This window comes from Lepus europaeus, chromosome 19, assembly GCF_033115175.1.
Source record: "Lepus europaeus isolate LE1 chromosome 19, mLepTim1.pri, whole genome shotgun sequence".
NCBI classification, from domain to species: Eukaryota; Metazoa; Chordata; class Mammalia; order Lagomorpha; family Leporidae; genus Lepus; species Lepus europaeus.
Window position 1 is genome coordinate 37726571 of NC_084845.1, and position 105414 is coordinate 37831984.

The window sequence follows — 105414 nt, forward strand, 5'->3', positions numbered from 1 at the left end:
GCCAGGGCACAGACCAGAGCCCATGTGGGATGCCAGCATCCCAGGCAGCGGCCCTACCTGCTACACCTACTACCCCTGCCCCTTTGATTTTCTCTCATTATGCAAGCTCCAGGCCACTGGGTCATCCTGTAGAACGGTAGAAGGTGGGTGACGGCCCTGAGAATGGGCCAGCCTCTACATGTGGTTTCTGAGCGTGCATAGTTTCTCATGTGTTGCTACCATTCATTCAGTTTTTACACTTAAACAGAGAAAATGGGAAAACAAGCATGAAATATGCTCTCTAGTTTTAACTGTTTACATCATAGGCGTGTACTTAAAGTTAGTGGAAATGGACATAAAAGTTTATTTTAGTGCAAAAAAAAGTTTGTAATGTATACATCCATAACTTGCAAGTAATTGGGGTCCTGCTGCCTGCATGGGAGATCAAGTTTGAGTTCTGACCTCCTGGCTTTGGCCTTGGCCCATTCCCAGCTGTTGTGGACATTTGGGGAGTGGACCAGCAGATGGGACCTCTCTGTTCGCTAATAAGTAAAAAGTATTTCTGTTTTAAAGGCCAAAAACAAAAAGGCAAGACATAAAGCAGTGATTTTTCTCCTCCAGTGAACATTTCGTGGTGCCTTCTAGGGTCAACGTTAGCAGGAAGCTGGAGCCAGGCATCAAACCCAGGCAGTCTACACGGGATCCAAGTGCCCAGAGTCTTAACAGCTAGCCAGTTCATAATGTTCTAATTTTTATTTAAAGATTTATTTTATTTATTTGAAAGAGTTACAGAGAGAGGTCAAGACAGAGAGAGAGCAAGAGGTCTTCCACCCGCTGGTTCACTCCCCAATTGGCCATGACGGCCAAAGCTCAGCCGATCCAAAGCTAGGAGCTTCTTCCGGGTCTCCCACATGGGTGCAGGGGCCCAAGGACGTGGGCCATCTTCTGCTTTCCCAGACCATAGCAGAGAGCTGGATCAGAAGAGGAGCAGCCAGGACTCGAACCGGCGCCCATATGGGATGCCAGTGCTGCAGGTGGCAGCTTTAACCTGCTGCACCACAGCGCTGGCCCCCAGAAGGGGCTTCTTAACCACTAGTCTGAAAGCTCACCTCCACATTGGATTTCAAAAGAGGATTTTGGGATACCAATCAGGTCATTACGTTTCTTTTTGCGGCTTTATCTTGTGAAGGGGGGGAAAGGCCCTCGTCCTCAGTGTGTGAGCAGCCCTAGGAGTGGGTTCACCACACCCAGACAATCTGCAGCATTTCAGGGAAGCAGAAGACCTCCCCTGCCTGCCCCTTTAGAAAACTCGGCTTTGTAGTATAAATGCAGTTCATGACGTTCCCCTTCACCATCTGCCTCACTGCTGGGCTGTGTCTCTGCTGGTGCCTGGAACCGCTAGAATACCTGTTGTCAGTTTTTGGATGCTGAGAATGTTCTGGAAGCAAAGCGGAGTGGCCAGGTTGTTGAGAAACTCGCGGCAGCAGTGAGAGGCCTGTGGCTGCCCTGGTGTCGTCTGTTCTGGGGCAGCCTCTTGTTGGATCACTCTCCGGCTGCACAGGGCTCCCTGCACCCTGAGCCCACGTTTCGTGCGCATGCTCGGAGCCCAGTCTTCCTGCTTCTCATCGCTTCTGTGAGCTGCCCCAAACTCTCACCTTTTGATGCCATCAGCAGTTTCTGTTGCTTGCAAACCCAAACCCTGATTGGAATAGAATCCTTCTGGAAGTTCTGTATGCATCTACCCAAGCGCACCTGGCTACACTGCTTCTGTCATGGACACACAGTGTTCTGAAAGTTGGCTTTTTCTTTAGCAGCAGTTAGGGGAACCAGTGCCTGGTCAAGGTCATGATTAGGGCTGAGGGGAGCCCTCGTTTCTTGAACAGGAGTGTTGGGTCTTGCCTTGACGGGCTGGGGGGAGGTGTCCCTTTTTCAGCCTGTCCTGACACAGCACTCGCAAACTACCTTTTACGCCTTCCAGCGGTTTGAAGAATTCGATCTTCTCCCTTGCTGGACCTAATCCCAAGCTTGGATAAAAAGTAAACCTGGAGAAAGTATACCAGGAAACTGAAGACCAAAGATTCTTAGCAAACTGGCACTGCAGTTACTTTGTAATTGTTAACCTTTGGAGGATCTCTGATTCTGAGAATGTAATGATAATTACAGATTCCTCAAACGTACTACCTTAGCCATTGTGTAACAAATTACCCAGAAACGAAGTGACAAAATGGAATTTGTAGAGGCAGGCATGCCAGTCGGTATGATACAGCCGTTTCTCCCATCAGAGCACCTGGGTTTGCTGCCCGGCTCCGGCTCCTGTCTCCAGCTTCCTGCCAATGCAGACCCTGGGAGGCAGTGGAATTGCCTGAGCAATCAGGTCCCTGCCCCCGATGTGGGAGACCTGGACTGAGTTCCTGGCTCTTGGCTTTGGCCCTGATCCAGCCTTGAACCAGCCCTGGCCACAGTGGGGATTTAGGGAGTGAATCAGTGAATGGGAGCCCACGCTCGCTCTCTCTCTCTCTCTCTCTCTCTCTCTCTCTCTCTCTCTCTCTGGCTGCATCTCACAAACAAAACCAGTGCCCCCATTCAGACATTAAACTGTGTGGCCGTCCTGCGTATCTCGCCCTGCTCGGCCCCTGCCCTCTCCTGCTCCATTGTCTGCCTTCATCTCAGGCTTCAGCGTTCCTGGACTCAGTTGCCTACCAGCACCGTGCTCCTTGCGCACGCGTACATGCAGCCTGGCTGCTTTCCCACTGAAGCCCCTTAGCTCCTGTGCATCCTGCACAGGCAGCTCACATTGCAGTTCTGTAAGAGGCCTTGCTGGGCTCCTGGCTGGGGGGTGGATGTTCCACCGTGTCCTGTACCATACCCTTCCATGTTTTTTGTTTGTTTGTTTGTTTGTTTGTTTTTCTCCCTTTGTTTATTTACTTATTGGAAAGGCAGAGGGAAAGAGAGTGAGAGAGATCTTCCATCCTGCAGTTCATTCTTCAAATGATTGCAACAGCCAGAGCTGTGCCAGGCCTGACCCAGAAGCCAGAAACTCCAGCCAGGTCTTTCATATGGGTGTCAGGGACCCAAATACTTGAGCCATCACCTGCTGCCTCCCAGGGTGCCCACCAGCAGGAAACTGGATCTGCAGTGGAGAAAGGACTCAGACCCAGGCACTCTGACAGGGGATACAGGTATCCCAGTGGTGGTTCAACCACCACACTGCAATGCCAGCCCACTATCTTTCCCTCTTTGATCATTTTTTCAAATGCTTATTTCAGTTTACTTGAAAGAGTGACAGAGAGACAGACAGAAATCTTCCATCTGCTGCTCTACCCACAACAGCCAGGGCTGGGCCACCCTGAAGCCAAGAGCCTGGACCTCCATCCTTGTCTCCCCGATGGCAGGCAGAGGCCCAAGTGTTTGAGCCACCATCTGCTGCCTGCCAAGATTCATCAGGAGGCAGCTGGATCAGAAGAGGCGTAGCAGGGACTTGAACTGGCACTTTACCATGGGGTGCTGGCATCCTAAGTGGTACCACCATGCCTGCCCCCTCTTCACCAGATTTATTGAAGCCCCTAACTTTGCACCAGGACCTCTCGTCACTACTGAACTGAGACTGCCAACATCGGCAGAATAGGCATGGGCCTTGTCTTTGCAAAGCTTCCAGGAGAGACAGACGTCATCAATGCCAAATGTAAAAAGCAACGGGTAGGGACAGAGTTGTGGCCCAGTGCACTAAGCCACCTGTGAGGCAGGCAGACCCCAAGAGCACCGGTTTGAGTCCCGGCTGTTCCAGTTCCAACCCAGCTCCCTGCTAATGTGCCTGGAAGGCAGCCGATGATGGCCCAAGTGCTTGGGCCTCTGCCACCCATGTGGGAGACTAGTACAGAGTTCCAGGCTCCTAGCTTTAGCCTAGCCCAGCCCTGGATGTTGTAAACATTTGGGGAGTGAACTAGCAGAGGGAAGCACTCTCTCTCTCTCTCTCTCTCTCTCTCTCTCTCTCTCTTTTTCTTTCTCTGTCTCTCTCTCTCTCTCTGTCACCATCTTTAAAGTCAATAAATAAATCTTAAAAAAAAAGTCAACAGATGTTATAAAGAAAGGGCTCATGCTTCTCTGAGCCCATCAAAGAGGCTTGACCTGGTGCCGGTACTGTGGCATAGCGGGCTAAGCCTCTGCCTGTGTGCTGTGGTGTGCCAGCATCCCATATGGGCGCCTGTTTGAGTCCTGGCTGCTCCACTTCCGATCCAGCTCTCTGCTATGGCCTGGGAAAGCAATGGAAGACAGCCCAAGTCCTTGGGCTCCTGCACCCACGTGGGAGACCTGGAAGAAGCACCTGGTTCCTGGCTTCAGATCAGTGCAGCTCTGGCCATTTCGGCCAACTGGGGAGTGAACCATCAGATGGAAGACCTCTCTCTCTCTCTGCCTCTCCTCTCTCTCTGTGCAACTCTGCCTTTCAACTAAATAAATAAATCATTAAAAAATAATAAAAGGAGTAGCCGGCGCCACGGCTCACTAGGCTAATCCTCCGCCTTGTGGCGCCGGCACACCAGGTTCTAGTCCTGGTCGGGGCGCCGGTTCTGTCCTGGCTGCCCCTCTTCCAGGCCAGCTCTCTGCTGTGGCCCGGGAGTGCAGTGGAGGATGGCTCCAGTGCTTGGGCCCTGCACCCCATGGGAGATCAGGATAGGCACCTGGCTCCTGCCATCAGATCAGCGCGGTGCGCCGGCCTCAGCACGCCAGCTGCGGCGGCCATTGGAGGGTGAACCAACGGCAAAGGAAGACCTTTCTCTCTGTCTCTCTCTCTCTCACTGTCCACTCTGCCTGTCAAAAAAAATAATAATAATAATAAAAGGAGTAGCAGTGAGCCCAAGGAGAGGCAGGTGGACCGGCCAGGGGGTTCCTTTGGGGGCTTGGGGGATGGTGCTGGTTTTGTTCAGTGTGATGTTAGTGAGGAAGAGGAATGAGACAGCAGGTGGTAATGGGTTAACAGACACCAGGCAGGAAATGCTGAGACCGGGGGAAGTGCCAAGGTTGACTCAGGGTTGTGGCTCACGTAACCTGTTGGATAGGGTTGTGTTTGCCCAAATAGGAAACACTAGCAGAGGATCAGGCTGGGGGGAAGCTGATAAACTTATTTTTGAAATGTTGCTCTATCAGAAGATGGCTTTGAGTACAAGGAACAGAAAATGTGAGTCCGCTATCTTACATTATAAAGAACTGCTCTAACCAACTTTATAAGAAATCCAGTGAGGGAGGCCAGCGCTGTGGCATAGCAGGTAAAGCCTCCACCTGCAATGCCGGCATCCCTTTCGGGCACTGGTTTGTGTACTGGCTGCTCCACTTCTGATCCAGCACCCTACTAGTGTGCCTGGGAAAGCACTGGAAGATGGCCCAAGTGCTTGGGCCCCTGCACCCACGTGGGCGATCAGAAGAAACTACTGACTGCTGGCTTCAGCCTGGCTCTGCCCCGGCCATTGCAGCCATTTGGGAGTGAACCAGAGAATGGAAGGCCTCTGTGTGTGTGTGTCTGTGTGTCTGTCTGTCTCTCTCTAACTCTGCCTTTCAAATAAATGAATGAATGAATCTTCATCCCACATCAGAGGGCCTGAGTTTAGTGCCCAGCCCGAGCTCCCGATTCCTGCTCCCTGCTAATGCAGACCCCGGGAGGCAGTGATGATGTCTCGAGAAGTTGGGGTCCTGCCACGCATGTGGGAGAGCTGGATGGAGGTCCTGGCCCCTGGCCATCAGGGGCACCTGGGGAGTGGGCCAGTGGGTTGTAGCTGTCTCTGTCTCACTCTCTTTCTCTCTATCTGAATCTCAAATTAAAAGAAAAGAAAGTAGTCTGGCAGGAGGGTGGGCTGTCGGCCTCATCAAAGACCCAGGTTCTCGCCTTGCCATCCCCGTGCCTGCCGCAGCACACACGCTGGCTGTCTGCTGTGGCTCAGTGATGGCTGTCAGTGTCCAGGGGCAGAAAATGGCCTTTCCCTGTCCGCTGCCTCTGGTGAAGAGCTAGCCACATTTCCCACAAGCCCCCAGGGTCTCCCCACTCTGGTAATTGACATTATACATGGCAACAACAGCCCGGATGTCCAAGTGTCCTAGAACAATAGACATTTATTCCTCATTCACATCACGGTTCCATGTAATTTGGGTGGCTTTCCTGGGGGAATCTAGGATCCATTTTTTTTTTATTAAAAAGCATTTTTGTGGAGCCAGCGCTGTGGCACAGTGGGCTAAGCCTCTGCCTGGGGTGCCAGCATCCGATAGGGGCACCAGTTCACGTCCTGGCTGCTCCACTTCTGATCTAGCTCTCTGCTATGGCCTGGGAAAGCAGTGGAGGATGGCCCAGGTCCTTGGGCCCCTGCACCCACGTGGGAGACCTGGAAGAAGCTCCTGGCTCCTGGCTTCGGATCAAAGCAGCTCCGGCCATTGCAGCTACCTGGGGAGTGAACCAGTAGATAGAAGACCTCTCTCTCTGTGTCTCTTTCTCTCTGTAACTCTACCTCTCAAATCAATAAACAAATCTTTAAAACAAAGTTTTTGGTTTCTTTTTATCCTTTAATTTGAGAGGCAGAGAGAGAAAACTCTTACCTGTTCTTGGCCATGCTGTGTTTCACTTTTCCTGATCTTACTGAAAAGGTGGAGCAACCGACTCAGAGTGGCAGCATAAAGCAGGACATAGAGATCAGTGGAACAAAATGAAGTCCAGAAACAGACCTCTAATTAAATGGCCAATTGATTTTCCACTAAGGCTCCAAGTTTAATTCAATGGAGAAATAAGTCTTTTCTATAAATGATTCTAATTAATGTCTATATGGAAAAAAAAAATCTACTCAAAAGTCAAGATTTGGTTGACCGGTGTTGTGGTACAGCAGGTAAAGCTGCCGTCTGTGACGCCAGCATCCCATATGGGTGCTGGTTCGTGTCCCGGCTCCTCCTCTTCTGATCCAGCTCCCTGCTAATGCACCTGGGAAGGCAGTAAAAGATGGCCCCAAGCAGGAGGCCCTGCCACTCACATGGAAGACCAGGGTGAAGCTCCTGGCTCCTTGCTTCAGCCTGGCCCAGCTCTGACTGTTGTGGCCAAGTGGGGAGAAAGTCAGCAGATGGAAGATCTCTCTCTCTCTCTCTCTCTCTCTCTCTCTCTCTCTCTCTCTCTTTCTCTGTAACTATCTTTCAAATCAATCAACCTTTTAAAAAAAGAGAACTTGTGTCCCTGCCATCCATGGGAGACCTGGCCCAGTCCTGCAGTTTGGGACTGAACCAGTGGGTGGGAGATTTCTCACCATCTCTCTGCTCTTTTTTTTTTTTTAAAGGATTTATTTGTTTATTTGAAAGAATTACGCAGAGAGAGAGAGAGAGAGAGAGAGAGAGAGAGAGGCCTTCCACCCACTGGTTCACTCCCCAGTTGGCCGCAACGTCCGGAGCTGAGCCGATCCGAAACCAGAAGCCAGGAGCCTCCTCCAGGTCTCCATGTGAGTGCAGGGGCCCAAGGACCTAGGCTATCCTCTACTGCTTTCCCAGGCCTTAGCAGAGAGCAGGATCAGAAGTGGAGCAGCTGGGGCTCAAACCGGTGCCCATATGGGATGCCGGCACTACAGGTGGTAGCTTTACCTGCTACGCCACAGTGCCAGCCCCAGTGATGGGCATTTGAAGTATAAACTAACACCGACCCCTCTCTACTCTTAAAAAACAAAATAAAAATACTCAGTGCTTTAATGACTTGGATGTCGTTGATGATCTTAGCAAGGGCTGGCTCCATGGGTGATCAGCTTGGAAGTCATGAAGGGGAAAGCAGAGAGAAGGCGGCCGCTACAGACAGCAGTCACGATCGTGCCTTTATTCTTACTGTACAAATCAGTGACTGGCGCTGCGTTGACTGGGACAACAGAGCAAAGGGAAATTCCAAGGGCTTTCCATTATGAAGTTCATTGGCACAGTCTGTATTTTTTTAAAGATTTATTTATTTATTTTAAAGGCAGAGTTAGAGAGAGAGAGAGAGATCTTCCATCTGCTGGTTCACTCCCCAAATGGCTGCAACGGCTAGGGCTGAAGCCAGGAGCCAAGGACTTCTTCCAGGTGTCCCAGGGCCCCACACTTGAGCCATCGTCTGCTGCTTTCCCAGGTCATTAGCAGGGAGCTGGATTGGAAGTGGAGTGGTCAGTAGGCAAACCAGCACCCGTATTGGATGCTGGTGTTACAGGTGGTGGCTTAACCTGCTGCACCACAGTGCAGGTTGCTTAACTGTTTTTTTTTTTTTAAATTTTTACTTGTTTTTATTTATTTGAGAAGGAGAGAGAGAGAGAGTCCCCATCCACTAGTTCACTCCTCAAATACCTCCAACTGCTGAGACTGGGACAGGCTGAAGCTGGGAGCCTGAACTCAATCCACATCTTCCAAGTCGGGGCAGGGATCCAAGTACATGAACCTTCACCTGCTGCTTCCCAGATTGCGTCAGCAGGAACTGGACTCAGGAGACGAGGCAGGGCCTGACTGCAGGCACTCCAACATGGAGTGCATCATCTTAACCACTGGGCCAAATACCCTCCTCTTACTATCCTGTTAGCTTTTGTTCTGGGGCCGGCACTGTGGCGTAGGGGGTAAAGCCTTCGCCTGCAGTGCCGGCATCCCGTATGAGCACCAGTTTGGGTCCTGGCTGCTCCATTTCTGATCCAGCTCTCTGCTATGGCCTGGGAAGGTGGTGGAGGATGGCCCAAGTCTTTGGGTCTCTGCACCCAAACTGGGGGGCCAGAAGAAACTCCTGGCTCCTGGCTTCGGATTGGCCTGGCTCCGGCCATTGTGGCTGTTTGGGGAGTGAACCAGCAGATTGAAGACCTCTCTCTCTCTTTCTCTCTCTCTCCCTGCACCTCTCTATAACTGACTTTCAAGTCAATAAATAAATCTTTAAAAAAAAGAAGAAGAAGAAGAAGAAGCAGCTTTTGTTTTTTTCCCCAGACCTCAAAGCCTGCTTACTACTGCTGTTGACTAAAAAAACAAGCAAAGGGGCCGGTGTGGTGGTGTAGCAGGTAAAGCCTCCATCAGTGACACAGGCATCACATACACACGCCAGTTCAAGTTCTGGCTGCTCCACTTCCGATCCGGCTCTCTGTGCACCTGGGAAAGCAGCGGAGGATGGCACAACTGCTTGGGCCCCTGCACCCACATGGGAGACCCGGAAGAAGCACCTGGTTCCTGGCTTCAGATTGGCCTACCTCTAGCTGTTGCAGCCATTTGGGGAGTGAACCAGTGGATGGAAGACCTCTCTCTCTCTGACTCTCTCTCTCTCTAACTCTGCCTTTTAAATAAATAAATAAATCTATTTTTTTTTTTTTTTGACAAGCAGAGTTAGAGAGAGAGAGTCTGAGAGAGAGGTCTTCCTTCCATTGGTTCACTCCCCAAATGGCCACTTAGGCCAGCGCACTATGGCCGGTACACTGTGCAGATCCGAAGCCAGGAGCCAGGTGCTCCCCACCACCACCTCCCACCCCACCCCCCTGCCCCGTCTCCCATGCAGGTGCAGGGCCCAAGCACTTGGGCCATCCTCCACTGCCTTCCTGGGCCACAGCAGAGAGCTAGACTGGAAGAGGAGCAACCGGGACAGAATCCGGAGCCCCAACTAGGACTAGAACCCGGGGTGTCAGCGCTGCAGGTGGAGGATTAGCCAAGTGAGCCACAGCACCAGCCATAAATAAATCTTTAAAAAAAAAAAAAAAACATACAGAGAGTGGTGTTGTGGCATAGCAGGTAAAGCCTCCCCCTGTGATGTAGGCATCCCATATGGGTGCTAGTTTGAGTCTCAGCTGCTCCACTTCCAATCCCACTCCCTGCTAATGTGGCTGGGAAAGCAGCAGAGGATGGCCCAAGTGCTGGGGCCCCTGCACCCACATGGGAGACCTGAAAGAAGCTCTGCGCTCCTGGCTTTGGCCTGGGCCAGCCCTGGATGTTTTGGCCATTTTGGGAGTGAACCAGCGGATGGAAGATCTCTCTCCTCGTCTCTGTAACTCTGCCTTTCAAATAAACAAAAAATAAATCTTAAAAAAATTTTTTTTAAAGCATGCAGTTTCAAGGCCTTAGTTAACACTCTTTATCTTGTCCCTTCTTTGAGTTGAAAATATGTATTATTTTAACTATCTAACCAAAAAGACGTTATGTCTTAATATAGTAGTAGATTCTCAAATATTGCCCCATAAAAGAAATTTATGTCTTTCATTGGAACTATTTTGGTCTACTTAATTGAGCTTTTTTATTTAATGAACAGAATTAAGTCACTTTTTCCTATGCAGAGTAAGAGATTAACAGCAAATAGTTTTCAGCATTTACTTAAATGGATTTTTATCCTGCTCAGTCTCATGTAGGAATCCTAATTGTGAGAACACAGGTGCCCTGAAATTTTAACATTTTCAGCAATGTATCCTTGTGCATGAAAAGAACAAATTCTTTTTTAATTAAGGAGCTGCTATCTTCAATTACTTCCATTTGTAAAAGTGAAACCAGGAAAAACAGCTTTCTTACTCTTAGTTGTAAGAATCGGTTTCCTGAGTTTATTTAACATAAATAATTAAAGTGGGGCTGGTGCTGTGGTGTAGTGGGTAAAGCTGCTACCTGCAGTGCCGGCATCCCACTTGGTTACCGGTTCGAGTGTGGGCTGCTCCACTTCCAATCCAGCTCTCTGCTATGGCCTGGGAAAGCAGTAGAAGATGGCTCAAGTGCTTGGGCCCCTGCACCCACGTGGGAGACCCGGAAGAAGCTCCTGGCTCCTGGCTTCGGATCAGTGCACCTCTGGCTGTTGCGGTCATTTGGGGAGTGAACCAGCAGATGGAAGATTTTCTCTATGTCTCTGAACTGGCACCCAAGTGGGATGTTGGCACTGTAGACGGCAGCTACACCACAGCCCTGGCCCCAGAACATTAAATTTTTAGTTCCGTAGTTAATCCAGATTTATCTCTTAATGTTTGGAAAGAAAAATAAGAATCGAAGGCCTGACAACCTGGGGCCCCTGTGTTCTAGATTTTTCCCACAGCTTTAAAGGGGCTGGGTGCTGCACCTCATTTGGCACTCACCTTGCTGGTCCTGGAGGGTGAGGAACTCACTGCTTCCTCATGCCTTCCAGGGGCTTACAGAAAAGGGGGAGGAGCCTGTAAAATACGAGAGGAACGTTCTGGAGGAAACGGGAACAAGGAAGCACTGTAGGGCGGGCATCGTGGTGCGGTGGGTCAAGCTGCCGACTGGGACACGCACATCTTGTAGTGGGCTGACTGCCGGTCTGAGTCCCGGCCTCTCCGCTTCTGATCCAGCACCCTGCTAATGCGCCTGGGAAGGCAGCAGAAGATGGCCCACGTCCTTGGGTTCCTGCCATCCACATGGGAGACCTGCCCAGTCCTGGTCACCTCAGCCATTTGTTGCAGGAATCTGGGGAATGAACAGAGTGTGGAAGACCTCTCTTTCTCTTTGTGTCTCTTTGCCTCTGCCTTAAAAAGAAAGAAAGAAAGAGAGAGAGAGAGAGAGAGAGAGAGAGAGAGAAAGAAAGAAAGAGGAAGAGAGAGAAAGATTGATTCAAAGAATAGAGGTAAAGGAAGAGGGAAGGGAGAGAGAGATATGAATTTTCCATCTGCTTAATTTCACAAATGGTCGAAATAGCCAGGACTGGGCCAGGCCAATGAAGCCAGGAGGCAGGAACTCCCTTCAGGTCTCCCAGACGGGTGTTAGGGGACAAGTGCAGGGCCCAAGCACTTGGGCCACAGCAGAGAGCTGGCCTGGAAGAGGGGCAACCGGGACAGAATCTGGCGCCCCAACCGGGACTAGAACCCGGTGTGCCGGCGCCACAAGGCAGAGGATTAGCCTAGTGAGCCGCGGTGCTGGCTAAAATAAATCTTAAAGGAAAAAAATTAATTTTGGTGCAAAAATTCTTAAATCCATGCATAGCTTTTTTTCATGCTGTGTATTTTCCATGACCTTCCTGAAGACTTCCCATGTTCATGTGTGGTTAAATTCCTCTGTATTGGCAGGCACCGTGGCTTAACAGGCTAATCCTCCGCCTTGTGGTGCCGGCACACCAGGTTCTAGTCCCGGTTGGGGCACCGGATTCTATCCCGGTTGTCCTTCTTCCAGGCCAGCTCTCTGCTATGGCCCGGGAAGGCAGTAGAGGATGGCCCAAGTCCTTGGGCCCTGCACCCGCATGGGAGACCAGGAGAAGCACCTGGCTCCTGGCTTTGGATCAGCGAGATGCGCCGGCCGCAGCGGCCATTGGAGGGTGAACCAACAGCAAAAAGGAAGACCTTTCTCTCTGTCTTTCTCTCTTCACCATCCACTCTGCCTGCCAAAAAAAAAAAAAAAAAAAATTCCTCTGTATTGCCCATGTTTCCTACTAGACAGTAAGTTCTCTCTGAAGGCAAGGACTGTTTCACCGGTGCTGTGTGCATGCTCTCCAGTCTCCTTAGACGTTGAATAGTTATTTATATATATATGTGTGTGTGTGTGTGTGTGTGTCTCCACATGTGTGTATGGGTGCTTCTTTTCTGTGGTAACAGATATGTAACACAGAACTTGCCACTTTATCCCTCTTTCAGGGAACAGTTCAGAGACATCAAGGCTGTCGTTTATTTTGTAAAATGCCTATTGACCATTTCGTGTCAGTCATCACCATCTCCAAGCATCTCCAGAACTTTCTCAACTTCCCCAACCAAAATTCAGTTTACCCATTAAACATGAAAGCCCTTCAGCCTCCAACAACCGTCATTCTATTTTGCATGTCTCTGAATTTGACTATTTGGGCACCTCATATAAATGAAATCACATAATATTTGCCAGTTTGTGACTGGCTGTCTTTTCTCAGCTGTGTGTTCTTACATTTCGTCTATGACATAGCATGCATCAGAGGTCCCTGCCCTTTGAAGGCTAAATAATATTCCATTTTACATATATATTTATACAAAATATATATCTGATGCATATGTGTACGAAACATATATGTCTGATCTATATGTGCGTGTGCACACACACACACACACATATATACCACATCTTGTTGATCCTTTCATCTGTTCATGAGAACCTGGGTTGGGTGCTCATCTTGGCTATTGGAACTCATGCTGCAAAGAGCACGGTGTACAAGTGAGTCTGCCTGAGTCCACGCTTTCAGTCGCTTTGGGGGTATATTCACAAGGGGAGTTTCAGCGTCATATGCGAGTTGTGTTTTTAATCTTCTGAGTATCTGCTGAGCTATTTTTTTGTTTTCACTTCAACATTTAGTGATAGATAATAAGCATGGCCTTTCACTGATAGAGTTCACTGACTTATTTCAGAAAAATGCTTTAATTCAAACATATTTTAGGATTAGCTCGCAAATGGAATAAAAGCAAGTGATGGGTTAACATCTTACTTAGATTCATTAAAGCTAGATAAAAGATATAAAATCTAATTTCTTTTTCTATTTTTTAAAATGTTATTTAAGTTATACAGGTTTCTGCATTTCATATATACAGATTTAGGAACGTAGTGATACTTCCTACCCTACCCCCCTCCCTCCACGCTCAAACCCTTCTTCCTCCTCCCTCTCCTATTCCCATTCTTAATTTTTACAGATCTGTTTTCAGTTTATTACAGTTAACCCTACACTGAGTAAAAGAGTTCAACAAATACTATGAAAAAAAAAACAAAACAAACAACAACAACAAAACACTGTTCCTCAACAGAAGAGACAAGGGCTATAAATTATCATCGCATCTCAAAGTGTCCATTTCGCTTTTACAGATTATCTTTTAGGTACTCTATTGACTACCTCAGATCAGGGAAAACATATGGTCTTTTTGGGACTGTCTTTTTGGGACTGTCTTAGTTCACTAAGTATAATGGATTCCAATTGATCCATTTTGTTGCAAGAGACAGGATTTTATTTTTTATAGCTGAGTAGTACTCCATAGTATATGTATACTGTAATTTCTTTATCCAGTCAACAGCTGATGGACCTCTGGGTTGATTCCCTATCTTTGCTCTTGTGAATCAAGCTGCATGCTGTACTATTGTCCAAGTAGGTGCGCCATCTTCATCTCCATAGACCATATGCAAGACTTCCAGTCTCTCCACACCCTTGCCAACACATTCTATTTTCTGATAACAGACATCCTAATGGATGTGGAAAGGTCAATAGTTATTTTCTGAGTAAACAAACTAATATCTCTAAAATTAGGATAATACATTTTTTTGGTATTGTGTCATGTATAAGGATATTAGTGCTATCAAGAGAATATGTAGGGGCCGGTGCTGTGGTGCAGCAGGTTAAAGCCCCAGCCTGCAGCATCACTATCCCAAGTTGAGTCCCTGCAGCACCACTTCCAATCCAGCTCCCTGCTAATGCGTTTGGGAAAGCAGTGGGGGATGGCCCAAGCGCTTGGGCCCCTGCAGGCACCTGGGAGACCTGGAAGAATCTCCTGGCTCTTGGCTTTGGTTCGGCCCAGCTCCGGCTGTTGTGGCCATCTGGGGAGTGAACCAGTGGATGGAAGATTCTCTCTCTCTGCCTCTGCCTCTGCCTCTCTGTAACTCTGCCTTTCAAATAAATAAATACATCTTAAAAGAGGGGGGGGGGATGAGAGAACATGTATATCCTTTTAAGATCCACTGTCTCCGTCTCCTTCAGCAGCGAGAACACTGGAGTGTCCATTTTATACAAGACATGTAATTGCCTCAAGGCAAATCACATTGTGGAACTCAGATCACTGCTTTAATTAAGATAAATGATATCCCTTATCAATGACAGATTGTACTAAAAGACCTTTTAAAGTCCTGTCCCATACAATCTCATTCAGGGCATGTATTAAATATTTAAAACACAATGAATAATAGTCAACCCCCAAAAATTAAACATAGAATTACCATATCACCCAGAAATTCCACTCCCACTCTCTGATATGTACACAAAAGAACTGAAAACAAGTATTTAAAAAAAAAAAAACAAAAACAGTACACTGTGTTCACAGCACCAGCACTACTCACAATAGCCAAAGGCAGAAACAACCCACAGGTCCATTCACGGGTGACTGGATAAACAAAACATTGTACATTCATGAAATATTTTTTAGCCATAAACAGGAGTGAAGGGGGTGGATGTTGTGGCTCAGGGGGTTAAGTTGCTACTTGGGATGCCTGCATTCCTTGTTGGAGTACTGGTTCAAATCCCTACTACTCCACTGCAGATTCAGCTTCCTGCTAATACGCCTGGGAGGTAGCAGATGATGGCCCAAGTACTCGGGTCCCTGCTACCCATGTGGGAGACCCAGATGGAGTTCAGCCTGGCTCAGCCCTGGCTGTTGCAGGCATTTGGGGAGCAAGCCAACAGACAGAGGATCACTCTTTCTGCTGCTATGTTTTTCAGATAAATAAAAATGAACAAATAGACATTAAAATACAAATGTCCTAAAGTGGGTAGCTTCAGCTGGACACTGACCTAGTACACAAACTTTTTTTTTTAAAGGATTTATTTATCTATCTGAAAGTCAGAGTTACAGAGAGGCGGAAAAAGAGAGAGAATCTTTCATCTGCTGGTTCACACCCAAATGGCTGCAATGGCCAGGGCTGGGCAAGGTTGAAGCCAGGAACCAGGAGCTTCTTCCAAGTCTCCCATGTAAGACAGGGCCTCAAATATTTGGGCCATCTTCTGCTGCTTTCCCAGGTGCATTAGCAGGGAGCTGGATTGGAAGCAGAGCAGCTGGGGCTCAAATCAGCACCAATATGGGATGCTGGCTTCGCAGGTGGCGGCCTTACCCACTACATCATGGCACCTACCCCAGTGCACAAACTTGTACTGTTCATGTCTACACAGCTGTGAAACTTTGTCAGGTATGGGGCAGAAAATAGTCCCAGGCATGCACTGATTTTTTTTTCTCTAAGACTCATTATATATTTTTTATTTTTTGAAAAGCACAGTGACAAAGAGAGATGAAGAAACAGAGAAACAGAGATCTTCCATCTGCTGGCTCACTCAACCAAATGGTCACAACAGCCAGGGCTGAGCCAGCCCAGAGCCAGGAAGCCAGAAACTCCATGTGGATCTCCCACATGGGTGGCAGGTGCCCAAACACATGGACCATCTTCTGCTGCTTTCCTAAGCACATTAGTAGGGATCTGGATCAGAAGCCTAACAGCTAGAATTCAAACCTGCACCCTAATATGGGATCCTGGCACTGCAGGCGGCAGCTTAACCTGCTGCACCACCATGCTGGCTGCCTGATTATTTTACTTTCTAAAAACTAATTTCATTAGTATTATTATAAAAATAATACCGACACACAGCAGTAAGGGCGGGCAAAGTAAATGCAGTACAGGTAGTATAAAGGTCAACTTCTTCTTTCTCATTTTGCAGGGTTGCTCCCCAGAGGTGCCAAGGGCCCATGGTTCCTTGTAAATCCTTCCAGAAAACACCAGCTGCTAAGCTTTACTGCTCTTACTCCATACATTGGATCGAGGTAGAGATGTTTCCCTACATGTTGTTTTTTCCATCTAATGATGTATTTTAGTGAGTCCCACACATTGACCTGTTTAGTGCCAGTTTATTCATTGTAACAGCTGTATAGGATATTTTATGGGCAAAATGTACCTTATTTTTATTTATTTAATGCATCCCCTCTTGATGGATGCTTAGGTTATATACAACTCTTGGCTGCTGCCAACAATGCAACTTTAAACCTATTCTGATTTAAAGATCTTTGTACAGGTATGTGAACAAGCATGCACAGTAAATTCCCAAAACTTGATTCACCGCTGTCACGCACTGAATGGTGTCCTCCCAGTCTGTGTCTTGAAGCGCTAACCAGTAATGACTGGATGTGGAGACAGGGTGTTAGGGAGGTGGCTCCAGTTGAGTAAGATGCTAGGGATGGGGTCCTCATCTGCTGGGACTGATGTCTTCAGAAGAAGAGGACAGTGGGTACAGCTTTTGGGGCAGTGGCTAAGACACCTCTTCGGACATTTTTCAACCCATATTGGAGAGCCTGGTTCAAGTCCCAGCTCCTCTCCTGATTCCAGCTTCCTGCTATTGCATACCCAGGGATGCAGCAGGTGACAGCTCCAGTTGTTTGGTCCCTGAAGCCCAGGTGGGTGACCTGGATTGAGTTTCTGGCTTCCAGCTCTGGCTTGGCCCTGTTCTGGCCACTGCAGACATTTGGAGAATGAACCAGTGGATGGGAGATCTCGGTCTGTCCCTCTCTCTTTAAAATTAGGGGAAAAAAACCCCACAAAGGTACTGCACCAGATTCCAGATTTCTTACTGCATGTGCAAGGAGCAGAGGCCATGTGAGGACACAGTGCAAAGGTTACCATCTACACACCGGGAAATGGGGCCTCACCAGAAAGCAACCCCGACCACACCATGATCTTAGACTTCCAGCCTCCAGAACTTTCTATTGGTTAAGGCACCCGGGCCGGGTATTCTGCCGTGGCAGCCTGAGCAGATTGATACACACTGGGTCAAAGGACATCCACATTTTCAGTCTGCTAGCTGGGACCAGAACTACCCCGCCTAGCTTTTGCTCCAGTTTATGCATCCCCTGGGTCAGCGTGACTTGCCTCACTCTCTGCCTCCCCACACCGGCTGTGGCCACAGACACAAAAAAGGGATCTAATGTTAACGTAACCTTGAAGTTGAACTTTTCCCACATATTTGAGTGACATTTAGTGAGTGGACTTTTTATAGGACACAGGAACTTTTAAAAACTGTATTTATTTACTTACTTAGCTTCATCTACTTGAAAGGCAGAGTGACACAGAGAGAGATAGAGAGTGGGAAAGAGAGAGAGAGAGAGATGGATCGGCACAGCGCGCCAGCCGTAGTAGTCAACTGGGGAGTGAACCAACGGAAAAGGAAGACCTTTCTCTTTGTCCCTCTCTCTCACTGTCTAACTCTGTCTGTCAAAAATAAATAAATAAAAAATAAAAAGAAAGAAAGAAAGAGAGAGAGAGGGAGAGAGCGCTTCCATCCACTGGTTCACTCCCCAAGCACCTACAACAGCCAGGGCTAAGCCATGCTGAAGCCAGGCGTTCAGAACTCCATCTGGATCTCCCACATGGCTGCCAGGGGCCCAAGTACTTGAACCAACACCTGCTGCCTCCCAAGATGCATTAGTAAAAAGCTGGATGGGAAATGGGGTAGCTAGGGCTCAACCGCACCCCGACATGGAACACAGGTGTCTCAGGCAGTGGCTTCACCCTCTGCGCTACAGCGCCAGCCCCAGAGTGAACGAATCCTTTATCATTCTTCTCCCCGGTCAGCCAACCGTGTGGCATTACATGAGAACTGTGCCCAAGTCCACAGGGACATTTCAAGAAAGTCTGATTCACTTTCCACTTCTTTTGTATTTCATGGATTGAAATGACTATAAAAGAAATAAAACAAAGAACTGCTATAATCCAAAAGTTGTACTTATCAAGTTTATATTTATTAAATAAAAGCTTTCTATTTAAAAACAATCATTATTTTATTTACTTCCCTTGAATAAAATGATGCCCTCTGATCTAAAAAAAAAAAAAAAAAAAAGAAAGAAAAGAAAGCAACAAAGAAAGCATTATTTTGGGGTCTCTCCTGTTTGGTGGCAAGATTCTTCATTCTGAGTCATTTGGGAAAATGAGCCATAGGTCATCTAATATCATCAATAAACCCAAGCTTCCGCTGGAAACAAATCTCATTCACCTGATGACAGTGTGAAATGGACGTTAGCTCTGGAAGAGTTAATGACAGGTGTCCCCAGCACTGTTAGAAGTAAGAGTGCGAGGCTGTGCAACGCTTGTTCTTTGCCTTCTGCTGAGCGAGATTCTTCCTGATCAGGTGACTCTCCTCCTTCTCACCACCTGGGAGTGTGAGAATGTGTGAACAGGACCCTGTACCAGGGGCTTCCTGCCCCCATTTCAGCTTTGCACCCTCCCACGTTTGTCTTCCAGGAGCTTGTACAGCAGTCAATTGAAAAAGGATTTGGGGGGCTGGTGCCGCGGCTCGCTTGGTTAATCCTCCACCTGCGGCACCGGCATCCCATATGGGCGCCAGCATACCATATGGGCACTGGGTTCTAGTCCCGGTTGCTCCTCTTCCAGTCCAGCTCTCTGCTGTGGCCCGAGAAGGCAGTGGAGGATGGCCCAAGTGCTTGGGCCCCTGCACCTGCATGGAAGACCAAGAGGAGGCACCTGGCTCCTGGCTTCAGATCGGCACAGCGCCGGCCATGGCGGCCATTTGGGGGTGAACCAATGGAAGGAAGACCTTTTTCTCTGTCTTCTCTCACTGTCTATAACTCTACCTATCAAATTAAAAAAAAAATGATTTGGCAACAGTGACAGATTGACTGGAAATAGAGCCCCACAGCCAGGGACCACGGGATGCCTCTTTGGACCATCGAGAGAAATGCTCCTAAAAAGAACAAATGGCCAAACCAGATCTGCGGTCAAGTATCCAGATGTTCTTTGGATACGATTTAGTTTTGTTTGTTTGTTTGTTTTGACATGCAGAGTGGACAGTGAGACAGAGAGACAGAGAGAAAGGTCTTCCTTTTCCATTGGTTCACCCCCCAGTGGCCGCCGCAGCTGCACTGATCCGAAGCCAGGAGCCAGGTGCTTCTCCTGGTCTCCCATGAGGGTGCAGGGCCCAAGCACTTGGGCCATCCTCCACTGCACTCCCGGGCCACAGCAGAGAGCTGGCCTGGAAGAGGAGTGACTGGGACAAAATCTGGCGCCCCCACTGGGGCTAGAACCCAGTGTGCCGGCACCGCAGATGGAGGATTAGCCTAGTGAGCCACGGCGCCAGCCAGGATTTAGTTTTGACCAAGTGATTGATCACAGATTCCATCTTCTTAGGACTCAAAGTCCTGACCTTGCGGCCACGTAAGTGGATGTGTAGCTTGAAGGCCTAGAACAGCCCAACAGGTGTCATTATAGTGTCACCTGTGAGACACTGTAATGTCTTAGACAACGCATGTGTACACACAGGGTACCAGTGAAGAAGCTAAAGCTGACATCTTATAACGTACAGTGTTTTAGCCATCAATTACTGGACATTGACTAATCACTGAGTGGTAATTACACTGTTTTTGCAAGTCTAGCCTTAGAACGTTGAGTAAGGTCAACAGCCTTGAATTGTCATGCTCAAAGTCTCTCGCTGATAACAGGGTAGACGCAATGTGGTCTCAAGAACATCGCATCCACTGCACAATCTCAAGTAGCCCCAAAATAAGTGACTTTCATTGTATCTTTAGTCGGTTACATGGACCAGTTTCAAGACAGATCAGGGGGATTGGCGCTGTGGTGCAGTGGGTAAGGCTGCCACCTGCAGCACTGGCATCCCATATGGGCACCGGTTCGAGTGCGGGCTGCTCCACTTCCTATCCAGCTCTCTGCTATGGCCTGGGAAAGCAGTAGAAGATGGCCCAAGTCCTTGGGCCCCTGTACCCGCGTGGGAGACCCAGAAGAAGCTCCTGGCTCCTGGCTTGAAATCAGTGCAGCCTGGCTGATGCAGCAAACTGGGGAGTGAACCAGTAGATGGAAGACTCTCTCTCTCTCTCTCTCTCTCTCTCTCTCTCTGCCTCTTCTCTCTCTCTGTGTAACTCTGCCTTTCAAATAAATAAATCTTAAAAAAAAAAAAAAAAAAAAGGAAAGAAAAAGAAAAACAGATCCGGGGCTACAAATCTGAAACTGTTCCCGCAGGGTGATGTGACAGGGTTGCTTGTGACAAATTTGGCAGCTTCTGTTTGTGGCACAGGTTGTGTGGCCTCCTGGGGCCCTGTGCTGCACTCTGACTCAGTTTTTCTTGCTGTAAAATGGATGCTCCGCAGGTGTCCCTAGCCTGTAAACTCTCAGCTGAATAATGAGGCAAACAAATAGGGAACTTCCTCTTCCTGCCCTAAGGAGTTTTGGGCACATTTTTCAAAGCTTACCATGAGACCGTCCCAAAACTCTAGGGTAACTCCAGACCTTGTGTTACTCAGATTCTTCCCAAATGAAATGTCTGTTAGGCTGGTTACACAACAAAAGCTTGGCATCCTTTGTTTTGCATTTTACCTTTGAAGAGGCCCTGGCGGCTTGGCTTTACACATGTCTGGAAACAAAATTTGCCGTTCTGTGTCTTTGTGAGGTAGTCAGAGCATGATGTGCAGGTAGTTCAAACCGCGTCTAATTGTCTGTAGCTATTCTTTGGCTGAAGACGCGCTTGCCAGGAAACACCCTGGAGAGGGAATCCGGTGGATTTGCCTTGGATGTTGCCTGGAAGAGGAAGGCAGAGGACTGAGTAAAGGAACCCATGCTGAAGACAGGATTTTCCTTGGGAAAGGTCAGTATTGGCAGTGGTGGGGGCTCTTTAGCTTTGGTGTGTGGGTGTGGCCGTGATGCAAACAGCGCAGGGGGTATAAAGTGAAAGTCCCCCATGTGCATGCCATGCACTTTTCATTATTTAGTTCTCCCCTCATCCCAGACTTCTGACACTTTTTTTTTTTTTTTGACAGGCAGAGTGGATAGTGAGAGAGAGTGACAGAGAGAAAGGTCTTCCTTTTTGCCGTTGGTTCACCCTCCAATGGCCACTGCGGCTGGCGCATCTCGCTGATCTGAAGCCAGGAACTAGGTGCTTCTCCTGGTCTCCCATGGAGTGTAGGGCCCAAGCACTTGGGCCATCCTCCACTGCCTTCCCGGGCCATAGCAGAGAGCTGGACTGGAAGAGGGGCAACTGGGACAGAATCCGGCGCCCCAACCGGGACTAGAACCTGGTGTGCCGGCACCGCTAGGTGGAGGATTAGCCTGTTGAGCCACGGCACCGGCCTGCTTCTGACACTTTCTTGCACATCCTTCTAAAGCTATTGTGTGTTTGCACTCACTCCCATACTCACCCCAGTGGTAGTGTGGTGTAACATGTTGTCCTGTGTATCCAAAGATGCACAGAGAGTTTCTGACTACTGCTGTGCTTTTCAAACACGGACACCAGCCAGGGTTGGTCCAGATTAAAGCCAGGAGGCAGGAACTCGGTCTGGTCGGCAGGGATCCAGGGCCTTGAGCCACCCCCTGCTGCATCCCCAGGAAGCTGGAATTGGGAGGGGAGTGGTGGTGTGGTAACCACTGCTCTAAATGCCTGCCCCAGGGCCTTTTCTAATTCCCTGAGCTGCAACATTAAAGGTAGAACCTCTGTTTAGTGAACCTCTGTCAACAGATTCGGCAGCATCCAACTTTCCGGTCCTTAAGTATCCATCTGCACACATTTTTTGTCTGTATAAATTAGAAAATGTAAGTAGTTCTTTTGGAATGCAACACACCTCCTCGTGAGTCACACTCTGCTCTTCACCCTGGGGGCCTGCTGGGACTTGAGTCTAGTTGTAGGCCCAGAAGCAAGGGCGCTGGTGCTCAAGGGGCCTGGGGAGAATCACCGCTGTCTCCCCCAGGGAAGGCCATTTAGTTTCTGTGGGCAGCAGGCAGTGCAGAGTTAATTATCTGAGATGGAGCTGAGGCAGGCAGTAGAGGGACTGGTACCACTGGAGGTGGGGAGGCTACTTTCCCTCTTCTTCTTCTTCTTTTTTTAAGATTTTATTTGCAATGTGGAGTTACAGAGAGTGAGAGGCAGAGCCAGAGAGAGAGGTCTTCCATCCACTGGTTCACTCCCCAGAGGGCAGCACTGGGCAGACCAAAGCAAGGAGCCAGGAGTTTCATCCAGGTCTCCCACATGGGTACAGGGACCCAAGCACTTGGACATCTTCCAGTGTTTTCCCAGGCACATCAGCAGGGAGCTGGATTGCAAGTGGAGCAGCCGAGACTCAAAACGGTGCCTATATGGGATGCCAGCTCTTCCAGGGGTGCTTAACCTGCTACCCCAACAGCGCTGGCCCCAGGAGGCTACTTTTGCTGGAGCTGAGGAGGTCTCTTCCACTGGCAAAAAAAGTTTCATCAACAAACACTCATAAGGGGGCTCAAGGTCCCTCATCAGGTTCTTCTCACAGAGCCCCATTCCAACACGGGATCCTATTCTTTCCCAAGCAACACCCCTGCTTTAACAGCAGACTCCTGGGAGGTGGGAAGAATGGGAACTTTCTGCAGGCTCAGCTATGTGGCTGCAGGAGATAAGCATCTCCTTCAGGGCACACACGGGGTCCTTGGGCCATTTATGCTGCCCTTGAGCTGGGAGTTGGAACCCCTGAATGTACCCTATGATGCTGGGAGCAACCAGCCAACTTCATTGTATTAATTGCTTTCCCAAAAATGTTTGAAAGTATCATTCACTCACCCCACTCCTTCTTGTAAGTCGTTAAGAGTATCCAATGCACACATTTTTTTGTATCTCTTTTGCTAGATCAGTCTATGGGCTCTCAGAGGTCTGTTTACCACTAGAAATAGAATCATCAGCATCTTTATTCTTGATCATAAAAAAGCCAATTTTCAGGTGGCTTTTGTGGCACAGTGGGTTAAGCCTCTACTTGCAGTGCCTACATCATATATGGAAGTGCCTGGTAGCAATTCCCCACTCCGCTTCTGATCGAGCTGCTGCTAGTGTGCCTAGGAGGCAGCAGATCATGGCCAGAGTACTTGGGTTTCTGCCATCCACACGGAGCTCCTGGCTCCCTGCTTTGGTCTAGCCTTGCCCGGGCTGTTGTGGGCATTTAAGGAGTGAACTGTCAGATGGGCGATCTCTCTCTGTCTCTGTCTCTTCCTCTCTCTACCTTTCAAATCAATCAGTCAATAAATCTTAAGAAGAAATGTCAATTTCCAAAACTCTGGAGCCAAATTTAGAAAACGCAGTGATAGTGTTATTCCTCTATAATCACTCTCAGGGTTAATTAGGTTAGTTCGGGCTCAGAATTAAAACTGAATACACATATCTTGTATAGAATACAGTTTATTATAAGGATCTGGCTGTGCAGCCTGGACAGCTGGTGGGATTGTTCTGAGAACCAGAGGCCCAATGCTGTAAGGGTGGGAGATGAATGTCCCTGCTCCATTAGTGAGGCGGAGGGAGCAAATCTTCCTTTCTCCACTCTGTGTTCATCCTGGGTGATGCCCATCACTCTGGGAAGGGCCACCTGCTTTATTGGTCACTGATTCAAATGCTAATGTAATCTAGAGCCGCCTTCCTAGACACACCCAGGAATAATGTTTAATCTGAGTACCCTGTGTCCCAGTCACCTTGACACACAAAATTAACCATCACATGACATATTCCTAACCACACCAAAGACCGGAGAAAGCAAAGATTTAGTTTCTAAAAGCGTAAGAAGAAATTTTGACTGATCTGAACAAGATACAAGATTGCATGTTGTGCATTATTTTGAATTATTTAAGCCTCATTGGAAAATATTTCCCTGCTTGAAATCCTCCTATATTTATAAAGGAAAAAAATAATATGATATAATGCTGTGTACTTTGTACAAGAAGGAGAAATTTTGTAAATGAGGTCCAAGTTCAAGTTCATTAAGACCTGGAGCAAATGCTTCATAACCTAAACACTGGAGATACTCATAACTATATAACCATAACCACATGCTGCCTAAGATTTCGTTATAATGGTAATTATTAATGATAGTATTATCATGTAGTAGTTTATACATGCAATTTCCCTTCTTTTTCTCAAGTTAATAAATCAATACAAACACTTTCAAGTTTGCAGGATTCTGGCAACATTTTCTCCACATAATTTTTACTCTGTAGAACCTTGGTGTTCCAGTAAATCTTGCAAATTAAGAACATGGACACCACATCCCTCTCTCTACCCGCCCCCCAAATAAGAACAAGAATGCTGATACTGACCAGGACCCTAGCTTATGAAGGAAAGTGTGAGTTTGTGATAGCCTCATCAATTCAATGCCGAAGGGCTTGAAGGATGACATCCATGCCTGTTCTGCTGTTCTAAAAAGCAAGATGAAAAGGTTGGATAATTAAAATTGTTGAAATCAGTGTAGACTATCTCTTTGGATGCAGTAACAGATTACTTTTTTTCAAACTGTTGAAATCTTTACTTAGTATAGAGTTGATCTTTGTATATAAAGATAATTAAAAATGAATCTTAATGAAGAATGGGATGGGAGAGGGAGTAGGAGATGGGATGGTTTGCGGGTGGGAGGGTGGTTATGGGGGAAAGAACCACTATAATCCAAAAGTTGTACTTTCAAAATTTATATTTATTACATAAAAGTCTTCCATTAAAATAGATTACTTTGAGATAAAATATTGCAGATGTATCGGGGAAAGTGAATATATTTTTGTGTATGTGAACTACCCAAACGTTTTCTTTTGGGCTGGATGAATTTTAAAGAACCTTCCAGAAGGCACACTTTATGGTTCTCCACTATGATACACATTTAGCACTCACACTGCTTTATCATCTTGCACTCAATGCATTTTCCTGCCTCAGGTCCTTTGTACTTGCTACTCCCTCTGTCTAATGGAACATTCCTTAGATGGCCATGACCTACTCCTGCACCTAAGTCCTTTCTCAAATATCACTTCCTCAGAGCAGCCTTCCATGATTAGCCCAACTAAAAATAGAAAACTGTCGCTATCCCTTTAGCCTGCTTTTTCTTTACAGCATTTGCCACTGTCTGATTTTATACGTTTGCCTTACCCACTGGAATACAAGGTCCATGAATGCAGGTGCTTTGTCAGCATTGTTCATTGCTGTATCTCCATAATCTAGCACATAATAATTGCTCAAGACATATTTGTGGAATTAATTGAATGAATTGCGATTTGAGTTTAAATATTTACCTCTTTTGCCTCCCCAGCCCGACAGTAAATTAATGGAAAGCAGCCAAAGGCCCTGGCTGATTATTTATCTCCTCTGGAGCAATTAGCTCAGTTCTGCATGGATGACAGACATTCAACCAAGATTTGCTGGATGCCTTGGAACTGGGATAACTTACAGAGTAGCCAGTCAGCATTCCGTGCTGGTGAATGAGAACACTAATTCCTTGCTTTTCAGCCCGTCCAGTACATTGTATATACTTTGATGGCTATTAACTCACTTGCTCATTTTGCCAATATGAGTTAATAGTTCTAACACTTGTCTGAAGGAATGAACACTTAGAAATAACACGTTATGAATTTTTTTTGTCTCAGTGGTATTTAATGTGTATTTGGACATCCAAAGAAATACTTAAAGACTAAATACATACCTGCACTTTGGAATGTATATGTCCATTGAGGGATTTTTGTAAGAATGTTGTCTTCACAGTCAATATTTCTGAATGGTGGGAGATTGATAATGTTTACTGGGCTTCCCGTTTTTATTTTCTGATTTCAATTTTCATAACAAATTTGAAGTTGTAAAAAGAACCCCTATTTCTACATAATGTTTTGTCTGTCAAATGGCAAAAACAACCGTGTTACACATTTCCCCTGCTATGTACCTGTAAGTATCCAGCGAATTTCTTTCTGAGAAGCCTTTTAATACCGATTTCCAATAAATCAAACACAATAAAGTAAAAGGAAACAAAATTCTGAAGTTTTTGTGTTTTCCTAACTAATGGCCTCGTTACTCTTAGTAAGGAAAAAAAAAAAGGTGGAACAATGTTTCCCTCTTTGATAAAATGGTTTTTTAAATTTGCCGAAAAGAAAAAAAACTTTTCCAGGGTATCGAACTCCCAAAATAGAAGGCAAAAATCAGGTGTCACAGACTTTGCCCAGCCTTAAAGGGCACGGATGGAATGCGCTCCCTTTTCCTCCTTTTCCCTCTTGATGATTTAAAACATTCTGCACGCCCCCCCCCCTTTTTTTTTAAACCACAGGGATTAGATGCGAACATCTCTTCCTTGGGGAAAACCCCTTCATGCTAACAGTATGGTCCTCGGTTTAGGCTGCCACAGCTTTTGGGGTCTCTTGAAGTTGACTGCGCCCTTGGAAGGGCTTTCCGGGGTGACTGGGCACCTCAGGGCCAGCGCGGTTTCAGCTTGGGGAGCTTGTGCCCGTGCACCTCTGCGCGTGTATGGGCGTGCGTGCCCGTGGAAGGCGGGTTTCCAGTGTGAGCGTGTGTGTGTGTGGGGGGGGGGGTGGTTCCGAGCCCGCAGCTTACACGCGCAGGGCCAGTGACCTGCCCCACCCGAACGGAGACGCGCGTGCAGCCGGGCCGGTGGGCGTGGGTTTCGCCTCCGCCCAGGCCTGCGAGTCTCCCACCCAGGCCGAGGGCGGCGGGGCGGGTGCGGGAAGCGCAGGGGCGGCAGCGCACCCTAGCGCGCAGCCCGGGTCCCGGGGCACATGCTCCGGTGGGAGGTGCGAGTCCGACCCTCTAGGGGTGTGTCCCCGCCGCAGCAGAGCCGCGTTTCAGGCTGCGGGCCGGAGCCCAGCCGCCCGCAGAGCCCAGGGGTCCCGGAGGCCGCACGGTGGGGGAGGGGACGCGGGGCGGGGCAGCGCCGCCCACAGCCTATTCCCTGCGGAGCCGGCGGCCACCTCAGTGCGGCCTCTCGGGTCTCAGCGACCGGGACGCCGAGGCTGGGCCGCGGTGCGCGCGCGTCAGAGGCACCCGGACGGCCAGGTACGTGCGGCCCCCGGCGCCCCGGCGCGGGGACGGTTGGGCCGGGCGGTTGCGGCCCCGTCACGCCGCACCGCGGCCTCTGTGACGCACGCCGCGGCCTCCGGGCTTAGCGGCCGGCACGGCACGGCGCGGCGCGGCGCGGCGCGGCCGGGGCGGGGCGAGCGCATGCGGGCGGGGCGGGGGCGGAGCTAGCGGGGCGGAGCCGGCGGAGGCCCCGCCCCGGGGCCGGAGGAGCGAGGACGCTACGGAGCAGGCGCGTCCCGCCGCCGCCGCCGCCGCCGCCGCTGCCGCCGCCGCCGCCGCCGCCGCTCGCCCTTCTCCGGAGCCGCCGCCGCCGCAGCCGCCGCCGCCATTTGCACGGGGACCCGGGTGACAGGGGCTCGGCGGAGGGGCGGAGGGAGGGGGGGAGGGCCCGCGGAGCCCCCGAGGGCGGGAGCGACGCCGCCGGCGCCGGCCGGGCTCCCTGCGCTACCGCGCCGCCCGCGGCGGGCCCCGAGCAGCAGCAGCGGCAGCAGCGGCAGCAGCAGCAGCAGCCGAGGCCGGGCGTGCGCCTGAGGCGGCGGCGGCGGCGGCCCTGCGGGCGGCCGGGAGGGGCGGGGGCAGCGGCCGCCGCCGTTTGATGGATCCGAGGATCGCCTGGTTCCAGCCAGAGCAGCTCGGACCGTCCAACAGTCTGTGGATGCAGATCTGGGAGACGACCCAGGGGCTGAGGAACCTCTACTTCAACCACCACTGTCACAGCAGCGGCGGCGCGAGCGGCGGCGGCGGCGGCGGCGGCAGCAGCACGGCCACCGGCGGGAGCGGCAGCAGCACCGGCAGCCCCGGCGGCGCGGCCCCGGCCCCGGCCGGCATGTACCGCTCCGGGGAGCGCCTGCTGGGCGGCCACGCGCTGCCCGCGGAGCAGCGGGACTTCCTGCCCCTGGAGACGACCAACAACAACAACAACCACCACCAGCCGGCGGCCTGGGCCCGCCGGGCGGCTGCGGGCCCCTCGGCGTCCTCGTCCCCCTCGGCGGCGGCCGCGTCCCCGCACCCCTCGGCCGCCTCGTCGGCCGCCGAGCCCAGCGACCCGGCCTCGGGCAGCAGCAACAAGAGGAAGCGCGACAACAAGGCCAGCACCTACGGACTCAACTACAGCCTGCTGCAGCCCAGCGGCGGGCGGGCCGCGGGGGGCGGCCGGGCCGACGGCGGCGGGGGCGTGTACAGCGGGACCCCGTGGAAGCGGAGGAACTACAACCAGGGAGTCGTGGGGTGAGTGCTGGCCCTGCGGCCTGCCGGCCTGGCCGGTGCACGCGCGCCGCCGCCGGGCACACGCCCACAGCGGGGGATGGGGGGCGCCCGGCGGGGCCACCCCCGCGCCGCCTGCGCCGCTGGGGGTGGTGGTGGTGGTGGAGGTGGTGGTGATGGTCGTCCCTCATTCCCGCCAGCCCCCCCCCCCCCGTGCCATCTACACCTTCCCCCCAACTCTCCCCAGCCATCCACACCCTCCCCTCCCCTCCCTTAGTCATCCACCGCTCTCTGCCCTCGCTCTCAGCCGGTGCACACCTGGGCCCCTTTATCCATCCGCTCCTTCCTCCCTGTCCCCCTCGCCAAGGACCTGCCCCCCCCCCCCAACCTCCCGGCCGAGGTCGTTTGGCAGAGGCGTATCACTCGTTCCTCCCCGGAGCACGGTCCCGTGTGTCTTTTGATGGGCCAGGACCCGGAGGTGCCTTCCTAGCCAAGAATGGAAGCGTCCAGAACGCTCCTTCCCCTCCCCCAACCCCAGACAGGAATTGTGTCAGTCCGGGAAGGCATTGCCTGCGCTTGACCCTTTGCCCCATCTTTGTGTTTTTTTTACAAATTTCCTCCCTTTGCCCTGTCCTGTCCGTGGGCAGGGAGAAGCGGGCTGACAGCTGAGTGCGGGATGGCGAAGGTGGTGAGCTCCTCCTCTGAGGCCCTGATGGAACTTTCTAGGAGTTCACGGTCCACAGCACCCGACTCTCACTGTAAAGTTGTCGTCTTGGCGGAGGCGGCCAGCGCTTTTTATTCTCGGGGGTAACTTCATGTTGGCCAGGGAGTGTTGCACCACGGGTGACTTGCTGTTTAAAGTTCAGCCTTCACAGGATGGAATCTTCCCTGACCCTAGTCAATTATGTACACGAGCAGGGACCGGTTCCAGCTAGATTTCCCTTCTGGAAGAGCCCTGTGCTGGATTACGTTACTGAGTCATTTTTCTTTGTGCAAAATTAAGCTTTTGGAGTACGTGTGCCGTGTGTGTGTGTGCGCATGTGCGTGTGTGTGTGCATACAGACACATGCGTGCATAGTTTGAGCATGGAAGACCCGCTTCCCAGTTGCTTTTCTTCCTTCTGGTCCTGTTTTCCATTGAGGACCACAGTACCCCGCTGAAGTCACCAGTTAGTATACCGTCCCTCTTCTCAAGAGTCACCTGTTCAGATCCACCCAGCTTTTGGCAGGGAGAGGCAGTTCTGTGTACCCTTTAGGAGGTCTGGGTAGAATGAGTTGGTGGGTTCCACCTGCTTGTGGAGGGCTGGTGTCTGGTGTACGCTACTATTCCAACTTCCACCGTATTCAGGGAATGCATTCCAGTGTTGCAGCCCCGCTGCTGAGGTTCCTGTCCAGTCTGCCCTCGCCTTCCGCAGGGGAACCCTTTAGGGTTGAGTCCTCTGGTTCGAAGCTTCAAGGGCGCTCTCCATGGTCAGCGCATTTTACTCAAGGCTGTGGCTCCATCCTGTTAGCCTTTCCAAGAGGAAGCTTCCACCTGTGGTTTAGCGACAAGTAAATTGATACCAAGGGCTTCTGGTGGTTTCATTTCATGGGAATAAGCCCCAGTGAAGTAATCACAGTTAACTAAAGCCTTAACGTCCCCCAGCAGTGTTTTACTAGCGCCTCTCTGCATATGTGTCTGAAAGGGATATATTATAAGTCCAAAATGCAAAATGCTGCTCACCTCTTTTTGTTTTTTGGTAGACTAGAACTTGCCCTCGCTTCCGCGTGCTGTTTCATGGAGAAGATACTGTGAAAGTTCACATTTTGAACTTACATAGAATCGGGGTGTTCTTGTTCCTGATTCAAATATTTTATTGCCCTCAGAGGGATTAGAAAAGGAATTTTGGTTTCCCAGAGGGATTACTGTTTAAAAACTGATTGTCGACCTGCTTCGGAAGGGCTTATCACTTCATCAGACTTTCCATTCTTTTGCGTCCTTTTGGAGCATGTCAGCTGTTTAAAAATTTAAGAAAAAAAATGTTTTTCAATTCTGAGACCTTTTACTTTTGAAAAATTTATTTTTTTAATAAGGTTTTTTTGTTTTATTTGAAAGGCAGAGTTAGAGAGAGAGACTGACAGATCTTCCATCTTCTAGTTTGCTTCCCAGATGGCTGCAATGACCAGGCCTGGGCCAAAACCAGGAGCCAGAAGCTTCATCTGTGTCTCCCACGTGGGTGAAGGGGCCCAGACTCGTGGGCGGTCTCCTGCCCCTTTCCCTGGTGGGCGCATCAGCAGCCCATGTGGGATGCTGGCATTGCAGGGGATGGTTTAATCTGTTAGGCCACTACGCGGGCCCCTTGGAAAATGTATCAAGCAGTTCCTGAGAGTGCTGAAAACTTCTTGTTTTGACTTACGAATTATTATTTCTTAACTTTTAAGGGAGTTCTGCTATTTTTAATATAGGTATTTAAAAAATCTGAATGCAGAGTATATGTCAGTGTTAGGCTATTCTGAGACTAAATATAGCAAAACTAGTATCAACATCTTCTGCCTTCTTAGCATGATAGTTAGCTAGTAGCTTAACAAATTGTGGTGACCCCTGGCCTCTGAACTCAGATAGAGGAGACATAAACAAACAAACCAAACCAAACCAAACAAAACTCTGGGGCGGTTACATATGTTCTCGTTTGTAGTTGTCTTACCTGTCGGTGTGCTGTGCATCAGCCAAACCGGTCGACTTATTTCCTGAACACTCCTTCGAGATGGAGTTCAAAATCCTGCCTTCTTATGTTGCCTAAGTTCTTGATTTCTTTTATTGCATTCCTCTAAACTGTTGATTTAGCTTGCTTATATTCCCAACTCTCCCTTTATGTATATCTTATATGAATGTTCCTTCCTACTAAGTGGAAATTTCTTCAAAATAAGATACTTGGATTTCCTCTTCGAGTCTTTATAGTTTTCTTTCAAAAGGAAACTCCTCTGGTCTCACAGTCTGAGCCTTCTTCCCCATGTTACCACAGGCCCGGCAGTTTCTTCATTTTCCTTTAATTTTTTAAAAAAATTATTATTTGAGAAATAGAATGACACACACACACACACAGACAGGTGCAGACAGACAGATCCTCATCCGCTGGTTCACTCCCTAACTTCCCACAGCAGCCTGGGCTGAGTCACAGCGCAGCTAGAAGCCCAGAGCTCAATCCTGCTGCCTCCACTGGTACACAGCAACAGGAAGCTGGAGTGGGGAGCAGAGCCAGAACTTGAACCCGGACACTCGGGTACGAGATGCAGGCGTCCCACGCAGTGTCTTAACCACTGCACCAAACGCCCATCCCATTCTTTTAATTTATTATTTTTTCTTAAGTTGCTTCCACTTTACTCTCTCGGGCTCCATTCGCCTCCAAAGCTGGGTGTGGTGCAGGGTGCAGTCTGCCTTTGTAACAGTGAGCCATTAGACTTTTCCAAGAATTTAATAGTTGATCACCGTGGAGAAAGAAGGGATGGTAAAAAGTAGCAAACACAGGGAAATCACAGGGACTCAGAGCCCTTGGTCCTGAGCCCTGCTGTCCAGAAACTTCTTGTGGGCAGTGCTTGGTGCTGGTCCAAGCTCATGAGGGTAGGTTTGTGCTGGCTGCACTGCGGGATGACTCTTGTTCACAGCAGTGTTTTGGAGTAGGAGTTTGCTGTGGAGGTATCAGGAAGACCCCTTGGGAAACTTGGGTTTCAGGAGTTACTTCTTGAGCTACCTTGGTGGGAATAGGAGTGGGAAGCAAGAAGGTAAGGATGGCGAGAACTCCTGACTCCCTTCGTGGATTTAATAATCACACCGATGCTTTGAACTTGAGTGATTGGGGAAACGTTGGTGTTACTGAAAATGAGGCTGGAAGGTCTGTTGATTTGGGGCAGAAGATGGGATTGAGATTCTGGGATGGAGATGCGGGTTCTTTACTGCAGTGGGGCAGTATCTTCCTGTACGTGCCTCTGCCTGGTGCTCGGGGTTCTCCATGAGCCCTAGGTGCTGATGGTTTGCTTCAGGCACTGGTGTGGCTGGTTTCTGTGTAGTATCATCAGTAGGATTGATGTTACTCCTGGGCTTCAGCGTGATCAGCCTAGGTTGAGTGTGAATGAGTTTAGAGGCCTTATTCCAAGTGCTTTGTGCTAAATTTAATTTCTGTGCATTTGCAAATACAGCCCACAGGAATTCTTTAGTGAACTGGGACCTCCAGGTTGTTGAATTTTACTGGGTTTGGGTACTGAAATGTGCTTTTAAGAAGACATGAGGTTTCCTACAGTGTAGATTCTACACTAACTGTCATTCATCTTTGAGAATATCCTAAAGTCTGGTGCAAGGGAGACTCAGAAAGTTCATGGGAAAATGGCATTAAAAAGTGATGTGAATTTGCTGTGAGGTTTTTGAAGTTCCCTCTAATACTGTGTTCAACTAAGTTATTTTCGTGGCCCATCTTCTGTCTCCTATCAAATCTGTGACCGTTGAGCACTCAATGATTGGCATTTCAGTGTTGAAAGTTTTCAGTTGTTGAAAATCATAAGGAAACAGTGAGTGACTAGAGCTTTTTCAAGTCCATCCTGTGTTTACACAAGAGGTTAAGTATATTACCAGAAAGATAGGATGGGACAAGATACTCTGAAAATCTGTGGCAGGCAGGGGGGCGTGTGTGTGAAAACAATTCTGATCCTGGTAGGTGAGGTGGCGAGGTGGGCTTCCATGAGACTGCTAGCAGCAAAGTGTAGTGTGCGGCCAGAAGAGTCCAGAATGGTTTGGGGGAAGAGACGTTATGAACTCTTGCTGAGGTTGGACTGGTCTGGACTGGTCAGATGCTTATCTCATTGCTGGTTCTCAGATGAGCCTGTATGATCACAGGAATAGGACAGACAGACACTGACAGTGACGGTTATGTATTCTCATACGTGCTGAGGCCAAGAAAAATTTTAAGTCCCTTTTTTTTTTTTTTTTGGTGGAAAGTGGAAAGCAAGCGGTTGTAGAATTGCACACAGCTTCTTATTGCTCCTGTTGCCTCTTAGAGTAAGGTTTAGCAGTGGAGACTATTTCAGGATCACACCCACGGCACCAGAGACCGTAGTCATCACCGACACACACATAGGTAGGAGCAATCTTGAAGGGGCTGTCGGCCCGCAAGGCTGCTCTCGTGAAGGGGTCGGAGCCAGTCGCCAGCAGCTGGGCCTTGCTGTCTTAGAGAGCTGGCTGGACAGCCCCGAGCCTCCTGAGAAGTTGAGACTACAGCCAGTAGAATGTCCCTGGAACATTGCAGCGTATTTGCTAGGGGCTCAACTACTGCCGAGCACCAGAAAGCCTTCAGATTGGCTTCACTGTTTTTACGATTATGCATAATTAATTTTTTGCGAGAGATTATGCATTGAATCTGCAGGTGGCCTTGAGCTAGACTTTTTGTTAATTTGGAACCACATAGCAGATGATACATTTATTTCTATCTGATAAGTTACTTGATGATGGAAACGACTTGTGTACTAAGTAAGGACTTTGGGCCAAACGGAAATTAGTTAAAAGATTTGGAAAAACATAGAGACATTTGTGTTGTACACTAGGTCACTAATTCTTTACTCATTTGAACAGCTTCACGTCTGAAAAAATGATACCACAGGCACAAGAGATTTCATGCAGTAACTGTTAACTAATTCAGGGATTCTAGCTTAAGTCCTGTTTCCTTCTGAAATAGTGTGTGCAGTGCAGGAACCCATCCTTGGAGATGAGTTGATTTAATGACAGTGCTCACCAAAATGAAGCCTTTATTACCATGTTTCAAATCCTGTGCGATTCTTTCCATCTGCTATCATATTAACCTCATATATAGCACTGGCTAATTTTTCCCAACTTTTTATTTTGAAATAACTTAAAATATTTAGATTTTTAGGAAGTTGCAAAAACTAATAACAGAGCACTACTATGTTCTGTTGGTCATTTCTACCTACTAGTAAACATCTCACGTAGTTATAGTTTAATACCAAACCAGGGAATTGACACTGCTACAATCCATGGCCTTTTTAAGATTTCACCATATATACAAGTTTCACATGTATTTCTCTGTATGTGTATAGTTATATGCAGTTTTACCATATGTGTAGATTCATGTACCCACCTCCAATCAAGATACAGAGCTGGTTTATCACCGGAAAAATCCCTTGTGTACGCTTTGTGGTCACACACGTCCTTCTCATTCTTAACCCCTACACTGGTCTCTGTAATTTTGCCATTTTGAGAATTTTATATGAATGGAATCATAGAGGATGTAACTTTGGCTTTTTCTGTCTTACCATATTTACCTGGGGACAGAGCTCTCTCATGTGCTGGTCTACTTCTCAGATGCCCATTACTATGGTTGGGCTGGTCTGAAGCTAGGAGCCAGGAACTCATTCAATTCAGGTCTCCCACTGAGTGCCTCCCATGGTTTGCTTTAGTCAGGAGCTGGATCCGGGAATTGAACCCAGGGTACTCCAGCGTGGGATGTAGGTGTCTTAAGTGGCATCTTAACCACTAGGCTAAATGCCTTGTTTAGTTTTTAAAGAAACTGCGAGACCATTTTTAGCATGACTGTATCTTTTTACATTGCTGCCAGCAGTGTATGAAAGATCCAGTTTCTTTGCCTCCAGTATTGAGTGTTACCACCATTTTTTATCCTAGCCTTTCTAATGTGTGTAGTGATAGCCTGTTGTGTCTTTATCATAAAAAGCCCCTCCTTATTTAACTTTACAGTTTTTTTTTTTAAAGATTTACTTATTTGCCATAGCAGAGTGACAGAGAGAGAGAGAGAGAGAGAGAGAGAGAATCTTTCATCTGCTGGTTCACTTCTCAAGTGACCACAACAGCAGGGACCAGACTGTGGCCAGGAGCCCGGAACTCCCATACGGGATGCGATCCAGGTGGCCCAGGCGGTCCAGCAGGGAATGTGTGTGTCCCAGGCAGGACCTTGACTTGCTGTGCCACAGCCTGCCCATTAACTTTAATTTTTATTAAAAAAAAATTTTCGGCAGGAGTGGGGATTGGGAAATCTCTGAATTAGAAATCTCTAGGTAAAATTGAGACCTTAAAAGGTCTCAATTTTCAAGTCTTACCCTTTAGCACTATCATTTTAACTTTGAAATCCTTTTCAGTGTTTCCATTACAAACTGCTTTTTATAGATATTACTTATTAGCATGAAGTAGATCTTTGGTCTCATTTTTTTACAAAATGATTTTTTGAAAGGCAGAATTACAGAGAGAGAGGTCTTCCATCCAGTGGTTCACTCCCCAGATGGCTGCAACAGTCAAGGCTGGGCCAGGCCAAAGGCAGGAGCCAGGAGTTTCATCCGGGTCTCCCAAGTGGGTGCCAGGGCCCAAGCACTTGGGCCATCTTCTGCTCCTCTCCCAGTGACACCAACAGGGAGTTGGATGGGAAATGAACAGCCAGGACTCAAATCGGAGCCCATATGGGATGTCACTATTGCAGGTGGCAGCTTAACTACACCACCACGCTGGCCCCTGTATGATTTTATATTATCTGTTGGCCTGGCAGTATTTTGGGGAGTAAACCCTGTGGTTAGAGATGATTTGCTGTTGGTGGAAAGAGAGAAATTATTTACAGTATTTTTACATTTGAATAACTTTGGACTGTGTAGAGTAAGTTCTTTATCTTCAAATCTGTATTTGATTAAACTGCTTCATCTGAATGTCTTTCTGGATTGAGAGTTGGGACTTGGTCCATCATTTTCCCCCTACTAGCCCCTTGTATTTGTCTGTTTTGATTCTGTCAAGGTAATATAACTCTTAGTACTGTCAGGTATTGTAAATTTCTGCCCAAGTGGCCGGCGCCGTGGCTCAATAGGCTAATCCTCCGCCTAGCGGCGCCGGCACACCGGGTTCTAGTCCCGGTCAGGGCACCGATCCTATCCCGGTTGCCCCTCTTCCAGGCCAGCTCTCTGCTGTGGCCAGGGAGTGCAGTGGAGGATGGTCCAAATGCTTGGGCCCTGCACCCCACGGGAGACCAGGATAAGCACCTGGCTCCTGCCATCGGAACAGCGCGGTGCGCCGGCCGCAGCGCGCCTACCGTGGCGGCCATTGGAGGGTGAACCAACGGCAAAAGGAAGACCTTTCTCTCTGTCTCTCTCTCTCTACTGTCCACTCTGCCTGTCAAAAAAAAAAAAAAAAAAAAAAAAAATTTCTGCCCAAGCAAGGATGAGAATCAGATTATGGGTGTGGAGTTTTTAAAGTTAATTTTCAGTAATTTAGATTTAAAAAGTGTAAGCGATGGTATTTGAAATGTTAATATTTTAATTCCTTAGAGTTAGTTATTTGCTCTCATTTTTTTGTTTGTATAAGGTACTGATACCACTGTCTCTTAAGAATACTTATTCAGGCCGGCGCTGCGGCTCAACAGGCTAATCCTCCGCCTTGCGGCGCCTGCACACCGGGTTCTAGTCCCGGTCGGGGCACCGATCCTGTCCCGGTTGCCCCTCTTCCAGGCCAGCTCTCTGCTGTGGCCAGGGAGTGCAGTGGAGGATGGCTCAAGTGCTTGGGCCCTGCACCCCATGGGAGACCAGGAGAAGCACCTGGCTCCTGCCATCGGATCAGCGCGGTGCGCCGGCCGCAGTGCGCCAACCGCGGCGGCCATTGGAGGTGAACCAACGGCAAAAGGAAGACCTTTCTCTGTGTCTCTCTCTCTCTCTCACTGTCCACTCTGCCTGTCAAAAATTAAAAAAAAAAAAAAAAAAAAAGAATACTTATTCAGGGGCCCAAGCTATGGCATAGCTGGTAAAGCTGCCATGTACAGTTCAGGCATCCCATATGGATGCTGGTTTGAGTCCTGGCTGCTCCACTTCCAATCCAACTCTTTGCTATGGCCTGGGAAAGAACTAGAAGATGGCTCAAGTTCTTGGGCCCCTGCACCCATGTGGGAGACCTAGGGGAAGCTCCTGGCTTTGGATTGGCCCAGGTCCAGCTGTTCGGCTATTTGGGGAGTGAACCAGTGGGTGGAAAACCTCTCTCTCTCTCTCTCTCTGCCTCTGCTTCTCTGAAACTCTGCCTTTCAAATAAAAAATAAATCTTAAAAAAGGGAATACTTGGCCGGCGCCGTGGCTTAATAGGCTAATCCTCCGCCTTACGGCGCCGGCACACCGGGTTCTAGTCCCGGTTGGGGCGCCGGATTCTATCCCGGTTGCCCCTCTTCCAGGCCAGCTCTCTGCTATGGCCCGGGAAGGCAGTGGAGGATGGCCCAAGTGCTTGGGCCCTGCACCCGCATGGGAGACCAGGAGAAGCACCTGGCTCCTGGCTTCGAATCAGCGAGATGTGCTGGCCATAGCAGCCATTGGAGGGTGAACCAATGGCAAAAAGGAAGACCTTTCTCTCTGTCTCTCTCTCTATCCACCCTGCCTGTCAAAAAAAAAAAAAAAAAAAAAAAAAAAAAAGATTTGTTTATTTATGTGAAAGGCAAAGTTACAGGGAAAGAGATGAAGAGAGAGATCTTCCATTCTTTGGATCGCTCCCCAGATTACTGCAGTGGTTGGAGCTGAGCCATCCTGAGGCCAGGAGCCAGGAGCTTCTTCCAGGTCTCCCACGTGGGTGCAGGGGCCCAAGGACTTGGGTCATCTTCTGCTGTTTTCCCAGGTGCATTAGCAGGGAGCTGGATCGGGAGTGGAGCAGGCGGCGGCCTAACCCACTGTGCACTGCGCCAGCCCCAACATTTATTTTATATACTACTAATAAATGCTGGTTGATAAGAATCTAATAAGGCTAAACCAAAAGAAAAAATAACCTGTGTAGTATTATTACCAGGATATAACTACTGTTAACATTTTGGTATAAATATTGTTTGTTAGACTTTTCAATGTATTTACACATATACAAGGGTACTTTTAAATGTTTATGGCAAGGGGCTGGTATTGTGATACAGCAGGTTAAGCCATTGCCTTTTGATGCTGACATTCCATATTGGAGTGTTGGTTTGAGTGCTGGCTGATTCACTTCTGATCCAGCTCCTTGCTAATGTGCCTGGGAAGGCAGTGGATGATGGCCCAAGTTCTTTGGCCTCTGCCACCTGCATGGGAGACCCAGAAGAAGCTCCTGGTTTCTGGCTTTGGATCAGCGCAGCTGCAGCCGTTGCGGACATCTGGGGAGTGAACCAATGGATGGAAGACCTTTCTGTCTGTCTCCCTCTCTCTCTCTGCCACTGCCTCCCTGTAACTGCCTTTCAAATAAAAATAAATCTGTAAAAAAAAATGCGTGGACCTCAAAATTTTTTGCACCAAATTAAACTTTTTTTTTAATTCCTCTTTCTCATAAGGATTTTTAAAAATGATTTATTTATTTATTAGGAAAACAGAGCAACAGAGAGACAGAAGGAGAGGGAGATGTTCCATGGATCGGAAATGGAGCAGCCGGAACTTGAACCTGTACCCATATTGGATGCCGGTGCTGCAGGTGGTGGCTTTACCTGCTGTGCCACTGCACCAGTCCCCCAAATTTTTGAATACCCCTCCTGTGCATGGATTTCAGGATCTAGAGCCAGAATTGAATCTAGGTACTTCCCTGTGGAATGCTGACATCTTAACTGATGTCTTAACCATAAGGCTAAATGCCTGCCCTGTAGTTTGTCTTATTGTTGAGCCGTAAGTTTTCTTTTTATTCTCAATACTAGACTCTTATCAAATAGGTAATTTGCATATATTTTTTCCATACTTTTGAGTTTTTTAATAAGCAGTTTTCTGATTTTATGTTTTATGGTTAATAGTTTCTATGTTTTTTTTTAAAGATTTATTTATTCATTTGAAAGGCAGAGTTACAGGGAGGCAGAGGCAGAGAGAGAGAGAGAGAGAGAGAGATCTTCCACAATGGCTGGAGCTGGCCTCATCCGAAGCCAGGAACCAGGAGTTTATTCCAGGTCTCCCATGTGGGTGCAGGGGCCCAAGGACTTGGGCCATCCTCTGCTGCTTTCCAGGCCATAGCAGAGAGCTGGATCAGAAGAGGAGCAGCCAGGTCTAGAACAGGTGCCCATATGGAATGCTTGTGCTGCAAGTGGAGGCTTGGCACGCTAGGCTACAGTGCTGGTCCCTGTGTTTTTTCACTTTTTCATAGTGTCCTTGAAAATGCAAAGTTTTTGGAGGCAAATATTGTGGTGCCATGGGTTAAGCTGCCACTTGGGACACACACATTCCATATTGGAGTGCCTGGAACTGAGTCCCACTTCCACTTCTGACCCGGCTTTCTGCTAATGGTCTTAGGAGGCAGCAGATGATGGCTCAGGTCCTCGAGTTCATACTCCCATATAGGGATCCTGACGGAGTTCCCGACTCCTGGCTTTGGCCTGACCCAGCCCCAGCTGTTGTAGGCTTTTGGGGAATGAGCCAACGAATGGAAACTCTCTCTTTTTCTCTCTTGCTTTCACTCTGTCACTCTGCCTTTCAGTAAACTAAAATTTTAAAAAATTGAGAGGAAATGGAATTAAAGGATAAATTTTTAAAAGGCACAAAGTTTTTTTTTCCAGTGAAATCTAGTTTGTCTATTTTTTTTTTAAAGGTTTTCATTGATTTATTTGAGAGACAGAGTTACAGACAGAGCGAGAGACAGAGAAGAACCTGCAGTCTGTTGGTTCACTCCGCAGATGGCTGCAAGGGCCATAGCTGGACGATCGAAAGCCAGGAGTCAGGAGATTCTCCCAGTCTCCCACGCAGGTGCCGGAGGCCAAGCACTTGGGCCATCTTCTTATGTTTTTCCAGGCCATAGCAGAGAGCTGAATCAGAAGAGGAACAGCTGGGACATGAACCAGCACCCACAGGGGATGCTGATGCTGCAGGCAGAGGCTTAACCTAATATGCCACAGTGCCGGCCCCTGTCTATTTTTCTTTGGTTGCTTATGATTTAGGTTTCATATCATTGCCCAGTTTCAAATCATGAAGATTGACATTTGTACCCTTCCTTCTTCCTTCCTTCATTCCTTTCTCCCTTTTCTTCCCTTCCCTTTCCCTTTTTTTTTTTTTTAATATTTATTTATTTGAAAGCCTAAGTTACAAAGGAGTGAGGGAGAGGGGAGAGAAAGAGAAGGAGAGAGAGGTGCCTTCCATCTTCTAGTTCACTACCCAGATAGCTGCAATAGCCATGGCTGGACCAGTCAGGAGCCAGGAGCTTCATCCAGCTCTCTCATGTGGGGGGCCTCAGACACTGGGCCATCTTGCACTGCTTTTCCCAGGCCGTGAGTAGGGAGCTGGATTGAAAGTGGAGCAGCTGCGGCCGGCGCCGCGGCTCAACAGGCTAATCCTCCGCCTTGCGGCGCCGGCACACCGGGTTCTAGTCCCGGTCGGGGCGCCGATCCTGTCCCGGTTGCCCCTCTTCCAGGCCAGCTCTCTGCTGTGGCCCGGGAGTGCAGTGGAGGATGGCCCAAGTTCTTGGACCCTGCACCCCATTGGAGACCAGGAGAAGCACCTGGCTCCTGCCATCGGAACAGCGCGGTGCACCGGCCGCAGCGCGCCTACTGCGGCGGCTATTGGAGGGTGAACCAACGGCAAAAAGGAAGACCTTTCTCTCTGTCTCTCTCTCTACTGTCCACTCCTCCTGTCAAAAAAAAAAAAAAAAAAGAAAAAAAAGAAAAAAAAAAAAAGAAAGTGGAGCAGCTGGAACATGAACCGATACCCATGTGGATTCCAGATCATGGGTGGCAGCTTAACTCACTATGCCACAATGCTGACCTCTGTACTGTTTCTTTCTAAGAGTTTTATAGTTTTAGCTCTTAACATTTAGGTCTTTGATCCATTTTTAATTCATTTTTTGTGTGTGTGTACAATGTGAGGTGGGGGTCCAGCTTCATTTCTTTGCCTGTGGGTGTTCAGCTGTCCCATTTGTTGAAGAGACTCTTCTTTCTTCATTGAGTGGTCTTGGCATGCGATTGTTTTTTGAGAAAAAAGTGTTAGGGGTGGAATGTATTTGTATTTTTGCTTTTGCTGAATTTCTGTGTGGATAGATTGCCATTTACCCTTACATCAGCAACATACAAGAGTCCCAGTTTTCCTAACATGCTATCAGATCTAGTAAATATTATAATTCAAGGCAAAGCCAACACAGAACAAAAAATCTTTGCCAAATTTAAGTGTTTTACTGATTTAATTTGTACATGTGTTCACATTTGTTAGCATTTTTTTTAAAGCAGGATTTTTTTTTTTTAAGATTTATTTATTTATTTGAAAGCGTTACACAGAGAAGGAGAGGCAGAGAGAGAGAGAGGGAGGGAGGTCTTCCATCCGCTGGCTCGCTCTCCAATTGGCCGCAGCAGCTGCAGCTGCGCTGATCTGAAGCCTGGAGTCAGGAGCTTCTTCTTGGTCTTCCCATGAGGGTACAGGGGCCCAAGGACTGGGCCATCTTCTACTGCTTTCCCAGGCCATAGCAGAGAGCTGGATTGGAACTGGAGCAGCCGGGACTCGAAACTGGTACCCATATGGGTTGGTGGCACTGCAGGTGGCAGCTTTACTTGCTAGGCTCTGCAACTTGTTACTTTCTAACGGCTGGTAGTATATTATCACTTGCATCTATAGCAATTTGCTTATCCCTTGTTTAAGGCCAGTAGCATTTTTAAACATGTCCTCTGCTTTTGTTGTTATGTCACCTGTTTGACAACTTGTTTCTGCACGTGCCAGAATCCATCCACACCTGCCCTGGGTAAAGCACTGTACAGTGGGCTTTGTATGGGAGGTAAGGAGGACAGAATGTACTCATTCCTCACCTTCTAGGAAGTTGTGGTCTGGGTGGATAGAAGTGCGCAGTTTGGAGAAGTTGCTCTTGGCTGGTCAGGTAGGGGGCAGACCTTTTAGGCTGTGAAGGATTAGAAAGGAAGAACTTGTATTGGTTTAAAATGAGTAACTCCAGAGGGACAGATTAAATGTATACTGTTTAGCATCACTGAGATAGTGAACAGAATTTACCAGCTGAAGATCATTCCCTTGACCTCTGTCTCGAAGGAATTTTGAGATCTGAAAGTATTGCAATTGATTTCTTTAATCTTTTTTTCCAAAGTGGAAATTAGACATTAAATACAAGTAGAGAGAATACAATAATGAACTTCCACATGCTCATCATGTAGTTTCAATAATTATCAACCCCAATCCATTTCCACACCACACTATTTTGAAACAAAGTTCATGCATTTTTGTTTGTGCCTGTAGATAAAGATTTAAAAAGAAACAGTAACCATATTATGATTGTTCACCTAAACAAGTTAACAATAATCAGTTAATTGTATCAAATATCCAATGTTCATAATTCTCCCGTTGACCCACAATACTGTTTTTAACAGTTTGCTCAAGGCAGACTCTCAATAAGGTTCTTTGATTACTGTTGGTTGAAATGCATTTTTAAAAATTATTTTCTCTCTCTCTCACTGTCTAACTCTATCTGTCAAATAAGTAAAAAAATTATTTTCTCATTTATTTGAAAAACAGAGAGACAACATGATCTCCCCTCTGTTGGTTTGCCTGCCAAATGCCCACAAAAGCTGGGGCTGGGGCAGGCTGAAGCCAGGAGCTGGGAACTCAGTCTTGATCTCCCATGTGGGTGGCAGGGACCCCGCTGCTGGAGCCGTCACCTGCTGCCTCTCAGAGTGTGCATTAGCAGGAGGCTGGAATTGGGAGTGGAGCTGAGTGAGACTGGAACCCAGGCACTCCCATATGGAATGTGGGCATCCCAAGTGGCATCTTAACTGCTGAGCCAAATGCCCACCCCTTGAAATGCACTTACAGTCTTTTTAATCAATAGGTGCCTCTGCTGTGTTCCTCTCTATTAATTTATTTGTTGAAAAAATTATTTTTCTATAGATTTTCCTCCTCTCTCGACTTTGCTGATGGCACTCTCATGGTGTCAGTCTGATACGTATTGTTCCTTTGCCCTCCTGTGTTCTCTGTAAATTTGTAATTAGATCTAGAGACTCGTTTAGATTTATTTTCCCCGTAAGAATATTTTATAGGTGGTGGTGTGTACTTCTCAGAAAGCACATAATGTCTGAATGCCTTTCTTTTTGTGATATTAGCTACTGTTAATGATCATTACCTATATTTATTAACACTTTATTAGGATTATAAATTTGCAGTATTCAGGTTCTCTTGATTTTTTTTTTTTTTTTTTGTGGTTAGCTGGAATGTTTCTAAAGGCAAAACTTCCCTCCTCAGTTATTTGCTTATTATTTATTTATTTAATTTATTGAGAGAGAGCTTGCATCTGCTGATTCATTCCCCCAGCGCCTGCAACAGCCAGGGTTGGGCCAAGCCAAAGCCAGGAAGGAGCTGGAAATTCCAACCAGGTTTCCGCTGTGGGTCACAAGGTTGCAGCTACTTAAGCCAACACCTGCTGCCCCCCATGGTCCGCATCAGTAGGAAGCTGGAACTGCGAGCAGAGTCAGGACTGAGACTCAGGCACTCTGATGTGGGATGTGGCCTCTTAACTAGTAGACCAGATAAATGCCTACCTGTGCAGTTCTTGTAAAAGAATGCAGGCTAAGAGTGAGAAAGGAGATAGGGTTTCTAACTGGATTTGTGAAGGAGCTACCCCTAAGTGAAGAGAAATGAGGTGGCTCTGGGAAGCTGAATAGGCCTTTTTGGTGTGGGATAGAGAAGTTAATTTTCCCTGTTGTGAACTTCATGTGGCCTTTGGTCAGTGGCTGGGACCATTGAGGAGCCCTTGGCCTGCCGCCGTCCTGGCCTTTGCTTTCAGCGTGTGGTAGCTGAAGGAAGCCATGATGGGCCTCTGACCTGTGAGCCTCCCTCTGCAGAAGTCAAAGTTCTCACAGCCGTAAGTCGGTAACCAGGAGTTACGGGTCTATTTTTACCATGAAATTAAACTTGGATTCTTTCTTTATTGTATACTGCTGTAGTTAGTGTTAGCTTGCATAGTTTGTGCCCTCAGACTCGCGTAACCCATTCAGCCTTGCAGGAAGGCTGCCCACCTACTAGGAGTAGATCTATTGAGTGACCCCCCCCCATCAAATATTTATTTTAAAAGCCACTGTTTGCATGTAGAGACTGTGCAGCAAGCATGGTAGCAGCTGTGTAAAGAAAGGGCAGTGTGGTCTTGTGAAGGAGGTCTCCAGCAGGTGGACTCAGCCAAGCTTCTGGGTTATAGTTTGGCTTCAGCTTCCTTGGGAGTCTGTGGGACCCCTTGTTGAGGATATCAGCAGACAAGACCTCTCTGGGACCTGAGCAAGACAGGTGCTGTCATGGGCTTTTCTACTCTATTTGCTCTCCCTAAAGCGTATGCATTTGAATTTATTGTTTTATCAAGTTTAGGCATATGGAAAACGAGCAGGAAGCGCAGAATTTCTAGATCCTCTGAAGAGAGTTAGAGTAGTGCCTTTGTCAAAATTGCTTCCCCAAATATTGATACATTACTGTTAACCAAAGTCCACAGTTCACTTTGGGTTTACTCTTAGTGTAGATTCTATGGGTTTTGGCAAATATATAATGACGTGTGTTCACTGTGATAGTCACACACAGAACAGTTTAGTTGCCCTGAAAATCTCCTTTGTTCCATCTTGTCATTCTTCTCTCCCCCGAACCCCTGGTCCTTTGACTGTTTCCTTAGTTTTGCCTTTTCCAGAGTGCCGGGTAGTTGGAACCATGCAAGATGTAGCCTTTTCTGATTGGCTGTTTCACTTAGCAGTCTGCATTTCGGCTTCCTGCATGGGTTTCTGTGGCTTGGATAGCTCATTTCTCTTTCGTGCTGAGTAATACTCCGTGGTGTGGATGTACCAGGGTGTTTATCCGTTCACCCACTGAAGGACATCTTGGTTGCTTCCACGTTTTGGCAGTTATGCATAAGGCTGCTATAAATGGCATTGTGCGCTTTTCATGAGAATATGCTTCTAGCTCCTTTTAAATAAATACCAAGGAGCTTGCTTGGTAAGAGTATGTTTGGTTTTGCCAGAAACTACCAAGTTTTCTCCCCAAGAGGCTGTATGATTTTGCCTTCCTACCAGCAGTCAGTGCCCCAGCATTTGGTGTTACCAGTGTTTTGGTTTTCCATTATTCTCGTAGACAGTGTAGTGATATTTCATTTTAAATTTGCAGTTCCGTAGTGACATGAGAGCATGATGTTGAGCATCTACTGTGATTTAAATGTGTCTCTTAAAGTTCTTAGGTTGGAAAATTAATCACCAGTGCAACAATGTGGAGAGCTGGAACTTTCTTTTTAAAAGATTTATTTATTTATTTATTTGAAGGCAGAGTTACAGAGAGAGAGAGCACATTTCCATCTGCTGGTTTACTCCCCAGATGACAACAGCCAGGGCAGGGCTAGGCCAAAGCCAGGAAGCCAGGAGCTTCTTCCAGGTCTCCTACAGGGGTGCAGGGACCCAAGTATTTGAGCCATCCTCTGCTGCTTTCCCAGGCACATTAGCAGGGAGCTGGATCGGAAGTGTAGGAGCCAAGACTTGAACTGGCACCCATATGAGATGCTGGCACTGCCTGCGGAGGCTTAAGGTTCTGTGCCATAATACTGGCCTCTGGAACATTGTTTTTCTTTTTTAAAGATTTATTTACTTATTTTGAGAGTTACAGAGAGAGAGAGAAAGACAGAGATGCCTTTCATCTGCCGGTTCACTTCCCAGATGGCTGCAACGGCCAATGTTGGGCCAGACCAAAGCCAGGAGCCAAGAATTTAATCTGGGTCTCCCACCGTAGCACCTGGCTTCAGCCCAGCCCAGCCCTCGCTGGGTGGCAGGGGCCCAAACTCTTGGGCCATCTTTTGGGCTTTTCCTAAACCATTAGCAAGGAGCTGGATCTGAAGTAGAGCAGTTGGGACCCAAATCAATGCCTAAATGGGATGCTGGCATTGCATATAGTGGCTTTACTTGCTATACTACAACCCAGCCTCAAGAGTGGGAACTTTCAAGAAGTAATTAGGTCATGAGACTCCTGCACTTATAAATGGCTTTATGTTGTTATTTGAAGAGTGGGTTTGTTGTAAACACAAGTTGGGCCCCCTCTTTTTCTTTCTTCCATGCTCTCTGGCCATGTGATGCTTTCTATCATGTTATGATGCAGCAAGAAGGCCCTCACCAGATGTGGCTCCTTGATCTTAGACTTCCCAGCTTGCAAAAGGAACTGTGAGCCAAGTAGACCTCTGTTGTATAAATGCTCCAGTCCGTGGAAACAGTCTGCAGAAAACAGACTGAGACAGCGTCTTTTCACTTCCTTAGTTGCTGTGAATGTACTTGTTTGGTGAGGTGCCTGTTCTAACGTTTTGCCCATTTTTTAATTGGGTTTTTTCCTTGTTGTTGAGTTTTACGAATCCTTTTTGTATTTTTGATACCAGTCCTCTATCAGTGTTGTGTCTTGCAAATATTTTCTCCCAATCTGTGGCTTACTTTTTCATTTCCTACCAGTGCCTTTGGCAGAGCAGAAGCAGTCCAGCTTAACCATTTTTTCATGGCTTGTGATTTCAATACTATGTCTAAAAAGTCATTGCCAAACCCAAAGCCACTTAGGTTTTCTTTTATGTTGTCTTTTGGAAATTTTGTAGTTTGTGTTTGACATTTGGGTCTGTGATGCATTCGAGTTAATTTTGAGAAAGGTCTGAGATCTGTATCTAGATTGCATTTTTACTGTGGATGTGCACTTGTGCCAGCACGTGTGCTGAAAATACTGCTGCTTCTCCACCCAGAGATGCCTCTGCACTCCTTTGTCAAAGGTCAGTTGACTGTGTTTTGTGAGGGTCTGTTTCTAGGCTGTCTGTTCTGTTGATTGATCTACTTGTCTTTTACCAGTTGCACAATCTTAATTTGGTTTTTTTTGGCTTTTTAAAAAAAATTTTGAGGGGCTGGCACTGTGGCGCAGCGAGGTAAAATCCGCGGCCTGCAGCTCCGGCATCCCATGTTGGCACGGCTTTGAGTCCCGACTGCTCTGCTTCTGATCCAGCTCTCTGCTATGGCCTGGGAAAGCAGTAGAAGATGGCCCAAGTCCTTGGGTCCCTGTACCCGTGTGGGAGACTTGGAAGAAGCTCTTGGCTCCCTGCCGTGGATCTGCTCAGCTCTGGCCGTTGTGGTCATCTGGGGAGTGAACCAGTGGATGGAAAACTTCTGCTCTCTCTCTCTCTGGCTCTACCTTTCTCTGTAACTCTGACTTTCAAATGTATAAAATAAATCTTTAAAATTTATTTGAGGGGGCTACATGGTATAGTGGGTAAAGCTGCCACCTGCATTGCTGACATCCCATATAGGCAATGGCTTGAGTCCTGGCTGCTCCACTTAAGATCCAGCTCTCTGCTATTGTGCCTGGAAAAGCCCAAGTCCTTGGGCCCCTGGACACGCACGAGAGACCCCAAAGAAGCTGCTGATCCTGGCTTCAGCCTGGGCCAGCCCCAGCTGTTGTGGCCATTTAAGGAGTGAACCAGCAGATGGATGATATTCTCTCTCTCTCTCTCTCTCTCTCTCTCTCTGTCTCTGTCTCTGTCTCTTCCTCTCTTTGTGTAACTCTGACTTTCAAACAAATAAATATTAAAAAAAAAATTTATTTGAGAAGCAGAAAGACTGAGAAAGTACTCTTCCATCTGCTGGTTCACTCTGCAAATGGCAGCAACAGCCAGGGCTGAGTTAGGCTGAAGCCAGGAGCCAGGAGCTTCATCCAGGTCTCCCACGTGGGTGCAGGGGCTTAAGTACTTGGGCCATCTTCTGCTGCTTTCCCAGGTGCATTAGGAAGCTGGATCAGAAGTGGAGCAGTCAGGAATTGAACTGGCGCCCATATGGGATGCTATCATTGCTGGCAGCATCTTTACCTGCTGTGCCATGGCACTGGCCCTCCATATAAATTTTAGAATCAATTTGTCAATATCTATGAAATATCTTCTGTGTTTTTATTTTTAATTAGAACTGCATTGCATTTCTAGATCAAGTTGGGAAGAAATGACATCTTGAGATTTCCTATCCATAGGGAATCTCTATTTTCATTTTCATTTTATTTGAAAGGCAGAGAGACAGATGGAGAGAGATCTCCCATATGCTGATTCATTTCTCAAATGCCCACAATAGCCAGGGCTGGGCCACCCCAAAGTCAGTAGTCTGGAACTGAGTCTGGGTCTCCCACGTGGGTGTCAGGGATCCAAATGCTGGAACCATCATCTGCTGCCACCTGGGGTGTGCAGTAATAGCAGATGCATTGGAAGCAGAGTAGTGAGACTTGAACCAGGCACCCTATATGGATATAGACATCCCAGCGTTTATCTGCCCCTCTCCATTTGCTTAGATTTGCATTTCTTTCAGAATTTTGGAGCTTTCTGCATATAAATTTTGTGTGATTTTTGTTAGACTTATACCTAATTATTTCAGGTTTTGTTTTTTTTTTTTTTTCGTGAGGGTGCTAATATAAATGGGATTACATTTTAAATTCTAAATTCCTTTATTTATTGCTGACATAGAAGAAAGCAATTGACTTTTTTTTTTTTTTTTGACAGGCAGAGTGGACAGTGAGAGAGAGAGACAGAGAGAAAGGTCTTCCTTTTCCGTTGGTTCATCTCCCAATGGCCATTGCAGTGAGCGTGCTGCGGCCGGCGCACCGCGCTGATCTGAAGCCAGGAGCCAGGTGTTTCTCCTGGTCTCCCATGGGGTGCAGGGCCCAAGCATTTGGGCCATCCTCCACTGCCTCCCGGGCCACAGCAGAGAGCTGGCCTGGAAGAGGAGCAACCGGGACAGAATCCGGCACCCTGACCGGGACTAGAACCCGGGGTGCTGGCACCACAGGTGGAGGATTAGCCTAGTGAGCTGTGGTGCCGGACAGCAATTGACTTTTGAACATTAACATTGCAGCCTTTGTCATAATAATAATTTATTAGTTCTAAGAGGTTTTTGTTGATTCTGTGGGATTTTCTGCGGTTTTGTTTCTTCCTTTTAAGTATGTATATCTTTTATTTCCTTCTCTTGTCTTGTTGTATCAGCCAGGACTTCCAGTATGATGTTGAATAGGAGTGGTGAGAGCAGATTTCAGTTTTGTTGAACCCTTTGATTCTCACCATTGGGTGTGAGGTTAGCTATGGTTTTTTTTACAGGCAGAGTGGACAGTGAGAAAGAGACAGAGAGACAGGTCTTCCTTTTTGCCGTTGGTTCACCCTCCAATGGCCACCATGGCTGGCGCGCTGCGGCTGATCTGAAGGCAGGAGCCAGGTGCTTCTCCTGGTCTCCCATAGGGTGCAGGGCCCAAGCACTTGAGCCATCCTCCACTGCACTCCTGGGCCATAGCAGAGAGCTGGACTGGAAGAGGAGCAACCGGGACAGACTCCGGCACCCCGACTGGGACTAGAACCTGGTGTGCTGGCGCCGCTAGGCGGAGGATTAGCCTGTTGAGCCACAGTGCCGGCGCTATGGGTTTTGTAGATGTTCTTTATCAAGCTGAAGAGCTTCCCATCCATTTCTGGTTTGCTGAGTTTTTATCATGAGTGAGTGTTGGATTTTGTCAACATTGTTTTTGCGTCTGTTGATATGATTGTAGTATTTTTCTTTGGATGTCAGCATTTACATAATTTTTTTAACTGTTTGAAAAATCTTAATCAATGTTTAATCAATTGGGAGGCAGAGAGAGATAAAGAGGAAGAGCACACCCAATCACTTGGTGCACTCCTCAAATGCCCACAAAGACTGGGGCACTAATGCTGAGAGACTGCTGTCTCAGTCCGGTCTCTCATGGGTGGCAGGAACCCAATTACTTGGGCCATCACTGCTGCCTCCCAAGGTCCACATTAGCAGGAAGCTGGAATTAGGAGCTGCATCCAGGCGTTGAACCAAGGTACTGGGATGTGGGATACAGGTATCCTAACTAGCATCTGAATGAGTAGGCCAAACTCCTACCCTACATGAATTTATTTTTGAATGTTGAACCAGCCGTGCATACCTGGAATAAATCTCGTTTGGTCATGGTATATAATTCATTTTGTACATTGTTGGATTGAGTTTGCCAGTATTTTTGTTCAGGATTTGTGTTCACGAGAGATACTTGTCGGTAGTTTTCCATTCTTTGTCTGCTCTCTTTCTCTGTCTGGTTTGGGGATTAGGGTAAAGCTGGCTTCATAGAATGAGTTAGGAAGTATTCCATCTGCTTCTGCTTTCTGAAAAAGATAACAGAGAATTGAGATCATTTATAACGTAAGTTTGTTGGAGCTCACTAGTGAATCCGTATGGACTTGGTGTTTTGAAAGATTATTAATGAGTCAGTTTCATTGATAAATATGGGTTTATTGAGCTTATCCTCTGCTTTTTGTGTAAACTTTGGTATGTTGTGTCTTTCTAGGAGCTGGTCCATTTCATGTAGGTTATGGAATTTGTGGACGTAGAGTGTTTCATAATATTACTTTATTATCCTTTTAATGTTCATAGGATCAGTAGTGATTACCTTTCTGTCATCTCTAATATTAGTAATTTATTTATATCTTCTGTCTTCCCCCTTATTGGTCTGGCCAGAAGACTTTCAATTTCATTGATCTTCACAAAGAATAAAGCTTTTGGCTTCATTGATTTTTTTCTGTGTTGATTTCCCATTTTCAATTTCATTGGTATTGGATCTACTAAGTTTTTGTTTGTTTGTTTGTTTTAAAGATTTATTTATTTGAAAGGCAGAGTTACAGAAAGGCAGCGGCAGAGAGAGAGAGAGAGAGAGAGATCTTCCATCCGCCGGTTCACTCCCCAAATGGCCTCAATAGCCAGAGCTAAGCTGATCTGAAGCCAGGAGCCAGAAACTTTTTCTGCGCCTCCCATGCCATGCAGCTTCAGGGGCCCAAGGACTTGGGCCATCTGCTACAGCTTTCCCAGGCCACAGCAGAGAGCTGGATCAGTGGAGCAGCCAAGCCTCAAACTGGCGCCCATATGGGATGATGCCACCACAGGCAGAGACTTAGGCCACTACTCCATAGTGCTGGCCCCTCTACTAAGTTTTATTATTTATTTTCTTCTTGCTTTGGATTTAATTTGCCCATCTTTCCTGTAGCTTCCTAAAGTGGAAACTTAACATTATTCGGTTTATTATTTCTAGTATTGCATTCAGTACTAAGGATTTTTCTATAAGCACTGCTTTCTCTATATTCCTAAATTTTGATTGTATTTTTGTTTCCATTTTGTTAGAAATTTCTTTTGAGACTCTGACCCATCTGTTATTTAGAAGTGTGTTGTTTAATCTTCAAGTGTGCATTTTGGGATTTTCCAGCGGTCTTTCTATTATTGATTTCAAGTTTTACTCCATTGTGGTTTAAGAATGTACTTGTCTGATTTCAAGGTTTATTTATGTGTTTGAAGGAGTTGCAGATAGAGGAAGAGGCAGGGAGTCAGGATAATGGTGTTCTGCTGAGCGGGCGCCATCAGAGGGACTCCTAAATCAGTTACTTCAGAGTGGCATGCTCATTCTGAGGAGATTAAAGACAGATTCCTGCTGACCTGAACTCCGTCCTCAAAGCATCTGATGAATTGGCCTGTAGGGGTGGCAGGTCTCATATCATATTTTAAAAAATAATTATCACGTGTGGCACAGTTAGAGCACTGGTATGCAAAGGATCTATTGAGGTGTGGGCTCCTACACCTGGCTGATGATCGCAGCCCCTTGGGGGACTCAGACCCCCGAGACCCCACTGCTATAGAGGGGACTCCAGTTGGGGAGGAGGAGGCGATGTTGGGAGTCCACCCAGGTCGTGCTCAGGATGGAATGGCTGTGCTGCTTCCAAATAGCAGTGTGACCTACAGATATTATTGTATTTTTATTTTTAAAAACATTTATTTGAAAGAGTTACAGAGAGAGGGAGAGAGAGAGAGAGAGAGAGAGGTTTTCCATCTGCTGGTTCACTCCCCAATTGGCTGCAATGGCCAGAGCTGCTGATCTGAAGCTAGGAGCCAGGAGCTTCTTCTGGTTCTCCGTTGGGTGCAGGGGCCCAAGGACTTGGGCCATCTGCTGCTGCTATCCAGGCCATAGCAGAGATAAGGGTCAGAAGAGGAGCAGCTGGGACTAGAACCAGCGCCCATATGGGATGCTGGTGCTTCAGGCCAGGCAGTTAACCCGCCACAGTGCTGGCCCCACAAGCCTTGTGACATTGTTTTTTGGATTAAAAGTGAAAGTACCTATTAAAGAATTTGAGATTTATATGTAAAAAACCTGCTCTTGTGCTGGAAGAGCTGATGTTTTCTGTGTGTGTCTTGGTTTGCTTGTTTGTTTATTCAAGAGAGACAGAGACAGAGACAGAGCGTTCATCCTCTGATTCAATCCCCCGTGCTCGCAGTGGCCTGGATTGGCTCAGGCCAAAGCTGGGAGCTGGGAGCTTCATCCATGTCTCCCAGGCAGGTGGCAGGGACCCAGCTGCTTGGGCCATCACCGCTGCCCCTCAGGATCTTCGGTAGCAGGAAGCTGGAATTGAGAGCCATAGCCAGGAACGGAATGCAAGCATTCCAGTGGGAGATGCTGGCCTCTTAACCAGTGCCGGAAGTGCGAGGCCAGACTTCTGCCCCACTACTTTCTGTTTGTTTGTTTTTTGTCTGTGTTTGCTTTCAAGCAAGACAGAGTGCAGTGTTAGAGAGGTACAGAGGGGCCGTTTGTGTATTTAAATGTGAAGCTGTGTACCTGGGATGCCCTTTACCCTGCTGATTCAAGCAAAGGTACTCAGATGAGTTTGAATTCCCTTAATGGAAAGTTAGATATAGCACCTATAATTTGTGATCCACAGGTTTTTCTTAAAATTAATATTTAATTATAAAAGGAAAGCATGGGGCGCTGGCACTGTGGCATAGTGGGTAAAGCCACCACCTTTAGTGCTGACATCCCATTTGAGTGCCAGTTCGAGTCCCGGCTGCTCCATTTCCCATCCAGCTCTCTGCTATGACCTGGGAAAACAGTAGAAGATGGCCCAAGCCCTTGGGCCCCTGCACCCATGTGGGAGTCCCAGAGGAAGCTCCTGGATCCTGGCTTCGGATTGGCACAGCTCCAGCCTTTGCAGCCATTTGGGGAGTAAATCAGTGGATGGAAGACCTTTCTCTCTGTCTCTCTGCCTCTGCCTCTTTGTAACTCTGCCTTTCAAATAATAAATAAATACATCCTTTTAAAAAATGGAAGCATTGATTTATTGTGTGTAAAGACATTAAACATCGTAGAAAAGGCAGATATTTCATATAACCACCATTTTTAGTCCCAAACTCATCCAATGAGGTTGGGATTGTTTCTAATGTTCTGTGGATTCTCCCAGACAGGTGGACCAACCAAAGAAAATGCATATTATTTTCTAGATGTTTTATATAGACTCCATGTCACAGTATGTATTTTGTTTTGCAAGTTTTTTTTCCACATAATGTCTCTTAGCCATTTTTTCCACCCAGGACCCTGGTGGGTGCTGCGTAGACTTCAGCTGTACTTGGTACAGAAGAGCCCTTACCCCTCACCTCTTATCTGCAGGTGGTATGCTCCAAGACTTCCAGTGGATAGCAACTAACCCTAAATATGCTGTTTTTCTTTTACATCCATATCACTTCTATGATACAAGTTTAATTTATAAATTAGGTACAGTAGGAGATTAACAGCATTATCTAATTTTTCAGTCCAAACCTATTCCTGAGTCTGTGTAACCATCACTTACTTGCAGTAAGTGTCTTTCTTGGTTTCTGGCCCATCATACTGTCATCAATTGGAACATGTTTTCTGTTCATGTCTTTGACCTACAAATTTAATGCCTTTTCCATCCTAACTAAGCAGTGTGGCTGTAAATTTTGCAGTTTATACAGCAAAACTAGGCTGAACTTATTTTACTTTTTTTAAAAGATTTATTTGAAAGCTACAGAGAGAGAGAGAGAGAGAGAGAAATCTTTTATCTACTGGTTTACTCCCCAAATGGCTGCAACACCAGGAGCCAGGAGCTTCTTCTGGGTCTCCCCCAAGGATGCAGGGGCCCAAGCACTTGGGCCATCCTCCACTACTTCTCAGGAGCATTAGCAGGGAGCAGGTTTGGAAGGAGCAGCTGGGACTCAAATCGGCACCCATATGGGTTGCTCATGTTGCAGGTGGTGGCAACAGAGCCAGCCTCTAGCCTGAATTTCTTTTTCCTTTTTTCTAATTTGATAGAGGATTTTTTTTTTTTCTTAGTGTAGATCTTAGCTACCTCAGCATTTGATTGTTTTTCTTTCTTTAAGGACTTTCACCTTTTCACGTAAACACTTCTCTTTGGTATATCCAAATCGGCAGCATCATTACCCCTTTATTTTGTGGCTGTTGTTAAGTAGGATAAGTGTTACTTGAATGCAAATACTGCCTTACCCGCCTGTCTGATAACTGAGAAGTCTGCTTGGTGGCTCACGGGAGGGTAGCGTATGCAGCCTGGACACTCGACAAGGGGCTGATTCCTGTGCTGCCTGCCTAGGAGTGCAGGAACAGATTTCCCATGTTTACTCAGAACTGTGGGCCACTTAAAACTTAGGAATTATTTCCAGAATTTTCCATTTAATAATTTCAGACTGTGGTTAGCCAAGAGTAATTGAAACCAGCACAGTGTAAACTGCAGATAAGGAAAACTACTCAATCATATTTTTGTTTTTAAAGATTTATGTATCTGCAAGGCAGAGTGACAAAGGGAATGGGGGAGACAGAAGGAGAGAGGTCTCCCATCTACTGCTTCAATCCCCAAATGGTTGTAGCAGCAGGTCTGGGCCAAGCAAAACCAGGTGCAAAAGAACTCCATCCTGGCCTCCCATGTGGATGGCATGGGCTGTCTTCTGCCTTCCCAGGCCCATTAGCAGGGATGGCTGGGATGGATTGGCTGGGACTCGAACAGGCAGTCTCCTGTGGGATGCTGGCTGCTGAAGCAGCAGCTTAACCTGCTACTCCACAACAGCGGCCTCTGTACCATTCTTAGATTTAAAGCCATGTTCTTGTTGATGGACGCAAAGGTTATTTCTGGTTCCAGTGCTGCCGCTGATGTTCTTGTGCATGCCTCTTTGTGCGCGGTGCTATTTGCTGGGACGAGAGGTGGATGTTTAAATATTGAAGAGATCTGCTCAGTGGTCCTGCGGCTAGCCTGTGTGGCAGAGGTGAGCCCTGCGGGGGGCGGGCACTCAGGATTGGCTGCTCTTCATTGATCTCTCAGACATTTAATTCAAGACACAACGTAGCAGGGCACATTTCCGTTTTTCCTGTAGTAAGTAGCAGGAATGTCTTTGGGTGGGCCATGCAGACCTTACTGTGCCAACAACGCCCAGTGCCAGGGTGCTGGGTGCTGAACTCGGAAACATTTTATAAAAAGGGCTGATTAAGTTAGTCATGTAAAGGTGATTGACACGTTACGGTAGCCAGAATAACTGTGTCAAAACACCAGCCATCATCGTGAGAACTTAATTTGATGTGTTCTGCATTTTCTTTGGAGCTTACCTTTTGTGTGTGGTAGAAATTTTAGGTTGTCAAGGTGTCCGTTATCAAATGAATGGATAAAGAAAATGTGTTGTGTATATATATACACAATGCAATATTATTCAGCTATAAAAAAGAATGAAATTCTACCACTTGTAGCAAAATGGACACAACTGGACGATTTCATGTTGTGTGAAATAAGGCAGACCCAGAAAGATGAATATCGCATAGGATATATATATATATATATATATATATATATATATATGGCAGCTAAAATTTTAAAAATTTAAAAAATTTTAAAAAAGAAAGAAAAAAGAAATGCCTGTGTCTGTCAGTATTATTGCAATGCAGTTTTGTAAAACTTTGTTTTATACCTTCATGAAACCTGTGGTTAACAATGTTCATGATCTGTGGTTACTTTAAAATTAAAGAAAGAAAAAAATGAATTTTAAGTTGAATATTTTATAATTTTCCTTGTATACTTGTTCAACTTGATTACAGAATAACATCAAAAATACCAAGAATTTCAAAGAACCTCTTGAATATAAAGCATCAGCTATTGGTCTCCATAAACTCTTAATTTCTGTTTTGTGTTACTATAAAAGATCCATTTTAGGGGCCGGCGCTGTGACGCAGCAGGTTAAAGTCCTGGCCTGAAGCGCCAGCATCCCATGTGGATGCTGGTTCTAGTCCCTGCTGCTCCTCTTCCGATCCAGCTCTCTGCTATGGCCTGGGAGAGCAGTGGAGGATGGCCCAGGTCCTTGGGCCCCTGCACCTGCATGGGAGACCCAGAAGAAGCTCCTGGCTCCTGGCTTCGGATTGGTGCAGCTCCGGCTGTTGCAGCTATCTGGAGAGTGAACCAGCAGATGGAAGACCTCTCACTCTGTCTCTACCTCTCTGTAACTCTGTCTTCCAAATAAATAAATAAATAAATATTTTTTTAAAAAAAGATCCATTTTAGGATTTTTTTTTCTGTTTATTTGAGAAGCAGAGACAGGTCAGGTAGAGGAGAGAGCTAGTGAGCGCGTAAGCAACCGTGCGCACACGTTCCTGTCTACTGGTTCACTCTCCATTAAACAACCAGGGGGCTGTTGCTGGGAAGTGGGAACTCAGTTAAGGAAAAGATCCATTTTAAAAAATACTCAGGGGCCGGAGCTGTGGTGTAGTGGGTTAAGCCGCCGCCTGTAGTGCCAGCATTCCATATAGGCACCAGTTCGAGTCCCAGCTGCTCCATTTCCCACCCAGCTCTCTGCTATGGCCTGGGAAAGCCTGGAAGATGGCCCAAGTCCTTGGGCCCCTGCACCCACATGGGAGACCCGGAAGAAGCTTCTGGCTCCTGGCTTCGGATTGGTGCAGCTCCAGCCATTGCGATCTCTCTTTTTCTTTCTAACTCTCCTTCTCTCTGTGTGTGTGTGTAACTCTGATTTTCAAATAAATACATAAATCTTTTAAAAAAATATTCATTTCTGCCATTGTTGTGGCATAGCAGATAAAGCTGCTGCCTGCAACGTCACTGGTTCAAGTTCCAGCTGGTTCACTTCCTATCAGCTCCCTGCTGATGACCTGGTAAAAGCAGAAGGAGATGGTCCAAGTGTTTGGGCCCCTGCTGCCCACGTGGGAAACACAGAAGAAACTCCTGGCTCCTAGTTTTGGCCTTTCCCAGCCTTGGCTGTTGCAGCCATTTATGTATTCATTTGACAGTCAGAGAGAGATCTTCCATCCACTGGTTTCCTCCCCAGACAGCAGCAATGCCCGGGGCTTGGCCAGGTGAAAGCCAGGAGCCAGGGCCCCCATCCAGGTCTCCCAGTTGGGTGGCAGGGGCCCAAGCATTTGGGCATTTTTCTGCTGCTTTTCCCAGTCCATCAGCAAGGAATTTGATGATATGTGGAGCAGCCGGGACATGAACCGGTGCCCATATGGGATACTGGCATCGCAAGCAGTGGCTTTACCCACTACGCCATAAGGCTGGCTGCCCCAACGTGAATAGTGTTAATGCTTCCCCTAGTTTGCATTTTGCATAGTCTTTCCCATTTTTTATATAGTCTGCACATGCAGTTTATTTCTGCATGAATGTATTTTCCTATACAAATATGCCAAGCTTTACTTAAACTTTCCCCTACTGTTAGACATGTAAATTACTTTTCATTTTCTATTGTAAATAAGCTCTAAAAGTCCTTTGCAGAATTGTTGTTTGCTTTTCAGCTAGTGTCTCCATCTGTGTTCCCCAAAATAAGATTGCGGGGTTTCTTGTTATATGCTGCCAGAAGGAGTGCGAGGGTTAACAGTGAGAGAGGAAAATCTAGCCCTAAAGCTCAAGCTCCCCGGGCTCCCTGCTTCTCCCAAGTTCAGTTAGGTTTTGTGTTTTGCTTATTTGTGTCTTGGTATAGTGGTTCTGAGACTCTGCCCCTTGGGCTTATTGGGTGGGCCTCTGTGTGTGTGTGTTGAAGTCCGATGTTTTACTGGTGTGTTAGTGTTTTAATTTTCCTCATTGTGCTTCAACACGTATCTGAGAGTGAAGGAATCGTACCCTTGGCACCAGTGAATTAGAAAACTCCGTCCGCGCTTGGCCGGAGGATCACATGCACAGGAAGTAGATAAGGGAAGGGATAGCAAGTCTAGCGTGAGCACTGTACCTTCCGTGGCGAAGAATCCTTTGTATCTGTGTAACTTTCCGTAAGTGAGGGTGGATTTAAGGACATGTAGAACGCACTCGTGGGAAGCAGATTAGTGGTGAAAAGGGTTGTTTGACCTTGTGTGGACTCTGGAAGGTTCTCCTGTGAAAGTAGCAAGGCCCAGGAGGGGCTGAGGTGGGCAAGTGCACATTCATGGATTCTCCGGAGCTTGTGCAGAGGCTGTTGGGACTCGATGAAGAGATTGCTCTTACATTAAAAGCTTTCAGCAGTGCTATAAATTATCAGTGGCCCTGGGATTCCCGGATCCCCTGTGGATTTTAATACAGAGTTGTCAAAGTGTTTTTAGTATTCAAGAAGGGGTAACAATTTGCCTGTTAATTAAAATCCAGATTTTGGGGGGGGGGGGGTGCGTGTAGGCATTTGTATTCCCCTAATGCACAAATCTTGTTTTCATTGACTAGTTTCAGTGTCTCCTGATCTTCTGATTTTGGGGTAGCCTACAGGTGGAAGTTTAGGCACAATCTCTTTAGTGGCTGTAGTAGCACCTCGTCCTGCCTTTTTGAATTGAGATGTAATTCACCTACTTTAATTATACAGTTCCAGTGGGTTTTGTTTTTTTTTTTTTTAATTTTTTTTTTTTTTTTGGACAGGCATAGTGGACAGTGAGAGAGAGACAGAGAGAAAGGTCTTCCTTTTGCCGTTGGTTCACCCTCCAATGGCCGCCGCGGTAGGCGCGCTGCGGCCGGCGCACCGCGCTGATCCGATGGCAGGAGCCAGGTGCTTCTCCTGGTCTCCCATGGGGTGCAGGACCCAAGGACTTGGGCCATCCTCCACTGCACTCCCTGGCCACAGCAGAGAGCTGGCCTGGAAGAGGGGCAACCGGAACAGGATCGGTGCCCTGACCGGGACTAGAACCCGGTGTGCCGGCGCCGCAAGGCGGAGGATTAGCCTGTTGAGCCATGGCGCCGGCTAATTTTTATTTTTTCAACTTACTTGAAAGGCAGAGAGAGACAATCTACAGGTTGACTCCCCAAATGCCCACAGCACCTGGAGCTGAGTCAGGCTGAAGCCAGGATCCCAGAGCTCAATAATCCGGGTATCTCAGGGATGGCAGGTGGGTGGCTGACTCCCGGGGTGCACATTAGCAGAGAGCTAGGTCCGAAGTAGGATAGCTGGGATTCAAACCGGGCAGTTCCGTTAAGGAATGCAGACATCCCAGGTGGCAACTTCATTGCTGTGCCAAACGCCCACTCCAGTATTTTAATTATTAATAACTGTCTCAGATTCGTGGAGAGGATTCAAGAGTAACATATCAAACCCTTGAGAACCCACCACTTGGATTTAACAAATTGGAGTTCCCATTTCTGTTTTCTTCTCTCCTCCTCTCCTTCTCCGTTCCCTTCAAGGAGTACAGCTTTTCAGACTTGCCCGCCCCTCGGTACCGCGCCTGCGCACCTCCCTCCTCTCTCCAATGTGGCCACTCCTGTGAGACCCACGTGTGTCTTTCTGTCTGTGTTTTTATGCTTTCATCTGTGTTTATATCCATTAGCAATATACACCCTTGTCGGTATTTTTAAACATTACATAAAATGGCTTAATTTTAAATTCTAACTGCAGCAGTGTTTCTCATTAAATTCTGCATAAAACATTTTACAGATATCCAGTGACAGCTTACATTTTTTCTTACTGTGGTAGAATACACATCACAAAATTCATCATTTTAAGCATTTTACCTGTGGAATTCAGCGGCATTAAGTACATTTCCATTGTGCATCTGGCGCCACCATCCAGTTCCAGAAGGTTTTCATCTCCCCAACCGAAATTCTGCATGCCATTAAACGTGAACTCCTGAGCTGCTGGTAGCCCTCGTTCTCCTCTCTGTCTCTATGGCGTGGTCTGTTCTAGATCCCTCCTGTAAGTGGGATCTGAAGATACGTGTCCTTCTTTATCTGACGTTTTTCACATAGCATGGTGACTTCAAGTTTTGCCCATGTTGTAGCGTGTATCAGATTTTCATTTTTTTATGGACAGTTAGTATATAATTGTGTAATATCACATGTTGTTTATGTCTTCCTTCTTCATGGACATAGATTATTTCTACCTTTTGAGTAATGTGAATAGTGTTGCAAATACCTGTTTGAGTCCTTGTTTTCAAGTTTTTTTTTTAAAAAAAATTTATTTATTTATATGAAAGGCACAGTGATAAAGAGGGAGAGACAGAGAAAGAGAGAGATGTTCTACCCACTGGATCACTCCCCAAATGCCCACAACAGCCAGGGATTGGCCAGGCTGAAGCCAAGAGCCAGGACTTCTTTCTGTGTCTCATATGTGGGTGACAGGGACTCAAGCCCTGGAACCCTCTACCATCTCTCAGGTGCAGTGGGAAGAAGCTGACTCGGAAGCAGCCAGTCTCAAACCCTGCTCTCCAGTAAGGTGTGCCTGCATCCCAGATGGCAGCTTAACCCACTGGGCCACAGTGCCTACCCTGCTTTCAGTGTTTTTGGATATCTACCTAAGAATGCGATTGCTGGATCATATGGCAATATTGTGTTTAATTTTTTGAGCAACTCCCACACTTTCCATCAAGGCTAAATAATTTTACATTCTTACAAGCAAAGTTTGAGAATTTCATTTTCTTTCCATCCTAATGTTGTTATTTTCAGTTTTTTTTTAATGTAGCCCTCCTAGTAGGTGTGAAGTGATATCTTATTGTGGTCTGGTTGTAATTCCTGGAGTGAGTAATGTTGAGTATCTTTTCATGTACTCAACAGCCATCTGTCTTTTTTTTTTCTTTCCTATCATCTTTGAAGAAATTCAAGTCTGATGCTCATTTTCTAATTGTTTCCTTTTTGTTTTTGAGTTGTAGGAGTTCTTTACGTGTTCTAGGTATTATTTCCAGAGCTGATACATGATTTGCAAATATTTATCTTGTATTTTTTTACTGTCCTTTGTTGAAAAGAACTTTCAATTTTGATCAAGACGTCCAATTTATTTTTTGTTTCATTGTTTTTACATTTGGTTTCATATCCCAGAAATCATTGCAAAATGAATGTCATGAAGCTTTTCCTTACTGTTTTTTTCCCAGAGTTTTACAGTTTGAGCTCTAAAGTTTAGGTCTTTGATCCATTTTGAGTTACTTTTTTGTATTACAGTAAGGGTCAAACTTCAGTCTTTTGCATGTGGTTATGTAGTTTTTGCAGCACTCTTTTTTTTTTTTTGACAGGCAGAGTGGACAGTAGAGAGATACAGAGAGAAAGGTCTTCCTTTTTGCCATTGGTTCACCCTCCAATGGCCACCGTGGTAGGCGTGCTGCGGCCGGCGCACCGCGCCGATCCGATGGCAGGAGCCAGGTGCTTCTCCTGGTCTCCCATGGGGTGCAGGGCCCAAGGACTTGGGCCATCCTCCACTGCACTCCCTGGCCACAGCAGAGAGCTGGCCTGGAAGAGGGGCAACCGGGACAGAATCCGGTGCCCCGTCCGGGACTAGAACCTGGTGTGCCGGCACCGCAAGGCGGAGGATTAGCCTAGTGAGCCACGGCGCCGGCTTGCAGCACTCTTGAATAAGCCATTTTTTTCCCCTCCTGAATAATCTTGATACCCAGTAATGATGTTTTTTTAGGATGTGCACGTGTGGGTCTGGTGTGGCATTGGGGTAAAGCTGTTGCCAGCGATGCTGGTATCCCATATGGGAGCCAGTTTGTATCCCAGCTGTTCCACTTCCAATTCAGCTCCCTACTGATGGCGTGGGAAAGGCAGTGGAAGATGGCCCACGTGCTTGGGCCCTGCCACCCACCCATGTAGGAGACCTTAATGAAGCTCTTGGTTCCTGGCTTTGGACTAGCCAAGCCCTGCCTGTTGTGGGCATCTGAGGAGTGAACCAGCAGATGGGAGATCTCTCTCTGTTTCTACTTCCATAGCTCTGACTTTCAAATAAAAATAAATTTTCAGGAAAAAAAAAGAATGCACACACATAAAACTTCAGTTTTTTGTAAGATATATTTATTTATTTGAAAGAGTTGGGGCCGGCCTTGTTGTGTAGCGGGTTAAGGCCCTGGGCTGAAGTGCCGGCATCCCATATGAGCGCCGGTTCTAGTGAATCAGCAGATTCACTCTCTGTCTCTGTCTCTCTGTAACTCTGTCTTTCAAATAAATAAAAATAAATCTTAAAAAAAAAAAAAAAAGACACAAGTCAAACTTCACAGAGAGACAAGGAAAGGCAGAGAGAGAGAGAGAGGTCTTCCATCCACTGGTTCACTCCCCAATTGGCTGCAACAGCCGCAGCTGCATCGATCTGAAGCCAGCAGCCAGGAGCTTCTTCTGGGTCTCCCACGTGGATACAGGGGCCCAAGGACATCGGTCGTCTTCTACTGCTTTCCCAGGCCATAACAGAAAGCTGGATCAAAACTGGAGCAGCTGGGACTCGAACCGGCGCCCATATGGGTTGCCGGCACTGCAGGTGGCGGCTTTACCCACTATGCCACAGCACCGGCCCCTTCATTTTCTTAAAGATGATAAAAAGAAAAGAAATTTGTAAAGTAAGTGCGGGATAAATGACAAAACCAATGACATCAAAATCAGTTTTATAGAACGGGTGATACTTTACTGGGATCGCCGCGCTCAGTGGGAATGTGGTGTTGGCTGCTGCATTCCCTTCCCACTCAGGTCTCTTCTGAAAGCTGTGGCATCTTGCAGGGTGCCCTTGGCCTCTCAGGTGGGTTTCTGTCCCTTCGGCACAGGTCAGATCTTGCTGTCTGGAGTCCTGTTGTTTAGCTTTGCCTAGTAGTAAGCATAGCCACGTGGTGGGCTGAGAATCCCTGGGCAGCTGTTTGCAGGGAAGTGCTGGGTGACCCACAACAGGCTGCTGCTGACGTCTTCAGTGTCATCTTGAAGTGCAAACACACAGACGTCCTCACAAGGCCTGGGGAGGTCTCTGCAGACCCTGTCTGAGGTTGCCCATTGTCGTGTTTCCTACGCTGCCTGTTCGGTTCATTTTTTCTCCCAAGTTAAAACAGCGATGCTGCTGCTGCTGCATTCTGGCTGGGCAGGGGGAGCTGGCTTTGCTCTCGTTGTCCACTGTTCTCATTAACGGAGCATCTCCCTGTACGGGGTACACCTGTGTGCCATCCCTGCTCTCCCGGTGACAGGTCAGGGAATCCTCGTTGGAATGCCTTAGTGTTAGCTGGGGTCCGTATCTTCATCGTCTAACTCCAGCTTTTCTTACTGTTGTTTCCATTGAGTACAGCCAAAATAAAAGCTTATATTCTTTATCTTAGATACGATCTTTATGTTTAAAAATAGTTTTACTGCCAGAATTCTGTCAAATTTGCCTTTGCTATATTATTTTGTTTTATGTGGTTTACATGACCCTGGAGGACCTTGTCTTCTCACTGTTAAATTCTCGACTGAGTTGTCCCTATTTAAAGTGTGAAACTGTGCCAATTTGGTTTTGAAATGCTGGAAGTGAGTTATGGTGAGAGAAAGCTGTGAAGAAAGAGCTTTCATGTTCCTTTGGTTATAAATGCTTTTGACTTGTCTCTACTCAAAGATAGCTTCTTCCCAGGGCCTTTTAGGGGGAAGAACCTCGACTCTTCAGACAGGTCTGGGGGCAAATGGCTGAAACAGGAACTGAGGGCCTGGGCTGCCTCCTGGGAAGAAATCCCTTTCACATGTCTGGCGTGTTCCCGTGTGGGACGCTTTTCTTAATAGTGTGAATGCCTATATATAACACCCCAGATCAGACTGTTACTTATCTTCTGGGTGACATGAAGTAGTACCCCAATTGAATACCAGGGTGTGATTCAATGTTTCTATTAAAAAATAATGGTTTTCTAAGTTTATGCCAAGAAATAATCAGAGAATTACGTTTATTAAAAAACACAGTAGGCTGGGGGTATGATCCTGCAGGTGGAGTCACTGCTTGGGATGCCTGCGTCCCCCATCAAAGTGCCTGGTTCAGGTCCCTGCTGTCTCTCTGTCTGCTAATGCGTGTGAGAGGTAGCAGCTGATGGTTCAATACCTGGGTTCTGATCACCCACATGAGAGATCTGGATGGAGATTTTGGCTTCAGCCTGGCCTTTAGCCCTGGCTGTTGTGGGCTTTTAGGGAGTGAACCAGTGAATGGCAGATCTCTCCCTCTCTGTCTGTCTCTCAGTCCGTGTGTGTGTGTGTGTGTGTGTGTCACTCTGACTTTCAAATAAATATAGATCTTTAAGAAGATGGGGCCGGTGCCATGGCATAGTGAGTAAAGCCGCCGCCACCTGCCGTGCTGGCATCCCATATGGGTGCTGGTTTGAGTCTCGGCTGCTCCACTTTTGATCCAGCTCTCTGCTATGGTCTGAGAAAGCAGTGGAAGACAGCCCAAGGCAGCCGTGTGGGAAACCCAGAAGAAGCTCCTGGCTCCTGGCTTCAGATCAGCTCAGCTCCGGCCTTTGCGACCATTTGGGGAGCGAGCCAGCGGATGGAAGACTTCTCTCTCCCTGCCTCTGCCTCTCTGTAATTCTTTCAAGTAAATAAATAGAATCTTTTTAAAAAGTGAATTTTTTTAAAAAGTAAAATTACTTAGAAAAAAAGATAATGGTATTTTTGGTATTTCTTCTAACCAAACTAAGAGTATTTATGTGAAATTTATTGCTGTGCTTAGTAGTAGGATAGAACTTAGTTCTTCAGAGATGTGTTCACTGATTAGCTGCATGGCATCAGGTGTACTGTTGTACATTTTTAAATGCTTTTTAAAATTGATAAAATACACAAAACATAAAATTTCCTGTTGTGACCATTTGAAAGTGCCCAGTTGAGTGGCGTTAAGTACAGTGTTGTGGTGCAGAGAGTGAAGCCGCCAGTAGGGACAGCTGCATCTCGCACTGAAGGGCTGGGTCAGGTCCTGGCTAGTCCATGCTCTCCATCCAGCTTCTTGCTAACGCACCTGAGAGGCCATGGGTGGCGCCCCAGGCGGTTGTGTTCCTGCCACTCTTGTAGCAGACCAGAATGTCGTCCTGGCTGTTGTGGGCATTTTGGGGAGTGAACCAGCAGGTGAAAGATTACTTTCTCCCCCCTGTCCCTGTCCCTGTCCCTGTCCCTGTCCCTCTCCCTCTCCCTCTCTCCCTCTCTCTCTCTCCCTCTTTTCCTCCTTTCCTCCTTTCCTCTCTTCCCTTCTCAGTCACCCCTCGCACTGTCTCTTTCTCCCTGTGTCACTCTACCTCTCAAACACATAAATAAATCTCTGTTTTTAAAAGGCACAGTCACAGTGTTACGGGATTGTTGCCACGGGCTACTTCTAGAGTATTTTATCCCCAGATGGGAGTTCCATACTCGTTGAGCAGTCACTTCAGTTTCTCCTGGTGACTACATAATCTGCTTTCTGTCTGTAGATTTACCAGTTCTGCATATTCATCGAAATGGAACCATACATTTGGTCTTTTGTGTTTGGCGTCTTTTACTTAGCATAATATTTAAGAGTCTTCTGTGTTGTAGCTTTCTTTTCTTTCTTTTTTTTTTCTTTCAAGATTTGTTTGTTTATTTGAAAGGCAGAGCAGAGTGCTTTCCTAGGCTCATTAGTAGGGAAATAAATTGGAAACAGAGCAGCTGGAACTCAAACTGGTACTCATGTGTGGGATGCCAGTGTCCCAAGCAGCTGCTTAACCCACTGTGGCACAACACCGACTGCCATTTTGTAGCATTATTATTTTTTTATATCCATTGTATGAATATCCCATGCTTCATTAATAAATCTTTGATTAGCTGAATTTTAAAACATTGTCATGAAATACCTACAAAATACAAAAAACTTACTGCTTTTTAAAAAATTTATTTTCAGCCGGCGCCACGGCTCAGTAGGCTAATCCTCCGCCTTGCGGCGCCGGCACACCAGGTTCTAGTCCCGGTTGGGGCACTGATCCTGTCCCGGTTGCCCCTCTTCCAGGCCAGCTCTCTGCTACGGCCCGGGAGTGCAGTGGAGGATGGCCCAAGTCTTTGGGCCCTGCACCCGCATGGGAGACCAGGAGAAGCACCTGGCTCCTGCCATCGGAACAGCGCGGTGCACCGGCCGCAGCGCGCCTACCGCGGCGGCCATTGGAGGGTGAACCAGCGGCAAAAAGGAAGACCTTTCTCTCTGTCTCCCTCTACTGTCCACTTTGCCTGTCAAAAATAAAAAAAAAAAATTCATTTTTTTTTTTTTTAAGATTTATTCATTATTTTGAGAGGTAGAGTTACAGACATAGAGAGGGAGATACAGAAAGGTCTTCCATCCACTGATTCACTCCTCAAATGGCCACAAAGGCTGGAGCTGAGCTGATCCCAAGCCAGGAGCTTCTTCTGAGTCACCCACACGGGTACAGGAGCCCAAGCACTTAGGCCATCTTCCACTGCTTTCCCAGGCATATTAGCATGGAGCTGGATCGGGAGAGGGGCAGCCGAGTCATGAACTGACACCTATGTGAGATGCTGGCACCTCGGGCGGAGGCTTAGCACACTGTGCCACAGTGCTGGCTCCTTTTCATGTTATTTGAAAGGTAGAGAGGCACAGAGAGACAGATGGAAAAAGATCCTCCATTTGCTGGTTCACTCCCCAAATGCTCGTGACAGCCAGGACTGGGCCAGGCTGAAGCCAGGATCCTAGAACTCAGCCCAGGTTTTGCACAGGGATGGCTGAGACTCAGATATTCGAGCCATCATTGGCTGCCTCCCAGGGTGCACATTGCAGAAAGCTCCATTAAAAGTAAAGTACCTGGGATCAAACCAGCACTCTGATAGGGGATGTGGGCATCTCAAGGGGCGGTTTAACCTGTTTTGCCACAGTACCTGCCTCAAGGTGGAATAATACCCTATGATATTGTATATCACATTTTGTGTATTCATCCCTGGATGGACACTTTGGTCTTGCTGCCTTTTGGATATTGTAAACTGTTGCTGTGAACATGAATATACGAATACATGTTTGAGTCTCTGCTTCCAGAATTGCTGGATCATATGGTAGTTTTGTATCTTTTTTTTTTTTTTAAATCTAATTTATTTGAAAGAGAGACAGACAGAGATCTGCCCGCAACAGCTGGGGCTCAAACCAGGATCCCGGAACTCAGTCTGGGTCTCCCACATAGATTGCAGGGACCTAACACTGGCCCCCAGGGTCTGTACCAGCAGAAAGCTGGAGTCAGGAGCTAGAGGCGGACATTGAATCCAGACACTCTAAAATGGGATGTAGGCGTCTTAACCAGTAGGTCAAATGCCCACCCCACACATGCTTGTTTAGTTTTTATATGGCCAGGCTGAGAGTTTTCAAATCTTTGCATTCTGTTACACTTTTAATTATAAGTGTTCTTTCTTTCTGAAAGGCAGAGTGACAGAGACAGACAGACATCTTCCATCTGCTGGTTCACTCCCCAAATGGCTGCAATGGCTGGGACTTGCCCAGGCCTTAGTCAGGAGCCAGAATCTCCAGTTCAGGTCTCCCACATGGGTGTCAAGGGACCTAAGCACTTGTGCCATCATTTGCTGCTTTCACAAATGCATTAGCTGAGAGCTGGATTGGAAGTAGGATAGCTGGGACCCGAACCCGCACTCTGATAGGGGATGCTGGCATGCCAGTGGTGACTTTACTTGCTATGCCACAATACCCACCGCTAAAATTTACTCTTTAAGTAATTATTCTCTTAACTCATTTTGCCATATGCAGCCGCACACCAGGATGGCGTTGCTGCTTAGATGGTTTTTTTTTGCCAGATATCCTAGTTTATCATTCTTAAGTTCTGCCCTCCACAAAGTCCTGGGACATGGACAAGATTCCAAGTTCTTTGCAACTACTTAAGAGTACTTCAGAAAGTTCATGGAAAATGCATCTTATGAAAAAAACTACATGAATTTCATACTTTTTACATCAAAATAAACTTGTATCTTTTAAAAAAGGTTTATTCATTTTTGTTTGTTGGAAAGGCAAAGCAACAGAGAAAGAAAGAAAGATCTTCCATCTCCTGGTTCACCCCCTAAATGCCTGCAACAGCCAGGTCAGGGCCAGCTGAGGCCAGGAGCCAGGAGCTCTGTCCACAGCTCTGACGTGAATGGTAGGGACACATGTGCTTGGGCCATCATTTGCTTCCTGGGCTCATAAGCGGAAAGCTGGCTTAGAAGTGGAGATGGGACTGGCTGGACTCGCTGATATGGCAGACTCGCTGATACGGGAGTCCCAGCCAGTGGCTTCACCCTCTGCACCACAACACCCACTCCAAATAAACTGGTCTTTTTTTTTTTTTCCCCCAAAAAGATTTATTTATTTATTTATTTGAAAGTCAGAGTTACACAGAGAGAGGAGAGGCAAAGAGAGAGAGAGGTCTTCCATCTGCTGGTTTACTCCCCGGTTGGCCACAACAGCCTGCGTTGAGCCAATCTGAAGCCAGGAGCTTCTGATCCCCTATGTGGGTGCAGGGCCCAAGGACTTGGGCTGTCCTCCACTGCATTCCCAGGCCACAGCAGAGAGCTGGATTGGAAGTGGAGAAGCCGGGACTTGAACTGGTACTCATATGGGGTGCCGGCACTGCAGGCGGCGGCTGTACCCGCTATGCCACAGCGTGGGCTCCGTATACTTGTCTTTTGATTCCACTTTTTCCATGAGCTTCCTGAAGTGCCCTCGAATGACAGCATGGCCTTTGCCCCAGTTTCCAGTACTTTCCTATGCATTTCCATCCTGGGGGCTCGTTAGAATGGCCTTGACTGTCCGTATTTCTACTGCTGTTTTAGTCACAATCACTTCAGACTCCCTAAGAAGGCTTAGTCTCTGCTTGCAGCTCTTATCTTCCGATCCCTTGCCAGAATTGCTCCCAGCCGGGTGAGTGTTTGGCAAAGAAGTTAGGATACCATGTGGGATGCCTGGGTTCAAGTTCTAGTTCCCCGCCTGATTTCAGCTTCTGGGAAGTGTGCACCGGGGAGGCAGTAAGTGATAGCTCAGATACTTGGGCTCCTGCCACTTAACATGGGAGACCCAGGTTGAGTCCTGAGCTCCTGGCTTCTGCCTGGCTCAGCCCCGATTGTGGCAGGCATTTGGGGAGTAAACCAGTGGATGGAAGATTTCTCTCTATCTGCCTCTCTACCTTTCAAAAAAATGAAAAATAGTAATAGTCATTATTAAAGAGTAAGATACATTTAAAAAAAAAAAAAAGAGTTGCCTCTAACGCTCCATTTATGACAGTCTTGATTTTTTTCTAATCTGCATTTTAAATTCTTCCAACTGCTGCTAGTTGCCCAGTTCCAAAGCCACTTCCACATTCTCTGGAGTTGCTTTAACATGTTTGGGTGTTTGTTATACCAACTACCCCTGCTAGGTACCAGATTCTGTATTAAGGTTCTCTAGAGCAACAGCACTGATTGGATGCAATAGGATGGATGGACAGACAGACTGATGTAGATAGATAGATGGGTGACACGGGATTAATTAGGCAAAATGGCTCATGTGACTAGGCTGAGAAGTCCCACAGCAGGTTGTCTGCAAGTTGGAGATACTGGTCACAGAGCCTCAGATCAGGGGTGGGCTACCTCTCAGTCCGAGGCCAGAGGCCTGAGGACCCCAGGTGCTGCTGCAGGATGAAGCCTGGAGCTCCTGGAGTTCTGATGTCCGGGGACAGAGGAAGTTGCCTTTCCTCTGCCTTTTTTTGTGCTGTTCTGGCCCCTGGCTCTTGCGAGGCTTCGAACAGCCCATCCTAAGCAGGGATCTTCCCCAGCCAGTCCTCTGACTCACAGGCCAGCCTCGCGCTGACACTCAGAAATAGTGCTCTACCAGTTCTCTGGGGATTGCTCTGTCCAGCCACATGGACACCTACAGTTAACCATCACAGTTGGTAACTTTTGAAAAGTCACTCGGCTAGAAAAGTTGGGGCCAAGCTTTGAAAATAATTTTACCTCTGTGTGCTTGGTCTGTTGAAGTGAGAGCATCTGTTTGGTTATCATTGGTTTTCTGTGTGATCTGAGGGGAACCGATGATTCCCCATTACAAATTGTTTTGATTGGAAATTAACTTCTGCCTGGATTGCCACACAGAATTACTGTAGATGACTGAGTCGCAATGGAAGAACGTGAAGTACCATCTGGAAGCTCGGTGCTCTGTCCAGGGTAGGCCCCTCGGAAGCACAGCTAAGGCAGTGTACAGGGCACTGCCGTCTCACTTTCGCTTTCCAAGCCCAGCCCCAGAACTGTGAGCTTGATTCTTTTCAAGAAGCCGTAGGTTCACAGTGAGTTTGCTTTCCTTCGTTAAACAGAAATGAAACTGAAAGAGGGGAGGGGAGACAGTCATGATAACAGGAAGAACGGGTCAGTTGCAGAGCCTGGATTCTGGTTCCCAGTTGCTCGGAATGGTTCTGGACACTTATGGCTATGTGCAACAATGGCGCTTAGTTACAAAAGCAAAGGGAGAGCTTTACATTCTGTCTAGTGTCATAGCATATTTTTTGAAGCTTTTATTAAAAGGCAGGCACAAGAGAGAGAAAGAATTTTTCATCCACTGGTTCATCCCCCAAATGGCCACAGTGGCTGGGGCTAGGCCAAGTTGGTTCCGGGAGCCATTCAGGTCTCTCCTGTGGGTGCAGGGGCCCAAGGACTTGGGCCACCTTCTGCTGCCTTCCCAGGTGCATTAACAGGAAGCTGGGTTGGAAGCGAGGCAGCTGGTACTCAGACCAGTGCTGGGATTTATAGGCAGTGGCTTAACCCACTGTGACACAACACTGGCCCCAGTATAGCACATTTAAAAAAATATTTATTTTATTTGAAAGGCAGAGCAACAGAGACCGTCTGTCTGCTGATTCATTCCCCAAATGCCTATGATAGCTGGGGCTAGGCCAGGGCAAAACAAGGAGCCAGAAACTGCATCTGAGGCACTCGAGCCATCACTCCCCTGTGGAGTCCACATGGATGTCCAGACAGCAACGTAACTCACTGTGCCACAGTGCCCACCCCATCTTTTTATTATTGTTAAGCATTTAGAGAAAGAAGTTCTGTAATACTTGCATGTTTTTACATTTTCTGTTAATAAAGCTACCTGAAGCAATTATAGAGCATCTTTAAAATGAACAAAGTGTTCATAACTATCTTCCCCAAAATATATGAATATGTATATACCATATACCCCATGTGTATAAAAAATAGTCATACATTTAAATTGGGTAGAATAGATCTTTTCTTTTGCCCATAGATCCTCAGAGATAAGTGTGATTTTAGTGGGACCCTTCATAAGGTTGGTAAGTCAGTGTTATTTTGACACAGTGCTATATTGTCTAGTGTAGACCCAAGAGACATATTCTTGGACCAGTCAGCCTCCTAGGCTTTGCTTTGGAGTTGAAGAAATAGTGTAGAACTACTACTAAACAGCCCATCCTACGTAAATGTACCTGCTAATACCTTCTGGGACTGTAGACTTTAAGAGAAGTTAGGTGGTAAATGAGACATTTGTATCTAAAATAGTTTTGATCTGAACTGTTTATATGAAATAGTGTATGGTTCAGATAATTTTAATCATCTCAGAATTATAGGAAAACCTTCAATATTTAAATTTGCTTTGCAGTGTTCACAAAATATCTTCCTGAACTCTGCGGTTTATCTGCTCAATGAAAATATCAACTGTATTGTTACTTACCGTTTTGTTTGCAATTTATTGGGTTAAAGTTACCTAGTTGGGAGTATGAAAAAAAAAAAAAAGAACTTGAAATAGTAGGGTAGAAGGAGTGGATGGTACAGCTGTTAGGACCTACTTGGGACACCCATATCTCATATCATCAGAGTGCCTGAGTTCAAGTCCCACTCCCACTCCCCGTTCCAACTTTGGCTAATGGAGGTCCCTATCACCCGTGAGAGTTCCCCGTTCCCTGGGGCCTGGACCAGCAGGTGGGAACTCTGTCCCTTTCTTTCTGCCTCTCAAATTAAAAGAATAATTAATTAGAAAAAGAAAATATTAGGTTGTGGGTTTCAGTTTGACTTTAAACCCTTCTGTTTTTACTACTGGCTTATATGTGAAATTTGTTCAGGGGGAACCCACATGCTGAGAGTTGTAGCTTTTAGTTTCTTTATCATCATGATCATCATCGTGGCCATCAAGAAAGGAAAAACTGCCATGTCACTCTATTCTGTGAACTGTTTAGCAGGTTCTGTAGAAGATAACTCTTGCGTGAGGTCCTGGCTGAAATGGGTCTTTGTACACTAGGACTATGACGCTGAGCAGCACTTGGGGTATTCATTACGTGGACCTTCACCAGTGTGCTGTGACCTCATTCTAGGAAATCTAACTGTTGGGGCAGGGCAGAGACATAGACAGAAGTCATTTGTTTCTCTATATAAAGCAGCCAAAACATGTAATTAAGAGAAAAAATCCAGTCACTACAACATCAGACTTCAAAATAATTTAGAAAGCAAGCCAGAAAGGTAAAGAAAATAAAAAGCTTTACAGTGGATGAATTAAAAAAAACTGGGTGTCAGGGTGACTCAGTAATTTGTTAATTAATGTAATTCAAATAAAAATCTCACTGAATTTTGGGTAGGAGGGAGAGTATCTTGTTAAGATAATTATAAAGAGCATTTCAAAGAATAAATAGGGAAGAATAGCCAAGAACATTTGAAAACTAGAGGTGGGAGTTTGGGGGATGATTGATTTTTGTATGATCAACTATTTCTAGATTTATCCAAGAATTTTAAAGGGAAGTCGAGAATAGAAACAGATAGCCACAGATCTGGTTTTTTTTTTTTAAAGATTTATTTTATTTATTTGAAAGACAGAGTTACAGAGAGAGGTCTTCCATCCACTGATTCACTCCCCAGATGGCTGCAATGGCCACAGCTGTGCTGATCCGAAGCCAGGAGCCTCCTTCAGGTCTCCCACGTGGGTGCAGGGGCCCAAGGACTTGGGCCATCCTCTGCTGCCTTCCCAGGCCACAGCAGAGAGCTGGATCAGAAGAGGAGCAGCTGGGACTAGAACCGGCGCCCATATAGGATGCCGGAGCTTCAGGCCAGGGCTTTAACCTGCCGGGCCACAGCGTTGGCGGCTATAAGTTGTTTTTTTTTTTTTTTTTAAAGATTTATTTATTTGTTTGAAAGGCAGAGTTACAGAAAGGCAAAGGCAGAGAGTGCGGGCCCCTCAAAAGTTTTAAATTGCATGCCAATAACAATCTTATGGTCATCTCAATAGATACAGAAAAGGTATCTGGAGTGACTCAGAGGGTTAAACCCTGTCTGTAGTGCTGGCATCCCATATAGGCACCAGTTTAAGTCCCGGATGCTCCACTTCTGCTCCAGCTCCCTGCTAATGTTCCTGGGAAAGCAGTGGAAGATTTGGGCCCCTGCACCCATGTGGGAGGCCTGGATGAAGTTCCTGACTTAGGGCTTAAGCCTGGCTTAGCCCTGGCCATTGCAGCCATTTAGGGAGTGAACCAGCAGAAGGAGGATCTCTCTCTCTCTGTCTCTCCTTCTCTGTAATTCTGACTTTCAAAGAAAAAAAGAAAGAAAAGGCATTTGATAAAATTCAACATCCCTTCATGAAGAAAACAGAACAAATTAGGTATGGAAGGAACATACCTTAAGATTATAAAGGCGATTTGTAACAAGCCAACAGCTAATATCACATTGAATGAGGAAAAGCTGAAGGCTTTCTGTCTAAAGCTTGGAACAAGACAAGGATGCCTACTTTCACTATTCAACCAAGTCCTGGATGATCTAGGCAAGTGAAGGGAACATAGGGCATCCAAATTGGAAAAGGAAATCAAATTGTCGCTGCATGTGGAAGGTAAGATCTTCTATGTAAGAAACCCCAAAGATGCCACTAAAGAACTGTTAGAACTAGTAAAATCAGCAGAGTTGCAGGATTCAAAGATGACATGAAAGAATCAGAAGATTGGACACTAGTGAACCATCTAAAGAAGAAATTCAAGAGAGTAGTCCCATTCCCAGTAGCTGTAAAATTATGTAAGTAAAATACCTAGGAATAAATTTGACCAAAGGGGCTGGCACCGTGGCATAGCGGATAAGGCTGCCACCTGTAGCACCAGCATCTCATATGCCAGTTCAAGTCCCCACTGCTCCACTTCTGATCCAGCTCTCTGCTGTGGCCTGGGAAAGCAGTAGAAGATGGCCCAGATCCTTGGGCCCCTGCACCTGCATGGGGGACCTAGAAGAAGCTCCTGGCTCCTGGCTTCGGATTGGCACAGCTCCGTTGCAGCCATCTGGAGAGTGAACTAGCAGAAGGAAGACTTCTCTCTCTCTCTCTCTCTCTGCCTTTCCTTCTCTCTCTGTAATTCTTTCAAATAAATAAATAAATCTTTAAAAAAATATTTAACCAAAGAGGTGCAAGATCTCTACAATAAAAATAATATAAATCACAGATGAAGGAAATTGAAGACACAAAGAAATAGAATGTTTATGGACTGGAAGAATCAGCAGCATTAACATGTACATACTGCCCAAAAGCAGTTTACAAATTGCAATGCAATCCCTATCAAAATTTCAAGTATTTCATAGCACTAGAAAAAAATACTACTAGAATTTGTATGGAATCACAAAAAATTCTGAATAGCCAAAGTAATTTTCACAAAAATAACAGCAGGAGGCCTTAACACTACCCGACTTTAAAAGTATTTCAAAGCTGTAATAATTAAAACATAAAAAAGCATAAAAACAGATTCATAGGGGCTGCTGTTGTGGCATCATGGGTAAAGCCAGCATCCATATAGGTGCTGATTTGAGTCTGGTTTGCTCTACTTCCGATCCAGCTCCCTGCTAATGAGCCTGGGAAAAGCAGCAGAGGATGGCCCAAGTGCTTGGGCCCCTGCTACTCAGCCACAAAGGAGACCTGGAAGAAGCTCCTGGCTCCTGGCTTTCGCCTGGTCTAGCCCCAGATGTTGCCACCATTTGGGAAGTGAACCAATGGTTGGAAGACCTCTGTCTCTCTCTCTTACTCTCTCGCTTTCCCTCTCTCTGTAGCTCTGACTTTCAAATAAATAAATCTCTAAAGATAAAATAAAAGATCCATAGACCAGTAGAACAGAGTCGGGACGCTAGAAGTAAACAAATACATCCATAGCCAGCGGGTCTTTGACCAAGGTGCTTAAGGACCTGCATTGGGAAAAGGACGGTCTCCTCAATAAGCAGTGCTGGGAAAGGTGGGTATCCGCACACTGAAGAATGCAGCTAGACCTCTGCCTTTCACCACGTGCAGAAAATCAGCTCGAAGTGACTGTAAGGGTGCCAGACCCTTGGTTTTCACTTGCTTTATAGTTTACATTACGGTCACTGTTGCTGTGCTACATTCTCTGAGCTTTGATAAATGTATAATGGCCTGTATGAGCTACCATAGTGCCATATAGAAGTGTCAGAATTATTACTGCCCTAAAAATCCTCTGTGCTCTGCCTCCCAACCAAACCTTGGTAACCAATGATTTTTTTTTTTTAAAGATTTATTTTATTTATTTGAAAGAGTCCCAGGGAGAAGTAGAGAGAGGGAGAGGTCTTCCATCAGCTGATTCACTCCCCAGTTGGCCGCAATGGCTGGAGCTGAACCTGTCTGAAGCCAGGAGCCAGGAGCTTCTTCCTGGTCTTCCCACATGGGTGCAGGAGCCCAAGCACTTTGTCCATCTTCTACTGCTTTCCCAGGCCATAGCAGAGAGCTGGATTAGAAGAGGAGCAGCTGGGACTAGAACCGGTGCCCATTTGGGATGCCAGCACTGCGGGTCTGAGCTTTAACCTGCTGCACCACAACACTGGCCCCAACCAATGATCTTTTCATTGTTGTGTCTGTATTTTGGCTTTTTTTTTTTTTTTTTTTTTTTTTTTTTTTTTTTTTTGACAGGCAGAGTGGATAGTGAGAGAGAGACAGAGAGAAAGGTCTTCCTTTTTGCCGTTGGTTCACCCTCCAATGGCCGCTGCGGCTGGCTCATCGCGCTGATCCGAAGCCAGGAGCCAGTGCTTCTCCTGGTCTCCCATGTGGGTGCAGGGCCCAAGCACTTGGGCCATCCTCCACTGCCTTCCCGGGCCATAGCAGAGAGCTGGCCTGGAAGAGGGGCAACCGGGATAGAATCTGGCTCCCCGACCGGGACTAGAACCCGGTGTGCCGGCGCCGCAAGGCAGAGGATTAGCCTGTTAAGCCACGGCGCCAGCCTGTATTTTGGCTTTTCCTGAATGTCATGTAGTTGGAACCATACAACACATTAACCTTTTCAGATTGGCTTCTTTTTCTTTTTTACTTTTTTCTTCTTCTTAATTTATTTGACAGAGTTAGAGTGAGTGAGAGAGAGAGAGAGAAAGGTCTTCTTTCCGTTGGTTCACTCCCCAAATGGCTCCTACGGCTGGCGCTGCGCCTATCTGAAGCCAGGAGCCAGGTGCTTCTTCCTGGTCTCCTGTGCGGGTGCAGGGGCCCAAGCACTTGGGCCATCCTCCACTGCCCTCCTGGGCCACAGCAGAGAGCTGGACTGGAAGAGGAGCAACCAGGACTAGAACCCAGTGCCCATATGGGATGCTGGCGTTGCAGGCGGAGGATTAACCAAGTGAGCTATGGCGCCGGCCCCATGGCTTCTTTTTCTTGCAGTCTGCTTTAGGATTCTCTGTGTCTTTTTGTGGCTTGGATGGCTCGTTTTTCTTTAGTGCTGAATAATACTCCATTGTATGGGTGTGCCAGTTTACTTAGCCATTCCCCTACTGAGGGACATCTGGGCACTTCCAAGTTTTAGCAGCTATACGTAAAACTGCTGCAAGGATCCGGGTTTTTGTGAGGACATGGTTTTAATCCTGTTGGGTAGATACAAAGAGCAGGACTGCTGAGCTGTGTGCTAAGGGTATGTTTGTTTTTACAAGAAACTGCCAGGCCATGCACTGCAGTGGCCGAGCACCCCCAACCCCACCCCCAGCATTTGGTGCTGCCACTGTTTTGGATTTTGGCCATGCTGATAGGTGCGTAGTAGAATCTCACTGTTTTAATCTGCAATTCCCCAGCACCTTTTTAAAAAATATATTTCTTTGAGAGAGAGAGTTATAGACAGGGAGAGACTGAGGGAAAGGTCGTCCATCTGCTGTTCACTCCCCAGATGGCTGCAGTGGCCAGGGCTGCGCCGATCTAAAGCCTGGTTCTCTCACGTGGATGCAGGGGCCCAAGCACGTGGGCCATCTGCTGCTTTCCCAGACCAAAGCAGGGAGCTGGAACCAGCGCTTCTATGGGATGCCGGTGCAAGTAGGAGGCTCAGCCTACAACGCCACAGTGCTGCTCCTGGGCGTCTTTTTAAAGTGCTTACTTGCCAGCTGAATATTGTCTTTGGTGAGGTGTCTGTTTAGGTGTTTTGCCCATTTTTAAACTGTATTTATTTATTTGGAAGATAGAGCAGCAGAGGGAGGGAGAAAGACAGGAGAGCCTGAACTCGGTCTGATCTCCCACTTGAGTAGGCAGGGACCCAACCACTTGGCTATCGCCTGCTCCCTCCCAGGAAGCTGGAACTGGAGTGGAGCTGATAGTGTGACCCAGACCCTCTGGTACGTGTTCCAAGCAGTGATTTAACCACTGTGTCAGGTGCACATCCTGTCCCTGCTCAGTCTTTAAAATGAGTTGTTCATTTTTCTTATTGTTGAGTTTTGTATATTTTGGATACTAATATTCTGCAAATATTTTCTTTTTTATCTTTTTTAAAGATCTTAATTGCCTTTATTTTCAACTCTAGAATTTGGCAGCAAATAGAGTAAGTGCTCCTTGAAATATTTTCTCCCAGCCCGTGGCTTGAAAGATATTTTTCTGTCAAGGTAAAAAAGCCCTTGGAAATATATAGGAAAGAGACACTTAAAAGCCAAGTTTTCAGATTTATGGCCCGGGGTCTCACTCAGACCCGCACACGTGTTATGTTTTGTCTATACTGTTTTGTTTTAAATTTATATTTGGAATTAAATATTTGTTATTAATTAGCGATAAGTGATATTTATTGAGGGCTCACCTTTGTGCTAGGTAAATGGTAAACCCTGTGCTAAGCCCTTCATACTCTTGTCTAATTCCTACAGAAACCCTCTAACACGAGTATTGCTATTATTTATTTATTTATTTAGATTTATTTATTTGAAAGGCAGAGTTACAAAGAGAGAAAGAGAGTGTTAGAGATTGTATCTGTTGGTTCATTCCCCGAATGACTGCAATGGCCTGGGATGCGTCAGGCAAAGCCAGGAGCCAGGAGCTTCATCCGTGTCTGGGGGCCCAAGCACCTGGGCCATCCTTTGCTGCTTTCCCAGGCGCATTAGTAGGGAACTGGTTTGGAAGTGGAACAGCCTGGACTCGAACAAGCATTCATATGGGTGCCAGTGCTGCAGATGCTGGCTTAACCCTCTGTGCCACAGTGCTGGCCCCAAGACAAGTATCACTATTGTCGTTGTACGGGTGGGAAACAGGGTTGAGAGCTAGAACACTCGCTGTGCAGTAAGTGGTGATGCTGAGGTCTGATTCCAGCTCTTGCTCCTTAGACTATTGCGTCAGTTCCCAGCAAAGTTTATTGAAATGAATTGAAGGTGAGAGAATACAGCTGTCCAGTAAGCTGGAGAAAATTCCCACCTTAATTAAGAGTCAACGAATAAAAACATTGGTATGAGGTTAGGGAAGGATCCTTTTGCATTTCCTTGGGGTTTGTATCAGCATCCTTTCTGGCGGAGGACATTTTGGGAGTATTTTCAAAAAGTATTAATTGTTCACACCCTTCTCCCAGGGATTCCACTTCTAAGAATTGATTCTCAGAGAAAAATTAGAGTTGATTACAGATCTGTGTGCAGATACAAGCATTGCAATGTTAATTATATTCAGAGTGAAGAACTGGAAGTGACCTAAATGCTCCACAGTAAGGGCCTGTAGCAAATGGCGCGTGTTCCTATGCTAGAATGATACACAGTGCTGAAGTCGTTTTTATCATATCAGGTGACATGCCTGGTGACCGTGATAGGGCCACTGTGCTTTCTGCTGACTCTCACATGACATAAAGCAGTTTCATCAGGTTTTTGGCCTAGAGTCACCCATGGCTGTTTTTGCTGCTGTTTAGGGGATAGGCATATAAGTGATTTTTTGTGTTTTCCAAACAACTGTAAATTTACATACTACTTTTAAGAGTTTATCATTAAAATAAAAATATTTCTTTATTTGAAAGAGTTATAGGGTTGGAGGTAGGGAGATAGAGAGATCTTCCATCTGCTTATTCATTCCCCAAATGCAATGGTCAGAGCGAGGCCAATCCGAAGTCAGAAGCTTTCTCTGGGTCTCCATGTGGGTGCAGGGACCCAAGTTCTCCGGTCATCTGCTGCTGCTTTCCCAGACACATGAGCAGGGAGGTGGATCCCAAGTGGAGCAGCCGGGACTTGAACTTGCACCCCGCTATGTGGGATGCTGGTGCTGCAGCTATGCCACAGTGCCTGCCCCAAGAGTTTATCATTTTTTAAAAAATACTAGGGCAGGGGGTGCTGGCACTGTGGCGTAGCAGATAAAGTTGCCGGCCTGCAGTGCCAGCATCCCATATGGATTCCGGTTCAAGTCCCGGCTGCTCCATTTATGATCCAGTTCCCTGCTAGTGTACCTGGGAAACAGCAGAGGATGGTCCAAGTTCTTGGGCCCCTGAACCTGCATGGGAGACCCGGAAGAAACTCCTGGCTTGGAATCGGCTCAGCTCCCGCCATGGTGGCCGTTTGGGGAGTAAACTAGCGGATGGAAGACAACTCTCTCTCTCTCTCTCTGCCCCTGCCTCTCTGTAACTCTACCTTTCAAAGTAAATAAATAAATCTTTAAAAAATTAAATAAACTGGCCGGCACTGCGGCTCACTAGGCTAATCCTCCGCCTGCAGTGCTGGCACCCTGGGTTCCAGTCCTGGTCCTGGGCCGGATTCTGTCCCGGTTGCCCCTCTTCCAGGCCAGCTCTCTGCTGTGGCCAGGGAGTGCAGTGGAGGATGGCCCAAGTCCTTGGGCCCTGCACCCGCATGGGAGACCAGGAGAAGCACCTGGCTCCTGGCTTCGGATCAGCACAGCGCGCCGGCCGTAGCGGCCATTTTGGGGGTGAACCAACGGAAGGAAGACCTTTCTCTCTGTCTCTCTCTCTCTTTACCTAACTCTGCCTGTCAAAAAATAAATAAATAAATAAACACCTCCTGTGTGTTTTGGACGTTGGGCCACTCGGGGAATGAACCAGTGGATGCAGGATATTCCATGTGTGTGTCTCCCTTTCTCTCTGTAACTCTTCTTTCAGATAAATCATTAAAAGAAGCCCGAGGGCTGGCCACGTCTGTGCTTTATTGCTGAGTTTCGGGCTGTGGTGGATTGCTGCAGAATGCGCTGTCCTCACTGGCGTTTGGGCCTGGTGGCTGAAGAGAGGATTCGCTCTCCTGTGCGTGTGGTTTCCCCCCACGCCCCACAGATATTTGGGGGCCTCCCGTTTGAGGAATACATGTGTTAAGTGACATTTCAAGATATTTGAGATTAGTAGGGCAATACCGTCAGCTATTCTGCTTGAGGCCTCGTAACTTTACACTGATTTGGCTGGGCTACTCAGCCGTGGGAAGTTGAGAATTTTTACTGGAAAGGGGAAAAGAATTATTGACTAGAATTAGGCACAGCAACTCGGGGCTAAGGATTTCTTTTCCTTCTCTCTCTTTACTTAGCTCATAATTGATTGGAAGTAGTGGCAGGCCTGGGTGGCAGGGAGAGGGCTGTGGGGGGAGGAAGACAGATGGTTTCCATCTCTCTGGCCGAGGCCGTGAAGTGGGGGTGGGGGGGTGGGGTGCAGAGAGACGCCAGCTGAAGCCATCTTCTGGAACATCGGCCTACAGAAATGGAGAGCAACAGGCAGTGGCGTTGGAAGGGAATGCTCTCGTCTCTAGGAAAGCCAGGCCCAGCACCTCGGAAAAGAAGAAAGAAACGAAAACTCTGTAATCTGAGAGACAGGGACCAGTGAGCTTCTCTGCTCTTCTACTCCTGCGGCTTAATAAGCGGGGGCGGGGCGGGTGTTAACGCCGCGGGCAGGATGGTCCTTCACTGAATAGCCATTTGTGGTGCCTGCAGCACTCCTGGAAGTGAGATGTGTGGGCTTGATCTTTTTAAGTAATTTTACCTCATCATCCCTTTCATTTTTAAAAAAATCTTGGGCGATAGTGAGAATTATCTGGAGGTGTGAATAAGCTTCTTGCCCGCAAATAGAACAGGGGAAGGGTGTTTTCCTCCAAGCTCCGGGCTGGTGATCTTTCCATTTAGCCAGCCGTGGCTTCTTGCAAGTGACTGGGATCTTTCCCAGCTCTGGAGAGAACCAGACACGCCGTGCAGACCTTCACATACGGAGCAGTTAGGGCATTCGATTCTTGAAATACTTGCACACCTTCGCTTGTAAAAACGTCACGTGCTGCTTGTGGGTTGCCTCCTAGGACCCCGCCTCTGAGCACGGGGAGACGGATTTCCCCGGGCTACCTCTGAGAGGGAGCTGCGCTCCTTTCTGGTGCTGGCGTTCTCACCCACTGCGTGTCCGTCTCCTTGGTGTGGAGCTCTTTTTAAGGAACGCCGTCTCCCTTGGCGCCATGTGGACGTGGGTGGGGATAGATGTTCCCCGCGAACGGGGGCAGGGTCCCTTCCCTGGGAGGCTCATCTCTGGGCCTGGGCACACGGCTGCCGCAGGGGGTGCCGAGTATGATGGGGAAGCCTGTCATTGCCGGTGAGCAGGGGCCTGGTGCTCTGAGAGGCACTGCATAGGCTCTGAAGCCACTGTGTCCCTGGCTCTCACCAGGAAAGGAAGAGTAAGAGAGGGGGGCTGGCGCTGTGGCGTAGTAGCCTAAGCTGCCGCCTGCAGTGCTGGCATCGCATATGGGCACAGGTTCGCGTCCCGCCTGCCCCTCTTCTGATCCAGCGCTCTGCTATAGGCTGGGAAAGCAGTAGAAGATGGCTCAAGTGCTTGGACCCCTGACCCACGTGGGAGACCCGGAAGAAGCTCCTGGCTCCTGGCTTCGGATTGGCCCAGCTCCAGCCATTGTGGCCTTCTGAGGAGTGAACCAGTGGATGGAATACCTCTCTCTCCATCTGTAACTCTATTTCTCAAATAAAATCCTAAAAAAAAAAAAAAAAAAAAAAGAGAGTCTTCCCCGGCTTGAGCCTGCCCATGTGAGCCTGTTCCGGAAAAGGCCATGCAGGGAGAAGAGGGGTCGGACCGGAGGCGACTGTGACAAGGAGTTAAGAAGTGACCCCGGTGAGGAAGGGGACCTGGGTGGGCACACAGAGAGGGCCTAGCAAAGGGAGAGGTGAGTGACAGGGACACAGTTGGGTGGCCACTGCAGAGTGAAGGGCCTGACCCTGAGTAGTGGCAGGGAAGATGCCGGGACAAGGTCTGATGGGGAGGCGTTTGGGTTTTGGTAGAGGATTGGAGGCCCAAGAGCGGTAGCTGCAGAGGGTGGGGAAGAGGGTGAGCCAGGGCAGGTGCTGAAGTGTGTGGCGGGAAGCGGAGACTCCCGGAGGGAAGGAGGAGCAGCAGGGGTAGGTCTGGGAGAAAGATAATTGTGTTTTGGACGCTTTGGTCCGGGTGACATCTCGGACAGGTGTCTGCTGGTAGCTGGCCGCATGTGTGTGACAGCTTCTTTGTAGAACACGGCACGCTGCAGTCCTGAAGGTGGTGCCCAGGTCGTGTGGCGATCACCCTCGGCTGCCTGCCTTGGAGAAGGTGCAGTGTACCAAGGGCTGTAAAGCCCTGTCGCTCCAAGGCCATATCCGGTGCAGACCCTTATATTCTGCCACAACTGAGTGCCTGTGTGTGTGCACAGCGAAGTGTGAGAACCTCCAGAAAGGATGAGCCACAGAGCTGCAGAAACGCCGCTCCACACGCGAAGGCACACGGCAGCTTCCCAAACTGCAGCGTGGTGTGTGCTGTCCCGCTGCCTGAGCCTGGGGCCCCTCTGTGTCACCAGGGGCCAGCACTGCCCACTGGCCACCTGCTGAGTCCCTGCCACAATTGCTCAGGCTCCCCAGTTGTCAGGTGTGTAACCTTTAGGTCTCTGAGGCTAGGTTGTTCGAGTAATTTGAGTCTTTCTCCTTTAAGTGTGTGTGTGTTTTAAATATTTTTATTATTTATTTGAAAGTCAGAGTTACACAGAGAGAGGAGAGGCAGAGAGAAAAGATAGAGAGAGAGAGGTCTTCTCTCCGATGGTTCACTCCCCAATTGGCTACAACGGCCGGAGCTGTGTCGATCTGAAGCCAGGAGCCAGGAGCTTCTTCCAGGTCTCCCACGTGGTGCAGGGGCCCAAGCACTTGGGCCATCTTCCACTGCTATCCCAGGCCATAGCAAAGAGTTGGATTGGAAGTGGAGCAGCCAGGACTTGAACCGGTGCCCATATGGGATACCAGCACTGTAGGCTGTGGCTCTACCTGCTACGCTACAGCGCCGGCCCGATGTGTAAAGCCACCATCTGCAACGCTGGCATCCCATATGGGTGCTGGTTCAAGTCCTGGCTGCTCTACTTTCAATTCAGCTCCTTGTTTATGTGCCTGGGAAAGCAGCAGAAAATGGCCCACATGCGTGGGCTTCCACACCTGCGTGGGAGACCTGGAAGAAATTCCTGGCTCCTGGCTTTGGTCTGGCCCAGCTCTGACCATTGCAGCCATTTAGAGACTGAACTCAAATGGGTTCTGTAACTCTCCCTTTCAAGTCAATAACATAAAAATCTTAATAAAATTTATTATTTTACTTGTTTGCTAAAGATTTAATTTATTTAATAAATTTTTTTTTATTGATTTCAAAGGCAGAGTTGCAGAGAGAGAAAGAGAGGGAGAGACAGAAATTTTCCATCTTCTGGTTCACTCCACAAATGGCCACAGTGGCTGGAGCTGGACTGATCCAAAGCCAGGAGCTTCTTCCTAGTTTCTCACATGGGTGCAGGGGCCCAAGTACTTGGGCCATCACTCTGCTGTTTTCCCAGGCACATTGGCAAGGAGCTGGATCGGAAGTGGAGCAGCCAGGACAGAATCCGGCGCCCCGACTGGGACTAGAACCCGGTGTGCCGGCGCTGCAAGGTGGAGGATTAGCCTAGTGAGCTGCGGCGCCCGGCCATGGTTTTTCTTTTAAACTTAACTTCCCCCTTTCTCTGTCAGCCTACATAGCTTCACGTTCTCTGTAATGAGGTCTTGGCTGTAAGGAAATCGCTGAGTGTGTCTCTGCTTGCTGAATTGGATCCACTGATGGGGTTTCTCGATTTTTTAGTATTTCAGATAATTCTGTGGTGATCATCATTTGTCAGATATCTCTGTCTTCATGGAAATATTTGTGGAAGATGGAAAGAAGGAGAATTTTTTTTAAAGATGGGGCCCAGGCACTTGAGCCATCTTCCACTGCTTTCCCAGGCTATCAGCAGGGAGCTGAGTCGGAAGTGGAGCAGCCGGGTCTCAAACCGGTGCCCATTTGAGATGCCCGTGTCACAGGCGGCAGCTTTATCTGCTGTGCCACGGTGCCAGCCCCCCATTGGCTGTTATTGAATGGTATTTTGTCAGCACCTCCACGCAGATACAAAATTGATAATAAAGGTGGGGGGGTGTCGGAAAGCAACAGCTGTGGGGTCGCACTGGGCAGGTTCCAACTGGACAGGTATCTTATGCTACCTTCAGTAGATACTGGGAGGTGCTGCAGAAGGCCAGGGGCCAGTCACCTGCCTGCCCTGGCCTCCCGGACATCAGAGAGGCTGCAACCCTTCCTGAGCAGCGAATACCCACCCCCAGGCAGCCCAGCCAGAGGGGTGCAAAGCGGGCTCTTGCCTTTGAGGGCCGTTCCACTCTTTGGGCTGCCAAGCCTGAGATAGCCCAGTACTTCCCCTCTGTACTAGGGTTTCTGCAAAAACAAAAGTCATGTTTTCTCATCTCTGTATTTTGCCCCCAAATTATCTGTGAGTTGCACTTTTTTTCTAATGTGGAAAAATGTTCTCATGTGTCTTTCTTATCTTTTTGTTAATAATTTTTAGAATAATGGAAGTTTTGTCTCAGCAAATTAATTATGTTTCTCTTTTGGCATACTCTACAGTTCTGCACTGGTACTTCATCATACTGCTTTGATATTATTACTTTTCCTTTATAAATGGGAAACTTGTGTCTTTTTTTTAAGATTTGTTTATTTATTTGAAAGGGAGAGTTGTAGAGAAAGGAGGAGAGATCTTTCATTCCCTGGCTCACTCTCTGAATGGCCACAATGGCCAGGGCTGTGCCAGGCTGAAGCCAGGAGCCTGGAATTCCCTCTAGGTCTCCAATGTGGATGGCAGGTGCACAAGCACTTGGGCCATTCTCCACTGCTTTCCCAGGCGCATTTGCAGCAAGCTGGATTGGAAGTGGAGCAACTATTGCTATCCAAATGGGATGTCAGCATTGCAGGCAGCAGCTTAACCTGCTGTGTTACGGTGCACAAAATATTGATATCCTAATAGAAGGTGCGTGTGCAGGAAGAACAGACTCCTATTGTACACTCACAAGACAAAATGCCCGTGAGTGCGTCAGTGTGCAGGAGTTCCTCCTCACACCGAGTGAGTCAGCAGTTCAGCACCACAGCGGCCGGCGTCCTGCAGCTGCTGCACGCCCCGCGGCCGGAGAGCTTGGTCCCCAGGACCTCCCACTCCTGATGGCACTCTCTCACAAGCCCCACATGTGTCCCGTGCTTCTGACCCACCAGCTTTAAATTGGGTTTAATTCATTTGCTGGAGAGCCTCGCAGAACTCAGGGGAGCAGTTATGCTTGCTGATTTATCATAAAGGGGGTTTTTAAAGGATACAGATAAACAGGCAGCTGAGGGCACCTGAGGGTGAGGTCTGGAAGTGTCCCTGGGTGCCTGCCTCCTGGCCACAGATGGGTTGTCCACCTTGTGAAGCCGCCCATAGCTCCTGGAAGCCAGCACATACACAGCTGATTCCATCAGTGGCCACTAGGGGTCGCTGTAACTTTCAGTGCCTCTCCCCTCTGTGCAGTCCCAACTCTCAAACCAAGGCTTGCTCCTTCTGCCCCATCCTGCGAGTCACCATCTCAAAGATCTCGCTTTGGAGATCCAAGGATGGGAGGAGCTGTGTGCCGCGGTCACAGCACTGTCGTGGGCTCATGCCAGAGTGCAGGTCACTGCGGGGTTCTGCTTTGTAATTTCGTGTGAGAAACCGTAGGCCTGGGTGTATGGTGGTCCCCATGGTTACTCACACTGGGTTTTCAGCCAAACCTCGGGGCTACAGGCGAGACAGTTATGAGTTATTCCTTAGCAGAGGCCTGCAGAGACTCCTGCTGGCCAGCCCAGGTGTTGCACCTGAGCGTGTCCCAGGAAACACAGCTGCCCTCGGGCCCAGCCGGAGTCTGCAGCGCAAGCCTTTTGACCCTCCGTCCCAAATAAAACATCAGGAGACTGCTGATTGCTTAATCAGTCACGTTTTGAAAGTCATCAGAATTCCATGTAGTGAATGCCACAGCCAGTAGGGATGGGAGGCAGACTTTTTTCTTCCTCAAAATCATTTTTGGTCTCCCGATGTTTTCAGCTTCCTGCCTTGGACCCTGCGTGGGCCGCACGGCTGCTGCACAGGACCTCCTGCTGCATGACTGCTACATGTGGCGGGGCGCTGGGCATCCACTGATGGGAGCACCCAGCCTCCCTCCCCGTGGCTCCCGGGTCTGTCCCGCTAGGCTCGACCGTGAGACCCCCTGAGCTTCCCTTCTCTCCATGGGGCGCGGGCCTCTCACATCAGCACTCTCCCCTCGTCACGGGCTCACCCACCTTGCAAGGAGTCCTGCCTAAAGCCCTCACTCTGCCTGCCTCGTGCCTTCCCCCAGCCTCAGCCCGCGAAGGCAGTCTTGCCCTCTCCCTCAGTGAGGTCAGGCCCTGGGCTGGCCATCATATGTGTGTGTGGCCTTTGTCCATCCTTCTGCAGCTCTGACTTAGGGCCTGTGCTCCCTGCGCCCCGTCTTGCCCCTTTGCTGCCACGTCCTGTGCGCAGTTGCCAGTGTCATCCGCTTAAAACACTGCGTTTCCGAAGGCAGTTGCTCCCTGCTCCCTCTAGGAGCATTTAAGCAGCTTCCTGTCTCACGGGGAGAGCTCGAACTTCTGAGCGCATCATTCAAAGCCTGCGTCCCGCGGGGCCCGCCTCCTCTCCAGCTGCTTCTCCCCCTCGCCACCCGTGCACCCTGCGCGCCTGGCTCGCTGCCTCGTCCTTGGCGGTCCCTGGAAGCCTTCAGCTTCGTCACGGTGCCGCTGTCCGCCAGCCTTTCTTCAGGACTGTGCTGCTGTTGGCGTGGCCCTGAGCCCCCTGAGCAGGCGCTGGGGAAGGCAGTGTGGCTCACTGGGAGGGCCGTCGCCACACGGCCCAGCTGTGCCCCCTGGGTCCTGTGTCATGGATCTGCGGGTGAAGGCGAGGGCAGGGCCTATACTTAAAAAAATTTATCACCGGCACCCAGCAAGGCTTCTGCTAAGGAACTTCTTGATTCATTTAATTTGTTGGGTTTATTATTGTTATTATTAAATTCCACAGATTGTCATTTTAGCTTGAGTTGCAGCATTAGAAGTGTGGCCTCTGAGTGTACGATCATCAGCTGAATTAGCTCTAGGACTTCATCACGTAAGGTTATCTGAGGTAGTGATTTCTCGTGAGATTGGCCCTGCTCATGTTAACTTCTTGTCTTGTCTTCAGCCTGCATGAAGAAATCAGTGATTTTTATGAGTACATGTCCCCAAGACCCGAGGAGGAGAAGATGCGCATGGAGGTGGTGAACAGGATCGAGAGCGTGATCAAGGAGCTGTGGCCCAGCGCTGATGTGAGTACTGCCCCCTGCTGGCGCCGCGGGCCACGGCCTTGTCTTTGGGCGCCTGTGCAGAGGCCTCATTTGCATGTGCGACTGTCTCTGTAGGGTTATGGTCTAATGACATTTTTTTTTTTAAGATTTATTTGTTTATTTGAAAGAGTTAGAGAAAGAGAGAACGAGATCTTCCATCCTCTGATTTACTTCCCTGATGGTTGCAACGGCTGGCACTGGGTTAGGGCATGCCAGGAGCTTCATCTACATCTCCCACGAGGCCACACACTTGGGCCATCGTCTGCTGCTCTTCCCAGGCATGTTAGCCAAGAGTTGGATCAGAAGCGGAGCAGATGGGACTTGAACTGGTGCCCATATGGGATGCCAGTATCGCAGGCAATGGCTTTACTCACTATGCCACAATACCAGCCCCTCTAGTTACATTTTTTAAAAAAGATTTATTTTATTTATTTGAAAGACAGAGTTACAGAGAGAGGTAGAGCCAGAGAAGGGGAGGGGTCTTCATCCGCTGGTCCACTTTCCAAATGGCCATAAGAGCCAGAGCTATGCTGATTCAGAGCCAGGAGCCAGAAGATTCTTCCGGGTCTGCCACGTGTGTGCAGGGGCCCAAGGACTTGGGTCATCTTCTACTGCTTTCCCAGGCCGTAGCAGAGAGCTGGATCAGAAGTGGAGCAGCTGGAACTAGAACCAGCGCCCATACCAGGTGCCAGCACTGCTGGCCGGGGCTTTACCCCACTGCACCATAGCACCAGCCCCTCTAATTACATTTTTTCCACGATTATTTATTTGAGAGGCAGAGACACCGAGAAATCTCCGTGTGCTGGGGCTGGTTGTGGGGTTGAAGCCGGAAGCCGAGAACCCGATCCTGGTCTCGCCTGTGGATGGCAAGAACCCCCTCACTTGAGCCTCACCGCTGCCTCTCGGGGGCTGCACTGGCCAGAAGCCGGAACCAGGCGCCAAACCCAGGCAGTGCCAGGGGGCATGGATGTCCTCACCGCCAAGCCCCATGCCGCATCCCCCCCCCTTCCTGTTTTAAAGGCAGACAGGTTGTGCAGTCTTTCCAGTGTGGGGCTTCCTAGTTATTTTCATTGGATCAAATGACTTGGAGCTTTTTCTCCCCATGCTGACTGTTCAGGAATGATTGGCGTTTAAGGGAAGAAAGATGAATCAGCTCTCAGTGTGCTGCTCTGCTACTGGGCGTGATGGAGCCAAACCTCATCGGTGTTTTTGTGCCAGCTTGTTCCATCCTTTTTTTTTTTTTTTTTTTTTTTTTAATTTATTTATTTGAAAGAGTTACACAGAGAGAGGAGAGCCAGAGAGGTAGAGAGAGGTCTTCTGTCTGCAGGTTCACTCCACAGTTGGCCGCAATGGCCGGCGCTGCGCCAATCCGAAGCCAGGAGCCAGGAGCTTCTTCCGGGTCTCCCACGTGGGTACAGGGGCCTAAGGACTTGAGCCATCTTCCGCTGCTTTCCCAGGTGCATTAGCAGGGAACTGGATCGGAAGTGGAGCAGCCAGGACTAGAACCGGCGCCCATATGGGATGCCGGCACTTCAGGCCAGAGCATTAACCTGTTGGGCCACAGTGCTGGCCCTCTGTTTCGTCCTTTATAGCTGAGCGAAATGGCCAGCCCTGGAAGTCTATTTTCTTGGCCCGAGTCCCGGTGCGGCTCTCCTGAAGCAGCTGGTTTTGTCTCCTGGCGCAGCCCTGCTCAGCAACACCGCAAGTGCCCAGGGTTCTTTGCTGCTTTGTGGTTCTTGTTCCTGGCACATCACCTTTTAGGCTTCTTTGAGGGCGTGTCCTACGGCTTTGTGCATTCTGTGGTTTTCTGTGGACTGTCCGGGGCTGGCAGCAGGGCGGCCGGGGCGGGAAGGGGCTGACAGGGCAGCTGCTGTGTCTCTACCTGCGGCCTCCGGCAAGGCTGGGACGTTTCCTGGGGGCGCTGCTGGCCAGGGGTGCCGAGGCCAGGGGTGCTGCCAAGGCCGCCGCGGTGAGCGGCACAGCTCCCCACAGCGGGGAGTTCCCCAGTGGCCCTCACCCTTCGGAGGGGGCATTTCGTCCGTGTGCTTTTTCTTTTTATACACGTGAGGAGCGCAAGGCTGTGGATGGGTTCCCGGGTCTGTTTGACCTGTGAGGTCGAGCGCTGGTCATCACCGATGCTGTCTTGCTACTGCTGTTCTCCGTGGATCGAGATGGCTTGGGTCCTGGTTGCATGGCATGCGCGAGGTTGCGGTGACAGTGCCTTACGCACCCTGAGGAGCTGGCCTCCAGGCCAGGGCCAGTCCTGCTGTTCATGTAGTCACCCTCGTTTAATCCTGCTTGAGACAAAAATTAAGGGTCTGTGATCCTGTCTGAATTATAAGGGAACATTAGTCATCTGAACTTTCCTTTGACAGTTTTCTACTTTAGTCTGTGTTTCATGTTTGAGCCAGATTACTTTTTAATTACATTCTGCACTGTGAAAGGAAAAATGTTCTCGCAGTACTGAGAAAGGCCAGTAGAGGGTAGCAGAAGCCCACATTTGCCCCCTAATTTGGTGTGTTATAGCTGATACCTTACTGTTAACTTCTTTTTCTGTTTCAGGTCCAGATATTTGGAAGTTTTAAAACCGGCCTGTATTTACCTACTAGGTTAGTACGTTTATGAAACTTTCAAGGGGTTGCACATTTTTCCAGGGTGTATTAATTTTGGCTGTTGAGAGTAGGACTAGAGCCCAACAGATCTATGAAACAAAAATGTATTTACCTGTGTTTTATTTGAATGACTGAAGCAGAATGTCCTTTCAGATGTAGCAGGGCCACTGTAGCAGTGGACTCAAAACAGTTCCAAGCGTGAGAAATGGCCCGCCCTGCAGAGAGCCCACCATGCAGGTGTTAGCCTGGGGTCGGCTCTGGTGCCCTGGTGCTGACCCTGTGCGCAGGACACAGCTCCGCCCTGAGGCGGGGCTTTAGATCGTTCCCCATCAGTCTGCCCAGACGAGGGCCCCTGGTCCTGTGGCCAGCGGGGACCTGAGTCCTGATCTCTGAGTGTTAGAGTGGTGTGGCCTTCCCAGGGGGAATCACTCACTCGGTCAGGGGTTTTTTGTTTTTTCTTTGGCAGGCAGAGTTAGAGAGAAAGGTCTTCCTTCCATTGGTTCACCCCGCAAATGGCCGCTATGGCCAGCACACTGCGCCGATCTGAAGCCAGGAGCCAGGTGCTTCCTCCTGGTCTCCCATGTGGGTGCAGGGCCCAAGCACTTGGGCCATCCTCCACTGCACTCCTGGGCCATAGCAGAGAGCTGGACTGGAAGAGGGGCAACCGGGACAGAATCCGGCGCCCTGACCGGGACTAGAACCCGAGGTGCCGGCGCCGCAGGCCGAGGATTAGCCTAGTGAGCCACGGCGCCAGCCACGGTCAGGGGTTTATGACCGGAGCCCGGCTCCTTCCGCGTTGCCTCACTTTGAAGTGTGTTGAGGTGGGTGGATCCCGCGGAAGCCATGACATACTCAATGCCGAGTTCCCTAACATTTTTCTTTGTTTAGGTTCTGAACGGCAGCACAGTCCCCCCAAAATCAACCTCTCTTAAAGATGTGATTGATTTTTATGAATAGGTAGTCCTTTGACATAGTGCAGATTGGAAAGGCCACAGAAATACTGGCAGCAGGAAGCCTGGGCCTCCCCGCTGTCCACAGTTCCCACCGGTAGTAGTTCCCGGCCTGCCCGTGCACACACCAGGGAGTGGGTCTTTTAAGTCACAACCTTACCCTGATGGGAAAGCCTTAAGTCTAGGAGCAGAAGCCTGTGTGGAAAGGAGATGGTAGCTGGTGGTGTTCTGAGGTTTTGCTTCTTTCAGAATCACGCTGTTTCCTGAGGCCTGGGTTCTGTGAAAGACTGGTGGGGGGAGGGGGTGACGAAGGTGCTGCCTGCACTTCCTGTGCATAAGACCACTGTCCCCGGCGCATCTCGTGCCTGGCCTGCAGCGGGTGGGGGGAGTCGGTCGCGCCTGGCCTGATGGGAGGTCTGTGGGTGTCAGAGCCCTCACCCCCGCGTGTGTTGCTTTGTGCTCAGCGACATCGACCTCGTGGTGTTTGGGAAGTGGGAGAACCTGCCCCTCTGGACCCTGGAGGAAGCGCTTCGGAAACACAAAGTTGCAGATGAGGACTCTGTGAAAGTTCTAGACAAAGCAACTGTAAGTTCTCCAGCGCTGCGGCTGACCTCTCCAGTTATTATGCAGAAATCGTGAAATTTAGTTTTGCTGAGCCGAGGTGAACTGTGAGCAAATGATTTTGTTAATGTCACACTGCACATACTAAAACAGTGGTTTTCTGTTTGTAAAATGACTTTCTCTGGCTATACGTTTCTTTAAAAAATACTGCTCAATTTTATCATGCATAGTACTCACCAAAGAAATATTTTTTTACATGTGAAATAGGGATTTAAAAATTTTTTTAAAAAATTTTTTGGGTTGGCATTGTGGTATAGCGGGCAAAGCCTCCCCTGGGATGCCAGCATCCCATATGGGTGCTAGTTCATGTCCCGGCTACTCCACTTCTGTTCCAGCTCCCTCGCTGCTGATGGCCTGGAAAAGTAGCCCAGGAGGATGGCCCAGGTATTTGCCCCTGCCACCCACATGGGAGACCCAGATGAAGCTCCTGGCTCCTGGCTTTGGCCTGCCTCAGCCTGGCTGCTACAGCCATCTGGGGAGTGAATCAGTGGATGGATGGAAGATATCTCTCTCTGTCTCTCTCTGTCTCTCTCTCTTTCTCCCTTTCTTTGTAAGTTCAATTTTCAAAATAAAAAAAATTTTAAAAGCATCTTAATTTTTAAATATAAAATAGGGATTTGATATAAAACAGGGATCTCAGAGAGTTTATAGTTACACTGATGTTGGCATCCTTCATCTTCGTCTTGTGTCCCTGAACAATGGTATAGAATATTGAGGTTTTGTAAAATTTCAGCATGTCTTGGATGGCCATGAAAGAAGCTTCATGGAGGCTCATTGTAGAAAATAACTATTTGTTTCAGAAACTTGGGTTTCAGCATGTTAGGTCTTCTTGGAGTGAAATAACTTTGGAGATGCAGTTTTGCACACAGATTTTGCTCATTGGGAACGATTTGGTGATATGAAACATTCAGTGTCTGGCAGCCATAATTTTTTGTAACGATTCATTCATTTACTTGAAAGGCAGAGTCAACAGAAGAGGTGGAGGGGTGGGGAGATCTTCCATCCATCCGCTAGTTTACTCTCCAAGTGGCCTCAACAGCCAGGGCTAAACCAGGCCGAAGCAAGGAGCCAGGAGCTCCATCTGGGTCTCCCACAAGGAGTCAGGGGCCGCTGCCTCCCCAGGTGCAGTGGCAGGGAGCTGGGCTGGAAGCCGAGCAGCTGGTAGTTGGGCTGGCGCACGTGTCACAGGCAGCAGCTTAGCCTGCTGCACCCCAGCGCTGGCCCCTCCTAGTTGTTGATCTTACCCTGAGTTGGAAAATGATCTTCAAAGTCTGTGATGTTGATAACGGTTTTCCTTAGATGGTTCCAAAATCTTCCGGGTGTTCATTTTCTGGACTGAGTGGTCACTTCAGCCTGAGCTTGTGGCCTGCCTCCTCCTGAGCCTGCCATTTGGTTTGGTTTAAGATCTTAATTGGACCTTTCTTTTTCTAGGTACCTATTATTAAATTAACAGATTCTTTTACCGAAGTGAAAGTTGATATCAGCTTTAATGTACAGAACGGCGTGAGAGCAGCCGACCTCATCAAAGATTTTACCAAGGTCAGAGGATTCCCAGCATGCACGCTGTTGTTGTGAGATTCTGCTGTGGTGGTGTTGTGTCTACTCTGCTGCACTGTTTTTATATGCATGTTGCTGACAGGTGCTCTTTCCTGTGCCATGGTTCTGCTTTCCTTGAATCCGCTCTTAATGATCGGTAATGAACTTAACATGTGACCTCAAGTCCGAAGTAAGGGCTGAGGAAGCCCTGGAAGAAGTTCTCTGCTCTAGGTCCTTCCTCCGAGGGCCGTGCGGCTGAGGCCGCGCTGCCCCGCTGGTTCTTGCTGGTTTGATCTCCCGGAGGTCAGGCTAGGCGCCTCCCTGGGTGTGCGGCTCAGCCTTTAATCCCCAGGGAACCCGGGAGGCGATTCCTGCAGGTCTGCACACTTGACCGTGAGGTGATGTCCATCTCTGCTTGCCACGTTTCCTTCCAAAACAGGGAAGAAGCGCCCGCCTGGTCCTGAGAACATTGCGTGTGCTGTGGCCGTCGGCCTTTCCCTGGAAGCTAGACGTGACCCGCTGTGGCTCGCGTAGATCCTCTTTTCCCTCCCATTCACAAGTTTTTTCTTCAGCAGCTCTACAGTGTCTACCCATTCTCGTTTTTAAGAAAAAGTGTTGACTACTGTATCGTGTTGTACATGTTATATTCTTGTATGGATTGTGCAGAGGACAGAAAAGCAGGAAAAGGAAAGTTGTTTGTCAGCTTCCCAGTCTTTGGGGTGGGGGATATGCATGTGAGCCTCTGTCCTTGAAAAGAAACTGCGTAGAAACTAACACACACGGTCGCAAATCCCAGGCTGCGGAAGGACAGAGCGCGGCCCCTCGCGCCCTAGTGGCTGGGTCAGGGGTGCAGGGTTTGCTGGCGGCCCTTGTTCGTCCTGGCCTTGTTAAACCAAAGGGCCGGCATGTGGCCTGCACTGCCTCAGGCTTCCTTCACTTGGCGGCTGTAGAGGTTTTCCCATCAGCAGGAACAGTGAGCCCTTGGGGGGGGGGCTTCCTCGGGCTGTGGCAGGAGCGGGGGCCGTACTCTCGTCTGCACACGCGCATCCACGTGTGCACCTGCAGGCCGCTCGCAGCTGGAGTCTGAGGCTGAGTCCAAGCGCAGTTCTGTCGCCGTTAGCCTGAGCGTTCATTAGAGACTTGATCCAGTCTGACCTCAACCATAATGCCCTTTTTTTTTTTTTTTTTTTAATTTATTTGAGAGTTACAGAGAGAGAGGTAGAAACACAGACAGATAGAGGTCTTCCATCTCTTGGTTCACTCCCCAATGGCCATAATGGCCAGAGTTGAGCCGGTCCGAAGCCAGGAACCAGGAGCTTCCTCCGGGTCTCCCACGGGGGTGCAGGGGCCCAAGCATGTGGGCCATCTACTGCTTTCCTAGGCATATTAGCAGGGAGCTGAATCAGAAGTGGAGCAGCCAGCACTTGAACCAACCCCCGTGTGGGATGCCAGTGCCGCAGGCTGGGGCTTTAACCCGCTGCACCACAGCGCCGACTCCAACCTAATGCCTTTTATTTTTTAAAAAAAATCTTTATTTATTTGAAAGAGTTACACAGAGAAGTAGAGGCAGAGAGAGAGAGCTTCCGTCTGCTGGTTCACTCCTCAAATGGCCACAATGGCTGGAGCTGGGCTGCTCTGAAGCCAGGAGCTTCCTCCAGGTCTCCCACGTGGGTGCAGGGGCCCAAGCACTTGGGCCATCTTCTGCTGCTTTCCCAGGGCACAGCAGAGAGCTGGATCGGAAGTGGAGCAGTCGGGACTCAAACCCGCGTCCATATGGGATGCTGACGCCACAGGCGGTGTCTTTACCCACTACGCCACAGCGCTGCCTCTGTAATGCTTTTTAAAGATGCTTGTTTCTTCATGTCTTGTTCTTTTCCTTGCTTGCTTTCTTTTGATAGATCTGCACAAATGTAGACGTTTTTCTTTCTCTTGGAGGCCGTATTGTTTGCTGTAGTAAGTCTAGAAAACGGAGAAGAAAGTAGCACTCGCTGCCACCCCGCAGTAATGGCTGCTGAGGTTTCTGTCTCAGTGCACCTGCCCTAGGGCCTGGCTGGGAGGACCAAGCGAGCGTGTGTGGAGCGAAGGGTGGACTCCTCCGCTGCGAGTCCCGCCGGCCGGCTCAGGTGCAGCCCTGCCCCGCTCTCAGCCCAGCACACGGGCCTGCCCTGTAGCAGAGCAGTGTGAGGGACCCTGGGCTCCCGCGAGCAGCGCCTGGGAGAAGCAGCTCCGCGGAGCCCTGACGTGCGCGGAGATGCCAAGAGACAGGGTCCTCGCACTCTCTGTTGTCTGTTCACAAGTGAGCGGCCCCTGGTCACGGTCCCCGTGGGCACCGTCAGGTGTGGGACCTCCAGAGGCCGCCCAGGGCCATCCCATACCTGTGCATGGCTTAGAATTCAGAGGTGAGGCGAGAACCTCTGATGTCTGGCACCTTTGTTTATTGCTTACTCTGAAGACAGAAACTTGTCATCTTTCTTACTTCTCAGCTTTGTAACGTACTACTACTAACGCTTAGAGTTATTCCGGGTGTGAGAATACACTGGACATAGAATTTTGTTTCTTTTTCAGAAATATCCTGTATTGCCCTACTTGGTTTTAGTATTGAAACAATTCTTACTCCAGCGGGACCTTAATGAAGTATTCACAGGTGGAATTGGTTCTTACAGTCTCTTTTTAATGGCGGTCAGTTTCCTTCAGGTAAGCCATCTGGGCGCACGGGGCGCATGTATGGGAGAGCTGTGCAGGAGTCCACTGGGGCCGCTCAGGGCCGAGGCTCTCAAATCTCCTCCCAGTGCTTCCTTTGAGTGCTCAGGGCTCTGCCTGTCAAACTGGGTAGGCCGCTAGCACTTAGCACACATGTGTTTAAAAGCCACATGGGCCAGTGTTTCCGAGACTTTGCACTGGCAATGTGGACGTGCAAAGGTGGATCCTGCATCCCTAAGTGTATATGGAAGTAAAAACGCCAAAGATGAGAACCACTTCTTAGCATCTGAGTGGAGGTCTGCTGTTTGGGTGGGACGAGTGAGGCTTGGTACTCGTGGCACTGTTAGTGGCGCTGTTCACATGGCACGGGCCTGAGTGTCGCACTCTGCCGCCCCCCAGGTTCTGTGTGAGGGCAGTGTGGCCCGCTGGCGCTGTGCTAGACCGGAATGACGACCGCGTTGCTTACAGAGGTGGGGGCGAAAACTCCCAAGTGATCGCGTCCTTTTTTCTGTTTTCAGTTACACCCCAGGGAAGATGCCTGCATCCCCAATACAAACTATGGTGTTCTCTTGATAGAATTTTTTGAATTATATGGACGACACTTCAATTATTTAAAGACTGGCATCCGGATAAAGGATGGTGGTTCATACGTGGCCAAAGATGAAGTACAGAAAAATATGCTGGATGGCTACCGGCCGTCCATGCTCTACATCGAGGATCCTTTGCAGCCAGGTATTGACATTAGGTAAATTTGCGGGTTTCCAAGGAGAGGGCGTTGTCAGGCACCTTGTACCTTGAACTCCCCCCGAGAGAAAAATGAAGAACTAACTTCCTACTGTGGTCATTCTTTGTCCATCAAAATACTCCGTAAGCCAACGTCCCCGAGAGGACAGGGGTGCACACCCGGGGAACGCGCTCGGCCTCCCACGAGGCTGTGGCCGGGGCCCATTGGCGGTGCCGAGCGGAGCAGCCTAGGTCTGCCCTGCGGGGGTGGCCCGGGCACCTCCTGGGTCAGCCTTGCTCTGTTGCCATGGGTCTTCACTGCCCAGGGTCGCAGCCGGTGTCCTCCGGGGCACCCTGCGGGGACTCTAAAGCCACTGGAGGCAGAGAGCGGCCTGTTCTACCTGCGAATCCGGCAGAAGCACCCTCGGAGAAGCTCTCTTCTCATTTTGGACGGCTCTTTTCCTCGTTAATTTTGCATGGTCTCCTGGTGCTTTCTTCAGCTTTGGGTTGGCTTGAAAGTGAGCAGAAAGTAAATTCTTGCTTGCTTATATCCTGTTTTTTGGGTCAATATCTTTTCCTGATACAGTTGTAAAATAGTCTGATTCGGCGTTATCGGACTTCAGCAGAAGTGCTTGTAGCCGTTTGCTTTAAAATGTGTAAACTTTGAAAGTGAGGGAGGGGAGGGTGTGAAGAGACGTGTCGTTGGCTGGGCCCTTTCTTCCTGGCTTACTGAGCTACCCCGTGAGCCTGCATCGTCCTGTGGGGCCGTTCATGGGAGACTACGCATAGGGAGTGCAGAGGACATGAGGATTGTTGTTTTTTTTTAAAGAACTTAATTCTTTTCTTTTTTTAACTTTTTAAAAAGATTTATTTATTTCATGTGAAAGGCAGAGTTACAGAGGGGCAGAGAGAGAGAGAGAGAGAGAGGTCTTCCATCCCCTGTTCATTCCCCAGATGGCCGCAACAGCCAGAGCTGAGCTGATCTGAAGCCAGGAGCCAGGAGCTTCTTCCAGGTCTCCCACATGGGTGCAGGGGCCCAAGGACTTGGGCCATCTTCTACTGCCTTTTCAGGAACATTAGTGGGGAGCCTGATCAGAAGTGGAGCAGCTGGGGTTTGAACCGGTGCCCATATGGGATGCCGGCACTGCAGGCGGCGGCTTTATCCACTACGCCACAGCGCTGGCACTGACATGGAGATTCTTTAGCAAGACAGCCCTTGCTTTTTAGGAGCTTACAGTTCCATGTGGGAAATGTGTGGAGCTGATAGAAACCTAGGAGGTAGATATTGCACCTGTAGCTTGGTTTCACTTGTAGAAGAGGCTCCTTTGCCTTTGGTTTGCATGAGTGTGGGTAGAGCAGGGTAGTCCTTGTTGGGCCAGAATGCATTTAGGCAGGTTGGACGCTGCCTGCACACAGACCCGGAGCCTGGGGAGCTGGAGACAGGGGGCGGGGTGGGGGGACTGGCCACGCAGCCGCTGGGTGCAGCTCTGGCACACCGACAGCTGACTGTGTAATGTATGCCTTGCTTCTGAAGGGAACGATGTCGGAAGGAGTTCCTATGGGGCCATGCAAGTGAAGCAGGCCTTCGATTATGCCTACGTCGTGTTGAGTCATGCCGTATCGCCAATAGCAAAGTACTATCCCAACAACGAGACGGAGAGGTGAGTGTGTTACTGCGGTCAGCCCCTTGCGTCGGGATTGGTGGTGGCTTCTTGTGTTTGTGAACTAATGTCTTTCCCCCTCCCTTTTTTTGAACTCTTCCAGCATATTAGGTAGAATAATTAGAGTAACGGATGAAGTCGCCACGTACAGAGACTGGATCTCAAAGCAGTGGGGCTTGCAGAACAGGCCCGAGCCCTCGTGCAATGGTGAGTGCGCGTGTTTTCTCCCCGTTGATCGCCCAAGCCTCAGCGGCTTTTCTGTGTTGTGTGTGTTTAATAGGAAGCAACGTTTTCCAATCTTCTGCCACTCTTTCAGGAAACGGTGTTACCTTGATAGTAGATACTCAGCAGTTAGATAAATGTAACAATAATCTGTCTGACGACAATGACGCCCTTGGAAAATGTAGAAGTAAGACCTCGGAGCCTCTTAGTAAACACTCTTCAAACTCTTCATCAGGTCCAGTGTCGTCGTCCTCCGCCACGCAGTCCAGCTCTAGCGACGTAGTAAGTATGCGTGCGGGGAGGGGGGACGCTTCCCTTCCCTCTTCCTCCCTAGAAAGTTCTAGTAACTTCCAGGCTTGTGCTTTTCTCAGCATTTTATAATGAACATTTTCAGGCCTACAGCAAATACGTAAGAATGTTAGCAAACACCTGTATACCCACCATCTACTTGCTGACCACATCCGTCTGTCATTCGTTCACTTTATTCGTTGATCTCTTTCAAAGGAGACAGCGACATCTGTACACTTCTCTCAACGTACTGTATTTTTCTTCTGCTACAAAAGTGGCGTATAAGGAAATCTTAACTGCACGCTCACTAAGTCTTGGCCAATGCACGCACATGTGGCTCAGAGCCCTAAGAAGATCCAGAATGCTTCCGTCACCCCGAGAGCTTCCTCACAACTCTTGCTGGCCAGCCCTGATCCCGGCCTCCCAGGGAGCCGCTGGCCAGTTTCCAGATGCCACAGCTGAGTCTGGCTGTTCCCGGGTGTCGTGTGGACAGAAGCCCGGCACATGTAATCCTTGGTGCGAGGCTTCATCCACCACAGAATGGTGTTTTTGAGCCTCCTGGTTGAATTTTGAAAACTTGAGTTATAATCTGTATAACCCAGCTCACAGTTTCAAAATGTGCAGCTCAGTGACTCTCGGTACAGCCCCAGTGTGGTTCTGTCACTGCTACCGAATTCCAGAACGTGTCTCACCCGTTGTTCCCAGTGGTCCTTTGCAGCCCCTGCCTCCTCCGCCCCTGACCTGCTTTCTGCCTCTCTGCAGACTGACTTTTGAGTGACAAGTACATCTTAAGTTACTTCTCTTTGTCCAGGGTAATTTTGAGTCTATTTAAGACCTAAGATGGGCTTGCCCCTTGTTTGAAGTTTGACTTTTGTTAAACATACGACATAAAAAAGCAGCGCAAGTGAGTGAGGAACCTCATTTTGTGCGTTAAGCGGTGACCACGTTTTCCTCAGGGAGTCGTGTGCCTTGTAGGATCTTGGAGCAGTGCTGTAGGACAGCGAGGTGTCCCCGACACAGGGGACAGGAGCAGAGGCATCCTCGCGAGGGAGAGCTGGGGACTCAGAGACGCCGGGTGGAATGCCAGGGAGGAGGTAGAGACAGCGTGGCCCCAGCAGCCCAGAGGCAGGGAGGGCTCAGCCTGGGGTCTCTGAGAAGTTGGGACCCATACAGTGGGTCTGGCTGGAGGGGTCTCCGAGAGGCTGAGGCCTTCAAACCGCTTGTGTGGCTGGAGCTGCCTCTCTTTACCCACTCCATGGTGACTCACTGTCTGTAAACGAGGCGCACTCCCGGCTGGCCCAGTCCCACGTGGATGGTGGGTGCAGCGCTGAGCGGAAGCGCAAGGATAGAACAAGTCGTTCGGATGTCGGGAGCAAAGTTGAAGCAGTGAGCTCTGCAAATGCCTTGGGCGCTTCCTCTGACGCCTGGGTGTTCACATTCAGTCCAGGGAGCGCTGAGCTGAAATCGTCTCCCTTTCAGAGGGTTATCTAGATTGCTCTGTGTCACGTGCTAACTTGTGTGACTTGTGTTAGGATTCAGACGCGACGCCATGCAAAACCCCAAAACAGCTGCTCTGCCGTCCATCCACTGGGACCCGGGTAGGGTCACAAGATGTGTCTTTGGAGCCAGCACAGGCAGCTGGGAAAACGCAGAGCACCCAAACCACCAACACACCCAGCAGCACCAACAAATCACAGGTGGGTAGGATTCGTGGTTTTAATCCTTAGTATTTGATGCAGACGGTTCAGGGTTTCTTACGTACAAATAGTGCACTTCATGAGTTCAACGGAAACTCTCAGATAAAGAGCAACCTATTTCATTCCAAGAAGTTCCATGGCAAGCAGCAAACGCAGTGATGGCATGTCCCTAGGACAGTGTCCTGTGAGCCTCCGTGGGTTCTTAAGAGGTCTTGGGCAGCCCAGCTTGTAACAGATGCAGCAGCAAATCTTGCATCAACTTAGCAAAAGATTTCCCTTGCGCCTGAAGTAACCTCACGTGAAGATCTTGCAGGGCCCCGCGGCCGTGTTGCACGAATGCAGGGGTGGTACATCCCTTTTCAGTGTCTCAGGGTTCAGTGCCTGCTGGCCTGCGTCGAAATGATCCGGTCATTCCCAGGCACACCCCGCTGCCTGTCATCAGCTTTGATTTCAAAAGGCCACGGAGGCACTTTAAGTTTTCTAGTTCCCTGAGTTTGTCATTAACTACAAGCAACGAATGAAAATGAGAGGAGGAAGCTGCCGATATACCGGCCCTCAACCTCAGGCCATCTCACCCTCTGTGGGCCCAGCTGACCCCTGGGGGAAGGCCTCTGGCCGTGGAGGTCCCTCCCTGGCGGGCAGCCTTGTGTTGGACTTGACTCGGGGAACCTGCCTGAGCGGCACCAGCCTTGGCGAGGCCGGAGTCAGAGTACTGAAGGTGACAGGGCTGACGGGAGAGACAGGTGTCAGGACAGCACTCTGGGGAGACCAGCCGCGCCGCCCCTAACCTGCCCCGTAGCCCTGTGTGTACGTCCCCACGTTGTTCAGAAGGCAAGAGCGTGGCCTGGGTTTTCAGTGTTTCTGCTAAACACCCATGTAGCTGCAGCCTAGCGGTCAGCAGTGCCTGCACGGGGTGGGGGCGGGGCGGGGCGGGGCTGGAGGGCTGTGGGCTCCGGAGGCCCCATTCGCTGGCACGGGGTGGGGGCCGCCTGCGGTTCACGGTGCTCACGCCTTCCGACTTTGTTTTCCCGCAGCACGGGGCAGCAAGGCTCTTCCGTTCTTCCAGCAAAGGCTTTCAAGGTACAGCTCCAACAAGCCATGGTTCCTTGATGACAAACAAGCCGCATCAAGGCAAATCCAATAGTCAGTATTACCATGGCAAAAAGAGGAGACACAAGAGGGACGCGGCCCTGTCCGACCTGTGCAGATAGTCGGCGCCGGGCGGCGGACCGGCTTCTGTGTGCAGTGACCCGCGCTCAGGACAGGTGCGCAGGGACTCCTGGGGCCAGCCAGGAGCCGCACGCCGTCAGACACTGATTTAGCAACTGCGTTTTTTCCCAGCTCGCCACGGAATGGATCATGAAGACTGACAACCGCAAAAGCAAAAAGCAAGCAAAAACGGGGAAAAAAAAAAAAAAGGCTGCTCATTTGATAAGTCACGTGCTACAACAGGGTCATTTTGAGGTTTAAAGCTTGAATGTAAAATAAATCTATTTCTCATTGGCTTTATGCAGAGTTCTAGGGGATAGTATTCAGTGTGGGTAGGGAGGTAGAAGCAGAAGGCGGTTCAGAGGAGGGGTGGGAAGGGCCAACAGTATCCTATAGGAAGTCCAGATTCCAGCGGGGAAGTGCTCTGTGCATGTTGGGGTTTGGTTTTTTGTTTTGTTTTTTTTTTTTTAAATATTTTTGCATATATTTGCCATTTTATTGTGTGTACATATAGAAGACCATATAGGAAATTGATATTTGTAATAGTGGGTTTGTTAATACTTTTTACATAACATTACTGTTTAAATTGTAAACAGGTTTTTTTCTCAGGATTAGTTTGAAGAATCTGACTTGTCATCCTAACATCCACATGTAGGGAAGTGCTTAGCTCTCTTGCCCGTTCGTTTTCCTCCACATCGAAATGACTTCATAGAACCCTTGTGGCCTGCTGCAGAAATTTTTTCCTCTAAAGAAAAGGTTTATGGTGGCAAATGACATTTATTTTATTTTGTAAAAAAAAAAAAAAAAAAAATGTACTGTGTACTTGACGTGAACACTGACAAATCCGGAGCCAGCGGCGTCTGTGGTGCTGTCATCCTGGGCAGGGGCAGTGGCGCGGCCTCGTGTCTGTTTCCCCGGCAGTGTCCCCACCCCTTCCTGATAGGGAGAGAGAGAGAGAGAGAGAGAGAGAAAGGCTGCCCGCACCTGTGCGGTGACGCCCGCGCGCGCAGACCTTGCATGCTGGCTCCCCCGGCTCCCCGGCTCCCCCGGTCCCCTGGCCCATGTGTGTGCGTCTCTCATCTCCCCCTCCTCTTCACATCCATGCTTCACGACTGTGGGAGAGAGTAACTGTAAACAGCTTTAATTAAATCATACTTCTAAAAAAAACTATTTTCTTATACTCCACTTTATGCTTTTGGTATTGTTGATCTTTAAAAATTAAATGGTCTTTGATAATGGATCTATTTTGTATTGCCTTATTAAGACCAAATACTTCTTGTCATCCCTTTCTTTAGCCTCTCCTTTCATGGAATTGTTACCTTTAATTAAAACTTTTTTAAACATTGGCTTGTTTTAATCATACTGTAAATTTTGGTTGTAGTCAGCTCTGAGTGCAAATGAGATGTATCCTTGTGTTACTCACTACCCGTGGAGTCCGAATCTCAGGCGGGAGTTCACTGCGGAATGTAAGCGCGAGTTGTGAAAACAGACGCCTTCCGTCAGGGTGCAAGCTCTTACGTTTGGCATCAGTGTGCGTGGCTCTGTTAAATGCAGCCATTTCGGAGATGAGATTCTTTTATATATATATATAAATATATATAAATACATATAAAGTACTATTGGCTTTTAGGAATTTCTTTTATATACATTTATGAAATATTGAAGACCAATCAGACCATGAATGGACACTTAGTGCAATTTTTTATAAAGAAAATAATGCTAAAGTAAGACCAAAACTGATGTCATCACTGAAATTAATTTTCACTCTGTTCGTATTTTAATTCACAACGGAAAAATGTGTTCCAAAACTGGAAACTCATAGTACTTGTGTAAAGCGTGGAAGATTTTAAATGTGATGTTCTTTTGACAATGTTTTAAATTTTGGAGTCACATTTTATTCTGATCAGGATTTTTATCAAGATGTCGAGCTTTTGTTTTTTGAAGCTAGTTTGTCATAACATTGTGCCTAATCACAGTATTTATTTTCTAGGACTATTGTGAATGTGTAGACTTATGTTTACTGCTAAGGGAACAATTATTTATAAAGTAATATTAAATCCAGTATTAGCTGCCTCTTTCAAACACTTACTACTTGCAGAGATCCATGTTACATTCACCACACGGAACTTTTTTTTTTTAAAGAATCACCCTCATTGTCGAAAGTTAATGTACTCTTAGGGTGCGAATATTCGTGTTCCAATAAGCATGTAATTATATTAAGGTGGTGGTAGCGGGAAGATCATCTTGATTCCATTGGGAATCTTAGGTTTTCGTAAATTTATTGGGAAAATAGTTTTTCCTGTACTGCTGAAGTTTCTTTTTGGTAAACAGTATCTTTCTAAAAGAAAAAAAAGCATGAAGGAGAAATTGAGGTGTGTATCCATTTCCTCAGATGACCAGCGTTGTACTCGTGAATACTGTGTATCTTGCAATGAACAGTGTGGAAGCTGCTCATTTTTCAATCTGAAGTAAAATACTTTCAAGAACTTTTAGTTTGCCTGCTCATTTGTTTTGTGCATTTCATCTCTGTATTTGACTCCTGTCTGATTTCTTTGTTGGGTTTGCGACACTTTGTATAAAGACGTCGTGAACACATCCGAAGTGCGTCATCTTAAATACGGCCGCCATCCCCATCCATGACTCATATAGGACCTGCCTGTGCTGCCTCACTCTGGTGACATCTCTCTGGACCTGGTCGTAAGCAACATTGAGATCCTGGCTTTTGGAGGTGCTGATGGGTTGCAGGGGTGTCGGCCCAGTTATGTTTTGATGATGGAGGTCGTCCAGTTGCGAGGTGTGCGGGAGATGCCTTGTTTTCAGCATCT

General features: G+C 48.1%; 1 protein-coding gene across 2 annotated transcripts; it reads left to right on the forward strand.

Moving 5' to 3' along the window:
* Nucleotides 1–28029: 28029 nt before the first annotated feature.
* On the forward strand, nt 28030–105081 carry TENT4B (terminal nucleotidyltransferase 4B). 2 transcript variants are annotated; one of them, XM_062176737.1, is made up of 12 exons: nt 28030–28675; nt 88229–88352; nt 90933–90979; nt 92397–92517; nt 93985–94092; nt 96655–96783; nt 97308–97521; nt 99047–99173; nt 99277–99380; nt 99490–99677; nt 101216–101380; nt 102415–105081. In XM_062176737.1, the coding sequence occupies exons 1-12, from the start codon at nt 28044–28046 to the stop codon at nt 102589–102591; spliced, it is 2136 nt and encodes a 711-aa protein (XP_062032721.1). In that variant the 5' UTR covers nt 28030–28043; the 3' UTR covers nt 102592–105081. The 2 variants fall into 2 exon arrangements, with proteins under 2 accessions (XP_062032721.1, XP_062032722.1); XM_062176738.1 differs by having other exon boundaries at nt 99631–99677.
* The last annotated feature ends 333 nt before the right edge of the window (nt 105082–105414 follow it).

What these genes read in the sequence shown, in the direction of transcription:
- TENT4B (XM_062176737.1), top strand. Translation starts at nt 28,044, where the DNA reads ATGGATCCGAGGATCGCCTGGTTCCAGCCAGAGCAGCTCGGACCGTCC. An exon ending in TCATCAAAGATTTTACCAAG is followed by an intron (nt 94,093 to 96,654) that starts GTCAGAGGATTC and finishes TTTCTTTTTCAG; the next exon opens with AAATATCCTGTATTGCCCTA. An exon ending in GCAGCACCAACAAATCACAG is followed by an intron (nt 101,381 to 102,414) that starts GTGGGTAGGATT and finishes GTTTTCCCGCAG; the next exon opens with CACGGGGCAGCAAGGCTCTT.